At 43.4% G+C, this 144,179-nt stretch overlaps 2 protein-coding genes and 1 pseudogene across 3 annotated transcripts in view; 1 reads left to right on the forward strand and 2 right to left on the reverse strand.

The window, feature by feature from the left end:
• rnf17 (ring finger protein 17) overlaps positions 1 to 15,540 on the reverse strand; it is a 28,475-nt gene extending 12,935 nt beyond the window's left edge. The window contains exons 1-17 of the mRNA XM_031799221.1: positions 15,330 to 15,540; positions 14,748 to 14,860; positions 10,021 to 10,118; positions 8,803 to 8,866; positions 8,543 to 8,632; positions 8,194 to 8,297; positions 7,823 to 7,991; positions 7,649 to 7,725; positions 7,442 to 7,516; positions 6,930 to 7,357; positions 6,717 to 6,824; positions 6,446 to 6,607; positions 6,146 to 6,317; positions 5,876 to 6,017; positions 5,489 to 5,679; positions 1,147 to 1,297; positions 873 to 1,050 (exon numbers count right to left, since the gene is read on the reverse strand). Coding sequence (XP_031655081.1) covers positions 873 to 1,050; positions 1,147 to 1,297; positions 5,489 to 5,679; positions 5,876 to 6,017; positions 6,146 to 6,317; positions 6,446 to 6,607; positions 6,717 to 6,824; positions 6,930 to 7,357; positions 7,442 to 7,516; positions 7,649 to 7,725; positions 7,823 to 7,991; positions 8,194 to 8,297; positions 8,543 to 8,632; positions 8,803 to 8,866; positions 10,021 to 10,118; positions 14,748 to 14,860; positions 15,330 to 15,408 — 2,401 coding nt within the window. The 5' untranslated portion in view covers positions 15,409 to 15,540. The remainder of the gene's footprint in view (positions 1 to 872; positions 1,051 to 1,146; positions 1,298 to 5,488; positions 5,680 to 5,875; positions 6,018 to 6,145; positions 6,318 to 6,445; positions 6,608 to 6,716; positions 6,825 to 6,929; positions 7,358 to 7,441; positions 7,517 to 7,648; positions 7,726 to 7,822; positions 7,992 to 8,193; positions 8,298 to 8,542; positions 8,633 to 8,802; positions 8,867 to 10,020; positions 10,119 to 14,747; positions 14,861 to 15,329) is intronic.
• Positions 15,541 to 57,840: 42,300 nt separating this feature from the next.
• LOC109869449 (rho GTPase-activating protein 20-like) lies at positions 57,841 to 110,769 on the forward strand. 2 transcript variants are annotated; one of them, XM_031799270.1, is made up of 14 exons: positions 57,841 to 58,692; positions 77,358 to 77,443; positions 83,729 to 83,899; positions 90,126 to 90,275; positions 90,807 to 90,848; positions 90,987 to 91,071; positions 91,179 to 91,256; positions 91,449 to 91,515; positions 91,778 to 91,981; positions 95,720 to 96,075; positions 97,444 to 97,553; positions 97,724 to 97,913; positions 107,843 to 107,957; positions 108,693 to 110,769. In XM_031799270.1, exons 1-14 carry the CDS (start codon positions 58,609 to 58,611, stop codon positions 110,369 to 110,371), a joined length of 3,417 nt encoding a protein of 1,138 aa, XP_031655130.1. In that variant the 5' UTR covers positions 57,841 to 58,608; the 3' UTR covers positions 110,372 to 110,769. The 2 variants fall into 2 exon arrangements, with proteins under 2 accessions (XP_031655130.1, XP_020315211.1); XM_020459622.2 differs by lacking the exon at positions 57,841 to 58,692 and adding an exon at positions 72,736 to 73,087.
• Positions 110,770 to 140,467: 29,698 nt separating this feature from the next.
• The window catches only part of LOC109904774 (adrenodoxin-like), a 14,859-nt pseudogene continuing 11,147 nt past the window's right edge, over positions 140,468 to 144,179 (reverse strand).

Genomic DNA, 144,179 nt, shown 5'->3' on the forward strand with positions numbered 1-144,179 from the left:
AAATCAGGATGTGGTAGTACTGGAATAGATAAAATACATGGAACGGTTGTGGGCCCCCAGGAGAGGTTTGAGAACCACTGATCTAAGGGGAGAATGAGCGTACCTAGGGGCTGTGGCGGTCATTACATTTTGTCAGTTGGTAACCGTCATGCCAATGACTGCTAGTCTCACGGTCTCAAAGACCAAAAACAAACAGGTAGGCTGCTCCTTAATAATCTGAATGGAGTTGTTATTTGTAACAGTACGCACACACACACTGAAGGAAAAAAAGAAGCGCAGTAATGTTATGTAGCCTCAATTAACCTACCTAGCTAGCTTCTCTCAGTTTGACGCAGTCAAGACGGGTACTATTTAATCAGACATGATGAGAAATAGCAAGCAAGAAGTCTGCTCACTCTCTCTTTCTGTGCTTGCTCTTGTGTCACTCACTGCGCAAACACACACCGCAGGCCCCTTCTCCCTAGTGCCATTCTCGTTCTGTTGCTCTCCCTCTCCTTTCCTCCACTCCGGTTAATAAAGTACCAAAACAAATGGAATTTTCTCATGCAAGGTTGTGAACCTGACCGGGTCTCTATGTTAAATAGTGTACTGTGCATATTGTGTCCGTCTGGGAAAGCACTGGGTCCATTTTGGAACGGGACCTCTTAACTCCCATCACCATTTATCCTCATCATTCAGATTAGACTGACAACAGGGCGCTGAGTACCAAGCCATTCATTAGCCAGTTGATTATTCTGCCTTATGCATCAGCGCCATTCATGTAGGCCTACAGAGAGCATTCATGTAGGCCTATGTGACTCATGACTGCCGGTGTGTATTTCGGTCACCGCAACTGCCCTAAGTGTACCCACGCACAGACAGAGTGTACTGACCGATGACATGGGCCCTGTACCAGACCTTGTCGTCAAAGCGTGCCACACAGGCCTGATCCAGGACAGGACAGTAGACCTCCAAGTCCTGGTCCTCTCCTCTGGTCCCCCTGCTGGGGCAGTCATAGCTGTAACACTCCTGCAGCTTGGCTGTCAGCAGCAGGAACTCCATGTTGTCAACCTGCGTTTAATCAGCGAGGGGGAAGAGTTCAAGAGGGCACTGGAATATCAGCTGATAATGCTTTCATGTGTGTGTGTGTGTTTGTGTGTGACCTACAAGTTGGATGTAGAAGTGTGAGGGTGTGTCTATGTGGGACACCACAGCGTTGAGCTCTACGTTGGTACGAGGGAAGACAGGAAGGTAGAACTGGAGAGGCCTCCTGCCACATGGCACAGTCTTGGCATTCCACACCACGGGAGAGTAAAACCTACAGCAGCAGAACGGGACAAACATATTACTACTGATTATCCATGGCAACAAGGAAGAAACTGATGCAGCCTTCTGCAAAACTCATAAGGGAAACACTGGATATGTACAGTATGCAGGGTTCATACACATTTTGACAAATGGAATTAAGACTTTTTCATGACTTTTAACCAAATTTCCATGACCAATAATTGGTGCTGTCTGTGTGTACGTATCAAACAGTATGTAATGTGGTATCGACCCTGGGAGGCTGCTCTCTGATCCCATGTACAGTGCCTTGCGAAAGTATTCGGCCCCCTTGAACTTTGCGACCTTTGCCACATTTCAGGCTTCAAACATAAAGATATAAAACTGTATTTTTTTGTGAAGAATCAACAACAAGTGGGACACAATCATGAAGTGGAACGACATTTATTGGATATTTCAAACTTTTTTAACAAATCTAAAACTGAAAAAAATTGGGCGTGCAAAATTATTCAGCCCCCTTAAGTTAATACTTTGTAGCGCCACCTTTTGCTGCGATTACAGCTGTAAGTCGCTTGGGGTATGTCTCTATCAGTTTTGCACATCGAGAGACTGACATTTTTTCCCATTCCTCCTTGCAAAACAGCTCGAGCTCAGTGAGGTTGGATGGAGAGCATTTGTGAACAGCAGTTTTCAGTTCTTTCCACAGATTCTCGATTGGATTCAGGTCTGGACTTTGACTTGGCCATTCTAACACCTGGATGTTTATTTTTGAACCATTCCATTGTAGATTTTGCTTTATGTTTTGGATCATTGTCTTGTTGGAAGACAAATCTCCGTCCCAGTCTCAGGTCTTTTGCAGACTCCATCAGGTTTTCTTCCAGAATGGTCCTGTATTTGGCTCCATCCATCTTCCCATCAATTTTAACCATCTTCCCTGTCCCTGCTGAAGAAAAGCAGGCCCAAACCATGATGCTGCCACCACCATGTTTGACAGTGGGGATGGTGTGTTCAGGGTGATGAGCTGTGTTGCTTTTACGCCAAACATAACGTTTTGCATTGTTGCCAAAAAGTTCAATTTTGGTTTCATCTGACCAGAGCACCTTCTTCCACATGTTTGGTGTCTCCCCCAGGTGGCTTGTGGCAAACTTTAAACAACACTTTTTATGGATATCTTTAAGAAATGGCTTTCTTCTTGCCACTCTTCCATAAAGGCCAGATTTGTGCAATATACGACTGATTGTTGTCCTATGGACAGAGTCTCCCACCTCAGCTGTAGATCTCTGCAGTTCATCCAGAGTGATCATGGGCCTCTTGGCTGCATCTCCGATCAGTCTTCTCCTTGTATGAGCTGAAAGTTTAGAGGGACGGCCAGGTCTGGTAGATTTGCAGTAGTCTGATACTCCTTCCATTTCAATATTATCGCTTGCACAGTGCTCCTTGGGATGTTTAAAGCTTGGGAAATCTTTTTGTATCCAAATCCGGCTTTAAACTTCTTCACAACAGTATCTCGGACCTGCCTGGCGTGTTCCTTGTTCTTCATGATGCTCTCTGCGTTTTTAACAGACCTCTGAGACTATCACAGTGCAGGTGCATTTATACAGTGCAGGTGCATTTATACTTGATTACACACAGGTGGATTGTATTTATCATCATTAGTCATTTAGGTCAACATTGGATCATTCAGAGATCCTCACTGAACTTCTGGAGAGAGTTTGCTGCACTGAAAGTAAAGGGGCTGAATAATTTTGCACGCCCAATTTTTCAGTTTTTGATTTGTTAAAAAAGTTTGAAATATCCAATCAATGTCGTTCCACTTCATGATTGTGTCCCACTTGTTGATTCTTCACAAAAAAATACAGTTTTATATCTTTATGTTTGAAGCCTGAAATGTGGCAAAAGGTCGCAAAGTTCAAGGGGGCCGAATACTTTCGCAAGGCACTGTACCAACTCCTGTCGTTGTGCAAAGCACTTAACCCCACCACAAAGTAGAATACCTGTTAGGCAACTGTACAAAACAAGAGGTCAGTCTGGAGAGCTACTGGGTGTGCAGGCTTTTGATCAAGCCCTGCTCAAACACAGAGACAGTTTATCAAGGTTTGGTTCAGTGGCTAATTTCTAAAATGTGGTTTGTTTGAGGGGGACTGGAATAAAAGCCTTCCCACCCATTAGCTCTCCTGGAGGATGGTTGACCACCCTTGATGCATAAAATTGCAACATTACAACCAAACACATTTGCCTTTTTAAATCATTTGCTCATTTTATATATCAAAAGATCAAATGGCTTTGATAAGCTATAATTATTTTTATTCAGCTGAAGCAAGCCCTCACATTTTCTTCAGGAAATGTACCTTTTCTAATTTATTTTACTTACCTTCGAAGTGATTACGTTGCAGGCTGACTAGCCTCTATTGAGTTGCAATGTCCCATACATTGGATGCCCAGATAAACTATAAGTATCACCAAAACAAGTTGAAGCCACTTAATCCAAAAGAAAGGCTACATCTAATCCTTTTTTCTAAAATTACTGTTCACGATTCACAAATTCTTATTTTGATTCACTGCATTTGAAACAAATCCCAACTATTACAATGGTGAACTGTATTGTTCGTTTCGTAAAAAAATAATAGTTTAAAATGAATAATCTGAGTCGTTCAAAAAAGTAAATCAACTTTGTATGGCCTTATTCGCAAGTGTTTTGGACTCATCCATAGATGCAGAACAAAAAGACTGAATGACTGGGTCGTGTCTCTGGCAATCGAACCGATCGAACGAACGACCAGCCTGCTTGGTTAGTAACCTTAGATTTGTGTTGGGACTATATCTTGTGGAATGATGAAATAGTATGAATAAATTCATAAAATGTTTTTTTAATGGAAATATGTCAATGATTATTGTAATATGTTGGTAACACGTTGTATAAAAGTGATAATGCCCTCGAAGCCGGTGTTTGGAGGATATATTGGCACAGTTTACCGGCCCTGGACTTTTTCTCAGGCTTAACAACACCCGTGCCGACTTCTTGGGCATTATCACTTAAATAGAGAACAGACTAATAACTTTGTAGCCAATTCAAAACATATGTTGTGCCCTTTAGTTAACTGTTAAGCTATTGTTAGCTTCTATTAATGTTTTCGTTCTAAACGAACAAACGATTGCAATTCTAGCTGGCAATGTTCTTATCCCTTGCTTGCAAGCTAGCCAACTACAGCTAATTTACAGTCACATAAAAAAGTGCAGCCAGAATAACAGCAAAGTAGTTGCATTTGTTTAAGCTGTTTTCTAGTGACATTTATTTGGATACATCCATAACAATGAGCTAATAAGGCGCGATTTCGGCTGGCATAGAAAATGTGCTCACTCGTCAGAACACTGTTGTTCAGAGGAGCTAGCCAACAACTCAGCTAACACAATCCCTTCAAACTGAAAAGACTGCAAACTAGTTGCACTTCGTTTAGTTTAACCTTTTTTCAATTGACATTTCTTTGTATATACCCATAAAAATTATGCCAGCTGATTCATGATTTCGACTGGCTGAGAAACGCTGCCTGCCGGTCTCGTCACGTTCATTACTATGGGACAGCTGGAGATCAAATTTGAATATTGAAACAATGTTGCAAATGTCAGAGACAGACAGCAAGGTTTATACCAATCTCTGCTGTTGAAAACTAAATGTTAGTCTAAAAGAAATGTGAGATAATGTCTAGATGCTTTTTACAGTGGAGATCGAGTTGATAAATTGCTTGGCTGGGCTGACGAGACAGCAGGTTGCCCAGTCAGATGGAACAGAGTAAATACGCCTGTTAACGTCATAGATTTAGCCGGTGGTAACTTATGTAATAGACACCGGCTGGAATGCGATTTTAACCAATCAGCATTAGACCCACCCGTTGTATAACATATTTTATAGGCGAGGCCTACCTGCTGCTGCAATGTTCGACTGTCTCGCTCTCCTTGAGCAACAGCCCACTCTTTTCTCACAAATGCAGGTGATGCGTGTAAACACAGCTGTGCAAAAGTGTCATTCCGATCCTGGCTGATATGTGGATTTGAATTTGATTGATAAAATATTTAAAAACGGTCTCTAAACAAATTACATTAACAGAAATTACTTTTCCCACAACTTTTCAGATTTGATCATTTTCCAAAACCTTTCCAGGCCTGGAAAACACCATTCAAAAAATTCCATGTCTTTTCATGACCATACGAACCCTGAGTATGTATGTACCTGGCGAGCTCGAGGAAGACCAGGTACTCTCGGAGGGACATGGGCATGTTGCTGAAACCGCTGTCCATGGGGGCTTTCTTCAGGTCCACGAGCAGAGCACCTCTCTCCTGACCAAACACCTGCATCTCTACTGAGGCTGAGCCCACCACGCGGCGAAACTCATCCTGGGCCTCCGCACTCCAGCCTTTAGTCTGGGAGAGAAGAGAGGAAAAGGAGGGGGATGCAGGTAAAGAAAACAAATCTAAACTCATCCTAGTCACTTATACAAAAGCCCTTCACTTGAAGAAAAAGATAGATGGCGACATACACAAATGTTATGTCAGAATATGGACAATATGCAAATGTATGCCCCTTACAAGGTCTGCAGGCACGATGTCATCGACTTACCAGGTCTGCAGGCACAATGTCCTTGAGGGAACACTTGATAGCCTGAGGGAGCCAGCGGCTCATTTCTGATTGGCCGGCCACGTCCACTCTTCTCAGACGCTCATTCATGTCCCTGATGAACAGGTCTGGACCCGCCTCCTCACTGGGAATGGGGAAGTAGAGGTGTAAGAGAAAGACAGACCTGGGTGACTGAAAAAACAAATCAATGTTCTGTCCCTGTCCCTTTTTATGCCTACTAGGTTTTTCATGTGTGTGCGTGTGCATCTGTACCTCTGCAGGGCTATTCCCTTGCAGAAACCGTAGTCTTGGAAGTAGACTCTGACACGGTGAAGTTCAGGAACAGGACAGCTGCGGACCGGGTCCAGGTGACCTCTCTGGAACAGTTCTGTCAGGGTGGCCCGACACCACATCCCCTCCTTCCACTTCACAAACACTGTGGAGCCTGACAGAGACACTCACGCGCAATAGTCAGAGTGGCAACATCGCACTGCTTTCATTTCACAAACACCATAAAGCCTAGAGAGAGGGACATACCCACAGTAAGGTATCACACACACACAGTGATCTCACCAGTCTCCAGTATGTCGCTGGCTGTGAACAGTCCTCTCTCTCCAGAGCAGAGGGAGTTGATCTTCTTGGACAGCAGAATACAGGCCCTCTGCTCTGCCACGTGGCGGATGTAGAAGTGGTTAGGGTTCACCACATGGGTCACCATCACCCACTCCTGGAACACTGAACACACTCACAGTTTCTATGTGTCTCTATTCATCAAGTTATAGATTATGTGACCATAACTGTTGTGCATGTTATTATGTGAAATGTGTGTCTGTCTCTCTTCTACCTTTCCCCTGACTGACAGGTGGGAGGTCCTCCTGGCTCTTCTTGCTGCTCCTCTGGGCTCTCTGTCTCTCACTGGCCTGCTGCAGCTCAGACAGGTGAGCTGGGACAACTACAAGCAGAAACCAAGAAACACCATTGTTATCCTATGGGTAATGGGGATGCGGTTTACCTCACTGACGTGCGCTCTAAATGTTGCTGTGACATTGTCACTAACCTCCAACTGAGAACCCTGCTGCAGTGGTTTTGGATAAGGCTGTGGTGAATTGATGGCAGGATTTCAAACTGACTTCGTCCTTCCCTTCTCCTCCTTGTTCATTCTCCTCTATAATCTCCTCTATGATGACGTTGGGTCCGGAGTCTGAGACAGGGCTGGAGCTGGGTAAGGGCAGAGGGCCAGGGATGGGAGAGGGGCCCCAGGTATGCCTAGTCATCCTCAGGCTTTCCTGCTCCTGGTGAGGTGGAACATGCTCTCTGGTGCTGGGCGGGGGAGGCCTCATCATCGTTTGGCTCACCTGCTGCTGCTGCTGGGGGCGGCTGGGCTCTCTGGTGCTAAGGGAGTGTGGGAGCAGGGGGGCCTTCCTATTGGGCCCAGCCTGCTCCTGGGGCCTCTCTCTGTCTCTGTGGATCAGCTCATCTGTCAGACTGAGGGGGGAGTTCAAAAGTCAGTTAAACCATGTAAACAAAGATACATATATTTTTCTATCTGTAGTCAATTACAGTACGTACATCTTGGCGTTCCCAATGTTGATCTTCAGACACGCCTTCAGACTCCTGCCCAGCGCATCCTGCTGTGCTATGCAGCTAACACACACACACATACATACATTCGCACCATGGTTCAGATGTGCGTTCAAACTACAGTAGCAGAACTCAGGTCAGGCCACATAGCTATAGGGTTTTAAATTGTAATTCAGGGCAACTTTATTGACTCACCTCAGTCCAGAGCCCAGAGACAGACACTTCAGGTCAAACGACTGTACATCCACAGAAGCCTGCAGGGTCTCCAACAACTGTTCAACACACAAACACACCTCGTATTCCTTGAAGTGACACTCTACAACCAGAAGGTGCAGTTTAGTGTATGTATGTATGTATGTATGTATGTACCTGCTCCAGGTCACAGTAGCTCTCCAGGGAGGGGTGCTGTCCGACCTGCTTGGCCTTCTGCATGGCTGTGTCCAGGGCCCTCATCCTCTCCTCCACCCGGCCCAGTTCCCTCCTGCTGGACGGGAAGTGCTGCTCCATGTTGGTCAGCTCAGCCACCAGTGCCCCCTTCCTGACAATGTAGGAATTACACCTCACCCCATGAAACCAGAAAAATAATGGGGTCCACTTACTGTATACGTCCATTTGATCAGCCCTGATAAAAAGCATTACAGCCAAGCGCAATACATACAATAAGTAGCAGAAGCTACAAATACATAACACACTAGCCCATTAGTGAGAAGAAGGTATGAGGTGGTTGTAGAGTAGTGTACCTTCTATTGAGGATGGTGAAGGCCCTGTCCATAGCCTCATCTATCTCCATCAGCAGTCTGGCCTTCTCTCTCTTCACCTGCACCATCAAGCCTTTCACCAGAGTCTGCAGAGCCAAGCACACAGCAGGTATGCTACAGGTAATATCTTGCTTTCATACAGGGCTGATTTCCCAGACACAGATTTAGCCTAGTCCTGGACTACAAAGCATGCACAATGTATATTCTCCATTTAATGTGCTTTTTTTAGTCCAGGACGAGGCTGAATCTGTCTGGGAAACCAGGCCATAGTATTATTGGATCAGTACAGATGGAAGGACAGGAGATCTGGGACAGTACTTTAGTCGCTCACATGATGGATGTTGTCCAGATTTGCCATGTTCTCAGAGGCCTGAGACAGAGCCTCTTCTACTGCTTTCAGTGCTCTCTCTACATCTGGACCCTAGAACAGAATACATATAATGCCTACTATATAGAAACAACAGAAATTCTTCCATTTCTGCAGCATTCTTTAAATAATGCCCTGCATCTCTTTTTGGCTGAACGACTCCAGGAGCTTGGATATTACTGATCAGACAGGCCAAGCACACTTATATTAACGTTAAATCATACCTGTTTTGTGTCCTCCTCGAGAGGTGAAGACGAGGATTTGACTCTGTGATGCCTCGGTCTGTCTCTACCAGAGTTTTAATAAACAAAAATAAAGGTTGTCTACAGAATAAGAACGATTACATAAAGTGCATTTGGAAAGTATTCAGGTCCCTTGACCTTTTCCACATTTTGTTACGTTAGAGCCTTATTCTAAAATGGATTAAATTGTTTTCTCACTCATTAGTCTACACACAAAACCTCTTAAGCAAAAACAGGTTTTATGAAATATTTGCTAATTTATTAAAAATTAAAAACAGAAATACCTTATTTATATAAGTATTCAGACCCTTTGCTATGAGACTCGAAATTGAGCTCAGGTGCATCCTGTTTCCATTGATCATCCTTGAGATGTTTCTACAACTTGATTGGAGTACACCTGTGGTAAATTAAATTAATTGGACAATTTGGAAAGACACACACCTGTCTATATAAGGTCCCACAGTTGACAGTGCAAAACCAAGCCAAAGGTACTTCAACAAAGTACTGAGTAAAGGGTCTGAATACTCATGTAAATGTGATAGTTTTTTATTTTGAATTAGCAAAATTTTCAAACAACTGTTTTTGCTTCATCATTATGGAGTATTGTGTGTAGATTGATGAGGGGGAAAAAAACAATTTAATCCATTTTAGAATAAGGCTGTAACGTAATTTTGGGGGGGAAAATGTCAAGGGGTATGAATACTTTACGAAGGCACTATGTAAAAAAAGATTTGTTTATTATTTTTTATACATTTTCAAACATTTAATTGTGGGGTATTGTGCGTAGAATGATGAGGAAAAAATATAAATTTTCTAAATTTTAGAATAAGTCTAATGTAACAAAATGTGGAAAAAGTGTAGGGGTCTGAATACTTTCCAAATGCATTATATTTCTAGTTTGGAGTGTTTGTTCATCATTGAGATATGAGACAGAATATCTGTGATTCCCAACTAAAGGACCATAATGGTCTGAGGAGAATGGTAGTGTTCGCTCCGAGTTAGCTGCTAAATGGACACTGAAAAGAAAAATTAGAATAGAGGGAAATAATATTGAAATGTTTTCTATTTATATTTATGCTCTTAATATGTGTGTAAGGTCAACTGGACAGCAATTCAGTTTCTGCATTGTAAACTGCCAAAGTGAATCATAGTGGCTGGCATGTGTGTATTTATAAGTATGTGAAATAAACTGTTATATACCTTTTCATTTTGTTCATTTTGGCTGTGTAGATGAGGCCAATGATTCTGCTGTCCACCTGCAGTCCCTCCACCCCTCCTTCAGGAAGAGTGGACTCAACCTGCAAGAACACCCACTGCATTTCATACAACTACACTACTTATTCACACTGCAGCCAATTAGCCTGCTGGTAAGTAGTATGAACTGGCACAAACGTATGTGGACACCCCTTCAAATGAGTGGATTCTGCTATATCAGCCACGCCCATTGCTGACAGTAGGGCTGGGCGATATGGCCAAAATCTCATATCCCGATATAGGTAATTTCATATCCCGATAACGATACATATGATATAGCACATTTTCTGTAAATTCAATGAATAACTACTTTATATAAAATGCCTATTTCTCTTTGAATTATACTCAACAAATAAAAAGGTACTTACTCATATTTGATTATTTCTCCTTTTATTTAGAACCTTTGTGCAAATTTTCAATTAAGCATGTAACAAAACAAATTATTAATGTATAAAATCTAAAAAAGGTAAATAGAAAACATTTCAACTATAGTTGCAAACAAAATAAATATAGGCCTAAAATATATATATTTTGGGGGGCTTGCCTGTTTTGCATGTTATTTTGGCATTAATACGTGTCACATATCAATTTGCATTTGGTACCTTGGGTCGAGAGTTAGCACCAACTCACGAAACCCCCGTTTCTCAACCGTGTAAATTGGGGCCATGTCTTTGCAGATGTAAATTGTAACAGCAGCTGTTATCTCCTTCCAGCTTCGTGATTCTTTGCCATAAATGGTGTGCCGCGGGCAAAAGCCTCTTGCAACGAGTTTGGGGGGGGTTTGTTTTGAGCACTGGACTGTACTTTTTTGGGTCTCATCTGTAGACTCTTTCCGTACTGTTTCACATGATTCTTGCGTAGGTGGTAAAAGAGGTTAGTGGTGTTTGATTCTGTTGTCAGGAACGGCCTGCAGCATATTTTGCAGAGGACAGTTTTCTGGTCTGTGCCAGACTTTTCATACCCAAACCCTGTCCATGTGAACGAAGTAGCCCCTCTTTTAGGTACGAGCTCTGTGTCTCCATGCCACGTTCACTCTCCTCCATGTTTGTTTGCGTTCACATGTGGAAAGAAATTTGCAACACAAAGCGTCATCCAATTGACGAAAAATATTGCCGTAAAGAGTGATTTGCGACACAACAAAATAAACAATAGAGCATAATATGAAACGAGACGTTTTTCTATTGTCACACGATAGATATCTATATATATATATATATATATATATAGTCATATCGCCCAGCCCTAGCTGACAGGTACAGTGGGGCAAAAAAGTATTTAGTCAGCCACCAATTGTGCAAGTTCTCCCACTTAAAAAGATGAGAGACCTGTAATTTTCATCATAGGTACACTTCAACTATGACAGACAAAATGAGGGGGGAAAAAAATCCAGAAAAATCACGATGGCAACACCCATCCGTAGCACGCGCTCCAGCAGGTGTATCTCACTGATCATCCCTAAAGCCAACACCTCATTTGGCCGCCTTTCGTTCCAGTACTCTGCTGCCTGTGACTGGAACAAATTGCAAAAATCGCTGAAGTTGGAGACTTTTATCTCCCTCACCAACTTCAAACATCAGCTATCTGAGCAGCTAACCGATCGCTGCAGCTGTACATAGTCTATTGGTAAATAGCCTACCCTTTTTCACCTACCTCATCCCCATACTGTTTTTATTTATTTACTTTTCTGCTCTTTTGCACACCAATATCTCTACCTGTACATGACCATCTGATCATTCATCACTCCAGTGTTAATCTGCAAAATTGTAATTATTTGCCTACCTCATGCCTTTTGCACACATTGTATATAGACTCCCCCTTTGTTTTCTACTGTGTTATTGACTTGTTAATTGTTTACTCCATGTGTAACTCTGTTGTCTGCTCACACTGCTATGCTTTATCTTGGCCAGGTCGCAGTTGCAAATGAGAACTTGTTCTCAACTAGCCTACCTGGTTAAATAAAGGTGAAATAAAAAATAAATAAAAAAATGTTGGATTTTTTATGAATTTATTTGCAAATTATGGTGGAAAATAAGTATTTGGTCAATAACAAAAGTTTCTCTCAATACTTTGTTATATACCCTTTGTTGGCAATGACAGAGATCAAACGTTTTCTGTAAGTCTTCACAAGGTTTTCACACACTGTTTCTGGTATTTTGGCCCATTCCTCCATGCAGATCTCCTCCAGAGCAGTGATGTTTGGGGGCTGTTGCTGGGCAACACAGACTTTCAACTCCCTCCAAAGATTTTCTATGGGGTTGAGATCTGGAGACTGGCTAGGCCACTCCAGGACCTTGAAATGCTTCTTACGAAGCCACTCCTTCGTTGCCCAGGCGGTGTGTTTGGGATCATTGTCATGCTGAAAGATCCAGCCACGTTTCATCTTCAATGCCCTTGCTGATGGAAGGGGGTTTTCACTCAAAATCTCACGATACATGGCCCCAATCATTCTTTCCTTTACACGGATCAGTCGTCCTGGTCCCTTTGCAGAAAAACAGCCTCACAGTAGGTATGGTGTTATTTGGATGCAACTCCGCATTCTTTGTCCTCCAAACATGACGAGTTGAGTTTTTACCAAAAAAAGTTATATTTTGGTTTCATCTGACCATAAGACATTCTCCCAATCTTCTTCTGGGTCATCCAAATGCTCTCTAGCAAACTTCAGACGGGCCTGGACATGTACTGGCTTAAGCAGGGGGACACGTCTGGCACTGCAGGATTTGAGTCCCTGGCGGCGTAGTGTGTTACTGACGGTATGCTTTGTTACTTTGGTCCCAGCTCTCTGCAGGTCATTCACTAGGTCCCCCCGTGTGGTTCTTGTGATCATTTTGACCCCACGGGGTGAGATCTTCCGTGGAGCCCCAGATCGAGGGAGATTATCAGTGGTCTTGTATGTCTTCCATTTCCTAATAATTGCTCCCACAGTTGATTTCTTCAAACCAAGCTGCTTACCTATTGCAGATTCAGTCTTCCCAGCCTGGTGCAGGTCTACAATTTTGTTTCTGGTGTCCTTTGACAGCTCTTTGTGGAGTTTGGAGTGTGACTGTTTGAGGGTGTGGACAGGTGTCTTTTATACTGATAACAAGTTCAAACAGGTGCCATTAATACAGGTAATGAGTGGAGGACAGAGAAGCCTCTTAAAGAAGAAGTTACAGGTCTGTGAGAGCCAGAAATCTTGCTTGTTTGTAGGTGACCAAATACTTATTTTCCACCATAATTTGCAAATAAATTCATAAAAAATCCTACAATGTGATTTTCTGGATTTTTCCCCCTCATTTTGTCTGTCATAGTTTAAGTGTACCTATGATGAAAATTACAGGCCTCTCACCTTTTTAAGTGTGAGAACTTGCACAATTGGTGGCTGACAATACTTTTTTGCCCCAATGTATATAAAAACGAGCACAGCCATGCAATCTCCATAGACAAACATTGGCAGTAGAATGGCCTTACTGAGGAGCTCAGTAACTTTCAACGTGTCACCGTTATAAGATGACACTTCTCCAAAAAGTAAGTTTGTCAAACTTCTGCACTGCTAGACCTGCCCAGGTCAATTGTAAGTGCTGTTATTGTGAAGTGGAAACCCCTAGGAGCGACAACGGCTCAGCCGTGAAGTGGTAGGCCACACAAGCTTACAGAATGGGACCACCGAGTGCTGAAGCGCGTAAAAATTGTCTATCCTCGGTTGCAACACAATTCCAAACTGCCTTTGGAAGCAACGTCAGCACAAGAACTGTTCATCACCAACAAACGAACATGGTCCAAGCACACGAAGACAGTCGTGAAGAGAGTATGACAAAAACCTATTCCCCCTCGGGAGACTGAAAAGGTTTGGCATGGGTCCCCTGATCCTCAAAAGGTTTTACAGCTTTACCATCGAGAGCATCCTGACGGGTTGCATCACTGCCTGGTATGGCAACTGCTCTGCATCTGACAGCAAAGCACTACAGAGGGTAGTGCGTATGGCCCAGTACATCACCGGGGCCAAGCTTCTTGCCATCCAGGACCTCTATACCAGGCGGTGTCAGAGGAAGGCCCTAAAAATGGTCAAATACTCCAGACCTAGTCATAGACTGTTCTCTCTGCTACCTCATGGCAAGCGATACCAGAGCACCAAGTCTAGGTCCAAGAGGCTTCTAAACAGCTTCTACCCCAAAGCCATAAGACTCCTGAAAGTCTAATCAAATGGCTTCCCAGACTATTTGTCACCCCCCCACTTATACACTGCTGCTACTCTGTTATCTATGTATAGTCACTTTAATAACTCTACCTACATGTACATATTACCTCAATTACCTCGACACCGGTACCCCCTGTATATAGCCCCGCTATTGTTATTTTACTGCTGCTCTTTAAATATTTGTTATTCTTATCTCTTACTTTTTTTTAAAGGTATTTTCTTAAAATTGCATAGTTGGTTAAGGGCTTGTAAGTAAGCATTTCCCTGTAATGTCTACTACACCTGTTGTGTTCAGCGCATGTGACAAATATAATTGGATTTGATTTATATTACTGTAAATGTGAAAATGTTGAAGATATAGGGACTATACATATACAGGGAAGTGTATACATTAAGCATTGCATTTACAGCCTTACCCCTTTTGAAATATGTATGTGACCATCAGTTTCATGTAGTGTTTGTTGTATAGCTGACATCAGGTGCTAGTACTGTACTGTACCTTGCATTCAGGGCACAGAATGACATTGTTGAACTCCAGCGAGCGCAGACAGGTAGTGCAGAAGATGTGGGAACATAGGAGGACATTGGGAAGGTTGCCAACGATTTCGTCCTCTGAAAATATTAATGGCATTAAAATGTATTATACAATGTTTTGTGCATTTTTAGATTGGGGGGAAGGAGGTGCCTAAACCTGCAACAAAAAAATGTTCCTATGCCATAATAGAGTTAACGTTAACGGAAGATACTTTCCTCTCTGGCCATAATGGTCCAGTCCAGACGTATTGGCACTGTGGCAGTCTATAGGAAGAATGAGATGATGTGTCCGGACCAAACTCTTGATAAGCTTCTTCAAGTCAACAAAATGTATTATTAACTACGATATAACGTTACTGTATAAACACAGTTCGCCTGTTTACTGAAGAAAATGGACCGTATAACTTTTGGTAGCCACAACGTGGCCCGAAGCTAGCTAACAGGTGTGCAATTTGACAGGTAACGTTAGCTCGATATAGCTAAAACTTTAAACAACATGAATGACAATATGTGGACTGGCAAATTATAATTATTACAAAGAATTTACCTGGTAAAGTGTAAGCAATACCGCATATGTTACAAACCACAGAGTTCGGGTTGTCGGCTCGAGGCGTTCTGTCCGACATTTTTGAACGGACGACTACGGTTCACATCGATTGAAAGAATGTTCTGTCTGAGTCCTCTGCCTCCAATTATGTCACGTGCGCATAAAGGCACGCAAGAGCAGATGGAAAGGCCCGACCGTGCACACGACAGGATGGATGGAAAAGGCTGCGGAGAAAAGGCAACTTCTTTCTCCATAATTCCCACTTGAGGGCGCCATATCATACTTTAGCAATCCCTGGCCTTCCGGAACCGCAGTGATGTAGTCTGTGAGTATTGTGGTCAAGACAGGTAGGCTAAAGAACACGTTGACCATTGTGCACTCAAGTGCATGATGATAACAATGCATTTTAAACATAATAAAGAAAGTATGCATATTTCCACCGTTTTTTCACCTTCTTGCCATTAAATGGGTTTAAGGAGGAAATCGAAACCTTTACAGCTGAATGGACAATGTTATATTTACGAACGGGTCCAAGGGGGATATGAGTGTACAGCCGGCTGCATAGATTCACTTTTGACGGTAAGATGAAACTACTTAATACCGGCCTTTCGGGTAGCAATGTTAAACCTTCTATTTAAAATGAGTAATAATATTTAAATTGATTGTATGAATGTGTTAATTATGTACATGTTATTGCCTACAGGTGAAACAAGTGCTTTGGGGCAGACAGTGAGAAAGAACAGTTTAAAATTAGTTTTACATGTAAGTTGACCTAATTGATTTAATGTCTATATATTTAAATCTCATAATTGTGACCGACTGTTTGATTCCCACAGTATACATTCATTAATGTGCAGCAATGAGGCTGAGGAGACATCACTTCGATCTGTATGCAGCTGCAGTATTCCAAACACGGTGCCCAGCACCACAAGCTGTGCAATGGAGCTGAATAATGGGAAGTGACAGGTTACCAGGAGCAGAGAGGCCAGACGGCATAGGTAATGTAGTAATCACAGTCAAATACAACAACTTTGCCCGCCTGCGTCCACCAGTCTGAGGTAAAGGAAAAAAGTAGGCCCTACATTCAACCAGGTGAGGCTTGTGAACTGTGTGTGGCTGTCCATGTGGGTGTTTGAGTGAGAAAGACACAGAGGAGAACCAATCTGTAAAAAAGCACAGCAGACTGAAAACGGGACAGCCAGGCATTTGTGTAGTTGAGTCTGTTTCTGCTGTAACATGGACTCTAGAACCTGATGAAACTTTGTTGCAGAAACAAGCAAGGTGTTGTAGCAAACAATATTTTAGTTGCCTAGGCAATGCCCCCCTCTCTGCAGCAGCAGCACATGTAGTCAGGAGCGGAGCGGAGAAGAGGAGAAAATGTGCATCTTAAAACACTATTTGTTGTTGGTATTAGAACAGTTATAACATTGGCCGCAGTCATTTAGCTGACCAATTACGTCATTCAAAATTCCATGACCGTCACAGCCCTAGGGTAAGTATGGCAAAAAGAGGCATGGCTTCATCCTACTGACTGTAGCCTGTCAGACAGATGCCTAGAGTGCAAAGAGATGTACAAGTCTGTCTGTGGAGGAATCTGGCCTATGGTATTTACCAGGGCTAGCTGCAGACTGGCAGGGGGAGAAGCATGTTTACCACGGGTAATGAACCAATGAGGTGGGCTGCCCAGGGGGGGTCGACAACAATACCAAATTCCCAATAATTCATTGGATTCATCGGATTGACAGTGTGGTGTTCAACAGCATTTGTCTCCCTGCTCAGGCCTGTGTCTCTGGAACACATGAAAAGGTCAACAGACACTCCAGGAGACTCGCACTCAGGGTTTGGTACTAAGTACACCCCCTATTTTTCCCCAAAGGGAAAATAGAGACATACAGTAGATCTTCTCATTTAATCTAGGTCAGCTGACACAAACAGGATTGCTCTTTTTGTGAACTGAGCTGTGCCTATGGCGTTATTGCATGAAAGGTAATGGGAGAGATACAGAGGGCCATATTGTACCCCCACAATACACTGATCCTGCTCAATGTGCTCATTGGAACCATGTATTAATAAGCCTACTAGAGGCTTTTTAATAATATTATTAATAGAGAGGTTTTCTGTCTTCAGATGGTCTTCTCTCTTTAAAGAACGGCTCCTGGAATCTGTCCTTAGATTTCAAAGCCAATATGGTTCTTAACAACCAACATTTATTTATTATTCTTTATACAGTATATAATATTGTTAGATGCGAGAGTTTCGGGAAAATATTGCTCTCTTTTAAGTTGGGATCTAAGTTCTCCAAGTTAATTTGAATTGAAGAAGTGAATGCCACCACATACTATGTGTGAACCCTCAGGTGCCCTGGTCCTCTCTCTCTCAGAGGGCTTTCCTTTTTCCCCCATCCCCTCTTCCATTCCCCCATCCCCTCCACTCTTCATTGACCCTGTCTTCAAAGCAGTGCTGGGAGGTGGAGGTACCAGTCGGACCTAAAGGGGGTATTTAGAAGCGACCGGAGGCCCTAATAGCTGGGGATATCACACACAGCCACATCAGAGGGCCTTCGTTCGCCAGGGCACTAATCACACTGTCGCCATCTATCCCAGGGCCTGTCAGTCATAAACAGGTATTACTCCCCCCGCCCCCTCTGATCGGGGACAATTGCCTTTGAAACAGTGGCCTTTTGAATGGTACTGTGCTGGGGGGTGCAGAGGGTGGGGTCTTTAGCGGTGGGGGTATATTTGAGTGGTAAGCCCTAAGCTGTCTGGGTAAATCACAGTGTGACAATTATCTCACTTTGCTGCACTTTCAGAATGCTTGACCTGCTTCTCAGCATTGATACACATTCTCAGGGCGAGACGGGGGTCGTAACCGAGGGTTCCAGTGTGTGTGAAGGAGTGAGTGTGTTTCAGTGTGTTAGTGAATGAGTGATATAGAGAGAGAGACAGCGATGTTTTATCTGTAGGTCTCCATTCACTATAAGTACTGTATGAAACACAAACTTTCGTCAAACAGTGCATAATAGGGCATTTTTTATATTTTTTGTTCGTCTTTGTAATCTCTTTGATTTCATTCTCAGGCCTTGTTATGCATAACTCACTAGTCACTACATCAATATTATGACAAGTATTTATTTAGAAAACTTGGAAGAGGCAGATATATTGTAACAAACATCAAAACTCTTCATGTGTACCAGTAATTGTGGTCCATAAATATAGTTTGACACAGAACATGATTTGGTTTTCACACCACAGTGTGTTATTGATGATGACTCACTACTTGAACATTTGGCCTACATGTCTCTCCTCCACATACTAATAGCTGGAATAGAGTGAATGGAATGGTATCAAAAACATGGAAACCAGGTGTTTGATACAGTACCATTCCATTTACTCCGTAAACATCTTGAAAGATAACTCCATCCCACAACATCTCACTCATCATTATTCATGATTCATTCATGATTTCTCTTAATCATGGCATTTTCGGGATTCATTAATAAGGGTTCAGAAACATCTTATATCCACTCACAACTTTAGACTACTTAAATACAATATAAGTGAATTTGTTCAAATACTTATGACACCTTCAAATGGGGGGACTAGATACATAACAGTAAAACAGACATTTATGAAAATACCCTCAAATAAAAGATGACATTCTGTACTGTCGCCTAATAGCTTCACTGTCCAAATCCATATGCAGGGGAGTGTAAATAATAAAAAAAATGAATATAGCAATCGCAGATTGGCACTTTAATCTATACTTAAACCTTCTCCTACTGTCTACTAAAGCTCCCAGCTCTGCTCTATTATAAACCAAAGTGGATTTGAGTCCATATAACTTAGACCACTGTTTATTATGACTCTTCATAGAGGTGTGTAGTGTGCTGTCTTGTGCCTTGTGACTCAGGCTTACACCTGGTCTGGGGGAGACCCAGCCAAACTAGATGAGACAAATGAATGGAAAATCCGCTGGATATGAAGAGAATGAATATAGGCTCAAGTGGGATATGTGTTCTCTGGCTCACTGTTAGGCCTGTGAAGTAAAATAGCCCAGTGGAATATTGGAAAAGGCTTCTCTGCTGTGATCCATCAGTAGAATATCTGGACCTCTTCACATGGCTCTGGGAAGATGTTGCCTTCAGGCACAGATGTAGGATCAACATATCATCTCCAAATCATAATCTTAACCTGGATTAATCCAATTTAATCCAATTTAATCACTTGGCATTACTGGCACTACATTATTGCTGTTAGTCAATAATGTACAGTATAGATGTGATCAGAGTGTGAGACAGATCTGTTATGTGGTCTGCTGTACTCCAGGGATATCATAGTGTCCCTGGACATCATAGCGTCCCTACTCCTTTGGCCGCCTTTCCTTACAGTTCTCTGCTGCCAATGACTGGAACGAACTGCAAAAATCACTGAAGTTGGAGACTTCTATCTCCCTCAATAACTTTAAGCGTCAGCTGTCAGAGCAGCTTACCAATCGCTGCAGCTGTACAGAACCCATCTGTAAATAGCCCATCCACCCAACTACCTATGTCATCCCCATATTTGTTTTTGTTTTTCTGCTCTTTTGCACACCAGTATTTCTACTTGCACATCCTCATCTGCACATCTATCACTCCAGTGTTAATTGCTAAATTGTAATAACTTCGCCACTATGTCTGACCTCCTTACTTCATTTGGACACACTGTATACAGATTTTTCTATTGTCTTATTGACTGTACGTTTGTTTATCCCATGTGTAACTCTGTGTTGTTGTTTTTGTCGCACTGCTTTGCTTTATCTTGGCCAGGTCGCAGTTGTAAATGAGAACTTGTTCTCAACTGGCCTACCTGGTTAAATAAAGGTGAAATAAAAAATATTAAAAAATAGTGTGAATGGTTAGACCTTACTGTACACTGTATCTCTGTCATTGAATGAAGAGAGATGGGATGTCTGTACACTTTTGAGAAATGATGCAACAGATGTTGTCAGTGTCTCTAGGAAGAAGGCCACACACACACACTCTAAACTAACGATCCTGGGAATAAACACCTCCCTCTGCAACTGGGTCCTGGACTTCCTGACGGGCCACACCCAGGTGATGAAGGTTGGAAACAACACCTCCACTTCACTGATCCTCAACACTGGGGTCCCACAAGGGTGCGTGCTCAGCCCACTCCAGTACTCCCTGTTCACCCAGGACTGCGTGGCCAAGCACGCCTCCAACTCAATCATCAAGTTTGCAGATGACAACAGTAGTAGGCTTGATTACCAACAATGACGAGACAGCCTACAGGGAGGAGGGGAGGGCTCTGGGAGTGTGGTGCCAGAAAAATAAACTTTCACTCAACATCAACAAAATAAAGGAGATGATCATGGACTTCAGGAAACAGCAGAGGGAGCACCCCCCTGTCCACATTGACGGGACTGTAGTGGAGAAGGTGGAAAGCTTTAAGTTCCTCGGCATACACATCACTGACAAACTGAAATGGTCCACCCACAGTGGAAGGCGCAACAGTGCCTCTTCAACCTCAGGAGGCTGAAGAAATTTGGCTTGTCACCTAAAACCCTCACAAACTTTTACAGATGCACAATTGAGAGCATCTTGTCGGGCTGTATCACCGCCTGGTATGGCAACTGCACTTCCCACAGCCGCAGAGCTCTCCAGAGGGTGGTGTGGTCTGCCCAATGCATCACCGGGGGCAAACTACCTGCCCTCCAGGACACCCTATGTCACAAGAAGGCCAAAAATATAATCAAGGATGACAACAACCCGAGCCACTGCCTGTTCACCCCGCTACCATCCAGAGGGCGAGGTCAGTACAGGTGCATCAAAGCTGGGACCGAGAGACTGAAAACAGCTTCTATCTCAAGGCCATCAGACTGTTAAATAACCATCACTAGCACATTATATGCTGCTGCCTATATATATATATATATATATATATATATAGTCACTTTAATAATATTGACATATTTTGCATTACTCATCTCATATGTACAGTATATACTGTATTTTATTCTACAGTATCTTAGTCTGTGCTGCTCTCACATTGCTAGTCCATATATTTATATATTCTTCATTCCATTCCTTTACTTTGATTTGTGTGTATTGGGTATATGTTGTGAAATTGTTAGATATTACTTGTTAGATATTTCTGCACTGTCGGAGGTAGAAACACAAGCATTTCACTACACCCACAATAACATCTGCTAAACACGTGTATGTGACCAATAAAATGTAATTTGATTTGACAGAAAAGGAGATGAGACCCTCCTCCTGTCAATCACAAACACAACACATGATAAAAACACCTGAGTACTCTGTTGCAAAAACACTTGTTCCAAGCATTTCGCTACACCCGCAGTAACGTCTGCTAAATATGTGTATGTGAACAATACAAGGTGATTTTCATTGATTTAGGTGATGGAAAAAAACACAGTTGGTAACTGAGAAAGTGCCATGCAAGCACTATAACCTATTTATAAACAGAAATCCCACTGCATCTTGATAGTTCTTGAAGCATGTCAAATTCAAGGAAGGCATTGGTTCTACTGGTTCCATACATTTCTCCATCATAGTCATTCTGATTGGACATTTGAAGGTAGAGCCCTGGCCTACTCTCTCTAGTCTTTTTCAGGATAGAGAGAAATATTATCTACAGGGAAGAGGTTCAATGCCCTCTCTAATGAAGAGCTTCCTGAGATATGCTGTAAGTCAGTTCAGCTCTAGTTAGGGAGAATCTTTGCCTCCAGTTTAAGATACATCTTACACCCTGTCTTGAGCTACAAAGCCATGCCATGTTTGTATATAAAACCAACCATGAAGAATTCTGTGGAAATAGATATAGATAACATACTTTTTTATTAATGTCACGTTGTGTGAAGGATCGGGAGACAGGCGCAGGAATGCGTAATAGTTTTTGAAAATTTCCACCCAAATTACAGCGTGCCATGTAAAGACCGAACAAACAGGTATACAAAACACAGGGTTGAACCGAAATAAAAGAGCGAGGAGTACCTCGAATACATACATGGGATGAGACGCGAAAACACAAGCGCACAATGATACATCACGGGACGTGACCCGTAATCATATATGCACATCCAAACGGCACGAAAGCCAAAACAACACAGCACAGGTACTCACAGGCACGACGGACATTGAAACAATAATCGAAAACCCAATGGGAACCAAAGGACACATTTATACAATTACTAATCAGGGGAGAATTTTTGATGACCAGGTGTGCGTAATGACACAGTTCAGGCCAGTGACGTAGACCTCCGAAACTGGTGCACAGAATGAGCAACTGTACCGGGGACTCCATGACATTTAAGACAAATTTAAGTTCTTTATCAAAACTGTAGTGGATGTGTGTTCTCACATGACTAGCACTCCATTCATTTCGCCACAGGCTTCAAATCAACGCTTATTTGTCACGTGCGCCGAATACAACAGCTGTAGACCTTACTTACAGGCTCTAACCAATAGTGCAAAAAAAGGTATTAGGTGAACAATAGATAAGTAAAGAAATAAAATCAACAGTAAAAAGACAGGCTATATACAGTAGCGAGGCTACATACAGACACCGGTTAGTCAGGCTGATTGAGGTAGTATGTACATGTGCATGTGCTGTTCTCAAATGCATGGAGAGCACAAGGCTCAGCACTTGTGGCCTAACAGTTAAGATGCTTGGTAGTCTTGTGTTTGTTTGTAGATTTTCTAATGAATGACAATGTTTGGTAGACGTATCTAATTGAGGTCATGGGTTCAACCAAGCGATGGTTTGACTGGCAGATATCTGAAGGTGCACGTATGGACACACACATAAACAGACAAACACAAACACTCACTCCTTTGCCCGTTGTATCATTATTACCCCTCACCCTGCCGGGGTTTCCGATGCCCTCCGCAGGCACTCCCTCTAGTCTTTGATGTTCTATCTCTCCTTTTCCGCCCCTCTTCTCTCTGTCCCTATTTTGCCTTCTGTGTCTCTCTTCACTGTCGTTGATCGCTTGTCCCTAGTCACATTTCATATGGTGCCTTAAATGGCCCTTTGGCTTCCTGGCATTAGCATAACCACTAACCTAGCTAATACTCATGACCATGGACGTCCCCTCATGTTAAGAGAGTTAGCTCCCATCACTCAGCTCTAGGCTCCACACTACTTCGTAATGAGAGAAGACACTGCTCTAGGTGACGCAGAGCTGCATTACCAAACAGGGAGACACATGCACGTATGAACACACACACACAGGCACACTAGTACTGACTCTGGGATGGATGTCACTGTAATGAAAAGATCAACACTAACACACTTTGGTAGCTAGTCACAGTTCTATGTGTGTACTGACTGATGAAGTGCTTGTCAAACCAGGCGTTCTCTTGAGGGGTGGTCATGATGACAATACCTCTAAGTGAGGCTGTTAGGCCATTTTTTGCCTCTTGTAATGTCTTCCTCTACCCCTGCACCCAGATGTTGTGTGCTTGCGATTTTACTGCACTATATTAGCCAGATGCAAGCATAGACCATCAGCCTGGGACTACACCCCTTTGTTTATGCGATATAGGACTGATGATGTCTCTCCATCCTACTGGGTTTGAGTCATTTACATGTGGAACTAATCTGCCCACACCAAAGACCTCGCCCGTTGGATACCGCCACCATCTTGTAAAACAATGGGTTACCATGGCGATATATCGTGTTGAGGTATTCCCAGTTTATTGGGGAACAGGATTTTATTAACACTTTCTGAATGTAATCTGGAAATATAATTTTATTTCATTGGTGTCGTGCAGCGGCTCAATCTGTGACATCCATTAAGACTTTAATGTAATAGTTCTCATGCTGAGGCAGAGTCTGCACAATATTTAGGATAATAACAAGACAGGTTTTCATTGACGTTTGGGTCTACGCACAACAACATAACTGTGAACTGGGTTTTTGGGCTGTTTTAAGATATTGCACAAGTGCCATAGTCGGCTCAGAGTGAGAGATGAGAGGAATTCATATGTTTGTGTTCTATATGCTCTACCTGTCAAACAGACAATGTCGCACAAGTGGATCAGATTTACACAGTAAAAACAGTGGAGGACAAAAACCTGTCCAATCAGAAAATTTGCAGTCACAGTTCTTAAGCTTGAGTGAGACTCTAAATATTTGAGTGTTGTGCGTTTTTGTGTTTCTTTGCTTTGTTTTACAGTGTGGATGGAGTGAGGGCCACATTGGAATCCAGCCATACCTCATTCGCCTGGCCCCAGCACTGTCGGTCTCTCCTCTGTGAAAATAGGTCAATAGGACTGAAGGTTGAGCAGAACACGTTTTCAGACCGACCATAATGTCAACATATTGCCCCATTCACTTGATTCCTGTACGACCACATTCCAATGCTTAAGTTTTCTTAATCCCTTCATTTCAACTTCAAGATTGGAATAAAACTATCTGTAAATTCAGGAAGCATGCCCAGAAATATGTGGAATGTGCTTTCAACAAAAGGGGAAGTGGCAACGTGATTTTTCACCCCATTGACTTAAATCCTCCATTGTACTCATGGTCTTTGTCTAGAGGTATGTATTTACAGTACTGTATGCTTCAGCAATGAAGAAATCAGGACCAGTTTATTTAGCCTTTGAGGATATTGACACACAGAGGAGTTGGCTGTAGCTTTTGGTCTTTGGTTAAGAATGTACAGTGCTCTCGTAGTCGACAAGCTATACATTGATAACCAACTGTTTCTGAGACACCAAGACCACTCCATGGCTATTCTAAATAAAATGGAACATCCAACACTATTAATGGTAGGGATTGTAGTAAAAAAAAATAAACTGATATAATAAAATACAACAATTAATAAAGAAACTATAAATACACTATACTATTCAAGTTAGGGAATGTCGAAAAAAAAAATGTATTCTATTTTTTATGTATAGTATTTATAAATAGATAAAAGATAGGACAATACATGAAATAATAAATCCCCAAATACAAGGAGCTTGAACACAAAAGTATACAGTGCCTTGCGAAAGTATTCGGCCCCCTTGAACTTTGCGACCTTTTGCCACTTTTCAGGCTTCAAACATAAAGATATAAAACTGTATTTTTTTGTGAAGAATCAACAACAAGTGGGACACAATCATGAAGTGGAACGACATTTATTAGATATTTCAAACTTTTTTAACAAATCAAAAACTGAAAAATTGGGCGTGCAAAATTATTCAGCCCCCTTAAGTTAATACTTTGTAGCGCCACCTTTTGCTGCGATTACAGCTGTAAGTCGCTTGGGGTATGTCTCTATCAGTTTTGCACATCGAGAGACTGAAATTGTTTCCCATTCCTCCTTGCAAAACAGCTCGAGCTCAGTGAGGTTGGATGGAGAGCATTTGTGAACAGCAGTTTTCAGTTCTTTCCACAGATTCTCGATTGGATTCAGGTCTGGACTTTGACTTGGCCATTCTAATACCTGGATATGTTTATTTTTGAACCATTCCATTGTAGATTTTGCTTTATGTTTTGGATCATTGTCTTGTTGGAAGACAAATCTCCGTCCCAGTCTCAGGTCTTTTGCAGACTCCATCAGGTTTTCTTCCAGAATGGTCCTGTATTTGGCTCCATCCATCTTCCCATCAATTTTAACCATCTTCCCTGTCCCTACTGAAGAAAAGCAGGCCCAAACCATGATGCTGCCACCACCATGTTTGACAGTGGGGATGGTAGGTTCAGGGTGATGAGCTGTGTTGCTTTTACGCCAAACATAACGTTTTGCATTGTTGCCAAAAAGTTACATTTTGGTTTCATCTGACCAGAGCACCTTCTTCCACATGTTTGGTGTGTCTCCCAGGTGGCTTGTGGCAAACTTTAAACAACACTTTTTATGGATATCTTTAAGAAATGGCTTTCTTCTTGCCACTCTTCCATAAAGGCCAGATTTGTGCAATATACGACTGATTGTTGTCCTATGGACAGAGTCTCCCACCTCAGCTGTAGATCTCTGCAGTTCATCCAGAGTGATCATGGGCCTCTTGGCTGCATCTCTGATCAGTCTTCTCCTTGTATGAGCTGAAAGTTTAGAGGGACGGCCAGGTCTTGGTAGATTTGCAGTGGTCTGATACTCCTTCCATTTCAATATTATCGCTTGCGCAGTGCTCCTTGGGATGTTTAAAGCTTGGGAAATCTTTTTGTATCCAAATCCGGCTTTAAACTTCTTCACAACAGTAACTCGGACCTGCCTGGTGTGTTCCGTGTTCTTCATGATGCTCTCTGCGATTTTAACGGACCTCTGAGACTATCACAGTGCAGGTGCATTTATACGGAGACTTGATTACACACAGGTGGATTGTATTTATCATCATTAGTCATTTAGGTCAACTTTGGATCATTCAGAGATCCTCACTGAACTTCTGGAGAGAGTTTGCTGCACTGAAAGTAAAGGGGCTGAATAATTTTGCACGCCCAATTTTTAAGTTTTTGATTTGTTGAAAAAGTTTGAAATATCCAATAAATGTCGTTCCACTTCATGATTGTGTCCCACTTGTTGTTGATTCTTCACAAAAAAATACAGTTTTATATCTTTATGTTTGAAGCCTGAAATGTGGCAAAAGGTCGCAAAGTTCAAGGGGGCCGAATACTTTCGCAAGGCACTGTAAATAGAAAAATGACAAACCAAGGACATAAATGCCACAGTATATGGGTATGAACGGGTATATTTCTGAGAGAAGAGCGGGTGTGTAGGATGAGGGGGTGCCTGTGTGTTTCGTGTGATTGGAAAAGTGTGATGAGTTAAGTGAGTGAATAAGGAAAATGGTTGCAAATGCCAGAGCCCATGTGTCTGCGAGCAGGAGTTGTGACAGAGCGATAGTCTTCACTTTTGCACAGATATGGGATATACATTTTTAAATAAAACTATACGCATTCACACATCAAGTCTTCTCTTGAGTTTGGCTCAGGGATGGAATAACCGTTGAACATTTGAGCTTGTGTGTGTGTGTTGGGGGGGGGGGGGTGTAGGTCGGTCTATGGGTGGAAGGGGAGAGGAGGGTGAGTGAGTGTATGCATCCCACATCTGTTGACAAAAATATAGAATTCCTACTACTGGCTGTTGTTATGGGTAACAATCCTTCCTAGAGGTGCTAATATTATTATGCGTATTATTCAGCAATTGTGGGAAAGAATTAAGATATGCAAGATTTTTTGAATGTACAGTACCAGTCAAAAGTTTGGACACACCTAGTCATTCAAGGGTTTTTCTTTATTTGTACTATTTTCTACATTGTAGAATAATAGTGAAGACTTCAAAACTATGAAATAACACATATGGAATCTGTAGTATCCAAAAAAGTGTTAAACAAATCAAAGATATTTTATATTTGAGATTCTTCAAAGTAGCTACCCTTTGCCTTGATGACAGCTTTGCACACTCTTGTAGAGTTTTGTTGTCTGTTAGTTTACTGCAATTAGGGGAGGGGTGGTAGGGTTAGGGGAAAATAATAAAGAAGGAAATATATTTCATTAGTTTACTCCATTTAGGGGAGGGGTGGTAGGTTTAGGGGGAAATCATTTAGAATAATTTAGATGCTTGCAGCATTCAAGGTCCCAAGAACATAAGAGGCCTCCATCATTCTTAAATTGAAGAAGTTTGGAATCACCAAGACTCTTCCTAGAGCTGTCCACCGGTCCAGGTGACTGACGTTTCGTCGTCAAGCTGATGTCTTCCTCTTCCAGGTTAACTTTAGCTCTAAATGAAAATAAAGTAGAAGTACAGTATGTGTACTGTAAGAGGGAGGGAGTTAGATACGTTAGAAGTTAGATAACAGCTTGTTAAGCTGATGAGGTCAATTGATGGTGGATAAACTTTAACAGAATTAACCAAGGGGAACAGAATTTGACATGGATGTCTGCGAAGCTGATATTCCTGATTCAGGCCTCATGTTCGGGCCTGGTTAGTGGACCTTGACAGATTGTTTCCGGGCCTCAGTGCCAGTGCCTAGACAGGGTGCTGGACTCTAACCCAGAAGCTTACAAGAAATCCTGCTATGCCCTGCGACGAACCATCAAACAGGCAAAGCGTCAATACAGGGGTAAGATTGAATCATACTATACCGGCTCTGACGCTCGTCTTATGTGGCAGGGCTTGCAAACTATTACAGACTACAAAGGGAAGCACAGCCGGGAGCTGCCCAGTGACACGAGCCTACAAGACGAGCAAAATCACTTCTATGCTCACTTCGAGGGAAGCAACACTGAGGCATGCATGAGAGCATCAGCTGTTCCAGACAACTGTGTGATCACGCTCTCCATAGCCGACGTGAGTAAGACCATTAAACAGGTCACCATTCACAAGGCTGCAGGGCCAGACGGATTACCAGGACTTGTGCTCCGGGCATGTGCTGACCAACTGGCAGGTGTCTTCACTGACATTTTCAACATGTCCCTGATTGAGTCTGTAATACCAACATGTTTAAAGCAGACCACCATAGTCCCTGTGCCCAAGAACACAAAGGCAACCTGCCTAAATGACTACAGACCAATAGCACTCACGTCCGTAGCCATGAAGTGCTTTGAAAGGTTGGTAATGGCTCACATCAACACCATTATCCCAGAAACCCTAGACCCACTCCAATTTGCATACCGCCCAAACATATCCACAGATGATGCAATCTCTATTGCACGCCACACTGCCCTTTACCACCGAGACAAAAGGAACACTTTTGTGAGAAAGCTATTCATTGACTACAGCTCAGTGTTCAACACCATAGTGCCCTCAAAGTGCATCACGAAGCTAAGGATCCTGGGACTAAACACCTCCCTCTGCAACTGGATACTGGACTTCCTGACAGGCCGCCCCCAGGTGGTGAGGGTAGGTAGCAACACATCTGCCACGCTGATCCTCAACACTGGAGCTCCCCAAGGGAGCGTGCTCAGTCCCCTCCTGTACTCCCTGTTCACCCATGACTGCATGGCCAGGCACAACTCCAACACCATCATTAAGTTTGCAGACAACACAACAGTTGTAGGCCTGATCACCGACAACGACGAGACAGCCTATAGGGAGGAGGTCAGAGACATGGCCGGGTGGTGCCAGAATAACAACCTATCCCTCAAAGTAACCAAGTCTAAGGAGATGGTTGTTTACTACAGGAAAAGGAGGTCCGAGCATGCCCCCATTCTCATCCACGGGGCTGTAGTGCAGCAAGTTGAGAGCTTCAAGTTCCTTGGTGTCCACATCAACAACAAACTAGAATGGTCCAAACACACCAAGACAGTTGTGAAGAGGGCACGACAAAGCCTATTCCCTCTCAGGAAACTAAAAAGATTTGGCATGGGTCCTGAGATCCTCAAAAGGTTCTAGAGCTGCAACATCGAGAGCATCATTGGGGCTAAGCTGCCTGCCATCCAGGACCTCTAGACCAGGCAGTGTCAGAGGAAGGCCCTAAAAATGGTCAAAGACCCCAGCCACCCTAGTCATAGACTGTTCTCTCTACTACCGCATGGCAAGTGGTACCGGAGTGCCAAGTCTAGGACAAAAAGGCTTCTCAACAGTTTTTACCCCCAAAACCATAAGACTCCTGAACAGGTAATCAAATGGCTACCCAGACTATTTGCATTGTGTGCCCCCCCCAACCCCTCTTTTACGCTGATGCTACTCTCTGTTTGTCATATATGCATAGTCACTTTAACTATACATTCATGTACATACTACCCCTATTGGGCCAACCAACCAGTGCTCCCGTACATTGGCTAACCGGGCTATCCGCATTGTGTCGTGCCACCCACCACCTGCCAACCCCTCTTTTACGCTACTGCTACTTTCTGTTCATCATATATGCATAGTCACTTTAACCATATCTACATGTGCATACTACCTCAATCAGCTTGACTAACCGATGCCTGTATGTAGCCTCGCTAATGTATATAGCCTGTCTTTTTACTGTTGTTTTATTTCTTTACTTACCTATTGTTCACCTGATACCTTTTTTACACTATTGGTTAGAGCCAGTAAGAAAGCATTTCACTGTAAGGTCTACACCTGTTGTATTCGGCACACGTGACAAATAAACGTTGATTTGATTTGATTAACCAGGATGACTGGTGCTGGAACCAGGACCACATCCAAAAAGTCAACCTCCCTCAGAGCTGAACAGCCCAGTCAATGTCAGGAACAATGAGGCATTAACTGATTAAGATTGCATAAGAGTAGACTTCAATCTTTAACTAAAACAGACAATGCCATGGTGGTCTGTCTCCCTGTACCAGGCTTCTCACATGGTACCATTTCCAATATCATTTTTTATCAGTCTCTGTGGAAATTCACTCTGCATGTGCTGAGGAGAAAAACCCCACACAGAAACGCTGTTGACCCAGCTTGACAGGTTCCAGAGTTTTTTACAGGATGGTGATAATATTAACATCATGCATTGGAAATATGGAATGGCAACCCACTTTTAAAAAATTATAATTATGGGGAACGTGCCACGGACGCATAGGGATGATGCATACATACAGTATCTCTGTCATACTTTGGGTAGTGGGTGTTCAGCGTAGTACTACAGTTTAGTATTCAGTTGAGAATTCAGTTTATTACTATTCCACACAGGGAATTTGAATTATTTTTCAAAATGTTCAAATACTGTGTGAAGAAGATACCTGGTCAAAGCTCGTCATTACAGTTGTGTGACACACGTGCATTCCATGCCTGTTATGTAGAGATGGTCATTTTGTAATATGTATAACAGAAAGCAGGTATAGTCAGGTCCAACATTATTGTCACGATCGTCGTAGTGAGGAGACCAAAGCGCAGCGTGATGTGAATACATCTTTTTAATGAAAGACGAAAAAACACGAAGTACACTAAACAAACAAAATAACAAGACGAACGTGACCGCTATCAAAACTGAGTGCAAACATGTAACATCACATAGACAATAACCCACGAAATACCCAAAGAAGATGGCTGCCTAAATATGGTTCCCAATCAGAGACAACGATAAACAGCTGCCTCTAATTGAGAACCAATCTAGGCAACCATAGACATACAACAACACCTAGATGGTACACAACGCCATAAACCTAAAAAAAACCTAGGCAGTACAAAAACACATACATCACCCATGTCACACTCTGACCTAACCAAAATATATAAAGAAAACAAAGAATACTCAGGTCAGGGCGTGACAGTACCGCCCCACAAAGGTGTGGACTCCGGACGCAAAAACCTCATCTAAAGGGGAGGGTTGCGCCTCAGGAGAGGGGACCCTCGCAGTGGGCCCCGGACTGAAGATCATCGTAGAGAGCGCCACTGGACGGAAAGGCGCCTCTGGACTGAGGAGCGACTCTGACAGCTCCGGACTGAGGGGCAGCTCCGGACTGGCTGATGGCTCTGGCGGCTCCTGGCTGGCTGACAGCTCTGGCGGCTCCTGGCTGGCTGACGGCTCTGGCGGCTCCTGGCTGGCTGACGGCTCTGGCGGCTCCTGGCTGGCTGACGGCTCTGGCGGCTCCTGGCTGGCTGGCGGCTCCTGGCTGGCTGACGGCCAGTGCGGCGAGGTGGAATAGCCCGCACTGGGCTGTGCTGGCGAAATGTGGACACCATGCGTACGGCTGATGCCATGTATGCCGGTCAGAGGAGACGCACTGGAGACCAGACGTGTAGATCCGGCTTCATGGCACCTGGCTCGATGCCCACTCTAGCCCGGCCGATACGAGGAGCTGGAATATACCGAACCGGGCTATGCACACGCACCGGGGACACAGTGCGCTCCACCGCATAACACGGTGCCTGCCCGGTTCCTCTCTCTCTCTCCGGTAAGCACAGGAAGTTGGCGCAGGTCTCCTACCTGGATTCACCACACCCCCTGTGTGCCCCCACCAAGACATTTTTGGGGCTGCCTCTAGGGCTTACAGCCATGCCGCCATGCTGCCTCCTCATACCGGCGCCTCTCTGCTTTCGCTGCCTCCAGCTCTGCTTTGGGGCGGCGATATTCCCCTGGCTGTGCCCAGGGTCCTTCGCCGTCCAGAATCTCCTCCCAAGTCCATGAGTCCTGCGTTCTTTGCCGCTGCTGCTGGCCGTTACCACGCTGCTTGGTCCATTGTTGGTGGGTTATTCTGTCACGATCGTCGTAGTGAGGAGACCAAAGGTGAACAAAAAACACCAATACTGAGCCATATTGTATGCTAAACAAATGGGGAAATTATATTATTTTATACTAATACAATCCCCCCCCCTCGGAGAATAACGACACAGCATTTTTCTCAAATGTTTTGTGAGATTGTAGAACACATTGGGAAGACCTTAAACCATACGTCTCCAGAATGTTTTGTCATCCTCCCCCTCAGCACAATGTTCTGCCAACGCAGCATCGATGCCCCAAGCTTCCCCAGACCAATGTGGAGGACACATGTACAGTAGGCCTACTCCTTCATAACTGGACTTCATTTATCAGTTTGGATTTTGCTCGCTTTTTTGACCACACAATTGTTTTTGGTTTAGCAAAGTTGCAGTATGGTTCCGGTTCCAACCAGGTCTCCCAAATGTAGTACATAAGACTCCTGTGGTCCTAAAAGATATGTTATTTTGGTGTTTACTAAAGAAGAACATTCTGTACTGGTCTGTCTACATTTGTGATGCCAAAACACATAAGCCATGCAAGCCTGTGGCTGAAGTGTGCTTGTTGGTGACAGGTCCCTGAACACCAATGGCCACAGTTGCATTAACTTTGTCTTTAAACAGATGAACTGACACTATTGACTAAGGGCACTTAAAAAACATGATCAAGCATTGCAACTGTGGAGTAAAAGACTAAAGCCTGAAAATAGGTATGATAAAAGAGGGAATAGAGGAGAGGTGAAAGAGGGATGACATGTCAGGTTGACAGAGGTGGGAGAAGTGTAAAATGTGAATAAATCAGAAATAAGAGGGAAGAAGACACGCAGGTTGGAAAGCAGCATTGGTGGTGTATGAGAAGGAGTGGATGTGTGTGAGTGTGTGTGTTAATGAACACTGACAGCCTGTGAAACAGCCTTAATAAAGACATATGGAGCCTCCTCAGCCCTGCAGCAACATGTGTGTGCCATACAGGATTACTCAATCGCTTAAGGAGAGCCATCGTGCATTCCCTACACACACACACACACGATGTGCACAGGGCTATACGTTCATCAGTGTGTATGTCACTCTGCACGTCACACTGTGTTGAACCTGAACTAGACCTCTGTGTGTGTGTGTGTGTGTGTGTGTGTGTGTGTGTGTGTGTGTGTGTGTGTGTGTGTGTGTGTGTGTCAGTTAGTTAGTTAGAGAGAGAGATAAGATGTGCTATGGACTGTGCTAGGCGTTTAGGGTTTGCTATAGAATGACCTTACATATGTATAAGTTACACTTAGATGGGTGTCAGACCATTGCATGACACTTTGTGCTAAGGTTAGAGGAGGCAGGGAAGACTGTTTGTTGTGGGAACTACATAGAGGGCTGACCACACCCACCCACACTCACACACACACACACTTTCTGTTTGAACCAGTTCAACCTTGTCTATATAACTTCAGGAATTCAAAGGTGTTCTCTTGCAGTCTAAGCTAGGTGGGCTTTTATTTTGACCCCACGCATTCAGCTAAATGGGTTATCAATATTTGCCATATCTTCAATTTAAGCCTTCTAGAAAGTGTGTGCCCTCAGGCCTGGAGGGAAGCAAAAGTAATTCCGCTACCTAAGAATAGTGAAGCCCCCTTTACAGGCTCAATTAGCTGACCAATCAGCCCGTTACAAACCCTTAGCAAAGTTTTGGAAAAAATTGTGTTTGACTAGATAAAATGCTATTTTACAGTAAACAAATTGACAACAGACTTTCAGAACGCTTATTCAACAGCATGCTTTCAGCATGACATTCAACAAGCACAGCACTTAAACAAATGACTGATGATTGGCTGAGAGAAATTGATGATAAAAACATTGTGGGGGCTGTTTTGTTAGACTTTGTCGATCATAGTCTGCTGCTGGAAAAACATATGTGTTATGCTATATTGTAGATGAAGAGTTATCTGTATAGCAGAACACAGAGGGTGTTCTTTAATGGAAGCCTCTCCAACCTAATCCAGGTAGAATCAAGAATTCCCCAGGGCAGCTCTCTAGGCCCCTTACTTTTTTCAATTTTTACTAATGACATGAGTCAAGCCAGTGTGTCTATGTATGCGGATGACTCAACACTATACATGTCAGCTACTACAGCAACTGAAATGACTGCAACACTTAACAAAGAGCTGCAGTTAGTTTCAGAATGGGTGGCAATAAATAAATTAGTCCTATATATTTCAAAAACTTAAACCATTGTATTTGGGACAAATCATTCACTAAACCCTAAACCTAAACTAAATCTTGTAATAAATCATGTGGAAATTGAGCAAGTTGAGGTGACTAAACTGCTTGGCGTAACCCTGGATTGTAAACTGTCATGGTCAAACATATTGATACAACTGTAGCTAAGAGAGAGAGAAGTCTGTCCATAATAAAGTGCTACTCTACCTTCTTAACAGCACTATCAACAAGGCAGGTCCCACAGGCTGTAGTTTTGTCGCACCTGGACTACTGTTCAGTCGTGAGGTCAGGTGTCACAAAGAGGTACTTAGGAAAATTGCAATTGGCTCAGAACAGGGCAGCACGGCTGGCCCTTGGATGTACACAGAGAGCTAACATCAATAATATACATGTCAATCTTTCCTGGCTCAAAGTGGAGGAGAGATTGACTTCATCACTACTTGTATTTCTGAGAGGTTTTGACATGTTGAAAGCTGTCTGTTTAAATGACTAGCACACAGCTAAAACACCCATGCATACCACACAAGACATGCTACCAGAGGTCTCTTCACAGTCCCTAAGTCCAGAACAAACTATGGGAGGCTCACAGTACTACATAGAGCCATGACTACATGGAACTCTATTCCATATCAGGTAACTGATGCAAGCAGTAGAATCAGATTTAAAAAACTGATTTGAACATCGGGAACTGTGAAGCAACACAAACATAGGCACAGATACATGCCTACACACACATGATAACATACGCACTATACACACACGTACACATGGATTTTGTGTTGTAGATATGTGGTAGTGGAGTAGGGGCCTTGAGGGCACACACCTAGTATGTTGTGAAATATATTATGAATGTATTGTATATTGTTAAAATTATATAGCTGCCTTGACCCCAGGATGGGTATCCATAATTAATACAAATACAAATGCACAATCAAGTTGCACATTACTGTAAATGGAAAAGCCAAGCTCTGTCACTAGTAAATAAACTATAAAGAAGAGGATAGCCATACCCTGATGATAATGGTTCATTCATAACAGCAGCCATTTCCTTAATTGTTATAAGACGTGACCAGTGCTGTCATTGTGTACACAGCTGCTGACCTCCGCCCCTCAGTAAAGTAGTGTCCAGGGATTGTACTGGTAAACAGTAACTTTATGCCGACGAAGACTTTTAAATATCATTTAAATTGAAGGAGGGAGATTAAATATCATCTTACAGTATATAACATGTCGCTTGATTTTAAAGAAAAGATGCAGCAAAATGTAGCTCCTGCTAAAAATCCCTTGTCTATTTCGTGCACTGAGTTTCACAGATCTACAGTTAACACTTTAGTTAAGTGACTAGGCCCATGCCTGCGGCATCTTTTGTGAAAATATATTATGTTGAAAGTGTGTTAAAAGTGATTGTGAGAGTTTGTTTGTGTGATTCAGTTCACTGTAAGACCTCCCCTTCCTTCAGAGCTCCCACAAGTGTTGATGTAATTTGCCTTTTTTGGATTAAAGCAAATGTGAAACATCACTGACCCAAATAGTTGCCTCATCTGCCATCTGGAAGTGACAAACAAAACTCAGAAAGAACTCAAACCACATCTCTTCACTGACAGAGAATGTGTGTGTGTGTGTGTGTGTGGGGGGATGGATGGATGTTTGATACCAGTTTCGGTCAGATCATGTCCAGCTGTTTGTCTGCTCTAAGTTGGAAAGGACTTTTTCTGTTTGTCATTTACTAAATCTTGTTGTTAACCAAGTGCAAAGACTGAGAATGACGACAACCTACTGGGCACACACTGGTTGAATCAACGTTGTTTCCACGTAATTTCAATGAAATTAATGTTGAACTAACGTGGAATAGATGTTGAATTGACGTATGTGCCCAGTGGGAAGCCTTCAGCTACCATACATAGCTTTAGTCACCACCATACATCGTCTCTGTCAAAAAACAGAACTATGTTGGTGTGTACACAGTGTGCATCTACTCTTATCTGACATACAGTATACTGTATGGTTGTTTCAAACAAAGTCTCAGGAACACTATAGGCTATATTGTGTAAAACCATACTGCACCGTCTCTCCACAATGCTCTCCAGCAGCCTCTGTAGTCCAAGAATGTACCTTGTTTGTCATCCAAAGGTCCATGAAACTATGTTACATAATGGAAGAAACAAAACAATAAAAGGCCTGTATTGTAATAGACCATAATCCTCTTGTTTCCCAGGATGCAAGGCAAACTCCTCTTTTATGAAAATATGTCAGTCCATGTGGTATTTTCTAACCTAATCCTTCTTTTTATGACCTAATCTTGTGAATGCAATTGAGTTTTGAGAAACAATCAACCTGGCTCAGTAGTAGGAGATTACTACAATACTTTACCCTAGAATTGGGTGGCAAGTAGCCTAGCGGCTAAGAGCATTGGGCCGGTAACCAAAAGATGCTGGTTCAAATCCCAGAGCTGACTAGGTAAGAAAATACAATTAGTCTGTGCCCTTGACCAAGGCACTTCACCCTAGTCGCTCTGAATAAGAGTGTCTGCTAAATTACTTAATTTTAAAATGCCATCCCTGGTCCTCTCACCTTTTGACAAAGGCTATTCAAAGACAATCTGATGTTCGTTAAATTATTCTAGCCCTGATCAATGTGTATCTACCACGTATCTACAAACAACAGTCTTACAGTACTTCATGCAGCACATGTTCCCTCTTGAGTAAATGTCATTCAGAAGCAAACAACATTTCTCAACATTTAAAACCACAGAACTCCACCTTTCCACCCCTGCAACACATTTTCCACAATGTTCCTCTGACATTTATGCATGACCAGAGGTTGCTTTTATGTAGTGGCAGCAGCCAGAGTCCCCGAGGGGATGTTGTGGAGAGGGAAGGGGAGACAGGTGGAGGTTATAGCTCTTAGTTACGCTAAGCCTCGCTAACTCCTACCCACAGGCTAGCTTCAGCTACAGAGCCTCAGCATTTAAAATTCATTTAGTTGAGGAAGGAAGCATCCCAGCGGATCTCCTTTCTGCCTTTCTTTCTTTCTTTCTCTCTCTTTCTCAATTCAATTCAATCTCTCTCTCTCTCTCTCTCTCTCTATCTCTCTCTCTCTCTCTCTCTCTCTCTCTCTCTCTCTCTTCCTCTAACCCTCTCCCTCTCTGCCTCTCTCTCTCTCCAGTGACAACCTGTACTGGTTGTGTAATGGGAGGACATACCGCTGATTAAATTTCCCACTTAGTTAGCTATGTGTTAGGTTTTGAAGGGGGGGTTTATGTAACAGCAGGGAGAGAGGGCAAAGGAAGGTGCACTGGCCCTTTGTTGTGTAGGCTACTGATACTTTCTTGTCGTGATGTGTTCTTTTGTCCTATATTTTTTTTTTATTTGACCATTTTAATCCCAGCCCCCGTCCCTGCAGAAGGCCTTTTACCGTTTGGTAGGCCGTCATTGTAAATAAGAATTTCTTCTGAACTGACTTGCCTAGTTAAATAAAGGTTCAATAAAATAATATAAAATAAAAATACTGGGAGGCAATAGGGAGAGGCAAGATTTCTAAATAGGGTCATTGAAAAGTGGGGTTGGCCCTGTCTTCTCCCAATACACGAACATGCAAACACACACACACACACACACACACACACGCACACACACACAGAAACAAAACTATAAACATAATAGATTTACCTAGTGTCCTTACAGTCGTGTCAAGGAGATACACCGTAGGGGGGTTTTTATACTCAGGCTGGGGGATGATGGGAAAATAACAGCATGTTTCAGCGCCCACTGTCCATCCCTTAGTGCCACTTCCTGTTGACCCACAGTACAGTTCACACACAAACACTGCTAATAATATGGAGGCAGGAATGCTGTTTACGTCATAGAGCTTCTGCCATATTTACTTAGTACACAGAAAGACATATACAGCATCTGAAACAAGTAGTTAGGGGACGGACATAGCTCTTGTAATGTAACTGACACAGGATATTTTGATTTAAAACCAGATAAACAACATAACACCATAAGCATCATTGTTTTTCTGAAAGGTAGCGTCACACCTACATAATGTTCATCCCTCAACCGATCAGTGCAGATGATTCTCTGCGCTACCTGACAATGCACCTTCATAAGAAGTGAGCGACACTGTCATAAGCACTGAGCACCCCTAAACCTTTAGAAGCAGTGAATAACACTTTTATTTGCAAAACAATAGCATTCATCATGAACATGTTAGCATGGGGTTGTGCAATCATCATTATGATGGCACAACTATATTGGACTCAGTCATTCCACGTTTGAAATATGTGGTTGTTTGTCAAATCAAATGTATTTATACAGCCCTTCGTACATCAGCTGATATCTCAAAGTGCTGTACAGAAACCCAGCCTAAAACCCCAAACAGCAAGCAATGCAGGTGTAGAAGCATGGTGGCTAGGAAAAACTCCCTAGAAAGGCCAAAACCTAGGAAGAAACCTAGAGAGGAACCAGGCTATGTGGAGTGGCCAGTCCTTTTCTGGCTGTGCCGGGTGGAGATTATAACAGAACATGGCCAAGATGTTCAAATGTTCATAAATGACCAGCATGGTCAAATAATAATAATCACAGGCAGAACAGTTGAAACTGGAGCAGCAGCACGGCCAGGTGGACTGGGGACAGCAAGGAGTCATCATGCCAGGTAGTCCTGAGGCATGGTCCTAGGGCTCAGGTCCTCTGAGAGAGAGAAAGAGATAATTAGAGAGAGCATAATTAAATTCACACAGGACACCGGATAGGACAGGAGAAGTATTCCAGATATAACAAACTGACCCTAGACCCCCGACACATAAACTACTACAGCATAAATACTGGAGGCTGAGACAGGAGGGGTCAGGAGACACTGTGGCCCCAACCGATGATACCCACGGACAGGGCCAAACAGGAAGGATATAACCCCACCCACTTTGCCAAAGCACAGCCCCCACACCACTAGAGGGATATCTTCAACCACCAACTTACCATCCTGAGACAAGGCCGAGTATAGCCACGGCACAACCCAAGGGGGGGGGCACAAACCCAGACAGGAAGATCACATCAGTGACTCAACCCACTCAAGTGACGCACCCCTCCTAGAGACGGCATGAAAGAGCACCAGTAAGCCAGTGGCTCAGCCCCTGTAATAGGGTTAAAGGCAGAGAATCCCAGTGGAAAGAGGGGAACCGGCCAGGCAGAGACAGCAAGGGTGGTTCGTTGCTCCAGAGCCTTTCCGTTCACCTTCACACTCCTGGGCCAGACTACACTCAATCATATGACCCACTGAAGTAATGAGTCTTTAGTAAAGACTTAAAGGTTGAGACTGAGTTTGCGTCTCTCACATGGGTAGGCAGACCATTCCATAAAAATGGAGCTCTATAGGAGAAAGCCCTGCCTTCAGCTGTTTGCTTAGAAATTCTAGGGACAATTAGGAGGCCTGCGTCTTGTGACCGTAGCGTACGTGTAGGTATGTACGATAGGACCAAATCAGAGAGATAGGTAGGATCAAGCCCATGTAATGCTTTGTAGGTTAGCAGTAAAACCTTGAAATCAGCCCTTGCCTTGACAGGAAGCCAGTGTAGGGAGGCTAGCACTGGAGTAATATGATCACATTTTTGGGTTCTAGTCAGGATTCTAGCAGCTGTATTTAGCACTAACTGAAGTTTATTTAGTGCTTTATCCGAGGAGCTGGAAAGTAGAGCATTGCAGTAGTCTAACCTAGAAGTAACAAAAGCATGGATAAATTTTTCTGCATCATTTTTGGACAGAAAGTTTCAGATTTTTGCAATGTTACGTAGATGGAAAAAAGCTGTCCTTGAAACAGTCTTGATATGTTCATCAAAAGAGAGATCAGGGTCCAAAGTAACGCCAAGGTCCTTCACAGTTTTATTTGAGACGACTGTACAAACATTAAGATTAATTGTCAGATTCAACAGAATATCTCTTTGTTTCTTAGGACCTCGAACAAGCATCTCTGTTTTGTCCGTTTAAAAGTAGAAGGTTTGCAGCCATCCACTTCCTTATGTCTGAAACGGGCTTCTAGCGAGGGGAATTTTGGGGCTTCACCATGTTTCATTGAAATGTACAGCTGTGTGTCATCCGCATAGCAGTTAAAGTTAAGTCAAATGACATCCCCAAGAGGTAAAATATATAGTGAAAACAATAGTGGTCCTAAAACAGAACCTTGAGGAACACCGAAATTTACAGTTGATTTGTCAGAGGACAAGCCATTCACAGAGACAAACTGATATCTTTCGGACAGATAAGCTCTAAACCAGCCAAGAACTTGTCCGTGTAGACCAATTTGGGTTTCCAATCTCTCCAAAAGAATGTGGTGATCGATGGTATCAAAAGCAGCACTAAGGTCTAGGAGCACAAGGACAGATGCAGAGCCTTGGTCTGATGCCATTAAAAGGTAATTTACCACCTTCACAAGTGCAGTCTCAGTGCTATGATGGGGTCTAAAACCAGACTGAAGCATTTCATATACATCATATACAGCCTTTTCAAAAAAATTTGAGAGGAATGGAAGATTCAATATAGGCCGATAGATTTTTATATTTTCTGGGTCACTGTTTGGCTTTATTACTGCCACTTTTAGTGAGTTTGGTACACATCTGGTGGTTAGAGAGCCGTTTATTTTGTTCGATATAGGAGGGCCAAGCACAGGAAGCAGCTCTTTCAGTAGTTTAGTTGGAATAGGGTCCAGTATGCAGCTTGAAGGTTTAGAGGCTATGATTATTTTCATCATTGTGTTAAGAGATATAGTACTAAAACACTTGAGTGTCTCTCTTGATCCTAGGTCCTGGCAGAGTTGTGCAGACTCAGGACCACTGAGCTTTGGATGAATACGCAGATATAAAGAGTCCGTAATTAGCTTTCTAATGATCATGATCTTTTCCTCAAAGAAGTTCATGAATGTATTACTGCTGAAGTGAAAGCCATCCTCTCTTGGGGAATGCTGCTTTTTAGTTAGCTTTGCGACAGTATCAAAAATACATTTTGGATTGTATTTATTTTCCTCAATTAAGTTGGAAAAATAGGATGATCGAGCAGCAGTGAGGGCTCTTCGATACCGCACGGTACTGTCTTTCTAAACTAGTCGGAAGACTTCCAGTTTGGTGTGGTGCCATTTCCGTTCCAATTTTCTGGAAGCTTGCATCAGAGCTCGGGTATTTGCTGTATACCAGGGAGCTAGTTTCTTATGACAAATGTTTTTAGTTTTTAGGGGTGCAACTGCATCTAGGCTATTGCGCAAGGTTAAATTGAGTTTCTCAGTTAGGTGGTTAACTGATTTTTGTCCTCTGACGTCCTTGGGTAGACAGAGGGAGTCTGGAAGGACATCAAGGAATCTTTGTGTTGTCTGTGAATTTATAGCACTTATATAGAATTTATAGAATTTATAGCGGTGTTGGCAGAAAGCAGAAGTTTATGCTTTTCAGGGATACAGTCTTTTTTACTTCTATTTCCCTGAAAAATGGAAGTGGGATCTCTGCTCAGGTGTCTTTCTACGCTTGCTATATTAGGCTAGTCAGATATGTCATCATCCTCCGTTGCTGTCTTTGGACACTGTGCTATCTAACCTCCAAACAAGCTTCAATGCCATACAACACTCCTTCCGTGGCCTCCAACTGCTCTTAAACGCTAGTAAAACCAAATGCATGCTTTTCAACCGGTCGCTGCCTGCACCTGCATGCCCGACTAGCATCACCACCCTGGATGGTTCCGACCTAGAATATGTGGACGTCTATAAGTACCTAGGTGTCTGGCTAGACTGCAAACTCTCCTTCCAGACTCATATCAAACATCTCCAATCGAAAATCAAATCAAGAGTCGGCTTTCTATTCCGCAACAAAGCCTCCTTCACTCAAGCCGCCAAGCTTACCCTAGTAAAACTGACTATCCTACCGATCCTCGACTTCGGCGATGTCATCTACAAAATGGCTTCCAACACTCTACTCAGCAAACTGGATGCAGTCTATCACAGTGCCATCCGTTTTGTCACTAAAGCACCTTATACTACCCACCACTGCGACTTGTATGCTCTAGTCGGCTGGCCCTCGCTACATATTCGTCGCCAGACCCACTGGCTCCAGGTCATCTACAAGTCTATGCTAGGTAAAGCTCCGCCTTATCTCAGCTCACTGGTCACGATGGCAACACCCATCCGTAGCACGCGCTCCAGCAGGTGTATCTCACTGATCATCCCTAAAGCCAACACCTCATTTGGCCGCCTTTCGTTCCAGTACTCTGCTGCCTGTGACTGGAACGAATTGCAAAAATCGCTGAAGTTGGAGACTTTTATCTCCCTCACCAACTTCAAACATCAGCTATCTGAGCAGCTAACCGATCGCTGCAGCTGTACATAGTCTATTGGTAAATAGCCCACCCTTTTCACCTACCTCATCCCCGTACTGTTTTTATTTATTTACTTTTCTGCTCTTCTGCACACCAATATCTCTACCTGTACATGACCATCTGATCTTTTATCACTCCAGTGTTAATCTGCAAAATTGTAATTATTTGCCTACCTCCTCATGCCTTTTGCACACATTGTATATAGACCCCCCCTTCGTTTTCTACTGTGTTATTGACTTGTTAATTGTTTACTCCATGTGTAACTCTTTGTTGTATGCTCACACTGCTATGCTTTATCTTGGCCAGGTCGCAGTTGCAAATGAGAACTTGTTCTCAACTAGCCTACCTGGTTAAATAAAGGTGAAATAAAAAAATATAAAAAATAAAAAAAATATAGACTCAGAGGTTTGACTCACACTGTGTCCCTTTTAGTATTCATGTATGTTGGTATTTGCCCCTCATGGTGTCTCCACAACCCATTCTGTAAAGCAATACAATCAGAAGGCTGAGGTCATTACTCCATGAGGAGAAAGCACCAATGTTTGTGATGTTGTTGAATGTGACTTGGATATTACATAATAGAACATGTCTTCCTTCATGCAGGCAATGTTTTGCTTGAAACCATAGTTAAGATTGGGTTTGGTCTCCATCATCATTTCTCCCTGTCCACAACCGCAAGGCTCTTCAGAAGGCAAACTACCTGCTCTCCAGGACACCTACAGCACCCGATGTCACAAGAAGGTCAAAAAGATAATCAAGGACAACAACCACCCAAGCCTGTTCACCCCGCTACCATCCAGAAGGCGAGGTCAGTACAGGTGCATCAAAGCTGAGACCGAGAGACGGAAAAACAGCTTCTATCTCATGGCCACCAGACTGTTAAAAAGCCATCACTAACACAGAGAGGCTGCTGCCCACATACAGACTTTAAATCATTGGCCACTTTAATAAATGGATCACTAGTCACTTTAAAAAGGTCACTTTAATAATGTTTACATATCTTGCATTACTCATCTCATATGTATATACTGTATTGAATACCATCTATTGCATCTTGCCTATGCCGCTCTGTCATTGCTCATCCATATATTATATGTATATATTCTTATTTCATTCCTTAGATTTGTGTGTATTAGGTAGTGGTTGTGGAATTGTTAGATGACATGTTAGATACTGCTACACTGTCGGAACTAAAAGCACAAGCATTTAGCTACACTCACAATAGCATCTGCTAACCATGTGTATGTGACCAATAAAATTTGATTTGATTTTAGCAAGGGCCTGGTGCCACACATAGCTTAGTGGTGGGTTCGCTGCAAGTCCCAGAGTCATTCCTGGGCATTGCCCAATGTGCCAGCCCATTGTTGCCAGTGAGTTTTGTCATTCATTCCTTCTAATGACCTCCATATTGTGTAGATATGGTTTAGATTGCCTATGTGTGGGGCTTGGCTACTAGCAGGATAAGGTGAAGAAATCCTGACTGATCTGCTCTCTCAGTGTCACCTTCGCTGGAATAATTATCGGACCAAGCTCTCATCTCACTCTCTCCCAACTTTGCCATTGCCTCCCTGACAGTCTCTGGCTCTTCCCTCTGCTCAGCTGCCAGCTCCATGTGCCCCCCCCCAAAAAAAACTTGGGGTTGTCCTTGGGCTTTCTGTAGCCGCGAACCCTGTCGTTGTCGCTGTCCTCCATAATCTCCTTCCGTCTGTTGCCAAGGAAGGGTTTCACATCTCCCCATCACTTTTTCCCATGCCCAGAATTCCTTCCCTCTTTGGGCACGCTGCTTGGTCCTGGTTTGATGGGATATTCTGTCACGTTCGCTGGAATAATTATCGGACCAAGCTGCAGCGCAATATGGTTTCTACAAATTATTTATTAGAAATGCATAAAACAACAAAGAAAGAACGAAACAAACAACGAACTTTAACAAAGAGGTGTAACATACACTAACTCAAAGCAATATCCCATAAAACACAGGTGGAAAAAATGCTACTTAAATATGATCCCCAATTAGAGACAACGATAGCCAGCTGCTTCTAATAGGGAAACATACCAAACACCAACATAGAAAAATGAAACTAGAACCCCACATAGAAAATAACAAATAGAAAACCCCCAAGTCACGCCCTGACCTACTCTACCATAGAAAGGAAGGGCTCTCTATGGTCAGGACGTGACACTCAGAGTCTCAAGAGGCTCTCCTGTTAATGGAGTATGGGGGGGGCATGCATCAAAGAAACTTTTGAAAAAACATGCAAATAAATCACATTATTCTCATGTCTCTACAGAGGGCAGTACATCTGTCATACAGAACAGACAGTGATGAAGTAAGACATTACAGAATCATTATAATAATACTTTTAGCTAGAGATGCAGGATCTTCATTTTAGGATCTTCATTCGAGCCAGTTTGCTGCAGCAGGAACATAATCCTTCAGCAACAGGAAATGTGAATTATAATGAATTACATTTTCTGGGGGGGCTTGATACATTTTTCATAAGGGAAATTCATGTATGTAACTTCAAAGTTGAAATTACAAACTACACTACAAGTTTTACATGTCCTGCATTGCAATAAAGTTCTCCTGCAACAGGATGATCAAATTAAGATCCTACACCATCTGTATGGCCTGCATTTCTACTGTGCATCAAGGTATAGTAAATATGATGTGATGTCAGGGAGATATACTGTTATGGTTAGTGTGTTGACTGTCAAATATGTGCTGGCTGTCTAATATTCTCCTCAACATACGCTTGAACATATACTTGATATGTATCAGTAAGTGTGTTGCACATGCTTTTCTTCATGAGTGAAACGTTCATATGCTTTGAAGTATCCATCAAGATGTCAACTAGATTTAAAGTGATAGCTGAGTCAAAACTTTATGTTTTTCATATGGTTCCAAACCCAAAAGTGGTTTAATGTTAAGATGAGCCCACGGTCAATGCCATTTGTTGTGCAGATCCATGCTGTACTTGTAGCTATGCCTCCTAAATGAATGAGCAAGATAGGCACCGCCTAATGTCACCCATTTATACGTTGCCAATCTTATCCGTTTCATTAATTTGGTTTGAGGCATCTAGCTGGATCTGGGGCAGGACCCAGCCAGAGTCTAACAAACAGCACAATGTATCCAAAGTAATGAAACGGTGCTGCCACACTACCAATACAAACACATTTTGTGATTTTTAGTACAATCATCTCAAAACTGTAAACAACAGTTTATTTGGTCTTCATGGCCAAGTTTACTTTAGTCAGCCTGAGTGAGTACTGCTGTATAGGGAGGAATTGCTGACCGTCTTGTTTTGAAATAGGCCACAGCACAGCTCAAACGGTATTTCCAGAGTATTGAGCCAGAGATGCAGAGTGAGAGGCCATGTGATTGTGTTAGCAGGGAGTGCAGGATGAGAGGAGGATTGTAGTTGACAAAGAAGCAGTGCTGGGCGCTGGGCTGACCCTCCAAGCAGACTTGAGTCATCATCATCATCGGCGTCATGCCTGGCTGGCTGAGCTTATGTGCCCCTGCCATGGAGAAACCTCTACACACACACACACACACACACACACACACACACACACACACACACACACACACACACACACACACACACACACACACACATACACACACACACACACAAGCAAGCAAGCAATATTCCTCAAAAGGACTGCTCCCTTCCTTCTCTTCTCCTTATCTCTCTCTATCTCTCTTATTCGTACAATGACCAAACGTAACTTTGCTTCAGCTATTTAAGGTAAATTGGGATTGAATTATTTCCCCATTATCAGCAAAACTGGGGTGAAAAGCATATTCTGACCAATTTCTTCTGACATTTACTAGATATTGTGATGACAAGCCATGTGTTTCTTTTCCACACTAAAGTGGGCTACTCAAATGTCAATTTCGCTTTGCATATGTTCAGATCGCATTTTCTTTGTCACATGCACCAAATACGCCAAATACAACCTTACCGTGAAATGCTTACTTACAAGCCCTTAACCAACAATGCAGTTCAAGAAACAGAGTTAAGAAAATATTTACTTAATAAACTAAAGTAAAAAATAAAATACAAAGTAAAAAATAAAATAATAATGAGGCTATATAAAGGGGGTACCGGTAACGAGTCAATGTGCGGGGCTACAGGTTAGTCGTGGTAATTTGAATATGTAGGTAGGGGTAAAGGGACTATGCATAGATAATAAACAACAAGTAGAAGCAGTATACAAACAAGGGGGGGGGGGTACATTTAAATAGATGTTATGTAGTAATCTGTGCATCCTTAGACATTTGTGATGTTTTTAACGCTTTGAGCTAGCCAAATTAGAGGAGGACGCTAATTCTCCCATTAACACTGGTTCCAGAGAGCCTCTCTCACAAGGGGCTAATTTGCGGCGTGATGATGGCTGTTATAAATTAGATCAATGAGACCCTGCATCACACTGTATATCAGCCATAGGAAGGGTTGAACCCAACAGGAATGAGTCTATGGCCTCAGAATTAGGTCAGCAACACGCTAGCAGCATGAAGCTAAGGGATAAACTGAAGGGGATGACATTAGCCTGTATATAAAACACAATATGGGTCAATGGAAACTGAAGTCAGTTGCAGAAGCAGGGAGTCGGGCTTCCAGAGGCCATGGGTGATTGGAATTATTGGCTACTGGCGACATCAGGCGCTAGGGTTTATAGTCACCCTCAGATTTTTGGTAGTACATTGCATGCTAGATCATCGAAAATTAAATGTATTCTAATTGTAATTTTATGTGCTGGATCAGTGGTGTTCGTAACGCAGCATGAGCCGTGATAATTTAACACAAAGCAGCAGGTACTCTTCCTAGAGTACATCACGAGAGAGAGAGAGAGAGAGAGAGAGAGAGAGAGAGAGACATACACACAGAGAGAGAGAGAGAGAGAGAGAGACAGAGAGACAGTGCTGGTGCCAGTGCTGGAAACTGAAGCAGATATCTAGATTATTACAACCAGTATGATTATTGGCAGTGCCAGCCTGCTGCGAGCCCTGTACCAGCAATAGGCACAACAGTCCCGTGTGACTTCAACCCTAGCTCATGCCTGGTGAATGAGAGAAAGATGTTTGTGAGTGGAAGGGGGGTACACACATGGATTCCTCAGAGAGTGTTTGCACTCCACTCCATGTGAGAGCAGTGTTTGCCCTCCACTTCATGTGTTTGTCCTCTACTCCATATGAGAGCAGATGTGTGGAGATTAGGTCAGAAGAGATGAGATAGAGATATCCCTAAACATGCACTAAGCCTTCGCTAAACCACTTAGGCCTATCTCCAAGAATAATATTAATCTTTCGCTTTTCTGACATTGAATCTGGGGCGATAAGGCATGTGTGATATTTATTCAACATGCTCAGGATCACACCTATCTCCTTCAGTCATCACCAAGTCAACACAGTCATGTGAGTGAAGGATTGATACGTATCCCTTGCCTTCCTAATCACTGAGGCACAGATTTCAACACTGACAGACCGCAACTATTGTTTTTGTGTGCTGTGGTTTTAATGTTCTCTGGGGGCCAGTTTGACCACAATTCAGAGATTAAGGATTGTTTTGTTTCATACCTTTTTGGGGGTCACTAGCTTTACCAAAACTGTCTAACTTTTTATAGACTAATGGTATTGTCAAATCATCTTGCATATAGACAACTGTTCAGTGGATTTGTTCTTTAATAAATGTTTAGAGACATACTACCACTGGCCTGTAGCTCCATAAACATGTCATAACCCCACTACAGTTCCATAGCATAGCCAACTGATTGACCTCATACTTTAGGGATCAGACCGGTAGGATTGTTAAGCGTCTGCCTGCTGAGAGTAGGACTACTTAGCACCTCTGAACAGAATGTCGGAAATCTTTTTGGTTTTTACATAGCACAGATCCGCACAGATCATCATCCGTCAGTTTTGTTAAAATACTCCCAACCAGAAATTGCCAGTAGCATTACTTTCATAAACGTTGTTTGGCATGTCCCATTGTTGCTAGTTGTAGGTAGCCAATGTCAGCTAAGCCACTTAGCTGCTTGTGTTAGAAAGCCCTTGTTGATACTAGCCAGATGGCCACAGCTAGATAGCTATCTAGCAAGATGATGAAGAAATCATTTAATCCACTCTCCATAATCCCATACTGACAGTGCTAGCCCAACTAGTCACATTTCTAGCTAGCTAATGTTAGCTAAATGGTTAGCATGTAATTCGCTAGCTAGCACAACATAGCTAGCTAGCACAACATAGCTAGCTAGCTAAAGACACTCCACTGATTCGATCAGCAGTTAACAGGCAGCTGCTTCATGAAACTAATCCATTGTGATTGATTTATAATGTTACTAGTTACAGTGGCCAGATAGCTAGCTTAGATGAGGATTTAGTGTTGTGTGCATTGGGTCGGTGCACTTAGCTAGCTATCATCCAATTCATTGCATATGAAGTGTGACTGACTCATTTAGCAAGCTGCAAGGGGGTGGGAAAAGTACCCTATTTTTTTTCGTATTTAAAAAAAATCCTCTTTTCTGATTGGTGCAGAGTAAAATGTCTGTATCGACCGGCAAGGCGTGCAAAATCAGATGGCAGTCAAACGCCATTGTTGTTGGTCCCAAAAACATACCATGCAGTGAACAAGCGGACAAACGGCAGGGGAACGGCAGGTGAACGGCAGACATTCAGTGCTTTGTGTGTGGTCTCTTACTGGATGACTGCACCCCTTGACTCCCTCCCCCCTCCTTCCCTCCTCCCAATCACGACTCAGGAATGTTTTCCTGGAGCGTTATTCATGAAGACTGGCCAGGTGAGGTCAGGTCACCTGCCAAGCCTTCGCTAAAACCACTCATCTCCAAGAATAACATTAACCTTTCACTTGTTGTTTTTCTGCCATTGGATCTAGGGTGATAAGTCATGTGTGGTATTTATTCAACATGCTCAGGATCACGCCTGTCTCTTACAGTCATCACTATGTCAACATGGTCATGTGAGTGAAGGATTGATACCCCTGGCCTGCCTAATTACTGAGACGGGAATTGCAACACTGACAGACCGCAACTATTGTTTTTGTGTGCTGTGGTTTTAATGTTCTCTGGGGGCCAGTTTGGCCACAATTTAGAGATTAAAGGAGAAGTTTACCCAAATCCAGAGTCTCCCAAGTCATTCCATCCATTCAAACTACTGTAGTTCAGTCGAGTTTTCCCTCTCCCCCTCTCTCTCTCTTTGGAGTGCAGAACTGAGACAGCTGCAAAAACTGGTCACCTGACACGTGACGTTGCTGGATGCAGGCCTCACTCTGCTCCTTTGTCAGTGAATGCATGATCCACAAACCTGCGAACTGTGGACAAATTCATTGTTTTATTGAAAGCGTACGGAATAATGAGCAATTTTTGTCAAAAGTACTGGCAGTTTTGAGTCAGGAAATGTGTACTTTCGCACCTAAAACATTATTTTATGTCATTATTTTATGTAGCTGACAGCAGCGGAGATGGGTAACAACTGTGCCCTCATATTGGAAACTTTGCTACGTTGAAAAGTCAGGATATGCCCTCATATGGAGCTTGATGTCATAGATTACAGTTATTTTGGGGGGTAGAAGTAGTGAGGATACTAAAGACAGTACAGTTCTCTTGCAAAAAAAACAAGAACATGTTTAACGACGAAAGTGAGGAGGAAGAGTAGCCTACTAGAGGGGCATTGATGTTGTCGAACCTTATTTATTTATTCTGACAAAGAATTGAGGGGAATTGAACTTCAGATGTCAGCCACAGTTTTAGACACAGAGGCCACAGCAACAGCTGGACCAGAGCCCCAACCCTTCCCCAGGATCAACACAGACTGGTGGTGCAGTTCTGGCAATTGCACTCCAATGCTGACAAATGAGGAATGTTTGTGCAGCCGAGAATTTGAATATGTGACTACAATTCTTACAGACATGGAGGAACTTATTGATGATGACGTGTAGTTAGTCTGCTTTTGCAACCACATACATTTAGCTGCCCACAAATGGTTTTTTCTCCATATTCCTAAACGGAATTGGAGACACAACCCTGTTCCAGCTGTGCCAAATGGGCAGTTCACTAACGAGTAAGTAGCTAAACTTTACTTCATTGAATGATCGCTTATAATAAACCTCTATGAGCGGGACCGTTAGTGGGTTTATGTTTTAACATTATCTCAAACCACTATATAGCCTATGTTTATTCAACACAATACCGTTTCACCTGTCTTTGTGATTGTCTCCACCCCCCTCTGGTGTCGCCCATCTTCCCCATTATCTCCTGTGTATTTATACCTGTGTTCTCTGTTTGTCTATTGCCAGTTCGTCTTGTTTGTCAAGTCAACCAGCATTTTGTCTCAGCTCCTGCTTTTCCCCAGTCTCTCTTTTTCTCGCCCTCCTGGTTTTGACCCTTGCCTGTCCTGTCTCTGAGCCCGCCTGCCTGACCACTCTACCTGACCCTGAGCCTGCCTGCTGTCCTGTACCTTTGCCCCACTACTCTGGATTATCAACCCTTGCCTGCCTTGACCTGTTGTTTGCCTGCCCCTGTTGCTGTAATAAACATTATTACTTTGACACAGTCTGCATCTGGGTCTTACCTTCAAACCTGATAATTGTCTTCTCAACCCCCTGCCATAAATGCATAGGGCACATATCGTTGCTGTCTGATGAAAACCTCTTATCTCCAACTAAATGACCATATTTTCCCATTAACAAACATACAATTATAAAACTACAGAAGCTATTGTGAATACATTTCCTCGGGCATAGAGTCATGAAATGTTCAGAGTACATTGAGGGAAGTTACTGCTTTCAATAAAAACATTTTTTTTTTAAAGGCAAAACTTAGTTACTAGGTTATCATCAGACAGCGAAGATATGCTAACCTGTAGAGCACCTAGGCCTATATGTCTACATGATGGTGCAGGCTACATACCTCTGCACCCTTGCTTTGTCGTTTTCTCTTCTCAAACACACCTTTGTATTTTGGCACTGCACCAGATCTAGTCCATGGAAATACAGTAGTAACAGCTGTATCTTTTATTATAAACTGAGTGGTTCGAGCCCTGAATGCTGATTGGCCGAAAGCCGTGGTTTATCAGACCTTAAACCATGGGTATGATAAAACATTTATTTTTACAGCTCTAAGTTGGTAACCAGTTAATAACCAATAGCAATAAGGCACCTAGGGTGTTTGTGGTATGTGGACAATATACTGTACCACGGCTAAGGGCTGTTCTTAGGCACAAGACAACACGGCGGGCCTTATTGTTTAAGTATCCTTCGGTTTTCTGTCCCCATAATTTCAGATCGCATTTCTCGTTCATATGCATCATCACTAAAGTGCTTTACTCACACATGCAGGGATTATCATGACACAAGGCGAGACCCAGATGCAGATACAGGAGGCAGATGGTTGGAGTCTTACAATGTTTATTAATCTAAAAGGAGTAGGCAAGAGCTTCAGGTGGCAGGTTGCCAGGTAGTTTAGTGGTTAGAGCGTTGGACTAATAACTGAAAAGTTGCAAGATCGAATCCCCGAGCTGACAAGGAAAAAAATCTGTTGTTCGGCCCCTGAACAAGGCAGTTAACTCACTGATCCTAGGCCATCACTGAAAAGAAGAATTTGTTAACTGGTTTGCCTAGTTAAATAATTCTATAATAATAATAATTTAATAATTCTAAATAATAAAATATAAAAAGAGAATGGTCGTGGACAGGCAAAAAGGTCAAAACCAGATCAGAGTCCAGGAGGTAAAGAGTGGCAGACAGGCTCGTGGTCAAGGCAGGCAGAATGGTCAGGCAGGCGGTCACAGAGTCCAGAAACAGGCAAGGGTCACAACCGGGAGGACTAGAAAAAGGAGAATAACAAAAAGAAGGAGAACGGGAAAAACATACAAGACTAACTGGCACAAAGAGACTGGAAACAGGGATAAATACACTGGGGAAAATAAGCGACACCTGGAAGGGGTGGAAAAACAGGGATGTAATGTTGGCGGCAAAAGTTTGTACATCGAATTTACTATTTATAATTGCTACTCACCATTTTCTGCATCTCTATGTGTCTTTCACTGGAAAACTGTGAAATTTGGTGCCGTCCTCCCTTGATTTCATGTAATCAAATCAAATGTTATTGGTCACATACACATGGTTAGCAGATGTTAATGAGAGTGTAGCGAAATGCTTGCGAAATGCTTAGGGTTGTGGGCGGAGCAGTTGCCGTACCAGGCGGTTATACAGCCCGACAGGATGCTCTCGATTGTTGTTCTGTAAAAGTTTGTGAGTGTGACAAGCCAAATTTCTTCAGCCTCCTGAGGTTGAAGAGGGGCTGTTGCGCCTTCTTCACCACGCTGTCTGTGTGGGTGGACCATTTCAGTTTGTCTGTGATGTGTATGCCGAGGAACTTAAAACTTTCCACCTCCACTACTGTCCCTTCAATGTTGATAAGGGGGTGCTCCCTCTGCTGTTTCCTGAAGTCCACAATCATCTCCTTTGTTTTTGTTGTTGTTGAGTGTGAGGTTGTTTTCCTGCCACCACACACCGAGGGCCCTCACCTCCTCCCTGTAGATCGTCTCGTCGTTGTTGGTAATCAAGCCTACCACTGTAGTGTTGTCTGCAAACTTGATGATTGAGTTGGAGGCGTGCATGGCCACACAGTCATTGGTGAGCAGGGAGTACAGGAGAGGGCTGAGAACGCACCTTTGTGGGGCCCCAGTGTTGAGGATCAGCGGGGTGAAGATGTTGTTTCCGACCCTCACCACCTGAGGGCGGCCCATCAGAAAGTCTAGGATCCAGTTGCACAGGGCGGGGTAGATACCCAGGGGCTCGAACTTAATGACGTGTTTGGAGGGTACTATGGTGTTAAATGCTTGTCCAGACGGGTTAAGGCAGTGTGCAGTGTGATTGCGATTGCGTCGTCTGTGGACCTATTGGGGCGGTAAGCAATGTATTAAGTATAAAGTGCAGCCAGCCTGCTCTTGCTACCATTTCTTTTCCATTTTGTGTCACTAACTTTACCTGCGATGGGCCTAACTCGATCAACTTTTGCACCAGCTCCTTCTCCCACCTGTGACATAAGGACATATCGTGATCAGGGTTTCCCCCACAACGGCACACATGCACAGTTGTTACTTATTTCCACTGCTGTGGCAGTCAGCTACATAAAATAATGATGTAAAGCAATGTTTTTGATTGAAAGGTACACACCTCCTGACTCAAAACTCATAGTAATTTTGACCAAAATAGCTAATTTGGCTGTACGCTTTCAATAAAACAATGAATTTGTCCACAGCTCACGGATTTGTAAATCAAGCATTCACTGACAATGGAGCAGAGTGAGGCCTGCATCCAGAAACATAGCAGGTCACATGACCTGTTTTTGCAGCTGTCTCAGTTCTGAAATCCCGGGAGAGAGAGGGGGAGAGGGCTCTCTCCAATGTATGTAATCACTTGGGAGTTTCTGGATTTTGGGTAAACTTCTCCTTTAAGAATTGTTATGTTTTGTTATTTTTTGTAAGTCACTAGCTTAACCAAAAGCTGTGTCTCTATCTTTTTTACAGTCTAAAGCCTTGAATCATAAGGTTTTGTCAACCCATCTCTGCATATAGACAACTGTTCAGTGTACTTGTTCTTTAATCAATCTCTTGAAACATAGTTCCTCCTGTAGCTACATAAACATCTCATAACCCCACTACAGTTCTATAGCATAGCCAACTGATTGAACGCATAGCTAACTGGATGACCCTTTGGAACCCTGCCTGCCTGTCTCCTGATGTGCTAATCAGGTCGGCTAGCCTAGTGCTACACTAACAACCACCCCGTGGTCTGAGAACATGCTCTATCTAATGGCCTAGTTCTCCTGCGGGAAAATAATTAGAATATCATGAAGAGTTTTAAATGAAAACACGGTGTGGTGGGGTGACCGTGGGCCGTGGGTGGCCTAGACAGACAGATGCCTAATTAGATGTATTCTTTCCCACTCCCTTTAAACTCATTGTTAGCACGACTTGTCTGGTGGCTGCTAGGGATTAATGAAGCTTCAATGGGCGAGGATCCCATTAGCGGAAAAAAACAGAAGCAAAGGTGGTTGTTTAAAATGTGATGTGAGAGAATGCTGCTGCTGCTGCTAGATGATAAGACTGTTTAGCTGGAAGTAAATCTCCACATCAGCATGTTGTGTAAATGCCAACACAGTATCACAGCTTATTGTGAAATAGACACAAATTACTTATTCGAAATTTGTGACAGGCACAGGTTTAATGGTCAGGGTTAGCTCAAAAGTAGTAAGTAGTTGCAAAGTAGCTAATTAGCGACAATGCTAAAGTTATCCGTGGTGAGATTCAAACACACAACCTTTAGGTTGCTATACTTTCGAGTTATACGCCCACCCAACCTCCCCCCTATCGCATTACATGCCCACCCAACCTCCCTCCTATCACATTACATGCCCACCCAACCTCCCTCCTATCACATTACATGCCCACCCAACCTCCCTCCTATCGCATTACATGCCCACCCAACCTCCCTCCTATCGCATTACCTGCCCCCCCCAACCTCCCTCCTATCGCATTACATGCCCACCCCCAACCTCCCTCCTATCGCATTACATGCCCACCCCCAACCTCCCTCCTATCGCATTACATGCCCACCCAACCTCCCTCCTATCGCATTACCTGCCCCCCCAACCTCCCTCCTATCGCATTACATGCCCCCCCAACATCCCTCCTATCGCATTACATGCCCCCCCAACCTCCCTCCTATCGCATTACATGCCCCCCCAACCTCCCTCCTATCGCATTACATGCCCCCCCAACCTCCCTCCTATCGCATTACATGCCCCCCCAACCTCCCTCCTATCGCATTACATGCCCCCCCAATCTCCCTCCTATCGTTTCTGTGTTAAGTAACATACAGTCTTTATTTGTGATTGAAATGCACTGAAAACATAATTGTGTACTGCACACAAAAAAATAGACTTTTTGGTGTGCCTGTCACAAAATTCCAATAAGCAATTTATGTCTATTTCACAATAATCTGTGATACTGGGTTGGTAAATGCACCAATGCGTGTGCAATGCATATGAGAGAGAAAAGATGCATGTTTTTGTGTGTGTAAGGATAGTTTTTAGGCATCATTTCATGCATGTAGTGAATCTCTGTCCAAACTTAAGGCAGAGAAAATCCCCATCATAATAAATGACTATACTACACAAACAGTTACATTTGCCTCTTAGCGTGCTGATAGGAGTGTAATTCTTACATACACACTCACATTGCTTACATGAACCATTGAAATTGGAGAACATAAACATATGCATGTTGTGATAAGAGTTTGTTTATAGTAATGGTACATTACTTAATCAACACAGTATACACAGAGCAGTCAAATGTCATCAAAATATGGCCTTCTTTACCAGCACAGATCTTTTCTCTTGCAACTCTCTCAGAAATAGGATTACTCCTAGAAAGACCGACTGGTTAAGGCCAAGTGATCTGTTATTTTTACTAGCTTACTGTCAGTTAAATTCAAATGTACGATTCCGTATTGAGAAACGTTATGAACAGTGAATATCGGATACTCAGATGGTCTTGGCAAACCTTCCGTCCATGTTCATTGTGCAGTGTTGTCAGGGGGACCTTGGCTCTAGGGTTAGAATCCTTGGCTTCATCACCGTATAAAGTAATGTCAGTGTGTATGTTTGCATCATGACAACACACTAACAAAAGTCTGCTATCATAAATATCTCTATTGTGTGACAGAATTATATATAGAGCCAGCCTCGTTCTCTCAACACATCTCACACTCAGGTTTGCATAAAGTGTGCATGTTTTCTTCTTCCAGCTTAGTCCTTATTAGCCCTCCAGGATGATTCTTTCACTGTTTTGGTTTAGTTTAGTTTCTCCAGGATGATTTGCTTTATCCTGTGAATGAGACTGAAGCCATTCTAAATGTATCTGGCTGAGTGGTGGTAGCTAATCCTCTATTTTTCACTGAAACGTCTCCACACGCCTCTTACTGGAGGCACGCACAGGTGGGTGCAGAGCAAAGGAGGGAGACAAGGGGTAAGGAGAGAGAGAGGTTAAGGAGGGAGAGAGAGTCTGCACTCTACAGGGATGCACCTCTGTGTGTTTTGGTTTCCACACTAAACCTCCGTAACCATGGCTGTCAGTCTGACATTGTGTTGGTGGCAGGCAGGCACCGGTGGGATCCCCTAATCTTCCCTGCTGACAGACAGGTTTCCAGACACAGGATGTGTTTTATTACCCTGTTCCTGTGCCAGCAGACTGGCTGTCCAACCTGGCACCTGTTCCATGAGACATTGCACCATTCTGAATTGTATAGTACTGAACATGCATGTAAACACATGCACAATGCACATACAGTACATGGAGACACACACACACACACACACATACATACACATAAACATAATGCCTGACAGACAAATAAACAGACACAATCACATACTCTCAGTCAAACACGTGTGACATGCATAAAAGAGTGGACAGTGCCAAAACAGAAGACAAATACTGCCTGTCTTCACTTACATTGGCATTTTGTGCTTCTTGGGACAAAACAATGACATGTATTCATTTGAATTTGAATGGGTATTGAATCAGTGTTGGGTGTGAAAGAGCCCAACAACAGGGAGCAGCCCTGAGTGACACTGACAGACAAGTCACCGTTTGTTATTCTGACCTCTGGCTTTAGCGGTCAGTTTATCTCCCCTCCCATCTCTTCTACCTCTCCATCTCCTCCCCTCTCCTCTCCCTGATCTCTCTCACCTCCATGTATAAACGGGAGGAGGTTGAGATAAAGGAATAGAGGACACGGAGAGGCGAGATGAGTGATTGAAGAGTTGACTGGCTATAGAGGAGTTGTATGAGAAATGGCCCAGAGGTGGAGAAGAGTAACGTGTGGAATTTGGAGATAGAGGGTAATCTGTTAAGAGTGAACTAAAGGCAGGGGCGGCAGAGAGTGGGGGGTGTTGGGGATTTGCAAAAATTTGCTCGCTGCTTCCCTCCTTTTTTAAATATGCCTGGAGGGCGCCACAAACCCCACCCCTTACCACCTGAGCCCCTCCCCTATCCCCTCCTCCGACCTGTGTGAGCAGATCTTCCACCTAACAGAATGCTGAGCTGAGAGGGACAGACAGAGCTAGCCTGGACAGCGCAGCACACTGCCTGACTCACCCTCCCACGGTGGGGCTACTCTGGACGGGATAACGTGCATGGAGCAGCCTGGAGACAAGCCAAGCAGGCCAAAGAGTGGAGCATTGGTTAGAGTAGCCATGCTCTCTCCATCTACTAATGGAGGACTCTAAGTAATAGGGCTCAGCTTCAGATATCCTCTCTATCTGCTTGCTACCAGGACCTGAAGCAGCACACACACCTAGACAGTTGTTGATGTGAATGTGTGGGTAGTCCACGCCTGAGAGAGAGACAGAGAGAGGGAGGGAGAGAGGTGATAGGTGAAAAAGAGAAGAAGAGGAAGAAGAGAGGAGGAAGGAATACAGAAATCAAGTTAGAGCAACTAAATCTCAAACTTGCTGTATCTCAACTTACCTGTGACTGAACCTGTCTACACACACAGACACTCAGAGATAAGTTGAGAGGAGATGTACAGAATAAGTTAGACATGGAGCTCTTACTTGGAGATGGAAATCTTGAAGACCACAAGAGGGACAGGTCTGGGAGCTGTGTAGAGTTCTACCAGGTGAAAGTGAGTGAAAAACCACACTACCTTATCTTCCTTATTAATGTTTTGTCTTTTCTACCCACATGGCACACTTATTCATGTTTTGTACTAGGATATAATTCTACACTGGGCCTTGGCAATGTGGGCTCAGGCATGTGTTTGTTTTTCGATGAAGCTTGAGCAGGGGCAGACAGGGCTGGTCCATTTTTAGCTTAGTGAGCCTGTCTAACAAAAAATATGTGCACTAAATTAGCATTATCAGGTTAATAATGGAGGCCTCAAGGAAAAAAATTGTCTGCGTGTTAGAAATGCCAGATGCGATTTCTGGTCCCAGTCTGCCCCTGTGAGTGAGTGAGCAACACCTGTTGATCAAGTCTTGCTCACTAGCTGTGGAATTTGTAGTTTTCCTTTTGGGTTAATATAGTTATCATGTGAAGTACATTGTACATTTCGGATAGACAGCTATGGCTATCTTCCACCTCTAAAGATTCTCAAATGAAATCTCTAAAGTGGTCAAATAATCCAAACAAATAAAATTCAATATAGAGACTTGATCATTCATGACATCATGTCAGTCTCTGTCACACCCTGACCATAGTTTGCTTTGTATGTTTCTATGTTTTGTTTGGTCAGGGTGTGATCTGAGTGGGCATTCTATGTTGTGTGTCTAGTTTGTCTGTTTCTGTGTTTGGCCTGATATGGTTCTCAATCAGAGGCAGGTGTTAGTCATTGTCTCTGATTGGGAACCATATTTAGGTAGCCTGTTTGGTGTTGGGTTTTGTAGGTGATTGTTCCTGTCTCCTGTGTCTGTTCCACACGGGACTGTTTCGGGTTTACACGGTTGTTGTTTTTGTAGTTTATTCATGTATAGTTTTCTTATTAAAAACAAACAGGAATTTCAACCACGCTGCATTTTGGTCCTCCTCTCCTTCGCCGGAAGAATCCCGTGACAGTCTCGATGAATATTCAGACATATCACTTTGCCATATGCTCTAATATGTGGGTTAGTGTTCCTTGTGATAATACGTGACCTTGTAATATACACTGAGTGTACAAAACATTAGCAACACCTTCTTAATATTGAGATGCACCCCCATTTGTCCTCAGAGCCTCAATTCGTTGGGGCATGGACTCTACAAGGGAGGCTGGCCCATGTTCATGACGCCAATGTTTCCCACAGTTGTCAAGTTGGCTAGATGTCCTTTGGGTGGTGGACCATTCTTGATACAGGAAACTGTTAAGCATGAAAAACCCAGCAGTGTTTAAATTCTTGACACACTCAAACCATACCCCATTCAAAGGCACTTAAATATACTTGTCTTGCCCATTCACCACCCTCTGAATGGCGCACACACACAATCCATTTCTCAACTGTCTCAAGGCTCAAACTCTTCTTTAACCTGCCTCCTTCCCTTCATCTACACTGATTGAAGTGGATTTAATGGGTGATATCAAAAAGGAGTCATAGCTTTCACCTGGATTCACCTGGTCAATGTCAAGGAAAGAGCAGGTGTTCCTAATGTTTTTTACACTCAGTGTATATGACTATATTTCTGACCTGTGTGACCGATCTGGCACCAGTACAGAGTCCCATGACTGTGACTGTCTTTCTGAAGGTAGTTCACAGGGTTACAGTACGCCCTGTTGCGCCCTGTTGCGTTTTATTGTGAGAGTTTAAAACATGCCTGGAACATAAAATAACATTATTAAGCGGTTCCCATGCTTTTAATATAATGTTTCTGTTCCAGAACAGTATGGATCACTTTCGTTTCAGGTTTCATTTCTCTTCCTTGAAAATGTTTGTTCTTTTACAATTTTTGGATCTGTTCCCTGAACCAGTTCCAACCTCTGGCTTTAGGTCTTCCAAGCGTTTTACATTTAGAGTAAATATTTACTATAGAGTAAATGTAAGTGTGGATTGCATGTGTTAATGCATGTGCCTTGACTCTATAGCGTGAGCTAGTTAGGTTGGTGAGGGGGAATGTGGGTAGTTGTTGTGTACATAGAGGGAGTGATATGATCAGGTTTGTGTCCCCATCACATCCCTATTATCTCACACACACACATGTGCACGCACATACTGCAAGCAGACTGTATGGAGAGGGGGGTCCATTTGTTGCCTAATCAACAGGTGGCTAACACTGATAAGTCTACTGTAACAAATATTTGTTCATGTATGGTCATTTTGTATCTTTACGCAGCACACCTTTTCTCAGAATCACACCTATTCCCAGAAATGTACTTTACATCTATGTTCTGTAGATGCTAATAACAACCCTCAAATTGATCTGTCTCTGAAAGCTGAGGCGGTCGGATCTTAGACGTCGGGGTGGCAGTGCAAGGTATTAGACCAAATAAGAAAGATTATGTCTCAATGACCCCATGTTTTCAGGTTAGGGAGGAGGGATGGAGGAATGGAGGGATAATAGAGTTTATAAGGCGCCCTTTTGGACAACAGCTTTGAGGACTCTGAGGAGAGGGAGTAGAGGGAGAGAAGGGCAAGAAGCCGGAGAGGGAGAGAAGGGCGAGAAAGGGGAGGAGCTCCCTCTACTGTTCACCTTTGGTGCAAACAGCCCCCTCCCCCCCAATTAGATGAAGGAGAATTAGCCGACCCCCCAGAATGAGCGCCTGGGTCAGGGAGGATTAAAGAGCGTGGGGGGTTTGTAGGGGGTAAAGGGGGTAGGTAGGGGTTAACAGGGTTTGTTTTGGTCAAAGACAACATGAGTCAACATGGCTACCTTTTAACACACAAGCCACTCGAGAAATGGATAAAGAACTAGAGTGCTCCAGGCCATCATTCACTATCTAGTAAATTCATGATCTAGAGATCAGATTGAACAATTAGACACTGAAGTATGAGGAAGAGAGGTAGGATGTTTGTCTCTGTGGTTTGATTTCCAGAACTCGCACAGTTCTGTCTACTATATCTGTTTCTCTGGAAGTACTATTCTGCAGCCGATGTTGGTGGGATTATTTCCACATCATAGTTGGAATGTTGTGAGCCAAGCTGCTTCAAGATGGCCAATTAGATTGGCTGGTTTGAGTTGGGCTCTCTGGGTTGCTCCGCCTCCCAAGCCATCCGTGAAGCAATTAGGTCATTAGGTTGGTTGGGCCACGGTGCTTTCTGCACCAGGGAATCCTGGCTGGGAATAATGTAGTAAAAACATTATAAAAACATTATTATTCTGTTTGAAGCCCTCACCCAATCTTACTGTGTGAAACCTCCATGGAGGCATAGAAGGCTGTCCATTCACAGTGCTTGAAAAAAATATAAACAGGATAATTGGCTTTCATGTGGACTTTTGCAGAATTCAGAGCAATAGTGCAGAGAATAGAGAAATAAAGTTTTCCTTCAAGCACCCAACGAAGCAATGGAGCATCTGATTCATCCGTTGGGCTATACTGTTCTATTCTGGGATGTGGCAGATGATGGATGACCGACAGGACAGCTGGAAGGAGAAAATAGAGAGAGATTTTATTGAACACAGGGACATTTTCCGGGAGGGAGGGAAAATCTTGTTTCAGAGTCTGCAGCCAGCCAGAGAGAAGAGAACAACATTAATGATGAATGAATTTGAACCATACTGCTTATAGTTTTATGTTTGCTTGCCTGCATGCTAAAATGAATTACTGTACAGTAATGAATATGTACATGCAGTGTGCGTTGCGTTGTATCAACATGTGTTGTGTCATGGTGTCAGTTTAATCTCTGAAAGCTAACAGATATAGGATCTTAATTTTAGCAAATGTTTCTACAGCAGGAAAATAATCCTGCAGCTACAAGAAATGTTAATTATTATGTGCATTATAATTAATGCCCATTTTTGTAAGGGAAAATCAAGTCTGAAATTTCACGGTGGATGTTATAGACGGTGGAAGTTATACACAAAACTCAAATACACTACAATGTTTCCCTTGCAAAGGGGTGATCAAATTAAGATCCTACATCAGTTACAGAACACAATGTTTTGATTTGACAGATAACCCCTGTACCGTGCTATGGTTTAATATATTTTGGTTTTCGATTTCTTGTTACTCGTCTGATTGACACTGTTGATAAATCCTGTGGCCAATTCTTGCACTGACAGGCAGGTTGAAAATGTACAGATATCATATATTGTCAGGGCAGAAGCACAGTCAATATCTGTCTCTGGGGAGAACTAGAGCAAAAAGCAAACCCTTGTCCTTCATCCGTCAGACACAAGATAACACACACCAAAGAGAGAGAGAATGGCATTTATTTGGTTCATTTCTCCTCTCTCATCTCCCTCTCTCTTCTGTCTTTTAATGTCTACTGAATGTTGTGAGAGGTAGGTGGTATAAATAACTTAATCAACTTCCTCCTCTGCAATGAGGTTTGTGTCTCTTGTCTCCTATATGTTCACTTTGATCTGATAGGAATTTGAGCACAGTGAAGTTTATCTACCGGCTGCATTTTCACTTTATCATCAATACATGAGAACAGAGAGCAAGATAGCGGCTTTCCACAAGTCTGGCTCATCTGTTGATAGGGAGGCAGAGAGAGACAAATGAGGGAGGGAGGGAAGAGAATATAAAGAGAAACAGAGGGGCATTCGCCTGATTATTAGAGAGATTTTTAGCAGGTGAAGGTTAGTTATGGGATTCCATTATTTCTCCTCAGGACCAGTTTCCCTCTATGGCAACAAAATATTTAATTAAATGCTGATGTTTAGAACTTCTCCCTTGGTGTATGTGTGTGTGTGTGTGTGTGTGCGTGTGCGTGCAAGCGCAAGCGCAAGCATTGGTGTGTTTTTGGCATGAGGCCCACTAAGAAATACACTGAGTGTACAAAACATTAGGAATACCTGCTCTTTCCAAGACATAGACTGACCAGGTGAATACAGGTGAAAACTATGATCCCTTATTGATGTCATTTTTTAAATCCACTTCAATCAGTGTAGATGAAGAGGAGGAGACAGGTTAAAGAAGGATTTTTAAGCCTTGAGACAGTTGAGACATGGATTGTGAATGTATACCATTCAGAGGGGGAATGGGCAGGACAAAATATTTAAGTGCCTTTGAACAGGGTAGGTGCCAGGCGCACCGGTTTGAGTGTGTCAAGAACTGCAACGCTTCTGGGTTTTTCACGCTGAACAGTTTCCTGTGTGTATCAAGAATGGTCTACCACCCAAAGGACATCCAGCCAACTTGACACAACTGTGAGAAGCATTGGAGTCAACATGGGCCAGTATTCCTGTGGAACACTTTTCGACACCTTGTAGAGTTGAATTGAGGCTGCTCTGAGGGCGAAAGGGAGTGCAGTTCAATAATAACTAAGAAATATAACTGTCCATTAGTCCCTTGTGTGACCATCATCAGAGTCCCTCTGCTCACACCTCCCTAAAATGAATCTGCAGCACCAAAGGGCACACACTCACACATTGTAAACATAAAGAAAGAGACATGTACATATTGTATTCACATTCCAAAGGTGCTCTGAGTGAATCCATCTCAAATTCCCACTCTATATTTTTTTAACTGATAAACAAAGGATACCACCACCTCATAAGTTCTTCTCCTCTCCATTCCAAGTGAGTGGACACACTGTCTGCCCAGTAGATGTAGCAGAAGCTCCTTTTCTGGAGCCAAACTTTCAATCCATCATTCAAGAGCATTACTAACCTTTGACCCTACTGATACTCACTGATTACAGTGCTTGCCGCTAGGGCACAGTGCTAGGGTGAGTTGAGAAGTTTGGAAAATAACGTCTACCATGGCAAACGCAAGTCTTTAGATTTTTTTCTAAATCAAAACACTGTTGAAGTGCGAATCACAAAGATGTCATGTTTCGACTGTCACCATGCAGCGTGCCACCACAGTACTTGAGAAAGAAAACCATGAGTCATCTCCACTTCCTGAAAATCCTGACTCACATAAGCCGGTCACCCACTCTTCTCCCTCCACACACTCTTGTCTGTCTCAAACACTCAAGTACATCACATTTTTGAACCTCTGTCCTCTCTTTGTAAACTCATGGACTTTGTAAATGCATTGACCCACGTACTATTCTCAGCCTACTGTTCATTTGTGTCCGATCGACTTGATTCGGTCTTATGTAGCAAAATGTGACATCATGTTTACAATCATACCCTACAATTGAGGAACAATGGAAAAGTAATTCTGCTTTGAAAGTTGATTCACTAGTAACCCCACTTTTAAGAAAATGTTCCTTGAATGTTTTGGTACACCTACTGGAGACCTCTTCTTTGGCTATACTCATTCAGAATCGTTCACACCCTCTTAAGGCTTAGCCCCACCCATCTCTTTAAGGATTCACATGTGAGGCCATTTGCTATACAGAGTGAGTATGGTAGTGTACTAAACAAAGATTTCAAGACTAGAGGCTGGTTTATACTACGTCTATCGACATGTCTGTAGACCGTTGTCGCAGTGGCATCATGAACATTCTATTGTCGTCCGACATCAAACTTGTTATTGTCGTTATGAAACAGTATAAACACAAAAATGCATGACATCAGCAGCCTGGTGGTCTAAAATAGTGCAACTGGTGTATTTTAACACCAATAAACCCAACCGTTTAAAAATGAATTTAGTATATATCAATCTAGCAAACCAGGCAACTAAAAGCAACTTTCTAAACAATGTTTTTGTTATTTTCTATATTGTTAGCTTGTTAGCTAGTTCAAATAATGACCATATCATATAGCTAGTAATGAACAAGACGGCCCGCACACTCTTTAAGCTTCCATCGCCGAGGGAACCGGGATGCCTCAGCCAGCTCGTCGGACTTCCACACCTTAGCTGGCTCGGGGGGTCTTCTTGCCTCGGTGGGCTCGGCAGGCGCCCACCCCACATCATGCTTCAGCAGGCCATCAGGCTCCCATGCCTCAGTCATATCGTCAGGCTCCCACGCCTCAGCTGGATCGTCAGGCTCCCACGCTTGAGCCGGCTTGCCAGGCTCCCACGCCTCTGCCGATTCGTCTGTCTTCTACGCCCTAGCTGGTTTGTCCAGCACCCATGCCTCGGCCGGTCCGTCAGGCTCGCACAGGGGGGATGCCAGGTGGTGCCCCTAGAGGGGGTGTACTCGAGGGCACCAGACTGCCTTCATTACGCACACCTGTCACCATTGTTAGGCGCACCTGCGCTTCATCACCGGTCGCCATCACGCGCAGCAGCACATCATTGGACTCACCTGGACTCCTTTAATTTGTTGATTGCCTTCCCTATTTCTGTCTGCTTCCCTGTGTGTTCCCTGTATCAGCATTGTTGTCATTTCCATTTCCCCTGTCCAGACGCTGCCCGTATTCTGTTGCTGTTCTGTTTCGTTATTCATTAAATGTTCACTCCCTGTACCTGCTTCTTGTCCCCGGCGTCCCCGGTGTCTGTCCTTACTGAGACAGGTGTTTTATACAACAGCCTTCTTCTATGTGTTCTCTTTTTGACTCCCTCTGAATGATTTGCAACAAATGCTAGAATCTCCTTTGCTATCATACTCTGCTTGCACCGGGCATTCCACTGATATCAAAACTCAGTCCTCCAGAAAGTGGAGAGCATTAACAAACCTTGTGTAGTTCTTTGTGATATCTTTCAAAATAGCCACGTTAGAAAGGATTACCTTTCCATACTGAGCAGCTAATGTTATAGACAGAAGCATGGTACATGGCAGACCAATCCGAACTCATCTCTCGGGATGTCCAGCCCATCCATTATCTCAGCCAATCATGGATAGTGGGAAGGTTCCTGTCTTTAATGTGGCTAAACCAACTAGGCTCATAATATAACAATTGTATTGTTATTAACAGGTGGCATACAAACAGAGTTTTCTTTTTTTTAAGTACTTGAGTACTTGCTTCTGCGATTCTTAAATTCATGGAGTAAGTTTCTAATCCAAAATTATACTTTTGTTATATGTTTGCTAGCTCAGCTGGTTATCTAGCTCCGTCTCATTTGACCACCAATCATTGCTAAGGCTAGCTAGCTAGCCACTTAATATAACTTGTTTTCTCAAAATGAATGTTAGCTAGCTAATTTAGAAATGTTATGAATACAACTCCCATCTGCTGTCAACATCAAGATACTAGTTAGCTCCAAAAGTGGTTATAGCGTAGACTGCATGCTGACAGTGAATTCAGAGACATTCGGTGTTTAGCTACACTACAAACATCGGTTTACCAGGTTCCAGGGGTGCAATTGTAATGATAGTCCTCCACAACATACCCAAGAGTTTCCTGATTAGGAAGGGGTCATCTGTGTTTAATTTCATTTTGTATTATAAACACAGTTTGAGATCATTGTGAGGGCATTTCGCCAGTGGTTGAATGGGGAATTGGTCCCCCTGGGAAAATGTTGTACAATGTTGCAACAGTAACCAAGGGGGGCAGGGCTTAGTGAAGGGTTAATTGGGTGGTGTCTCTATAATTAGAGGATAAGCATGTTTAGACATATTCAGTTCTGTAAGTTATCCTGAAGATCCTCTGTTCAAGTGTGTGTGTATGTACTGTATGTGTGCGTGTGTGCGTGCATGTGTTTGTGTGTGCGTTTGTTTTATGCGTGCATGCGTAATTATATTGGAGAGGGTTGGTTTTGGGATTGAAAATGGAAAAACTTTGACACTGTAATTCTGCATCCAAGTTTATTTCTGTCCCTGCACAGTGAATGGGCAAGGCTAGCTTTGCACTCTCATTAAAACACACACACACCATGCCTTTTAATATCAACCAAACCACGCCTTCCCTCTCCTCTTGCTGGTTAACAAACCCACAACGGAACGGAATCCCGTAAAATTACAAATCTTCAGAGCCGCTCCCTCACAATTGAACATGATTCTTTCTGCTCCTGTCCTGTACATAGCACCATGTGTCCTACTGTATGTATTCCTCTACCAGTGATTTCACAGCAGAGTTATGCACCGTGCCAAAACATGTCCTAAATATATGTTTTTGAGGGATGTTGATTCTGTACATATACAGTGGGGAGAACAAGTATTTGATACACTGCCGATTTTGCAGGTTTTCCCTACTTACAAAGCATGTAGAGGTCTGTAATTTTATTATAGGTACACTTCAACTGTGAGAGACGGAATCTAAAACAAAAATCCAGAAAATCACATTGTATGATTTTTAAGTAATTAATTTGCATTTTATTGCATGACATAAGTATTTGATCACCTACCAACCAGTAAGAATTCCGGCTCCCACAGACCTGTTAGTTTTTCTTTAAGAAGCCCTCCTGTTCTCCACTCATTACCTGTATTAACTGCACCTGTTTGAACTTGTTACCTGTATAAAAGACACCTGTCCACACACTCAATCAAACAGACTCCAACCTCTCCAAAATTGCCAAGAGCAGAGAGCTGTTTAAGGACATCAGGGATAAAATTGTAGACCTGCACAAGGCTGGGATGGGCTACAGGACAATAGGCAAGCAGCTTGGTGAGAAGGTAACAACTGTTGGCGCAATTATTAGAAAATGGAAGTTCAAGATGACAGTCAATCACCCTCGGTCTGGGGTTCCATGCAAGATCTCACCTCCTGGGGCATCAATTTTTAAAATATTTATTTAGCTAGGCAAGTCAGTTAAGAACAAATTCTTATTTTCAATGACAGCATAGGAACAGTGGGTTAACTGCCTGTTCAGGGGCAGAACGACAGATTTGTACCTTGTCAGCTCGGGGATTTGAAATTGCAACCTTCCGGTTACTAGTCCAACGCTCTAACCACTAGGCTACCCTGCTGCCCCAATGATCATGAGGAAGGTGAGGGATCAGCCCAGAACAACATGGCAGGACCTGGTCAATGACCTGAAGAGAGCTGGGACCACAGTCTCAAAGAAAACCATTAGTAACACACTACGCCGTCATGGATTAAAATCCTGCAGCGCACGCAAGGTCCCCCTGCTCAAGCCAGCGCATGTCCAGGCCCGTCTGAAGTTTGCCAATGACCATCTGGATGATCCAGAGGAGGAATGGGAGAAGGTCATGTCGTCTGATGAGACAAAAATAGAGCTTTCTGGTCTAACCTCCACTCGCCGTGTTTGGGGGAAGAAGAAGGATGAGTACAACCCCAAGAACACCATCCCAACCGTGAAGCATGTAGGTGGAAACATCATTCTTTGGGGATGCTTTTCTGCAAAGGGGACAGGACGACTGCACCGTCTTGAGGGGAGGATGGATGGGGCCATGTATCGCGAGATCTTGGCCAACAACCTCCTTCCCTCAGTAAGAGCATTGAAGATGGGTCCTGGCTGGGTCTTCCAGCATGACAACGACCCGAAACACACAGCCAGGGCAACTAAGGAGTGGCTCCGTAAGAAGCATCTCAAGGTCCTGGAGTGGCCTAGCCAATCTCCAGACCTGAACACAATAGAAAATCTTTGGAGGGAGCTGAAAGTCGGTATTGCCCAGCGACAGCCCTGAAACCTGAAGGATCTGGAGAAGGTCTGTATGGAGGAGTGGGCCAAAATCCCTGCTGCAGTGTGTGCAAACCTGGTCAAGAACTACAGGAAACGTATGATCTCTGTAATTGCAAACAAAGGTTTCTGTACCAAATATTATGTTCTGCTTTTCTGATGTATCAAATACTTATGTCATGCAAGAAAATGCTAATGAATTACTTACAAATCATACAATGTGATTTTCTGGATTACAGACCTCTACATGCTTTGTAAGTAGGAAAATCTGCAAAATCGGCAGTGTATCAAATACTTGTTCTCCCCACTGTAAGTCAGTTTCGTTCACATAACTCTCACACAAGTTCACTTGCTGAGATGAGGTCATTTTGTAACACAACCTCAACCATTTGCAACAGGATTTTTGACCCCTCTGAACCTTCCTCTAACAGGTCACATGACTTCTGTGTCCTGGGGTGCGTTCAGTTCGCTTCAACGTTTGCTATGTCGGGTGACGGTTTGTACTGAACGAATGGTGCGCACTGTTCTTTAACAGCCTTTGAGGTGTGTTTAATCCCATTTGGTGGGTGTGGTGTATGTAGCCTGATCAAGATGGGTATGACCATTGGAAATAATTGGAAAAAGTCATGCTGACCACCATATGGTAACTGCGTTTTGGGCCACCAAAATCATGTTTTTCAACTGGTCCTTCAGTACACTACCGTTTCTATTCAATTCAACGTTGCACCAAGTTCTGTTGTACTGAACGCAACCCTGTACTTGACGGATGCTAAACTGACCTCTGGTGACCTTTCAACCTATGGAGGAGGTTGTGGACTTGGCAACCAAGGCAGTGTGATATGTAGCTATATGTAACATTCACTTAGATATACTGTATCCATAGTATGTGCAGGCTTTTGTTCCACCCCGGCTATAACACAACAGGTTCAATGAATAAACTAGTAATGGTCTTCACTCATTCAGTTAGAATAAAGTTTGTTAGTTATCTAACCCTGGGGTACGTTTACCAAAAATTATGGATGCATTCAGCCAACCACTCATCCTAATGACCACCTCACCAAACCTTCCACCATCTGTCCTCTGGATGAAGTCAGTGGTGACCTTCATCTAATGATTCTGACCCCTTCTGGAATGCAGGGCTTGACCCTTGACCTTTAACCCCTGAGAGGACGATAAGAGATCCCTGGCGCTGATAGCAGCTCAAACACACACATACACAGCGCGGCTCTCACTGTGTAAACATTAGCGCTGACTAACAAAGCCATTGCCAGTGATAAACCAGCCTGCCACACATAAACACTTTCCTCCACTATCCTCCTTCTTTTAAACGGTCAACATTAGCCTGACTTTGTTGGCTACTTGCTGGACTGTCCTGACAGAGAGCAAGTGTGGTCATGCATAACTGGCTGGATGAAAACCTTTGCAGTTGCTCTGCTGTCAGTGACATGCCAGGACAGATATGTAGGGCGACAGCTTTGTTTTATGTAGCAATAGCAATTTAGAGGGCATTTCCTGAACTTTCCAGTGCATCCCAACCCATTTACTTCCTACCCTGCTCAAGCCTAAAAATGTCCCAAAACCAATTATTCCATTACCTCATGAATTGGTTAATTCCACTCTGTGGCTCAAAGGCTACTCTCTTACAGTAAATATAGGGCCCTCTGGCTCACATTTAGTCAACTAAATCATCACATGCACAATGGGTCCTGGGTCTTATGAACATATCCCCTGTTCAGCTCATTCATCTCCTCTCTAACACCAATTTGAGCCCTCTGTGAAACCAAAACCATTCCACCCCTAGGGGACAACTTAAACCGGTCCTCTCTGGTCACTCATGTACACACACACACACATACATCGATGCTCTCTACTAACAAGTCAGCTATTAGGGTAGTCAGCTCTCTGGGTAGTTTAGTTAATCAGATTAGCTGGGTGAGGGGCGTGTGTGTGTGTCCACAGGACAGCAGATGTGAAAGGCAGACAGGCTAAGACCGTCTGACTGTCCCTGGGTTTCTTACTGTCTGTCCCTCTATCCCTCTGTCTAATACTGTCGGTCAGACTGCCTGCCTGTGTCCCTCTATCTGTCCGTCTCTCTGTAGATCTCTCTATAGATATATAAGTCTGTCTATAAGAGGCTAACCCATGGTAACCCATAGTTGTCTCTGTGTATCTCTGCCACCTCTATGGTCACTTCAATCACAAACCCTGTCTTTCAATTCTCAATTTCACTCTCTGTCTGTCTCTACAACTCTCTCTTCCAAATCTCCCATGACTAATGTTTTGAGAAACCTAAAGAGACCAAGAGAGGCGTAGCGACTGTGGCAGAGTAATATTGAAATTTCCGCCTTTCATTTCCTCCCGGTGTTTGTCACTGGGGATTCAGACTAGGAATGGGAAACATTTCCTAATTTTTGGGACTGAGACAGGGAGTAAGAGCTTCCCAGATTGGAGGATTCCCATTCCCAAAGTGGATGCTGTCTGTCTGTCGGACCCCAGCGTCTCCTCTCTGCCCAAACCCTCAACCACCACCTCTAAACCTTTAGTCACCTCCAGTCTATCAGCAAGGCCAACCTCACCGCTCCTCTCCTTTCCTTTCCTTTCTCCCCTCTCTGAGAAGTGTGTGTGTGTGTGTGTGTGTGTGTGTGTGTGTGTGTGTGTGTGTGTGTGTGTGTGTGTGTGTGTGTGTGTGTGTGTGTGTGTGTGTGTGTTAAAAGTTATGACCCAATTCTGTACCATCAACTTGATAGTAAGGAGGTGGGTGAAGAGGGCTACACTGTATTTCTGATGAATTTGATGTTATTTTAATGGACAAAAAATGTGTTTTTCTTTAAAAAACACTGACATTTCTAAGTGACCCCAAACTTTTGAACAGTAGTGTATATTCACACATTCACACTGATAGACAATCCTCTCTCGTCCCTGTCAACATTCGGTTTGAAGCGCAGTAGTTGTCTCAAACCCAGGGCTGCATTCATTTCTTCGATTCAGTTGCAAAACGTTTTGCAACAGAAACAGTTTACTTCAAACGGAAAACGTTTTGAAACTAAAACGAGAGTTTCTATTGGACAAATTCAGATACGTCCCTTTGGCTCTTTCGTTTGGTTCTTAAACGGTAAACGATTTCCATTGCAAGACGTTATGAATTCTGCCGAATATGCCATATTTCATGGCTATGGAGAAAAATCATGCGTTGGATTTGTTGGGTGTGCATACAGTGGGTTGGACTGTTTCATGGCTATGGAGAAAAATCATGCCTTGGATTTAAACATTATTCATGTTATTTTTGGCATGCAGAGTACATTCATTCACCTGGTCTGCAAACTGTTTTCATGTGATTCCTGAGCTAGAGCTGTTACCACCTCAATTAGTGCTAATTTTCAGGTTAGGAACCCAGCGGCGCTAGGACCTCCTTCAGCTCAGGCTGTAGAGGCACATTTACACATGGGGTGTATTCATTACGTCTTGCAATGGAAATCGTTTACCGTTTAAGAACCAAACGAAAGAGCCAAAGGGACGTATCTGAATTTGTCCAATTGAAACTCTCGCGTTAGTTTCAAAACGTTTTCCGTTTGAAGTAAACTGTTTCTGTTGCAAAACGTTTTGCAACTGAATTGACGAAATGAATGCACCCCTGGGTTTGAGCGGAGACAACTACTGCACTTCAAACCGAATGTTGACAGGGACGAGAGAGGATTGTCTATCAGTGCGTTCTGTGAGCTGTCAGTAAAGAACTCAGTCCAGGTTTATTTCACGCGTTTTGTTTCCTTTTTATCCATTCTATTGGCATGAATGGGGGATTTCCCATCGGTTTGTCTTCTTCGTTAAGGTCCTGTCGCTGGATAATTTTGGATGCAATGGGAACAGGAATACGTGCGCTGTGGTCTGAGGCAGCAGGCAGCAGACTCGGTGTAGATCTACTGTAGTAGCCTTGATGGAAACCATGTCTCCCCAGCAGGGAACTATCGGACAGAATAGGTCTGGCTCTTTGACAGGGAAAAGCAAGTTCTGCGCGCTACCAGACAGCAAAAAGGTAACTAGAGAATTGTGGATTTTTTAAATGTGCATTATAACGTATTATTGTACCATTATGTAGTGGGGGGATAGTATTGGTCTTCTTTTGGGTTTGTCATTGGGTTTTCTACTTGCTCTATATCGTCTATCGCCAGGTAGCATGCCATGCAGTTGTATTGTTGGCAAAGTATAGGCTAAATGGGAATTGATATGATAATTTGGCTTCCAGCCTAATTGAGGTTGTGTGCATTATTCACATATGCTATTGAGCGTTACTGGTCATATTTGAAGCTGAGGGTATGTCATCATCTACATTTCCAGCTTGTTCAGTCTGCTGGGTCTTCTCTTTGTGCTACTTGATTTGAGGGATGGATTCCTGCGCTTTAACCTTTAATATTATTTCATACTTACTAGTGTTTCTTTTTTGTGTATTTCATAATATCAGACAGCTGCTGGATAATTATATGATGGTTACTAATGCGTTCTAAGAAAAAAAAAGTTAATGCAGGCGTATTTAAAATTGATTCGGCTAAATGTTATTCCGTTTGTGGAAATGCATGTGTAAAATTACGCCTTGCCACCTACTGCATATACCTAGATAAAAAAATATTAAGATAGCATATTCGGCAGAATGTTTCACATCCATTTAAAAAATATATATATTCGAGTGAGTCTCCTACTCAAAGTTTGATGAGATACATATTGGTAATGTTTAAAATATGGAAGCAAATGAACTATGAAAGCAAATAAACTATGCAACATGCTGATAATCTGCTCTCAGATCACAAGTCACTAGACAGACAACAGTCACGCTGTGCTTGAGCGGCTACAGTACGTGCGCACTGGGAGCAGAGTCAATGGATTTACCTACTGTCTGGCCCATCCGTCGCCCCACTCAGCATACAATCCCATTTAGTTTTGTTAATGTTCATTTGCATAAATCATTCACGTAATTCATGAAATAGATATTGCTTTAGACTTGCAACATAGCTTCAGTTTCAGTGCAAATATCACGATGTTCAACACAGCTACTCAGCGGCGTTGTATGTACACTTATTTCCCTACAATCCTAACACATATTTGTAGTATAGTATGCTATGTCAATAAACGCGTTTCCTTACTATTGCTGATAATACATTCTGAGCCAACAACAATTAATCAATGAAATTAAGTTATAGTTAACAGCGCCTCCATTCTACTCCTGTTTGGAATATGTAACTGCACTTTGAAGGTATGAGGTCAGTGGTAAACTTGCCTTTACAATAGTTTTACTGGAGTGCAACGAAGCAAGTCGTTGAGCTAATTGGAAGTGGTCTTTGAAAGTCACATCCCACTGGGCACAGAAGTTAATTCAATGTCTATTCCACGTTGGTTCAATATAATTTCATTGGAATTACTTAGAAACAATGTTGATTCAAACAGTGTGTGCCCAGTGGGATGATTGACACACTCAATATGCATTTTCTGTCATATACAAATATCAATCTCTAGTTCGGGGGCTGGAACATAAATTACCACATTTGGTACTCGGGCCACCAGTTGGGGAACCCTGCTCTAGTACAGGACATTTTCAATTTGTGGTCTATTTGAGGTTTAAAAAGCCTTCGGAAGTTGGTAATTTCCACTTGGAAAAAATATGTCAATCCCAACAAAAATCGGCATTAATTATAATCCACATAATAATTCACATTTCCTGTTGCTGCAGGATTATTTTACTGCTGTAGCAAACTGACTCGAATTAAGATCCTACATCTGTAGTAGGAAGAATCAAGTCAAACTATTCTCTGATAACAAATATTTTTATGAGGGAAGTTCTCAGTTTATCCCTAATGCCCTCTAATGCGTGCAACCAATGACAAAAGGATCCTTTGGAAAGTTCCTTACAGCTTGTCCTCATGATTGAGTTCACTTGGTGAATCAATCAAATATTATGATCCACGAATGCTGATGGCTTTATTGATATCGATTCATTGAGCTTAGCAATGGCATCGTCTAAGAATTGTAAAACCAACCGCTAAGCTGCAGCTCTTCATGTAGCATCATGTAACATGTTGTGCAATGTTATAATATGGTTGCCAGCCTGACCAAGCTACTTTGCGAGTTAAACCTTGTTCCATAGTGATTAGGTTTACGATATGAAATGATGTGGTGAGAAATCATAGGGTAAAACAGAGAATTTGCGGACTTCAAGGGCACGTTGAAAAGAGGTTGTTAAGCCAACCTTATTGTACAAAACATTAAGAACACCTTTTTCCATGACAATACTTACCAGGTGAATCAAGATGAAAGCTATGATGCCTTATTTATATCACTTGTTAAATCCACTTCAATGAAGGTGAGGAGACAGTTTAAATAAAGATGTGTAAGCCTTGAGACAATTGAGACATGGATTGTGTATGTGTGCCATTCACAGGGTGAATGAACAAGACAAAATATTTAAGTGCCTTTGAACGGGATATGGTATTAGGTGTCAGGCGCACCGGTTTCTGTCAAGAACTGCAACGCTACTGGGTTTTTCACACTCAACAGTTTCCCGTGTGTATCAGGAATGGTCCACCACCTAAAGGACATCTAGCCAACTTGAAACAACTGTGGGAAGCCTTGGAGTCAACATGGGCCAGCGTCCCTGTGGAATGCTTTCGATTCCTTGGAGAGTCCATGATCCAACGAACTGAGGCTGTTCTGAGGGCAAAAGTGAGTGCAACTCAATATTAGGAAGGAGTAAAAATTGTCTGTCCTTGGTTGCAACACTCACTACCGAGTTCCAAACTGCCTCTGGAAGCAACGTCAGCACAATAACTGTTCGTCGGGAGCTAAGATCTAGTCTAAGATCGCCATGCGCAATGCCAAGTGTCAGCTGGAGTGATGTAAAGCTCACCGCCATTGTACCCTGGATCAGTGGAAAAACGTTCTCTGGAGTGATGAATCATGCATCACCATCTGGCAGTCCAATGGACGAATCTGGGTTTGGCGGATGCCAGGAGAACGCTACCTTCCCTGAATATGTAGTGCCAACTGTACCTTTTTGTGGAGAAGGAATAATGATCTGGGTCCCCTTATTTCCAGTGAAGGGAAATCTTAACTCTACAGCATTCAACTACATTCTAGACGATTCTGTGCTTCCAACTTGGTGGCAAAAGTTTGGGGAAGGCCCTTTCTTGTTTCAGCATGACAATGCCCAGTGCAAAAAGCGAGGTACATAGAAATGGTTTGGCGAGATCGGCGTGGAAGAACTTGTCTGGCCTGCACAGAGCCCTGACCTCAACCCCATTAAACATGTTTGGGATGAATTCGAACACCGACTGCAAGCCAGGCCTAATCACCCGAAGCCATTGCTCGACCTCACTAATGCTCCTGTGGCTAAATGGAAGCAAGTCCCCGCAGCAATGTTCCAACATGTAGCGGAAAGCCTTCCCAGAAGAGTGGAGGCTGTTTTAGCAACAAATGGGGGGCCAACTCCATATTAATGCCCATGATTTTGGAATGAGATGTTCAATGGGAAGGTGTCTACATACTTTTGTAGCGTACTGTATGTTACCCAAGACACTGGCAGAGACTGCTTCACTACTCACACGTTTTTTTTTCACATACATTTCTGTGGTGGCCTACTCAATTCCTGATTTTGTGAGAGAGATGATGATTTATCTAGAAACATCAACAGTACAGAGAGAGATGGCAAACATTGTGCAACAAACCACAATCCTACATCTTTCTTTCTTTCTTTCTTTCTTTTTTCTCTCTTTCTTTCTTTCTTTCTTTCTTTCTTTCTTTCTTTCTTTCTTTCTTTCTTTCTTTCTTTCTTTCTTTCTTTCTTTCTTTCTTTCTTTCTTTCTTTCTTTCTTTCTTTCTTTCCCCTCCTTATCCCCCGCTAGACAGAGATGTGGTTTATGACTAGCAGGGTGTGTTCCGGTATGACCTCTGTAAGTATGACTACAGTAAATTAGGGCAAGGGGGATACCTAGTCAGTTGTACAACTGAATGCCTTCAACTGAAATGTGTCTTCTGCATTTAACCCAACCCCTCTGAATCAGAGAGGTGCGGGGGGCTGCCTTAATCGACATCTGTGTCTTCGGCGCCCAGGGAACAGTGGGTTAACTGCCTTGCTCAGGGCAGGGCAGAACTTACAGTGGACTATATGAATAATGACTCACGAACTATGTGAAATATAGCCTATTCTGGACTCACTAACTATGTGAAATATAGCCTATTCTGGACTCACTAAGTATGTGAACTCTAGCCTATTCTGGAGTGAACACAGTATTCTCTCCCTCCCTCTTTTTTCTCCGTAGCAGATGAAGACCCTGGCCCACCGACGACAGTCCGCCCCCTCCCTGGTCATCAGCAAAGCTCTTACCAAATCACGAAGCATGTCCAGGTACAGTAACAGCTTGTCAGATACCTCTATTCAACTAACTGCTACCTATCACTACATGTAGTCTCTATAGACAGTGCCCATACATAGGGTCAGGAGTCAGACCAAATGGTCAGGAACAAAAACACTGTTCCAGATTCAGCTATATTGTTTGCTCTCAACTTTTGACTTAGAAAGGAAAAGTACGTCTGGGATCCACAAGGGGATTTATTCTCTTATAGTGATATCATTTCCATCTTTCAGCACTGGCCTGACTTATGAGAAAGCACATTCCCTGCAGGCCAATGCAGAGGGAGAATTGCCTCTTTTTCACTATCCATCATTGTTAGTTCTGACAAGGGGATTCTAAAGTACAGCCATCAAAAGGTTTTTTAATATCTTTAGATTGAGGTGTGTGTGCTCATGTGTTTTTAATGTCTTTAGATTGAGGTGTGTGTGCTCATGTGTTTTTAATGTCTTTAGATTGAGGTGTGTGTGCTCATGTGTTTTTAATGTCTTTAGATTGAGGTGTGTGTGCTCATGTGTTTTTAATGTCTTTAGATTGAGGTGTGTGTGCTCATGTGTTTTTAATGTCTTTAGATTGAGGTGTGTGTGCTCATGTGTTTTTAATGTCTTTAGATTGAGGTGTGTGTGCTCATGTGTTTTTAATGTCTTTAGATTGAGGTGTGTGTGCGCACGTGTGAGTCTCTGTGTTCATAAATTTGATTTATCAATAGAGAACAGCATGTGTCACGCTAAACACCCCACAAATAATTTACAGTAGTTCCCCAGGAGACTTGAATTATAATTACAGCACTGCTAGGAAAATGTTTACACGTCAAACAAACACATGTGTCCAGTGTTGGAGAAGCTAGAGAAACCTTGTCCTGTTCTGCTGTTGTTTGACAAGTTTATGTGTGTTCTAGTGCTGACTGCTTACCCAGTGATTTTAGGCTGAGTTGGAGCATATTAAGTGTGAAACTGGACCACTAAGGAGTGTTGAGCTGAACACTTTTGACGCTTTAATGGGTCATTGCCCTCGTGGATGGAGGTACTATGTGTGTAACATAGAGTGTGTGTGTGTGTGTGTGTGTGTGTGTGTGTGAATGAGTGTGTGTGTGTGTGTGTGTGTGTGTGTGTGTGTGTGAGAATGAGTGTGTGTGTGTGAATGAGTGTGAATGAGTGTGTGTTAGCATGTGTGTGTGCCCAGAGTTGCTGTGTGTCCTTTCGCTCTTTCCTTTCGCTTAGGCCCCCCCCCCCCCCCCCCCCCCCGTCACCTCATCTAAAAGTCTCCTCATCCTGCTCCAGCTTTACGACTCCAGGGCTAAAGTCAGTCCCCACTGAGGAACAATATAATACAGGACACACTTCCACAGAGCACCCCGGCCTGCAGCAGTGAAATAGATATGGGAGGAGGGGGATACTAGAAACTAAACATAGTTTTAACAATATTCAAGACCCTGTTTTCCATGGCCACCAGGCACCATGTGTCATGCAGGACATTTCCTGTTATGGAGAGTTTTATAACACAGAGGTTCACTTCTCTTATTATTTCTAATAGCCTGGAGCCCTCTCTACTACCTTCTACCACTGGCGTTATATGACAGTTACTGTATATACGGTACATTGACTATGGTCATTGTCCACACTAGAACTTATGTAGGTACAGAACATGGCTTCTTGTCCTTCCCTACGCTACAACATCACTCTCAACAACCATACCACCCTACAGCACTCCTTCTACCCTATTTATGAAAGACCAAGTGTGTTGGCATTGCTTTCCAAGAACCATGAAGTGAGTTTTGGAAAGAACACACTGGTGGTATTGTTATAAGACCCCCATCTCTCCTGCTACAGGGGTTTACTCCATCTCCCCTGCTACATTGGTCCACTCCATCTCCCCTGCTACATTGGTCCACTCCATCTCCCCTGCTACATTGGTCCACTCCATCTCCCCTGCTACATTGGTTCACTTCATCTCCCCTGCTACATTGGTCCACTCCATCTCCCCTGCTACATTGGTCCACTCCATCTCCCCTGCTACATTGGTCTACTCCATCTCCCCTGCTTCATTGGTCCACTCCATCTCCCCTGCTACATTGGTCCACTCCATCTCCCCTGCTACATTGGTCCGCTCCATCTCCCCTGCTACAGGGGTCCGCTCCATCTCCCCTGCTACAGGGGTCCACTCCATCTCGTCTGATACAGGGGTCCACTGCATCTCCCCTACTACAGGGGTCCACTCCATCTCCCCTGCTACAGGGGTCCACTCCATCTCCCCTGCTACAGGGGTCCACTCCATCTCCACTGCTACAGGGGTCCACTCCATCTCCCCTGCTACAGGGGTCCACTCCATCTTCCCCACTACAGGGGTCCACTCCATCTCCCCTACTACAGGGGTCCACTCCAGCTCGCCAGATACAGGGATCCACTCCATCTCCCCTGCTACAGGGGTCCACTCCATCTCCCCTGCTACAGGGGTCCACTCCATCTCCCCTACTACAGGGGTCCACTGCATCTCCCCTACTACAGGGGTCCACTCCATCTCCCATACTTCAGGGGTCCACTCCATCTCCCTTGCTACAGGGGTCCACTCCATCTCCCTTACTACAGGGGTCCACTCCATCTCCCTTGCTACAGGGGTCCACTCCATCTCCCTTACTACAGGGGTCCACTCCATCTCCCTTGCTACAGGGGTCCACTCCATCTCCCTTACTACAGGGGTCCACTCCATCTCCCTTGCTACAGGGGTCCACTCCATCTCCCTTGCTACAGGGGTCCACTCCATCTCCCATACTACAGGGGTCCACTCCATCTCCCATACTACAGGGGTCCACTCCATCTCCCATACTACAGGGGTCCACTCCATCTCCCATACTACAGGGGTCCACTCCATCTCCCCTACTACAGGGGTCCACTCCATCTCCCATACTACAGGGGTCCACTCCATCTCCCATACTACAGGGGTCCACTCCATCTCCCATACTACAGGGGTCCACTCCATCTCCCCTACTACAGGGGTCCACTCCATCTCCCATACTACAGGGGTCCACTGCATCTCCCCTACTACAGGGGTCCACTCCATCTCCCATACTACAGGGGTCCACTCCATCTCCCATACTATAGGGGTCCACTCCATCTCCCATTCTACAGGGGTCCACTCCATCTCCCCTACTACAGGGGTCCACTCCATCTCCCATACTACAGGGGTCCACTCCATCTCCCCTACTACAGGGGTCCACTCCATCTCCCATACTTCAGGGGTCCACTCCATCTCACTGGATACACTGGATGACTCATGTTAGATAAGGGAACATATTGTGAATAGAAGAGGTGTGCAGGGGTGTGTGTGAGTGTGTATATTTGAGAAAGCTTGGGTGGATGGGAAAAGAGATAAAGTGAGTGTAGTCCTCTTGGTCAGCTAAAGTTTGGATTATAAATCCAATTGTCAGTTGTGTCATCTTCATTCAAGGCGTAACCATGGTATATTGGCAGCAGTGTATTGGTGCAGTGTGCACTTTGGCTTAGGTCTCTCACCATGGTTGACAAGATGGCTAACACACACACACGCATGTATACACACACACTGCACCATTAATCACAGCACTTCACAGAGTGTCAGTGGTGTTGGTCTGGACAGTGTTTGTCTGGAGGAGAACTCAAGCTAATGCTAACCCTTTTCACACACACACACACACACACACACACACACACACACACACACACACACACACACACACACACACACACACACACACACACACACACACACACACACACACACACACACACACACATACACAATCACACACACACACACATACACGTACACATACACACACACACACGATAAACACGCAAAACACACACACAGGTAGGTCCAAACACACTGTTTGACAAACCCGGTCAAAGTTCAAAAGTTACATACAGTAAGCCAATGAGATTTACATAAAGTTCTCCCCCCCTGTTTCTAACCAAGGGGTCTTGTTAAACCACAATTTATTTACTTTTCCCTCGGATTGTCATCATAAACTGCTAAACCTTTTGTGCACCTCTGAGAAGTCAAGTGCACTACTTAGGTCTAGACAGGTGCAGACAAATTGATGATAAATTAGCCTCGACAATAAATGAGCTCAAATTCTCAGGAGAGCTGTTGGCCATTAATTGTTGGAGTGTATATGGTAGAGAAAACACTAACACACAGAATTGAACCAGAGCAAAGCAAAAGGACAGTGTCCTATAAGGATGTGTAATGTGTCTATCTGGGGGATACAGTGCAGGAGGGTCACAGGGCTTATGGAGATGAGGTAGGGTTTGTGTGTGTGTGGCATCTGAGGGACAGCTGTTCATCCAGCTGCTGTCCTCTAGGGGGTCTCTTCTTACAGATGTTCTCGTCCACACTGGGGGGGGGGGGGGGGGGTTACAACACACACATCTGGACCAGGGTGACCTCATCTCCTGGCTGCAGCCCCCGGTAACCTTGACACTCCCCACCTCCTTGTGTGTGTGTGTGTCAGAGAGAGTGAGAGAGGGAGGGAGGGAGAGAGATAGAGAGATAGAGAGTACATCAAGGAAAGCCAGTGTGACCATGATCAGGATAAGAGGGCGGTGATATTCTTAGGCGTTCTGATTGGCTAATCAGCCTGAAATAGTGATGACTGCCTCATCAATATTCACCATTCTCTACCTAAAGGCATGCTGGGTTGTGCTGTGTTGTCACTAGTTACCACAACCACAAAGTCAAAATTGTCTCTGTCATAAAAATGTATGAAACAAAAATTTGCTTTATGGTCTTCATTTAAGGTTAGGGTTAGGCATACGCTTACTAGGTTAGGTTTAAAATCAGATTTTAAGAAGAACAATTGTAGAAATAGGCGGGGTTGAGCCATTATTAAGATCCTATAAGGATGTGTAATGTGTCTGTCTGGGGGAGACAGAGCAGGAGGGTCACAGGGCTTAGAGAACATACGTAGTGTAGAGATGAGGTAGGGTTTGTGTGTGTATGTGGCATCTGAGGGACAGCTGCTGTCCTCTGGGGGGTCTCTTCTTACAGATGTTCTCATCCACACGGGGGGGGGGGGGGGGGGGGGGGTGTTACAACACACACATCTGGACCAAGGTGACCTCATCTCCTGGCTGCAGCCCCCGGTAACCTTGACACACTCCACCCCACACTCCTTGTGTGTGTGTGTGTCAGAGAGAGCAAGAGAGGGAGAGATATCGGTAGAGAGAGAGAGAGAGAGAGAGAGAGAAAGAGAGAGAGAGAGAGAGAGGGGGACAGAGAGAGAGAGTCTAGGTACGGGGTACATCAAGGAAAGCCAATGTGACCATAATCAGGATAAGAGGGTGGCATTCTGATTGGCTACTAGGTCTGATATAGTGATGGCAGGCTCATCAATATTCACAATTCTCTCCCTAAAGGTATGGTGGGACATTAGTATGCTGTGTTGTGCTGTTGTTTCACAGGGTTGGGCTTAGAGGCCTTACCCCACAGGGGCCACCCGAGAATAAACAACCCTTTTCTGAAAAGTCAACATCTCGCTCCACAGGACTGTTCCCCAACAAAAATGGCTGTGTATGTGGTGTGTATGCAAATGACCTCTTCGTCCAATTTATCAACATTATATGACACACAATGGTGTTGTTAGCCAATCATCCATCAGCTTCAATGGAACAGGAGCTCAGCTGCCAATAAACCATTCAGGGGAAGGGATGTGGGTTGAATATGGAAGTTTGGTGTCTGTATAGAAGGAGATTGAGATATTATGTGAATCTGTTCTGTGTGTGTGTGGACTCTATGACTTAGGCACTTCCTTGATATATTATGTATTAAGAAAAGCGGTTAGAGAAGGAAGGTGTGATATGGTTTTATAATCACCCTGAGAATCGTTGAAGCTTGTTCTAAGTGGTCTTCTGTTATGGTGTTAGTTAGGGTTATATTTCAGAATTTTTAGGGGTCCAGGGGTATGAACCTCTCCCAATTTTCCCTCCTTGTTCCATCTGCTGTACTTGCCCATGACAGATATTGACATCATTCAGAAAGATGTATCTTTCCCTAGAACCTGATACAGAGGTTATATCTGTGTGCTTCTGTGTGTCTTTGCATGTGTAATTGTATGACCAAAATTGGGAGCACAGGGTTCATCCATAAACCCAACCCAGGGGACCCAAACCTCCTCTCATTCTGACCCCAACCAGTTATCCTCCTGACCCATTGGCCCATTGGGAGCCAACGTGAAATGACCCCTCTACTGTCTGATGACCTGGTTATTCTAACAGTGTGTGATGTGTGTGTGTGTGTGTTGACAGGGAGAACTGCCTGTCCCCAGTCTGCCCAGAGAAGTGTCCCCTGGTGCAGGCGTTCCTCTCTCCATGGAGGGTGTTCCTGGCCCACGCCCACACCCAGCTGCAGACCGGTTTACAGACACAGGAGAGACACCTCTTCCTCTTCACTGACACACTCCTTATCGCCAAGGCCAAGTGAGTCTCTCTCTGTGTCTGTGTGTGTGTGTATGTGTGTGTGTGTGTGTGTGTATGTGTGTGTGTGTGTGTGAGTGTGAGTGAGTGAGTGAGTGAGTGTGTGAGAGAGAGAGAGAGAGAGAGAGAGAGAGGGGGGTGCTAAAAACAGCATTCCATCTCTTTTCCCTCCAGCAAGTCTAAAAACACCCGTTCCAGGTCTGTGAGACATATCCCTCTCTTATCCCATCTTCCCTCTACTCCATCCCTCCATCGCTCCTATCCAGCCTATAATTCCCTCTCAGCCAATCAAATCCATCTGGTCCATCCCAGATCAAAGACCACCGAGGGGCTCCCCACCCACAACATAACCTTCAGGCAATGATCAGGGTGTTGAACCAACATTGCTGAGATGTTGTGTCAGCAGAACTGGGCCTCTCTCTCCAACCTATATTCAACATCACGTGCCCCTGGGTGGAGCTGACCCATACAGTGGAGACAGCTATAATTACATTATGGGTGAAAAATAGTAGGCTAGGAAGTTAGGAAGGAGTATGTGTGTGTATCAGAGGTGTGTACAGTATATAGGTTTATTTATGTGTTTATGTGTCTTGTGGCAGAACAGGGGGTTTGATCTAGACGTTTACACAAATCAGACACGGACTAGTGTTATACCTCAGTTTCAAGGGTGTTTATTTAAACCAATAAAGAAAAGGACCAGTTCGAGACCTGACACATCCAGCAGAGGGAGCCACTGCCCCGTGATGTAAACTCCATCTGTCACCAGGCCTCGTCTGCACCAGCATCGGTACCTGGAAATCGGGCGTCACGAGAACCGAATGGGAGCACAGGGCTTCCTTCAAGCGCCTGAAGCTGCTTTGGCCTCATCTGACCACTTCACTGTTTTCGGGAGGCAGGCCCTGATCAGATCGGTAAGGGTAGAGGTTATAGCCGCAAAGTTGGGGATAAACCCGCTATAGTATCCCACCAGCCCCAGGAAGGACTTGACCTGTGTCTTGGTGCGGGGAACTGGCTAGTCACAAACCGCCTGGACCTTCCTCTCCTGGAGCTTGACGTTCCCACATCCAATCAAATACCCCAGGTACTCCACCTCCTCGAACACCAGCTTGCATTTCTTGGGATTCGCTGTCAACCTGGCTTGTCTGAGCGTGTCCAGTAACGCCTGGAGGCACATCAGGTGCTCTTCCCAGCCTTGGCTGTGGATGATGATGTCATCCAAATAGACTGCTGCATACTGTTGGTGTGGTTGGAGGTCTCGATCCATCAGGTGCTGGAACATGGGTGGGGCTCCATGGAGACCGAACGGGAGGACCCGGTATTGGTATAAGAATTCCATCTTCTTCCGGTAGGAGGTTGCCAAGGGTACCAGCCAATATCCCTTGGTCAGCTCCAGGGTCCTGAAGGCCTTTCCCAACCGGTTGATGAGCTCATCCAACCTCGGCATGGGGTAGTCGTCAAACAAATTACGGTTTGAGCACCAACACAATGGGGCTGCACCATGCACTGTGGGACTCCTCGATGACTCCAATCCTCAGCATAGCCTCCACCTCCTGCTTCACAGCCTTCCTTTGTGCCTCTGGGATCCTGTATGGCCTCTTTTGTACCGTTTATCCAGGCTGGGTGAGGACGTGGTGTTGAATGAGGGTTGTTCGTCCCGGCTTCTCTGAAAACACGTTGGTGTTCCGATCGATGATGTCACGTTCGTCGTAACGAGGAGAAAAAGGCGCAGCGTGATAAGAATACATTCTTCTTTATTTAGACGAAGAACACTAAACAAACTAGCTAAATAACAAAACAACCGTGAAGCTATAAGACACGAGTGCTGACAGGCAACTATACATAGACAATAACCCACAAAACCAAAATGGAAAATGGCATCCTAAATAGGATCCCCAATCAGAGACAACGATAAACAGCTGCCTCTGATTGGGAACCAATTCAGGCCACCATAGACCTACATTTACCTAGACAAACCAAAACCCCATAGATATACAAAAAACCATAGACAAGACAAAAACACACATACCACCCTCGTCACACCCTGACCTAACCAAAATAATAAAGAAAACAAAGAATTAGTTTGTCCGGAACTTACTTTCTGTGGTGGGGATTAAAATGAGCACATTGTCACCCACATGGAACTCTCGGGGCTGGGTACCCCGGCTTGGGCGCACTGGGCCTTCTTCATATGTTCCCTTACCAATGGCCATATGGCTGTTATCCACTCCCTCATCGTCTATACGTGTTCCACCACACTGCGTAAGGAGGTTGGCTGGGCTTCCCACACCTCCTTGCCAAGATATAGTAGGCTGCATGGTCTCCTCCCATAGAGGAGTTCAAAGGGGGAAAACTCAGTGAGGCTTGGGGCACTTCTCGGATCGAGAATATTAGGTGAGGTAGTAGCTGGTCCCAGTTCTTCTTGTCCCGCTCAATGACCTTCCGCAACATTTGTTTGAGCGTCTTATTTAACCGCTTGATGAGCCCATCCGTCTCCGGATGAAAGACGGAGTTCCGGATCTGCTTTATCCATAAGAGAGCACACAAATCTTTCATTAGTCAGGACATGAACTCGGTACCTTGGTCAGGCAGGATCTTGTTCGGGATGCCCACCCGGCTGAAGAGGTGGAACAGCTCCCGGCGATTCCCTTGGAGACTGCCGCCTTAGGGGAATGGCCTCGGGATATCGGGTCGCATAATCTACTATCACCAGGATGAACAGGTGTACTCAAGCCATGGCGATGCGTTCAAATGGCACTCCGATGATCGGTAGGGGAACCAGTGGGTTCCTGAAGTGTGCTTTTGGGGTGGTGATTTGACACTCCAGGCAGCTGCAGCAATAGTCTTCCACGGCCCACCTCATCCCTGGCTATCGTTCAGGCAAAAGAGAAATAAGTGCACTCAGGATATCCGGAAGGCCAAAGTTAGTTACTTTAAGGAGCAGTTCCTTCTCTGTGGGTTTAACCCCAAGAAGTTCTGGAAAACAGTTAAATACCTGGAGAATAAACCCTCCTCCTCACAGCTGCCCATGTTCCTTAATGTTGATGATGTGGTTGTTACTGAAAGAAGCACATAGCTGAGTTCTGCAATCACCACTTCAAAAGTCAGGATTCCTATTTGACTCAGCCATGCCTCCCTGTCCGTCCAACATTTCCTCATCTCTCACCCCTGAGGACGACTATACCCGATGCTTCTCCCTCTTTTCCCCCTGCCTCTCTACAAAGTTTCTCCCTGCAGGCAGTCACTGAGTCCGAGGTAATAAACGAGCTATGCAAACTTGACCCCAAAACTAGACCCTTTCTTCTTTAAGGTTGCTGCTCCTATCATCGCTAAGCCTATCTCCAACCTTTTTAACCTGTCTCACCTGTCTGGGGAGGTTCCCATTGCTTGGAAGGTAGCCACAGTTCATCCTTTATTTAAAGGGGGAGATCAAACTGATCTTAACTGTTTTAGGCCTATTTCTATTTTGCCTTGTTTATCAAAAGTGTTGGAAAAACCTGTCAATAATCAACTGACTGGCTTTCTTGATGTCTATAGTATTCGCTCTGGTATGCAATCTGGTTTCAGCTCAGGTTATGGATGTGTCACTGCAACCTTAAAAGTCCTCAATGATATCACCATTGCCCTTGATTCTAAGCAAGACGGTGTTGCTATTTTTATATACTTGGCCAAAGCTTTTGATACACTAGACCATTCCATTATTGTGGGAGTACTGGTGTCTCTGAGGGGTCTTTGGCCTGGTTTGCTAACTACCTCTCTCAAAGAGTTCAGTGTATAAAGTCAGAAAATCTGCTGTCTCAGCCACTGCCTGTCACCAAGGGAGTACCCCAAGGATCAATCCTAGGCCCCACGCTCTTCTCAATTTACATCAGCAACATAGCTCAGGCAGTAGGAAACTCTCTCATCCATTTAAACGCAGATGATACAGTCTTATACTCAGCTGACCCCTCCCCGGATTTTGTGTTAAATGCTCTACAACAAAGCTTTCTTAGTGTCCAACAAACTTTCTCTACCCTTATCCTTGTTCTGAAAACAAAGGTCATGTGGTTTGTTAAGAAGAATGCCCCTCTTCCCACAGGTGTTATTACTACCTCTGAGGGTTTAGGCTTATACAAGTACTTGGGAGTATGGCTAGACGGTGCACTGTCCTTCTCTCAGCACATATCAAAGCTGCAGACTAAAGTTAAATCTAGACTTGGTTTCCTCTATCTTAATCGCTCCTCTTTCACCCCAGCTGCCAAACTAACCCTGATTCAGATGACCATCCTACCCATGCTAGATTACAGAGACATAATTTATAGATCGGCAGGTAAGGGTGCTTTCGAGCGGCTAGATGTTCTTTACCATTCGGCCATCAGATTTGTCACCAATGCCCCTTATAGGACACATCACTGCACTCTATACTCCTCTGTAAACTGGTCATCTCTGTATACCCGTCACAAGATCCACTGGTTGATGCTTATTTATAAATCCCTCTTAGGCCTCACTTCCCCTATCTGAGATATCTACTGCAACCCTCATCCTCCACATACAACACCCATTCTGCCAGTCACATTCTGTTAAAGGTCCCCAAAGTACACACACATCCCTGGGTCGCTCTTCTTTTCAGTTCGCTGTAGCTAGCGACTGGAACGAGCTGCAACAAACACTCAAACTGGACAGTTTTATCTCAATCTCTTCATTCAAAGACTCAATCATGGACACTCTTACTGACAGTTGTGGCTGCTTTGTGTGATGTATTGTTGTCTCTACCTTCTTGCCCTTTGTTATGTTGTCTGTGCCCAATAATATTTGTACCATGTTTTGTGCTGCTACCTTGTTGTGTTGCTACCATGTTGTTGTTATGTTATGTTGTGTTGCTACCATGCTGTGTTGTCATGTGTTGCTGCCTTGCTATGTTGTTGTCTTAGGTTTCTCTTTCTGTAGTGTTGTGTTGTCTCTCTTCTCATGATGTGTGTTTTGTCCTATATTCATATTGGATTTATTTTTATATTTTTATCCCAGGCCCACGTCTCCGCAGGAGGCCTTTTTTCCTTTTGGTAAGCCGTCATTGTAAATAAGGATTCTTAACTGACTTGCCTAGTTAAATGAAGGTTAAATAAATACATTTAAAATCCTGGCCAGTGGAACCGTGCGGCGATCCGTTCCCAGGTTTTCTCCATTCCCAGGTGGGCCCCCAACAAATAAGTGTGGACCAGCTGAAGAACAGTTCCGACGTACTGGCGGGTCAGCAACAACACTTTTTGAAGTTCCCCCTGTTCGTGCAACACCTGATACAACAGCTGGCCATCCACCACTATCACCTGGGCTGCGGCGGCTTTCAAGTTTGGATCCTCCCACTGGGTGGTCCCAAACTGTACCCTCAGGGGTCTCAGGGCAGGTATCTCTGCGGGTCCCTCGAAATTGAGGAGGGAGGCATGGGTTCCTCCTCCGGTTGTTCACCAGGTGAGGTTGGTTCCGGCGCCCCCTCAGATCCCCGACTCCTGGCCCGAAGACCCGGGACTGGCAACCACTTGCTTCGGGGTCGCACAGGTGGCAGTCCGACGGCGCACTCGTCGGTCGCCGGCTTGTACTCTTTTTCCAAGCTCGTGCTTCCACAGTTCCGTGAACAGAGGACAATCTTGTCCCACAAGGAGGTGTACTGGATAATTCAGGTACGGCACCTACCACCATCAGGCAGCTCCCTTGTGGCATCACGATGGTGGCCTGCCCGGTCGAATACCGCTTGGTGTTGCCGTGGACACAGGAGACGGACATCTCCTCACCATGGTTGGTAGGATGGGCCAGCAGGCGTGCTTGTACGAGCGTTACCACACTCCAGGAATTGAACAGAGCATGGGTATCGTGACTGTTGACTTTCCCCGGGACCATGGGTGCTGGTGGTTTCGCTGTGGGCCCAACAGGATGTGACGTGGTTTATTGCATGGCCCGTCCCGTCTCCGGGGCACGCTGATGGCTACAACTGGAAAGCTGTCATCAAGTTAAAGGGTGGTTACTTTGAAGAATCTCAAATGTTTGGGTTACTACATGATTCCATAAGTGATATTTCATAGTTTTGATGTCTTCACCATTATTCAACAATGTAGAAAATATATATATAATGTAGGAATGTTGAGAATTCGACCATGGATATTAATTAATGTACTGTATGTGCTCAGAAATATGTGATTCAGTGTGTGTGTGTGTGTGCTAGTATATTAAACTGTTTGTGACCCTCTTCTGTTTCCTGCAGGTCATCCACACACTTCAAGCTGAAGGCTCAGGTGCGTATGTGTGAGATGTGGACAGCAGGCTGTATGGAGGATGTGTGTGAAGGCACCACCAGTCCAGAAAGGAGCTTCGTCATGGGCTGGCCCACTTTTAACTGTGTCGCCACATTCAGGTACACACACACACATGCACACGCGCGCACACACGCACACACGCGCACACACGCACGCACGCACACACACACACACACACACACACACACACACACACACACACACACACACACACACACACACACACCTATGTATGAAAGCAGACTGGTTAGTGTATTATTACTGTATACTCTGTACTTATAGTGAGAAAGTCCATTTAATAAATCCTAATTGAGTATGCACAGCACAGTACAGTACAGGACTTGTTATACTGTTTCTCAGAACAAGGAACAACCACTAGAACAGTACATTCTTAACCCTCCAACACACCACAACCTGGGTCATATTCCTAATCGTAATCCCCCCTTACTCTGACCACAGAGAGCCAGGGATTGCAAAATATCACACACACACACTATATTCCTTGACAACAGGAATTCATAGGAACTATGCAGTTTTACAGGGACACATTATGTAAGAGAAGATGAGAAAAATAAGATGTTTATCCGACTTCATTTCCCCTTCTTATTTTCGGTCTCCTCTGTCTGCAGTTCTGTGGAGCACAAGGAGAAGTGGCTTTCTCTCATCAAAAGGTAACCAAAATTGACGGGAGACAATATTTTTCTGACAGTAATATTTTATGGCTTGACTTCAGTATAGAATAGACTAGAAGTATGGCTTGTGTGAAATAAAGTGTTATTTTCTAATTCTGACTTCCTTCATTCCTCCAGTCGAATAAATGAAGAGAAAGAGAAGGATGACCCCAAGACCATTCCTTTGAAAATATTTGCAAAGGACATTGGGAATTGTGCTTATGTAAGTTTACGAATGCGGTGGTGCAGGTCTGTGTGTGTGGGGGGGTTATTTCATGGTTGTGTGTGTGCTTGCGTTAATTTATTTAATGTTTTTGTGCTTTTCCCCAGGCTAAGACTCTAGCTGTCAGTAATTCCGACAGCACCACTGATGTAATCCGAATGGCACTACAGCTGTTTGGCATTTCGGTAAGTGTGTGCGCTTGTTTCTGAGTGTGTGTGTGTGAGTGGGTATGTTTTGGAAGTGTGTTCTTTGGTGCCATTCTTTCTTTTCTCTCTCTCTCTCTCTCTCTCTCTCTCTCTCTCTCTCTCTCTCTCTCTCTCTCTCTCTCTCTCTCTCTCTCTCTCTCTCTCTCTCTTTCGCTCTCTCTCTCTCTCTAGGGCTGTGTGAAAGACCACCAGTTGTGGATGAGCTCCTATAAGGATGACTCCCCCTATCCTCTGATTGGTGAGTTTACCTCCATTACCCAACCCTACTCAGCCCTTTTACACCCAGCATACACCTTAATCAGTGGTCAGGGGCAACTTCTACCTACTCCAACTCCTTACTCCGCGGTCAAAGTTGCTCTGCTTTGGTATTCTTCCTCCCGTTAACGACGAGGTAGATAAAAGACTAGCTGAATACTGTAAATCTGGTCTGGTCACATCTCAGGACAGACTCACGTCCCCTGACGTCTAACCTCCTGACCCTCTCCTCTCTAACCCTTCAGGGCACGAGTTTCCCTTCAGTATCAAGATGAGTCACATTCGTAATGTGGGAGCAGGAGGAGATGGAGGGAAGGATGCGATTCCTCCTCCTCCTCCGGAGGCGGACCAGGGGACGATGCTGCTGGACCAGTGTCTCCCTCCAGACACCCAGTGCCAGTTCATCCTCAAGCCCAGCCGGGTGGACCTCAGACAGGCTCCGCTCATAGGTATGAGACCCCTTACCGACAGTGAACGGATTAACAGAAAAAAGGGTTATGTTTCCTTCAAAAATGTGTTGCATCCCTTTTTTGCACTTGTTTACTTCATACCTCCTTCTTTTCCCTCATACGTCTTTCTCTCTGAAAGTACAGAATGAGAGAGAGACAGAGAGAGAGAGAGAGAGAACATAGAGAGAGTGTGTGTGAGAATGTGTTCCAGGATGCTCATTGAGGACGCTCCACTGAATCACCCACAAGACCCTCAGATTCCTCTCTATCCCCGTCAAGTTCTTACATAAGCCACCATTTAACCACACCGTCCAATATTCGCTACACCAGCCTAATTATTTCCATCTAACAAGTGTTTTACAAACATGGCGAAGGGTGTCACTGATGGATTTGTGTGTCAACTCTGCTATGACACCAAATATTTTTACCCATCCATCCAGAAAATGAAAGGTTTTTATTGGCTAGGAGAGAAATATGGCATCTGTTTTGCAACAAACCCAAATGGATCCATTAAAATCCATAAAAGGATCAAAACATTGCCCATACAACCAACCAGTCTCTCTTTCTCTCCCCCTCGTTCCCTCTCTTTTAAATATTCCCCCTCTCCAAGATTTCTCACACTAGTATATAGTGATGCGTGATTTACAACTTTATAAACATTTAACGATGCTTGGGCTCGTTTAAGAATGTTGGAGCGGCTCTATAACAATGTTGTTTTGATTTGGATTCCAAAATGTAACTGAGTGTAAAGCTGGAGTGGTGTTAAAGTCAGATTTGAACGTGCAGGGTCCTGGGCAGCTAGGGGTGTTGTGCCACTAATGTGGAAGGGCCTTTTATTGTCCACCCCCCACCCTTATAAACACAGTATAAACTGTGCTTCACACACATTTAATGTTTTTATCCAGAAAGTCCAAGTAGACAGGCAAAAAGGTACCCACACGCGCAACGCAACTCAAATAAACACACAGACAGAGCGCTCATAGTCTGTCAAACATACAGTACCAGTCAAAAGTTTGGACACACCTACTCATTCATGGGTTTTTCTTTATTTTTTAAAACTATTTTCTACATTGTAGAATAATAGTGAAGACATCAAAACTATGAAATAACACATATGGAATCATGTAGTAACCAAAAAAGTGTTCAACAAATCTAAATATATTTTATATTTGAGATTCTTCAAAGTAGCCACCCTTTGCCTTGATGACAGCTTTGCACACTCTTGGCATTCTCTCAACCAGCTTCATAAGGTAGTCAACTGGAATGCATTTCAATGAACAAGTGCTCAAATAACCAAACAGAAACAGTAGTCCATCATTACTTTAAGACATGAAAATAAGTTCATTAGAGTTACCAGCCTCAGCAATTGCAGCCCAAATAAATGCTTCACAGAGTTCAAGTAACAGACACATCTCAACATCAATTGTTCAGAGGAGACTGCATGAATCAGGCCTTCATGGTCGAATTGCTGCCAATAAACCACTACTGAAGGACACAAATAATAAGAAGAGACTTGCTTGGGTCAAGAAACACGTGCAATGGACATTATTTTGATTCCGTATGTGTTATTTCGTAGTTTTGATGACTTCAATATTACTCTGCAATGTAGAAAATAGTAACAATAAAGAAAAACCCTTGAATGAGTAGGTATGTCCAAACTTTTGACTGGTACTGTACATAGACACACACGGTATGTAATATACAGTGGCAAGAAAAAGTATGTAAACCCTTTGGAAATACATGGATTTCTGCATAAACTTTGATCTGACCTTCATCTAGGTCACAACATTAGACAAACACAGTCTGCTTAAACTAGTAACACAAACAATTATACATTTTCATGTATTTATTGAACACACTGTGTAAACATTCACAGTGCAGGGTGGGAAAAGTATGTGAACCCTTGGATTTAATAACTGGTTGACCCTTCTTTGGCAACAATAACCTCAACCAAACGTTTTCTGTAGTTGCGGATCAGACCTGAACAACGGTCAGGAGGAATTTTGGACCATTCCTCTTCACAAAACTGTTTCAGTTCAGCAATATTCTTGGGATGTCTGGTGTAAACTGTTCTCTTGAGGTCATGTCACAGCATCTCAATCGGGTTGAGGTCAGGACTCTGACTGGGCCACTCCAGAAGGTGTATTTTCTTCTGTTGAAGCCATTCTGTTGTTGATTTACTTCTGTGTTTTGGGTCGTTGTCCTGTTGCATCACCCAACTTCTGTTGAGCTTCAATTCGAGGACAAATTGCATTCTCCTGCAAAATGTCTTGATAAACTTGGGAATTCATTTTTCTGTCGAAGATAGAAAGCTGTCCAGGCCCAGAGGCAGCAAAGCCGCCCCAAACCATGATGCTCCGTCCACCGTACTTTACAGTTGGGATGAGGTTTTGATGTTGGTGTGCTGTGCCCTTTTTTCTACATTGTTCCTTCTAAACAACTCAACTGGAGTTTCATCTGTCCACATAATATTTTGCCAGTAGTACTGTGGAACATCCAGGTGCACTTTTGCAAACTTCAGATGTGCAGCAATGTTTTTTTGGACAGCATGGGCTCCTTCCGTGGTGTCCTCCCATGACCACCATTTTTGTTTAGTGTTTTACGTATCGTAGACTCGCCAACAGAGATGTTAGCATGTTCCAGAGATTTCTGTAAGTCTTTAGCTGACACTCTAGGATTCTTCTTAACCTCATTGAGCATTCTGCATTCTGCGCTGTGCTCGTGCAGTCATCTTTGCAGGACTGTCACTCCTAGGGATAGTAGCATCAGTGCTGAACTTTCTCAATTTATAGACAATTTGTCTTACCATGGACAGATGAACATCAAGGCTTTTAGAGATACCTTTGTAACCCTTTCCAGCTTTATGCAAGTCTTCTGAGGTCTTCTGAGATCTCTTTTGTTTGAGGCATGGATCACATCAGGCAATGCTTCTTGTGAATAGCAAACTGAAATTTTGTGAGTGTTTTTTATAGGGCAAGGCAGCTGTAATCAATTTTTCCAATCTCGTCTCATTGATTGGACTCCATGTTAGCTGAGTCCTGACTCCAATCCTGACTCCAATTCCTTAGCCTAGGGGTTCACATACTTTGTCCGACCTACACCGTGAGTTATGTATTCAATATAGACAAGAAAAATACAATAATTTTTGTGTTATTAGTTTAAGCACACAATGTTTGTCTATTGTTGTGACTTAGATGAAGATCAGATCAAGTTTGATGACCAATTTATGCAGAAATCCAAATAATTCCAAAGGGTTCACAATACTTATTTCATACTTTTTTACACTTTTTATAAAATAAATAATAAGAAATAAGAAATAATTCTAAAGGACTCACAGCTACTTAACATGATATACCAAGTCTCAGAAATATGGTTTCACTAAGCACACACAAACACTTTTTCTTTCTCTGTCCCTCTCTCTTTCGCTCCAGACAGACTGCCCCATCTCTACCCCATTAGACTCAGACCCCTCTCTAGTCACGTCTCTTTCTGAATCAATGCCTCCTTCTCTCTCTCTCTCTCTCTCTCTCTCTCTCTCTCTCTCTCACACACTACCATTCTCTCTCTTTTTCCCTTCCTCTGCTCTCTCCAAACACCATTAAGTATTCATCTCTCTCCCCCTCTCTCTCCCTCTCATTGTGTTTTATTGAGCAGTAGGCCCTACTTCATAATAGAATAATGTCTTTAATGTTGGACTAAACCCCCCCTCCCTCTCTTTCCCTCTCTCTCTCCCTATAGAGCCAGGTCAGAAGTCTGTTAAGAGGAAGAGGTTGTTGATAAACTGGGCCTTCTGGAGGGGGTCCAGTAGCCAACTGGACGGTGTCCCACTGTCCCCCACCTCCCCGTCCCCCACCCCGGGACGCCTGTTCGGACGGTCTCTCAGTTCCGTCTGCCGCCCTGACCACACCCTGCCCAAACCTGTCATGGACATGCTGGTGTTTCTGTACCAGGAGGGTCCCTACACCAGGGGTATATTCCGTCGCTCTGCAGGAGCCAAAGCCTGCAGAGAGCTGAGAGACAGACTGGACAATGGGACAGAGGACACACACTCACTCACACACGAGTCTGTGTTCGTCACCGCCGCAGTCTTCAAGGTAGGACAGAATGCAAGCAAGCACACACACACACCAGGGTCCTTTTGTATTAATCAGAGTTTAAAGGGTTTAGCCAGGCTTGTCAGATCAGATAAAATGGGACATGAGAGAGAGGAGGTTTGAAGGATCTGTTTCATCCTGCTTCAACACATTAGAATAATTCACAGCACAGAGCTAACACAGCTGTAGACACACATATTCACCCCCATATCCAGTGTGTGTGTGTGTGTGTGTGTGTAAGTGTGTGAAATCATAGAAAGACTTAGACAGACAGAAAGTAGTGAAGTGATTGGAGTGGAAGACAAAGCTTAGGTAGAAAAACACACTCAATTCAAAGCACATGTTGGGAGGCTTTACTGGAAACCTGTAGCTGTATTCGATCAGACAAAACAGGACACGCACACACACAGAACACATGCTGCTGTTCAGTTAGGCATATTACTATATTACTATACCCAATCCTAGCCAACAAACTGAAAACAACTGAGCTGACAAACAAACAACGTTGAGTGTAAAAGGATAGATTGCTTTAGTAAAACACACCTGGCTGTGCCATCTCTCAACTACTCAAAAATATTACTGCATAATAGTTGAGTTGCACAGATTCTTTCATAGCATTCTGTTCCACTTTATGTGCCATATTTTCAGGATTCATATAATCTCTACAGAAAAGGAGCATACAGTTGAAGTCAGAAGTTTACATACACTTACAGTTGAAGTCGGAAGTTTACATACACCTTAGGCCAATACATTTAAACTCAGTTCTTCACAATTCCTGACATTTAATCCAAGTAAAAATTACCTGTCTTAGGTCAGTTAGGATCACCACATTATTTTAAGAATGTGAAATGTCAGAATAATAGTAGAGAGAATGATTTATTTCAGCTTTTATTTCTTTCATCACATTCCCAGTGGGTCAGAAGTGTACATACACTCAAATAGTATTTGATTGGCATTGCCTTTAAATGGTTTAACTTGGGTCAAACATTTCGGGTAGCCTTCCACAAGCTTACCACAATAAGCTGGGTGAATTTTGGCCCATTCCTCCTGACAGAGCTGGTGTAACTGAGACAGGTTAGTAGGCCTCCTTGCTCACACACACTTTTTCAGTTCTGCCTACACATTTTCTATAGGATTGAGGTCAGGGCTTTGTGATGGCCACTCCAATACCTTGACTTTGTTGTCCTTAAGCCATTTTGCCACAACTTTGGAAGTATGCCTGAGGTCATTGTCCATTTGGAAGACCCATTTGCGACCAAGCTTTAACTTCCTGACTGATGTCTTGAGATGTTGCTTCAATATATCCACATACGTTTTTAAGGGGTGTTCTAACCTAAATTGTGTCCCTGTGGTTGTGTCCCCCAACAGGACTTCCTGCGGAACGTTCCAGGCAGTCTGCTTTGTGTGGATCTGTATGAGCAGTGGATTGGAGTGATGGAGAGAGAGGAGGAAGAGGAGAAATGGCTAGCCATCCATAGGTACTGACACTCCCCGTAACGCACCTTCACAAACACATAGGAAAAACAAAGATCACCATCATCATTCTCTGCCCCCTATTTAAATCTTTGTCTGACACATCCAGTCTTACCAGATGCTGTCAATGTTGTGTTTTCATCACAGATTTTTTTGTCGTCGTCCCCCACCTCAGGTTAGTCCATCTTCTGCCCAGTGAAAACCTGTTGCTTCTCAGACACGTGGTTGCCGTGCTCCACTGTATCCAAGGAAATGCAGAAGACAACCAGATGAATGCCTTCAATCTGTCTGTGTGCATCGCTCCCAGCATGCTGTGGACACCAGCCCCCTGTAGCCCACGGGGAGAGGGGGAGGCCACCAAGAAGGTGAGAATGGACCCAAACCTCAAACTTTTTTGTAGATTTCCCTCTCTGCTAACAAACCTTTTCATTTATTTAATTTACTTTCATGTCTTATCAATCACATAATTCTACCACACAGTGTATGTGTGTTACTACATCATACTCTTGCCTATATTAAGTATTAATGTCAATGGGAAATTTGGGTGAGAGTGAGTTGCTCACGTGTACTTCCAGTTGCATTTCCAGTTAAGAACATACATACATATGTCCATACATACATACATACATACATACATACATACATACATACATACATTTTTTAATTTTTTTAATTTTTTTAATTTCACCTTTATTTAACCAGGTAGGCTAGTTGAGAACAAGTTCTCATTTGCAACTGCGACCTGGCCAAGATAAAGCATAGCAGTGTGAGCAGACAACAGAGTTACACATGGAGTAAACAATTAACAAGTCAATAACACAGTAGAAACCAAAGGGGGAGTCTATATACAATGTGTGAAAAAGGCATGAGGAGGTAGGCAAATAATTACAATTTTGCAGATTAACACTGGAGTGATGAATGATCAGATGGTCATGTACAGGTAGAGATATTGGTGTGGAAAAGAGCAGAAAAGTAAATAAATAAAAACAGTATGGGGATGAGGTAGGTGAAAAAGGGTGGGCTATTTACCAATAGACTATGTACAGCTGCAGCGATCGGTTAGCTGCTCAGATAGCTGATGTTTGAAGTTGGTGAGGGAGATAAAAGTCTCCAACTTCAGCGATTTTTGCAATCCGTTCCAGTCACAGGCAGCAGAGTACTGGAACGAAAGGCGGCCAAATGAGGTGTTGGCTTTAGGGATGATCAGTGAGATACACCTGCTGGAGCGCGTGCTACGGATGGGTGTTGCCATCGTGACCAGTGAGCTGAGATAAGGCGGAGCTTTACCTAGCATGGACTTGTAGATGACCTGGAGCCAGTGGGTCTGGCGACGAATATGTAGCGAGGGCCAGCCGACTAGAGCATACAAGTCGCAGTGGTGGGTGGTATAAGGTGCTTTAGTGACGAAACGGATGGCACTGTGATAGACTGCATCCAGTTTGCTGAGTAGAGTTTTGGAAGCCATTTTGTAGATGACATCGCCGAAGTCGAGGATCAGTAGGATAGTCAGTTTTACTAGGGTAAGCTTGGCGGCGTGAGTGAAGGAGGCTTTGTTGCGGAATAGAAAGCCGACTCTTGATTTGATTTTCGATTGGAGATGTTTGATATGAGTCTGGAAGGAGAGTTTGCAGTCTAGCCAGACACCTAGGTACTTATAGACGTCCACATATTCTAGGTCGGAACCATCCAGGGTGGTGATGCTAGTCGGGCATGCGGGTGCAGGCAGCGACCGGTTGAAAAGCATGCATTTGGTTTTACTAGCGTTTAAGAGCAGTTGGAGGCCACGGAAGGAGTGTTGTATGGCATTGAAGCTTGTTTGGAGGTTAGATAGCACAGTGTCCAAAGACGGGCCGAAGGTATATAGAATGGTGTCGTCTGCGTAGAGGTGGATCAGGGAATCGCCCGCAGCAAGAGCAACATCATTGATATACACAGAGAAAAGAGTCGGCCCGAGAATTGAACCCTGTGGCACCCCCATAGAGACTGCCAGAGGACCAGACAGCATGCCCTCCGATTTGACGCACTGAACTCTGTCTGCAAAGTAATTGGTGAACCAGGCAAGGCAGTCATCCGAAAAACCGAGGCTCCTGAGTCTGCCGATAAGAATATGGTGATTGACAGAGTCGAAAGCCTTGGCAAGGTCGATGAAGACGGCTGCACAGTACTGTCTTTTATCGATGGCGGTTATGATATCGTTGAGTACCTTGAGTGTGGCTGAGGTGCACCCATGACCGGCTCGGAAACCAGATTGCACAGCGGAGAAGGTGCGGTGGGATTCGAGATGGTCAGTGACCTGTTTGTTGACTTGGCTTTCGAAGACCTTAGATAGGCAGGGCAGGATGGATATAGGTCTGTAACAGTTTGGGTCCAGGGTGTCTCCCCCTTTGAAGAGGGGGATGACTGCGGCAGCTTTCCAATCCTTGGCGATCTCAGACGATATGAAAGAGACATACATACATACATACATACATACTTACATACATACACACATACATACCTATTACTAGCCTGTTCAACCTCTCTTTCGTATCGTCTGAGATTCCCAAAGATTGGAAAGCTGCCGCGGTCATCCCCCTCTTCAAAGGGGGGGACACTCTAGACCCAAACTGCTACAGACCTATATCTATCCTACCCTGCATCTCTAAGGTCTTCGAATGCCAAGTTAACAAACAGATTACTGACCATTTTGAATCACATCGTACCTTCTCCGCTATGCAATCTGGTTTCAAAGCTGGTCATGGGTGCACCTCAGCCACGCTCAAGGTCCTTAACGATATCATAACCGCCATTGATAAGAGACATTACTGTGCAGCTGTATCCATCGACCTGGCCAAGGCTTTCGACTCTGTCAATCACCACATTCTTATTGGCAGACTCAACAGCCTTGGTTTCTCAAATGATTGCCTCGCCTGGTTCACCAACTACTTCTCTGATAGAGCTCAGTGTGACAAATTCAAGGGCCTGTTGTCCGGACCTCTGGCAGTCTCTATGGGGGTGCCTACAGGGTTCAATTCTCGGGCCGACTCTCTTCTCTGTATACATCCATGATGTCGCTCTTGCTGCTGGTGATTCTCTAATCCACCTCTACGCAGACGACACCATTATGTATACTTCTGGCCCTTCTTTATACACAGTGTTAACTAACCTCCAGATGAGCTTCAATGCCATACAACTCTCCTTCCGTGGCCTCCAACTGCTCTTAAACACAAATAAAACTAAATGCATGCTATTCAACCGATCATTGCCCGCACCTGCCCGCCCATCCAGCATCACTACTCTGGACGGCTCTGACTTAGAATACGTGGATAACTACAAATACCTAGGTGTCTGGCTAGACTGTAAACTCTCCTTCTAGACTCACATTAAGCATCTCCAATCAAAAAATGTATCTAGAATCGGCTTCCTATTTCGCAACAAAGCTTCCTGCACTCATGCTGCCAAACATACCCTCATAAAACTGACCATCCTACCGATCCTCGACTTCGGCGATGTAATTTACAAAATAGCCTCCAATACCCTACTAAATTGGATGCAGTCTATCACAGTGCCATCCTTTTTGTCACCAAAGCCCCATATACTACCCACCACTGCGACCTGTACGCTCTCGTTGGCTGGCCCTCGCTTCATACTCGTCGCCAAACCCACTGGCTCCAGGTCATCTACAAGACCCTGCTAGGTAAAGTCCCCCCTTATCTCAGCTCGCTGGTCACCATAGCAACACCCACCTGTAGTACGCGCTCCAGCAGGTATATCTCTCTGGTCACCCCCAAAACCAATTCCTCCTTTGGCCGCCTCTCCTTCCAGTTCTCTGCTGCCAATGACTGGAATGAACTACAAAAATCTCTGAAACTGGAAACACTTATCTCCCTCACTAGCTTTAAGCACCAGCTGTCAGAGCAGCTCACAGATTACTGCACCTGTACATAGCCCATCTATAATTTAGCCCAAACAACTACCTCTTCCCCTACTGTATTTATTTATTTATTTTGCTCCTTTGCACCCCAATATTTCTATTTCTACTTTTCACATTCTTCCACTGCAAATCTACCATTCCAGTGTTTTTACTTGCCTTTACCTCCCTTATCTCACCTCATTTGCTCACATTGTATATTGACTTATTTTTCTATTGTATTATTGACTGTATGTTTGTTTTACTCCATGTGTAACTCTGTGTTGTTGTATGTGTCGAACTGCTTTGCTTTATCTTGGCTAGGTTGCAATTGTTGATGAGAACTTGTTCTCAACTTGCCTACCTGGTTACATAAAGGTGAAATAAATAAAATAAATTTAAAAAAATACATACATTACCGTTCAAAAGTTTGGGGTCACTTAGAAAGAAAAGCACATTTTCTGTCCATTAAAATAACATCAAATTGATCAGAAATACAGTGTAGACATTGTTAATGTTGTAAATGACTATTGTAGCTGGAAACAGCAGATTTTTTAATGGAATTTCTACATAGGTGTACAGAGGCCCATTATCAGCAACCATCACTCCTGTGTTCCAATGGCATCTTGTGCTAGCTAATCCAAGTTTATCGTTTTAAAAGGCTAATTGATCATTTGAAAACTTTTGCAATTATGTTAGCACAGCAGAAAACTGTTATTATAATTTATATTAAAGAATCAAGAAAACTGGCCTTCTTTAGATTAGTTGAGTATCTGGAGCATCAGCATTTGTGGGTTCGATTACAGGCTCAAAATGGCCAGAAACAAATAACTTTCTTCTAAAACTCGTCAGTCTATTCTTGATCTGAGAAATGAATGCTATTCCATGTGAGAAATTGAAAAGAAACTGAAAAGTTCCCTTCACAGAACAGAAAGAGGAGTGGGAGGCCCCGTGCACAACTGAACAAGAGGACAAGTACATTAGAGTGTCTAGTTTGAGAAACAGCTGCCTCACAAGTCCTCAACTGGCAGCTTCATTAAATAGTACCCGCAAAACACCAGTCTCAACGTCAACAGTGAAGAGGCAACTCCGGGATGCTGGCCGTCTAGGCCAACAAACAAAGACAACTACCCACAAAGACATGTGGGAAAAAGGTCTGCCTAAGTATGGTTCCCAATCAGAGACAACGATAGACAGCTGTCCCTGATTGAGAACCATACCCGGCCAAAACAAAGAAATAAAAAACATAGAACAATTAACATAGAATGCCCACCCAAATCCCATCCTGACCAAACCAAAATAGAGACATAAAAAGCTTTCTAAGGTCAGGGCGTGACAGGAAAATTTGAAAAAAGTGTTATGGACAGACAAACCTAAGTTTGAGGTGTTCGGATCACAAAGAAGAACATTCGTGAGACACAGAAAAAATGTAAAGTTGCTGTAGGAGTGCTTGACGCCATCTGTCAAGCATTGTGGAGGCAATGTGATGGTCTGGGGGTGCTTTGGTGATGGTAAAGTGGGAGATTTGTACAGGGTAAAAGGGATCTTGAAAAGGGAAGGCTATCACTCCATTTTGCAATGCCATGCCATACCCTGTGAACGGCACTTAATTGGAGCCAATTTCCTCCTACAACAGGATAATGACCCAAAGCACAGCTTCAAACTATGCAAAAACTATTTAAGGAAGAAGCAATCAGCTGGTATTCTGTTTTTAATGGAGTGTCCAGCACAGTCACCGGATCTCAACCCTATTGTGTTGTTGTAGGAGCAGCTTAACCGTATGGTACATAAGAAGTGCCAATCAAGCCAATCCAACTTGTGGGAGGTGCTTCAGGAAGCATGGGGTGAAATCTCTTCAGAATACCTCAACAAATTGACAACTAGAATGCCAAAGGTCTGCAGGGTTGTAATTGCGGCAAATGGAGGATTCTTTGACGAAGCAAAGTTTGAAGGACACAATTATTATATCAGTGAAAAATCATTATTTATAACCTTGTCAACATCTTGACTATATTTCCTATTCATTTTGCAACTCATTTAATTTACGTTTTCATGAAAAACAAGGACATTTCTAAGTGACCCCAAACTTTTGAACGGTTGTGTAATGTACGCCTAAAGGTCTGGAGGTTTGGAGGGCTGAGGCTAAGGGCCAGGACAGGGTGTAAAGGAAAGCTATACTGTTGCTGCTACTGTAGCTGTCAGACCAAGCAGGATGTCCAATGGAAGAACAAACAGCAGTGTGGAGTTAGAGAGTGTGTCAACCTCCTGCTAGGAGTCTCAGGCTGGGCCATACTATGTATGTTTCCTCTTTAGACCTGGACTGACCTACTTACACTCTCATTTTACATTGATTTAGTCACCATTTTTCAATATCTGTACTGACACACACAAGCACATACATTTGAGATCTCTATCCTTGCAGTCACGGTGACAAAAAACAAGTGTGAAATCTATCCACTGACAGAAAAGCTTGACATTTTACGCTAAGTTACTCACACAGAGTAAGAATTGACACACCAGTTCACAGTACTTGTAACAAGTGCGCTGGGAGTTGGGAAGCTCAAGTTCAGGGAGTGCATAATTGAATAAACAAATGAACGAAACACGAACAACACACAGACAGGAAACTGAAACAGAAATAATGATGCATGGGGAAGGAACCAATGGGAGTGACATATTCTGACATATTCTGAGTAGGTAATCAGGGAAGTGATGGATTCCAGGTGAGTCTAATGACGCGCAGGTGCGTTTAACGATGGTAAACAGGTGTGCGCCATAACGAGCAGCCTGGTGACCTAGAGGCCGGAGAGGGAGCACACATGACAGTACTACCTTTACCACTAGACTGTGTCCAACACGTGACAGTACTAACCCTACCACTAGACTGTGTCCAACACATGACAGTACTAACCCTACCACTAGACTGTGTCCAACACATGACAGTACTAACCCTACCACTAGACTGTGTCCAACACATGACAGTACTAACCCTACCACTAGACTGTGTCCAACACATGACAGTACTAACCCTACCACTAGACTGTGTCCAACACATGACAGTACTAGCCCTACCACTAGACTGTGTCCAACACATGACAGTACTAGCCCTACCACTAGACTGTGTCCAACACATGACAGTACTAACCCTACCACTAGACTGTGTCCAACACATGACAGTACTAACCCTACCACTAGACTGTGTCCAACACATGACAGTACTAACCCTACCACTAGACTGTGTCCAACACATGACAGTACTAACCCTATAACTAGACTGTGTCCAACACATGACAGTACTAACCCTACCACTAGACTGTGTCCAACACATGACAGTACTAACCCTACCACTAGACTGTGTCCAACACATGACAGTACTAACCCTACCACTAGACTGTGTCCAACACATGACAGTACTAACCCTACCACTAGACTGTGTCCAACACATGACAGTACTAGCCCTACCACTAGACTGTGTCCAACACATGACAGTACTAACCCTACCACTAGACTGTGTCCAACACATGACAGTACTAACCCTACCATTAGACTGTGTCCAACACATGACAGTACTAACCCTACCACTAGACTGTGTCCAACACATGCCAGTACTAGCCCTACCACTAGACTGTGTCCAACACATGACAGTACTAGCCCTACCACTAGACTGTGTCCAACACATGACAGTACTAACCCTACCACTAGACTGTGTCCAACACATGACAGTACTAACCCTACCACTAGACTGTGTCCAACACATGACAGTACTAGCCCTACCACTAGACTGTGTCCAACACATGACAGTACTAACCCTACCACTAGACTGTGTCCAACACATGACAGTACTAACCCTACCACTAGACTGTGTCCAACACATGACAGTACTAGCCCTACCACTAGACTGTGTCCAACACATGACAGTACTAACCCTACCACTAGACTGTGTCCAACACATGACAGTACTAACCCTACCATTAGACTGTGTCCAACACATGGCAGTACTAACCCTACCATTAGACTGTGTCCAACACATGACAGTACTAACCCTACCACTAGACTGTGTCCAACACATGACAGTACTAACCCTACCACTAGACTGTGTCCAACACATGACAGTACTAACCCTACCACTAGACTGTGTCCAACACATGACAGTACTAACCCTACCACTAGACTGTGTCCAACACATGACAGTACTAACCCTACCACTAGACTGTGTCCAACACATGACAGTACTAACCCAACCACTAGACTGTGTCCAACACATGACAGTACTAGCCCTACCACTAGACTGTGTCCAACACATGACAGTACTAACCCTACCACTAGACTGTGTCCAACACATGACAGTACTAACCCTACCACTAGACTGTGTCCAACACATGACAGTACTAAACCTACCACTAGACTGTGTCCAACACATGACAGTACTAACCCTACCACTAGACTGTGTCCAACACATGACAGTACTAACCCTACCACTAGACTGTGTCCAACACATGACAGTACTAACCCTACCACTAGACTGTGTCCAACACATGACAGTACTAACCCTACCACTAGACTGTGTCCAACACATGACAGTACTAACCCTACCACTAGACTGTGTCCAACACATGACAGTACTAACCCTACCACTAGACTGTGTCCAAAACATGCCAGTCCTGAAATTATTCAATATGTCACGAGTGGCCCCAGATCTATTGTAAGGTTAATAATAAACAAGAATAAGTCATCACGTCTATAATACTCTCTGAATTACGGTTGATTTTGGACACATTGTTGTTGGAAGACACTCAATCTGGTTGTTTCCCGATCTTTCTCAATCCGTGTCAAATGTGTGTTTGTTTCTGGTGAGGCTTGGGCCTGTTGAGGTTCACTGGGAAAAAATCCAAAGCATTTCCTACAGATTCCTGAGGACGAGTGTGTTTTGACAAACCCACGGACCCACACACACACACACACACACACACACACACACACACACACACACACACACACACACACACACACACACACACACACACACACACACACACAGACACTCTTGCTCTCTCTAGCACACACTATCTCTCACACACAACACACACTTCTTTCTGTTTGTTTGTATGTGTGGCCCACTGGCTCCAAGGCCTCTGAAGGGGGAAAATGTGAGATTTTTTACATTCCCCTCGTCGGTTGCGGTCTCACAAGGATCCAAGTCAAAGTGGGCTGGCGTGGGTCTGGTCTCTAACGGCACTGGGCAGTCTGGAACACTCCCCTTCCCTCCGCTCCCCTCCGCTCCCCTCCGCTCTCCTCCGCTCCCCTCCGCTCCCCTTCCCTCCGCTCCCCTCCGCTCTCCTCCGCTCCCCTCCCCTTCCCTCCGCTCTCCTCCGCTCCCCTCCCCTCCGCTCTCCTCCGCTCTCCTCCCCTCCGCTCCCCTCCACTCTCCTCCGCTCCCCTTCCCTCCGCTCTCCTCCGCTCCCCTCCGCTCTCCTCTGCTTTCCTCCGCTCCCCTCCGCTCTCCTCCGCTCCCCTCCGCTCTCCTCTGCTCTCCTCCACTCCCCTCCACTCTCCTCCGCTCCCCTCCGCTCTCCTCCGCTCCCCTCCCCTTCGCTCCCCTCCGCTCTCCTCCGCTCCCCTCCCCTTCCCTCCGCTCCCCTCCGCCCCCCTCCACTCTCCTCCGTTCTCCTCCGCTCCCATCCGCTCTTCTCCGCTCTCCCCCCTTCCCTCCGCTCTCCTCCGCTCCCCCCCTCCCCTCCACTCTCCTCCCCTTCCCTCCGCTCTCCTCCCCTTCCCTCGACTCTCCTCCGCTCTCCTCCGCTCCCCTCCCCTTCCCTCCGCTCCCAGATTTTCCCCCACTTCACTTCCTCTCCCTTCTCCATCACTCCACGGTTATCATTTAGATGTTTGTGGCTCCTACAGACATGTTAGTCTCTGAGTAGCTTGAGTAAATGTTTGTCAGAAAAGTTTGCACAATAAATACGCATGCTATCGTACCTTACCTCAGAAAAAGCCCCCCTACTTCTTCACCAATGACAACAGGTTCTGGATTAATGATTGAGTTTCTAGATCTTATCTCAGTGAGTTTGATTGGCAGCCCCCATGATAGACAGAACCAGGCTAAATACAGGGAGGGACAGAAGGAGAGCGGGAGAGAAGACAGTTTAGCCTTATTCCCTTGCTGGAGTTCCGTTGTGTTAGACTAGCCTGTGAAATTCAAAGCCATGCTCTATCAGTCCATTCACTCCCGTAGCCCTCTGAACAGAGGCGTATAAAACAGGCTGACATATTGTGAAAACCATGACACAGTCTACCCGGGAAACTATCTGTGAAATAACCTACAGTATAAATTGCAGTCTGAGCCGTGATCTGGGACCAGTCATGAACTTGTGTGACTGTGTAACAACGTCTATGATCTGTTTCCAGGTCTGTGAGCTGGTACGGTTACTGATTGAGAACTGCAGGAAGGTCCTGGGAGATGATGTCACCTCTCTGTTTGGTGCATTCCCTCAGAAGAGCAACAGCAGCGACCATGGATCAGGTAAACAAAGTCTCCATTTATTTACTGAAGAAATAACATCTAAATACAAATGATGTTGTACAGTGCTCTAAACAAATGCTGTTCGTTTTGGTGGCAGAAAACTTGATAAGATAAAGTTGGATAGGAACAGAAAAGAGATGCCTCCTAGAGGTGGAGTGAGGAAGAGAGAGTTCACAAACCAAGCAGAACTGAAACAACACAGAGGTGGTTTAATTTGACACAGCTCTTCACATGGGTCAAAAAAGTCACGAGTGTGTGTGTATGTGTGTCGACAGCAAGACAGTGGTTCTGTGTATTGGAGCCCTTATCGTTAAAAAGCATATTAACCCTGACTAGCTGCAGTGTGTGTGTGTGTGTGTGTGTGTGTGTGTGTGTGTGTGTGTGTGTGTGTGTGTGTGTGTGTGTGTGTGTGTGTGTGTGTCCGAGTTGAGTGTTTTCTCAGACGTGGCCTCTCCATAAGCCTGTGTCTCGGTGAGGTTTGCTGATTGGGGTCAATATGCTGACCTCAGTCACTTCAGTGATTAGTACACTCTCAGTGACTCATTAACACACCAGCCAATTTCCTCCTTCTCCCCTAAACCACCTAAACCAACCTCTTTGAATGGCAGCTGTATGCTAGGGACCATTACAGCACTTTATGCTTAGTTTTCAAATCCTGTGTCTATCTAACGAAATGGAGGTTTGTTCAAACTCAAACTCCCCCTTCTCTCTTTCCCTCTCTCTCTCCCTCCATAGATGTGTCATCTTTCCAGATGAATGACTCATCCTACGACAGCCTGGAGAACGAGTTAAACGAAGACCCAGAGTCGCCCTTCCAGGAGTCCCTCCCTCTGAGAGACAAGGCCATGCCAGACAGCCACAGCAGAGACTCTGTCATCACGCTGAGTGACTGTGACCCAGACCCTGACCCTGAGGCTGACCTCCTACATCTCCCTCCACTGCCCAGACCCAGGAAGTTCACCTCCGCCGTACGCCAACCACAGCCACGTCAGTCCTTTGTCCAATCACATGGCCCTCGGAGGTTACGACGCAGCTCGGAGCCCGCCCTTGGACACACCCCCGGAGCTCTGATTGTCCAATCAGATAAGCACAGTTTGGCATCACGTAAAGCGAGCTACGATGCGGCGATGGAGGGAGAGGAAGAAGAGGGGGAGGAAGGGGAAGATGAAGTGTTTCTGAAGCAGGGGCTCAGGGTTTTGCAGCTGAAAGACATTGTAGTCACAGGTGGAGAAAGAGGAGGGGTTGGAACTCTAGAGCGGAGGATGCTGAAGCATGCCCCGCCCCCTCCTTTACGATTGGATGCAAGCTGCTCCAGCCTGTCGTCCCCAGCGACCTCCCCCACAGGCTCCTCCCTCAGCTCCCTAGACTCCGCCTTCTCCCAGTATTCCACAGACTATGTCACCAGCGCCGGCTTCCATTTCGCTGAGCCTTCCCCCCACTCCCCACTCTCACCCCGCTTCCCCCTCTCACACCTCTTCCCCCTCTCACCCCGCTTACCCCGCTCCCCCCAGGGCTCACCCCCCAAGAGAGACACAGTGGACTGGATCCAAAGCCACCCCCCCCACTCCTCCCGGACGCCGTCCACCCACCACAGCCTGCACCCCAACACTTGGTTCAAGAGGGACCGACGGCTGTCACTTCGGCAACCTGACAACGGACACCTGGAGGAGGAAGTGGGGGAGGGGGAAGGGGTTAGCCTCCCAAAATCCCCAGAGGTTAAAGGTGTAGAGGTGACCACCAAGAGGAGGTCCAGTAGCCCTCCATCCTACCAGCAGGCTATCCTACAGCTACAGGGGAGTAGGTCTCCCTTCTACAGAGGCACAGAGAAACCCCTCACCGTAAGGGAGCTACGGCTGCTGCACGACCAGTCCTGCAAAGTCACCCACAGACCCCCCACAGGAAGTGAGGTCACCCAGCCCCCCCAGGGTGTGTTCTATGGACAGAGTAGCTCAACACTTACCCTCCAGAGGCATAAGTCTCATTCCCTCACCCCGGCCATGGATGCCAGCCGCAAGGTCCTCACCATGCCTCGCAGAGCCTCCGAGCCCTCATGCCTGACAGATGCAGCCTCTAGCCTTACCCTGGAGAGGCCCAGGGTCAAGTCCCGGACCCACAGGGTCAAAGATCAGCAGCTCCCTGAGAGCGGACTTAGAGTCTCTGACGTGGAGCCACAGCGGAACGGAGCAGGCCCAAACTCAGAGCCAGGGATCTGCCTATCACCCTCCACCACGCGGGCAGTGAGGGACTACTTTTCCTCGCAGGGGCGGGTGGATGCAGACGCATGCCTGGGTAGGAGTCAAGAGGTGGCTCTGGCCCTCGTCCAGGGGAAGAGGGAGTGGCAGAGCAGGAAGTGTAGTGACCCGTGTGTTGACGACTTTGACCAAATGTTCTTTGCTGAAGAGTCCTACGTTTAATACATCCAAGAGGATTTTAAGAGTGTCTGGGTTTGTTTTATATGGCTGGTCAATGTTGTTTATAGCATATCGGTTGTATGTTTATATGGTATTGTTGTTGGTGTTTATATTGTCATATATGTACAGTTATTTTCCCCTGGTCATAGTAGATGTTTGGTTGTGCTTGAGCTCTGTTTCTGCATGTCTGTCATTCAACAACAGGTAGAGCTCTATATTTATGTTCATATGATGCTTTGTTATAGTGTTATACGACCTGAAAGAAATCATATGTGTATTTTTGTACATGATGCCAATCCTGCTGCTGTCCTATAGAGTATATTTGCTACAGAACACACCGTTTGTATATCTGATGTCTAATGCTTATGAAAATTTCATTAAAACGATTATAACAAAACGTTGCTCTTGTGAAAGTATCTTTATGTATCAACGGGAGTATTCATTTCTCTTTATTAAAAAGGCAACATTTAAAAAATTGTTCTTCTGTTAATTTGTGCCTTCTTTTTGACGTTATGGGTCTCCATGACTTGGGTTCTAGACTACGACTCTGCAGGACTGACAAAGTAGGACAAGCTGTACTATACTAAAAGCACAGTGCTGTATTAGTGATAAAATGTCAACTCTTTACACCTGTTTAGCATGAATCATCAGACTCATAGTGTGATGTAAGCATAATATTTCCATGAATAATTCATCTGTATGGTCTCTGGTGGAGGAGTGATGTAGGTCTCGGTCTAAGAGGATAGACAGGTCTCTCTCAGCCAGAGAGTCTCTCTCTCACACACCAGACAGGGAGACATGAGCACACATGAGCACGGACAATTATGTAATGGAAGCAGAGCCATGAAGCCCACGGGTTTGGCCCGCCTTCCTGGACCTGCCTCAAAGTATAATATCTGCTCAAAATGTGTGTGTACAAGTTGTGTAGGGCTGGATGCTGTTGTACTTGAATCACTGAAGCATGACTCCATCAGTAATAAGTGTTACGTCTCTAGTCTAAAAGGTACTATATGCTGGCCCACATGGGTCATGTTAACATGCACTGTGGAGTTCTTAGGTCAGGGGTCTAGCTGGATGTTGAAGTGATTCTGCCTGTTTATGTCTAATTGTCGCACCACTACAGAGGTGAGAAGCTTAGTGGGAAAGCAGTACAAGTTGGAATGGTTGGTTTAGCGAGGGAGCTTGATGGAGTCATTAGTAGTTATAAGTTATAATAACTAGGGTGGACAGGAAAGACTCCTGGCCCTCACAGAACATGCTTCATTAGAATTCACTGTGTAACCCTCTCACCACAAGGCTTGGATAAATCACCTTGGGAATAATGGTGAAAATGACATCTCTGTAAATGAACTTGTATGATAAGTGAGGGGAAAAACAAGAGGCTAGAGATATTACTGAAATATAGACACTGAATGTAAAAGACATTAGGAACACCTTTCCATGATAGACTGACCAGGTGAATCTAGGTGAAAGCTATGATCCCTTATTGATGTCACTTGTTAGATCCACTTCAATCAGTCTAGATGAAAGGGAAGAGACAGGTTAAAGAAGGATTTTTAAGCGTTGAGACAATTGAGACATCGTTTGTGTATGTGTACAATTCAGAGAGCGAATGAGTAAGACTAAATATTTCAGTGCCTTTGAATGGGGTATGGTAGTAGGTTTGAGTGTGTCAAGAACTGCAACACTGCTGGGTTTTTCACACTCAACAGTTTCTCGTATGTATTAAGAATGGTCCACCACCCAAAGGACATGCAGCCAATGCAGCCAACTGTGGAACGCTCTCAAGTCCATACCCCGGCGAATTGATGCTGTTCTGAGGGCAATAAGGGGGAGCAACCCAATATTAGGAAGTTGTTCCTAATGTTTTGTACACTAAGTGTATACAGGCTTTGAATACCTTTTTCAGGATGTTATCCAATGAAATAAGACTAAATGCAGCATGACTGAATGAAATAACCACCCAAGGAATCATAATATATATATATAGTACAAGTCAAAAGTTTGGACACACCTACTCATTCAAGGGTATATCTTTGTTTTCACTATTTTCTACATTGTAGAAATATAGTAAATACATCAAATCTATGAAATAACACATACGGAATCATGTAGTAGAAACTTTAAAAGTTCTTGAAATTTGACTGACTGATCCTCATGTCTTAAAGTAATGATGGACTGTCGATTCTCTTTGCTTATTTAAGCTGTTCTTGCCATAATACAGACTTTGTCTTTTACCAAATATGGATATCTTCTGTATACCACCCCTACCTGTTCAAACACAATTGATTGGCTCAAACGCATTAAGAAGGAAATACAATCCACAAATGAACTTTTAACAAGGCACACCTGTTCATTGAAATGCATTCCAGGTGGCTACCTCATGAAGCTGGTTTAGAGAATGCCTAGAATTGCAAAGCTGTCATCAAGGTAAAGGGTGGCTACTTTTAAGAATCTCAAATATAAAATAGAGAGAATAAAGTACGGCACACGTCAAAAGATTGATTGATGGCCCTATGTCCGGATGATGTGTGCATGCCCATGTTTGGGCATCCTGTCAGGACATCCTGGCCGGACTTATCATGTGCTTATGCCCATATATGGGCATCCTGTTCCTGTTCTCACGCGTTAGAGGGTGTGCTAATTTATGCATATATTGCATCTATTCCTTTGAAGTTGTCATGATGATTGATGTCTAGGGACCTATTTGAACTGGGGGGATGTGTTTGAACATTTCAAAGAGTATGGCCCCCCCACCCCCTGTTTTATTGACCTTAGGGCTGTTGTCTATGAAACAGGAATGTCCGGGGGTATTGGGTGTGGCAGACGCATTATAAATAAAGCCCAGAACAAGACATGCGGCCCCAGAACACTAAACAAGATTTTTTTAAATAAAACCCAGAACATTAAACAGAAAAGTATGTCTCCTAGGCCGATTCTCGGGGTGCTATGTGTCTCTTGTCATGAACCCAATGACAAAAGCCTCGAGAAGGTTTTGTGTGAGACTCCAGAATGATTGAATGATTTACTCCAGTTTTGGGTACGAGTGAGGGACATACATATTCCAACCTGAGGAATCTATGGTTAAAATATTCACAGACAGCGGCCCCAAACCCCTATCAGGCAAAACGAGTTTTTCTCCTGCGCTGCGGATGAGAGAATGGCTTAAGATAAGGCTAGCACTCTGTCAAATTGAATAGGCCCTGAGCGGTACAACGCTCCCTGGATATGCACTGGAAGAACTGGTCTGCGGACCCAGTGATCTGAAGGCCCTAAGAATCGCTTCAATGGCGTATAGCCCTGACTCCAAAGTAACCATTTTAGCATGTGAACAATTTGACAGTGCAAATGCGATGAAGTCTGTAAGTTCATATGTATTTTCCAAAGCATGCAAGGATGTCACCTTTTTTATGCCAGTGTTTAGCTTTAAATTGATTAATTATCCCATATTCATAACCCTAATGAATAAGCTGGACAGTCTTTTCCAAAATCGTGAACAATTACGGCGCTGGCCGCGTCTATCCTTAAGACATACCCAGGATCTACAGGCCCGACGGAGGATCTTTCCCTGGAGTGAAAACTTACGGAGCTTTGATGGAGTGTGCAAGAGAGCCTGTCTTGGCGTTGGTTTTGGTGTTTTTAACTAGATGTACTAAAGATTTAGAATTAAATAAATGGTTTTAAAATTGTACCTCACCCCCTAATGAACGGGAAGCTCTCATTTTCTATTGCGCCCCGGTCTGTTGCGGAGAAAGGCTTTTCTGGGAAAATGGGCATGTGCGTTTTCAAAAAAACCTATGTATTATTTTATACGAATACAGTCTTCCTACAACAGATAGTTCTAAACATTTTATAGATTATTAAAAGTGTAGTACTGTGTTTGGTAATGATGTACAACTGTTGTACACTCATGTTTATACATAAAACATTAGGGCATGTTTAAATATTGATTATAACATGTTTTAAACTGTATGTACTAAATATTTAGAATTAAATAAATGTTTTTGAAAGCAGTATCTCACCATTTAATGAAGGAACTCTGTCTTTTCGCTCTATCATACATGTCTCGGAGAAAAATAATTTCTGAAAAGCTGTGTGCGTGCCGGGTGTGCGGGTGTGTATGGGTGTGTGTTTCAAAAACAAAGGGTTGGGGGTGTGTGTCTCTGCAGGGTTCGTTTGAAACCATGGTTTGCACTATCAGGCCAACTGTATGTACAGATATCTGCCTACCCCCCATCAAAAAGTGTCTTGGCGTCTCTTAAAATGGGAACTTCCGATTAATTAACACACGTCTTTCAAATCCGAATTTATCTCACCCCAGAGGATGTGGGGGCTAAAAAGTCAAACAGCCCCAGAAAGAATACAATATGTCCAGACAGCCCCCCTAACGGTCCCCCCATCCCCGGTCTATAAATTGACATCGGACACCCCCCAAGCTGCTACCCCTGAGGATGTAGGAAATCAAAAGGCAATACTGGTAGACATAATGTATAGACATCCCCTCCTGCTGGTTTAAATCACTGCCTTTGTAATCTAAAATATTGTGGGGGTACTCCAGGCCCATTTCTAACATACAGGATATCGCCCGAAAAAACATCACCCCAGGATCTGTAAACTCATTCCGTACTATCTCTCGTTAGGGACACGTCCGCGGAACGAGTCTCGTGAAACAGATACTTTAGAGTTATCAGACCGAACAGTTAAAAGATCATCCGTGAATCCATCCTAATGGCGCTTTCTGAAGGTGAGTTAGGGCAAAATAATATATTTTAAGATTTGGAGTCGGGGAATTGTTTGAATATTATTGATATTATTGACATATTAAACATGAGTTATATGTGTTTTAAAACTGGAGGGGCACTGCATGTATTCTTATAAGTTAATTTTTTAAATATAGGATAAATAAATGTTAATATTATCTAACGTTACTAGGTTCTCAATCCTTTACGCAGCTGCCTGAGGGTTAAATGATCTGGAACAGACAGCGTTAAACGGGGATTCTCAGGAGCAAAACGCCTGCAGCCAATCCCCGTCACATTATTGTAGACGTAAGTCCAATAATCACATACACAATAATATTTATACATTATTAAAAAACAAAAAGTGTGCACCCTATACTAAAAGCTATTTTTGTGTTTACAGCTGACATACAGCCAAGAAGGATAACGGGCTCCTTATGGACCCTGAACGACTTTGGCGGAGCAGATGACACATCAGATGGCACAGAGGCAATTCTCCCGTTCTGTACGAATGTTTTTTCAAACACACCGAGAACAGAGGATTTAAACGTTCTGGCAACTCCCCCGGGAACCTCCACCCGCTCGCTCCATATTCCAGACCCTAACAAGCAACGCACAACTCATCCCGATAGTACATTGCTCAGAATCCTCACCTCCAGAAAAGTACTACTGGGCAAGGCTTCACGAGACGGCGCTCCATGGACACGGTATGAACCATTATATATATATTATTGGTTATACATAGTTTATTATTTATACATTTTTTATGCTTGAATATGTTAAAACACGGACAAATAATGTTTTTTCAGGCTCCAACGAGACAGGCCCTGCAGAATCAGGAATGCTTGATGAAAAAAGTCACGCCCCCCGCCCTCGTCAAAAAAGCAGAGGTATTTTAATTATGTATTTTTAATATATACAGTAGTATTATACCTGAAATGTATTTGACATTTTTGTATCTAACATATTTGTATATTTAATAACCTATTTTGTATGTATTATTTTCTATCAGACTCCTCCCCGGCGTATAACGGCACAGAAGACCACACACATCTAGAGCACGCGGAGGATTCCGGCTCACCGAACATTCCCAATGAAACAACCAAACCGGAGGATTTCACCGTTTTAAATGACATTTTAGAGATGGGATGCGGCCAACCTTCTTGATTCAGCTAATTCTTTGGCGGAAACATCCGGATCTGAAATAGAACAAGGTAGGTTTTTCACAGCCTTTTCCAGGACTCTAAAATCCCGAAAGGTTTTGCTACACAAACGAGTGGGGGTTTTACTTGAGTGACAATACCGCCAGGATCTATCATTCTGGCATAGAACAATTCCACGTGTGTTAAACAGCATTCCGATTAAAAAACGCAAATACAGGCGCTAAAATCATATATGTAACACGGACCCTTCCAGAATAACCCAAGAACGCACATCATTAATTATCCAAATGGCAGAGCCAACAGAACTAATTGAGACAGTTGAAAGCCTCTTATCACAGATACCGCCAGAACTCCAAGCTATAATTAAACATATGAATGAGGTGGGGGTAACAGACATAATACCGATAGATGAAAGCATATTATCACAGATTCCAGCCGAACTCCTAGAAATGATTAATCGTATGAACGAGTCAGGAAAGCCCGATGAAAACCTGTTATCACAGGTTCCCGAAGCCCTCATATCCCAAATAAATCAGATTAATGAGAGTCCAACATCTTCGGGATGTTCGCTACCTGCAAATAGCATATCGTCCAAAACCAGCAGATTGTTTTTATGAGGAGGGAGAAGTTCATCATCAGACAGGGATTCAGGTATTCCTTCAACAATCTTGATTTTTATTTTCTTCAACAATTCATCATACAGAGGTTGATAACACGAATAACACCACACAATATTATCAGGCTTTTGAGATAACACATGTCCAGAATTCTCTAAAATACCTTTTACAAAACAAGTTTTACCACTATTAGATGGGCCTGCGATTAAGGCCGAAAATGGTAGTTGCAACCGGGGGTCAAAACCTTCTACAGCAGTCATTATATCTTAAGCTTTAAGACACACTGTAGCTTGTAGCATAAGTCAGTAGCCAAAGGGCAATGTGGTCCCGTCAGGCAAAAGCAGTCTCTTGTCATAGACTACCCTGAATCTTTTCGTAAGTGGGGCATTCCTTAGATGGAAGCCCTTTTTATCCCTAACAATTTTTTGTAGGAGCTCAAAATCTCCAAGTCACTATTTCTGTCGTTTATGAACCCCTCGACCAAGCGTGTGATTGATTCCAAGTTTACACACTGGGCATTTTCATAGTTTTGAGTCACGCCTTTGGCTTTCAACACCACGTGATTGTCGTTAGTCCTAAACGCATAGCTTTTGGGACCACAGGAGGACCATTCCGTGATATGGTCACCATCTTCGAGTTCACTCGTACCACCCAGATAGTTGCTGAGTGGGGGGTTCCAATCGCCCTGTTTGCTTACATAGACCACAGAGTCTGTGTCTTGGTAAAGAACCCGGCTCTGAATCTACTCTATGAGCGTGTACAGTTCAAGTCGGCCGTGGTAAATGCTGCAAGAAACACATTTACATTACCCGGGGGCAGAACCCACTTCTTGTTGCTCCTCCATTGCACCAGGGCAATGTCTTGACTCAAGAATGAAAAATGTGAAATTTCGTATTGGTCCGAAAAAACAAATTCCCCAAATTCTTCGGGGTCTTTAATGATCGACGTTGTTAGCATATTGCATCTCTGCGATAATTTGCCCCAACGTGAGTTCAAGTACAATTTCGACACATTTCTTTTGGTTTTGTTGACCTCTATTCTGTCAGGGTCAAAAAGTATGCCTTCTCTGTCGTGATAGTCTTGAATGTACCTGTCTCTCTTGATCTGTGACCGATGCAGGATAGCCTGAAGCCATTTGCTTGCATATCAAGAAGGTCTTGATATACTCTTTAAAAAAGTGTCTGATTTCCTGGAAAAGTTCCACACTTCAAAGATTTTGGCCACACGATTCCCCATCTCTAGAATTCAACTGTGACCCATACCCCTGTCAGGGCTCTTTCTTGATCTGAATGATCACATGGGTTTTGCTGGTTGTGGTTTCACTGCAGGTGCGACAAAGGGGAAAGAAAAGTTTTCCTTGAGGGCCCTTGTAAGGCAACACTGGTATAAACAAACCCCTAGGAGGGTAGACAGTTGCTTTGATCAGACCAAAATAGTTTTGAGGTAAGTCAGTCGCAATTAATAATTTCCGGGTGCCCCATAGGATAGCATGAGGAACTCATTACATGAGGATAAAGGGATGTAAAATCTACATATCCTATTGTCTCGTCAGGTTGCGCTACATACCTCAATGTCAAAGCATTGGTACGGCCTCCATACAAGGTCTGTCGGGGTTCCAGGGGTTCTGGTGTGTCATAGCTGGAAAGGAAGGCTTGAACATGAGGATCAGACTTTTTGAGGGTGGTCCATTCATGCTCCCACAAAACCTCCACTTTTAACCCGCAAGTAGCCTGTAAAGAATCCATTTGTCTTGAAACACTTGGTACATTTCCCCAAACAAATTTTGGGTTAGCACACACATGGCCTGGGGAACAAAGCATGACTTACAACTGTGGAAGAAACAACAGTTGTACTCATACACGGTCTCAATCCAGTCAATCTGTGTGTATCCATCTACATTGTAAGAGCCAAACGCCTTCTCCCCCCGATTCAAAGCATGTTGAATAAAAATGTCTTCATCCTGGGCCAAGTATTCCAACCATTGAATGGACCCACCAGAGTATGACTTAAATTGGCGTTGGTTATTGTCAGGCGAGGGGATAGCTATAGATGCTGTAGGTAGAAAGTGTGTACGATATTGCCGATGCAATAGTTGTACAACTCCAGGGGTCAATGCCTGCATCTTTGATTACCTCTTCTCTGAATTTGAGGCATCCTTCACGAAGTATAACCACATCATTGTCGCAGTATGATTCCATCTCTTTATGGAAATCAAAGGTGCCATGTCTTATTGTCTCGTACCACGTCATGAATCTCTCATGCTCTTTGGGAGACATTTGATCACACCCGTACGTTTCGGAGCTGGGATAAGATCCAATATAATGTAGATTCTCCTCAGATGTGAAGAAGTGGGGGAACCAACCTTTCACAGAGTTTTCAAAACCCAAGGCCTCTGGTATTTGAGCCAATCTCATGGGTAAGAAGCTTAAACTGTCAATGTATCTCTGGTTGAAGGCGGGTTCTACAAAACACAAGATTTTACTACCTTGAGCTATGACACTGGGTGCAACGCCTTGCTGTATCAAGTGGTTCAGAAGAAGGTAAGAGTCATAGGCTCTAGCAGTGTGCGCTATAAACGTGAATTTTCTGTACTGAGGTTTTCTAAAGTGTTTTAGAAAGAGCAGTGCACAATTGGATCCCTCTGCCGACCACTTTTCACCCTTGAAAGTCATGGTAGATACAAATATAGGCAAATTAACCCACGATTGCTGATTTGTCTCAAAGTCATAGAACACGTATTTCTCATTCAAGGGCTGAATATAACACTCGTGTGGCACTTCTTGAACCACTTCCGCATCTCTGCTTTTCAAAGGCCCTTTACAGATTGGACAATGTATGATTCCACACACATGCCATTTAGGGCTATCTATTTTAAGGTTGTAAATGCAATGGCATTTAGGACATTTCTTGTTAATGTTTAAATTTTGTGTTTTTCGTAACAGTAGGCCGAACGACATGTGCGGTGGCAATCCTTACAGGGTGTCAAGTTTAAGGGTTGCATAGGACAATTTTCATCCAGACATACTGAACAGTTATACCGGCACGAGTGCCCCCCCCCATCCGGGTGTAGCCGGTATGGCACAATGTACAGACATATGGTGCGCCTAAAAATGCTGTGATGTTAGTAATGGCATAGTAATGTTCGTTTTGCACATAAAAGTACAGAATCTGAGGATGAGGTTGGGGGTTGTTTTGGAACTTCAAGAGAGCTGCATTAGCCCTAATGTGGTACATATCCACAATCTTGATATTCAGAAAGTTTTCAAATTTGACAATGTCTGAGAAAGCCACAGCATCCTGTATTCCTAGACCCACGGCCGTTTGGAGCTTTCTAGCCTTTTGTAACGCCGCTAGATCAGTACATCTAGAGTTGAGTAAATGGGATAGCCCTATTGCAAAGCATATCTTATTACCTGGATTGTGAATGTTTATGAGGTAGGCCGTTTTATTGCTTATGATTTCTGATTGCATTAGGCTCTCTGACCCCCACCACCCTGGGGTTGGTGTATTATTTGCACTACAAGCTCGAGGGTTCTATCGGCTATGATGGATACATTTTACTGAACAAGTCGTTCTAGCAGGGCGATAAATTGTTCAAGATCTACTTCGCCATTGGGTAAAATAAGAGATACCGTGTTATGCAGGCTATCTCCACAAATTTCCAACTGTAAGACATCGCGTGGTTCACCATAATCTCTTGCCCTGTCTAACAGTTCCTTCAGAGTATCCAATATCATTACGTAAAACACAGCATAGTCAAGATTCTGATTCACCCATGTGAAATTTAAAAACTGTCGAATCTCTGTATTGTTTAATGTAATTCGGTACACAACCCGAACACTTCCAACAATACCGGCTCCATCCTGATTTATTAGACAATTTTCCAATTCCTCAAAAACATCGTATTGCGTTTCAGACTCTTCTGACATGGGCGTTAACGGCTGGTTTTGGGGGGTGTGCGATCCCGAAGATGTCGGACTCTCATTAATCTGATTTATTAGGGATATGAGGGCTTCGGGAACCTGTGATCACACATTTTCATTGGACGTCCCTGACTCGTTCATACGATTAATAATTTCTAGGAGTTCGGCTGGAATCTGTGATAATATGCTTTCATCTATCGGTATTATGTCTGTTACCCCCACCTCATTCATATGTTTAATTTTAGCTTGGAGTTCTGGCGGTATCTGTGATAAGAGGCTTTCAACTGTCTCAATTAGGTCTGTTGGCTCTGCCATTTGGATAATTAATGATATACGTATTTGGGTTATTCTGGAAGGATCCGTGTTACATATATGATTTTAGCGCCTGTATTTGCGTTTTTTAATCGGAATGCTGTTTAACATACTTGGAATTGTTCTATGCCAGAATGATAGATCCTGACGGTATTGTCGCTCAAGTAAAACCCCCACTCGTTTGTGTAGCAAAACCTTTCGGGATTTTAGAGCCCTGGAAAAGGCTGCGAAAAACCTAGCTTTTCTATTTCAGATCCGGATGTTTCCGGCAAAGAATTGGATGAATCAAGAAGGTTGGCCGCATCCCATAATAGCCGGTCCTCTGCCCCTGAAATGTCATTTAAAACGGTGAAATCCTCCGGTTTGGTTGTTTCATTGGGAATGTTCGGTGAGCCGGAATCCTCCGCGTGCTCTAGATGTGTGTGGTCTTCTGTGCCGTTATACGCCGGGGAGGAGTCTGATAGAAAATAATACATACAAAATAGGTTATTAAATATACAAATATGTTAGATACAAAAATGTCAAATACATTTCAGGTATAATACTACTGTATATATTAACAATACATAATTAAAATACCTCTGCTTTTTTGACGAGGGCTGTTCTGACGAATTGCTGAAACTGGGGGTAGGTGACTTTTTTCATCAAGCATTCCCGATTCTGCAGGGCCTGTCTCGTTGGAGCCTGAAAAAACATTATTTGTCCGTGTTTTTAACATATTCAAGCCTAAAAAAATGTATAAATAATAAACTATGTATAACCAATAATATATATATAATGGCTTCATACCGTGTCCATGGGAGCGCCGTCTCGTGACGCCTTGCCCAGTAGTACTTTTCTGGAGGGGAGGATTCTGAGCAATACTGAGCAGTACTATAGCCCGAGTTGTGCGTTGCTTGTTAGGGTCTGGAATATGGAGCGAGCGGGTGGCGGTTCCCGGGGGAGTTGCCGGGACGTTTAAATCCTCTGTTCTCGGTGTGTTTGAAAAAACGTTCGTACAGAACGGGAGAATTGCCTCTGTGCCATCTGATGTGTCATCTGCTCCGCCGAAGTCGTTCAGGGTCCATAAGGAGCCCGTTATCCTTCTTGGCTGTATGTCAGCTGTAAACACAAAAAATAGCTTTTAGTATAGGGTGCACACTTTTTGTTTTTTAATGTATAAATATTATTGTGTATGTGATTATTGGACTTACGTCTACAATAATGTGACTGGGTGCCGGTGGAGGACATCTTGGACCCTTCGTTGCTGCGGAAGTTCCACCGTCTCCATCCGGATTTCCCTGCGCCTCGGTCTCCAGCTCGTCCCCGAGGTCGGTGTCGGCACGCTGCTGGAGCTCACATCAAGGGGGGGTACTGTCACAACTTCCGCCGAAGGCGGTCCTTCTCCTTGTTCGGGTGGCGTTCGGCGGTCGACGTCACCAGCCTTCTAGCCATCGCCGATCCACTTTTCATTTTCCATTTGTTTTGTCTTTGTTTTACACACCTGGTTTCAATTCCCCAATTACTTGTTCATTATTTAACCTTCTGTTCCCCCATGTTTGTTTGTGAGTCATTTTTTGTATGTAATACGGTCCGTTATGTGGGCTTGCTTTATTGTATTATATTTGTCTATTTAGAGTAGATTACGTTTATTTACTCATATCTGCTGCCAGACTCCTCTACACAAGCTACACACCGACCACATTACAGTCCCATTGTTTTAAGACTTGTTCAGGTGGTTTAAGCATGTCCCAGTTTAGGTCACCTAGCAGGACAAATTCAGACTCAGTTTTTATATCTATTAGGGATCCCCATTAGCTGCATTAGCTTGCCAAGTTAAATAAAGGTTAAATAAAATACAAATAAGGCATCAGCTACTCTTCCTGGTGTCCAAACACATTAACTTCTTATGGTATAGGGAAAGCTTGCGTCCCACTTGGCCAAAAAACAGGGAAAATGCAGAGCGGCAAATTCAAATAAATTGATATAAAAATCAAACTTTCATTAAATCACACATGTAAGATACTCAATTAAAGCTACACTCGTTGTGAATCCAGCCAACATGTCCGATTTTTAAAAGGCTTTTCAGCGAAAGCATAAGTAGCTATTATCTGATGATAGCACAACAGTAAACAAAGAGTGTAGCATATTTAAACCCCGCAGGCGCTACACAAAATGCAGAAATAAAATATAAAACACGCCTTACCTTTGAGGAGCTTCTTTTGTTGGCACTCCAATATGTCCCATAAACATCACAATTGGTCCTTCTGTTCGATTAATTCTGTCCATATATATCCAAAATGTCAATATATTTGGCGCGTTTGATCCAGAAAAAAAACAGCAAAATATTTCAAAAGTTGCCTATAAACTTTGCCAAAATATTTCAAACTACTTTTGTAATACAACTTTAGTTATTTTTAAACGTTAATAATCGATCAAATTGAAGACGGGTTTATCTGTGTTCAATACAGGAAGACAACAAACCAAGCTACTTTTCAAGTCTTGCGCAACTCTCAACAGTGTTACGCAGTTCCTAGATGGCCGTTGAAATTGGACACGCTATTTATCCAAAAGTGAAAATGCTGCCCCCTATACCTTAAGAAGTTAAGGCATTTACATTACACATAAAACAAAAGATAAAACAGTACATTGACATTATTACACCACTACATATTTACAATTCTAAATGTATAATACCACCATACAACAACATCACATTGTACGTGTTTTTAGAGTTTGAGTGCTACCGTGTGTGTGTGTGTTTGCGTATGTCTGTACCTGTGTGTCTCTTCACAGTCCGTGCTGTTCCATAAGATGTTTTTTTAGCTGATTTTACAGCTACCTGATGTGGAATAGAGTTCCATGTAGTCATGGCTATATCTAGTACTGTACACCTCCCATAGTCTGTTCTGGACTTGGGGATTGTGAAGAGACCTCTGGTGGCATGTCTTGTGAGGTATGCATGGGTGTCCGAGCTGTGTGATCAAATCAAATCAAATTTTATTTGTCACATACACATGGTTAGCAGATGTTAGTGCGAGTGTAGCGAAATGCTTGTGCTTCTAGTTCCGACAATGCAGTAATAACCAACAAGTAATCTAGCTAACAATTCCAAAACTACTACCTTATAGACACAAGTGTAAGGGGATAAAGAATATGTACATAAAGATATATGAATGAGTGATGGTACAGAGCGGCATAGGCAAGATACAGTAGATGGTATCGAGTACAGTATATACATATGAGATGAGTATGTAAACAAAGTGGCATAGTTAAAGTGGCTAGTGATACATGTATTACATAAGGATGCAGTAGATGATATAGAGTACAGTATATACGTATACATATGAGATTAATAATGTAGGGTATGTAAACATTATATTAGGTAGCATTGTTTAAAGTGGCTAGTGATATATTTTACATAATTTCCCATCAATTCCCATTATTAAAGTGGCTGGAGTTGAGTCAGTGTGTTGGCAGCAGCCACTCAATGTTAGTGGTGGCTGTTTAACAGTCTGATGGCCTTGAGATAGAAGCTGTTTTTCAGTCTCTCGGTCCCAGCTTTGATGCACCTGTACTGACCTCGCCTTCTGGATGATAGCGGGGTGAACAGGCAGTGGCTCGGGTGGTTGTTGTCCTTGATGATCTTTATGGCCTTCCTGTGACATCGGGTGGTGTAGGTGTCCTGGAGGGCAGGTAGTTTGCCCCCGGTGATGCGTTGTGCAGACCTCACTACCCTCTGGAGAGCCTTACGGTTGTGGGCGGAGCAGTTGCCGTACCAGGCGGTGATACAGCCCGACAGGATGCTCTCGATTATGCATCTGTAGAAGTTTGTGAGTGCTTTTGGTGACAAGCCAAATTTCTTCAGCCTCCTGAGGTTGAAGAGGCGCTGCTGCGCCTTCTTCACGATGCTGTCTGTGTGGGTGGACCAATTCAGTTTGTCTGTGATGTGTACGCCGAGGAACTTAAAACTTACTACCCTCTCCACTACTGTTCCATCGATGTGGATAGGGGGGTGTTCCCTCTGCTGTTTCCTGAAGTACACAATCATCTCCTTAGTTTTGTTGACGTTGAGTGTGAGGTTATTTTCCTGACACCACACTCCGAGGGCCCTCACCTCCTCCCTGTAGGCCGTCTCATCGTTGTTGGTAATCAAGCCTACCACTGTTGTGTCGTCCGCAAACTTGATGATTGAGTTGGAGGCGTGCGTGGCCACGCAGTCGTGGGTGAACAGGGAGTACAGGAGAGGGCTCAGAACGCACCCTTGTGGGGCCCCAGTGTTGAGGATCAGCGGGGTGGAGATGTTGTTGCCTACCCTCACCACCTGGGGGCGGCCCGTCAGGAAGTCCAGTACCCAGTTGCTCAGGGCGGGGTCGAGACCCAGGGTCTCGAGCTTGATGACGAGCTTGGAGGGCACTATGGTGTTAAATGCCGAGCTGTAGTTGATGAACAGCATTCTCACATAGGTATTCCTCTTGTCCAGATTGGTTAGGGCAGTGTGCAGTGTGGTTGAGATTGCATCGTCTGTGGACCTATTTGGGCGGTAAGCAAATTGGAGTGGGTCTAGGGTGTCAGGTAGGGTGGAGGTGATATGGTCCTTGACTAGTCTCTCAAAGCACTTCATGATGACGGAAGTGAGTGCTACGGGGCGGTAGTCGTTTAGCTCAGTTACCTTAGCTTTCTTGGGAACAGGAACAATGGTGGCCCTCTTGAAGCATGTGGGAACAACAGACTGGGATAGGGATTGATTGAATATGTCCGTAAACATAGCTGTTTAAGCAGACAGCTCGGTGCATTCAGCTTGTCAACACAAATTAATGTTAGCTCCCCGTGTACATTTAAGGGCCAGCCATGCTGCCCTGTTCTTAGCCAATAGTAATTTTCCTAAATCCCTCTTTGTGGCATCTGACCACACGACTGAACAGTAGTTCAGGTGCGACAAAACTAGGGCCTGTAGGACCTGCCTTGATGATAGTGTTGGTAAGAAGGCAGAGCAATGCTTTATTATGGACAGACTTCTCCCCATCTGAGCTGCTGTTGTATCAATATGTTTGACCATGACAGTTTTCAAAAAGCATAGCAGTGTGAGCATACAACAAAGAGTTACACATGGAGTAAACAATTAACAAGTCAATAACACAGTAGAAAACAGAGGGGGGGTCTATATACAATGTGTGCAAAAGGCATGAGGAGGTAGGCAAATAATTACAATTTTGCAGATTAACACTGGAGTGATAAATGATCAGATGGTCATGTACAGGTAGAGATATTGGTGTGCAGAAGAGCAGAAAAGTAAATAAATAAAAACAGTATGGGGATGAGGTAGGTGAAAAGGGTGGGCTATTTACCAATAGACTATGTACAGCTGCAGCGATCGGTTAGCTGCTCAGATAGCTGATGTTTGAAGTTGGTGAGGGAGATAAAAGTCTCCAACTTCAGCGATTTTTGCAATTCGTTCCAGTCACAGGCAGCAGAGTACTGGAACGAAAGGCGGCCAAATGAGGTGTTGGCTTTAGGGATGATCAGTGAGATACACCTGCTGGAGCGCGTGCTACGGATGGGTGTTGCCATCGTGACCAGTGAGCTGAGATAAGGCGGAGCTTTACCTAGCATAGACTTGTAGATGACCTGGAGCCAGTGAGTCTGGCGACGAATATGTAGCGAGGACCAGCCGACTAGAGCATACAAGTCGCAATGGTGGGTGGTATAAGGTGCTTTAGTGACAAAACGGATGGCACTGTGATAGACTGCATCCAGTTTGCTGAGTAGAGTGTTGGAAGCCATTTTGTAGATGACATCGCCGAAGTCGAGGATCGGTAGGATAGTCAGTTTTACTAGGGTAAGCTTGGCGGCTTGAGTGAAGGAGGCTTTGTTGCGGAATAGAAAGCCGACTCTTGATTTGATTTTCGATTGGAGATGTTTGATATGAGTCTGGAAGGAGAGTTTGCAGTCTAGCCAGACACCTAGGTACTTATAGACGTCCACATATTCTAGGTCGGAACCATCCAGGGTGGTGATGCTAGTCGGGCATGCAGGTGCAGGCAGCGACCGGTTGAAAAGCATGCATTTGGTTTTACTAGCGTTTAAGAGCAGTTGGAGGCCACGGAAGGAGTGTTGTATGGCATTGAAGCTTGTTTGGAGGTTAGATAGCACAGTGTCCAAAGACGGGGTTACTCCAAGCAGTTTTGTCCCCTCAACTTGATATATTTCAACATTACTCATTACAATATTTAGTTGAGGTTTAGTGAATGATTTTCCCCAAATACAATGCTTTTAGTTATTTTTTTTTATGTAGGAATAACTTCTTACTTGTGTCATGACATGGGCCTGGGGGGTTGGTTTATGACAGTCATAAATACCTCTTCCCCCCCTATTTCCTCTCTCTAACCTACAAAAAAAACTTGGTTAACATAGAGATTCTGGGAACATCAGTATGTGGGTGGAAATGAACTATATTCTGGTAATCCGAACTATTGAACATATGCAGTGGTACTTAATGAATATGATGTCAGTTCGGTTGTCATCTGAGACATTCTCATCAATGATAAGATGACAAAAACTCTACAGTGGAAGGTCTATACATCAGAGTTATCAGATTCACATGGAATTGTTGTTCAATTTAAATGTTTGAATATGAAATAATTTGTGATGGGATGAAATGTGATTTTAGCTTCTAAAATGTGAGATTTGGATTTTCATAAGATAGGGCTGCTCAATCAGTGGCCCTCCCCTGTGAGGGCTATAAAACTTTTCAAACACATTCTCCTCTTCCTTCCTATATAAGCTGTGACGACAACATAACTTCCTGTTACAATGAGGTAGGATGACGATCCTATGTCAGAATGGTTCAGATAAAACTACAGAACGAAGCCAACATCAGCATGAGCTTTGGTTGCGAACTTTGAACTCTTATTCACAACAGAAGTGATACCTCCTAGCCGTTAAGTTAACGACCGCAGCTTCAAACGCAGGTTAGGAAGGAACAGACAAGAGTATCCCATCTACCACCCAACGACGTTACTACAACTTATCCAAGTGACCACCAGAGCCATTCTTCAAAGGACAGAGGACTCGGTTTGGCAACACGATCTTCCATCTACCACCAACCTACTGAAGCGCAGCTCAGAGTAAATATTTATTGCATTTTCCTTTTCCAAATGGGCGGCAATTTAGAATGAATAAGATACTGTATTTACGATAGCACAGCTTCTTCCCTTTGTTCCCCAGTCTCCCGCTCTTTTACTCAACCCAGCCCCTTTTCCTTTGTGTAACAAGCTGTCATATCTGTTCCGCCCGCTAGGGACGTTTTCCTATTATCCAGGCATAATTAATTCTTTGTATATGTAATTCTGTGTGATTAGTTAGGTATTTAGTAAATAAATAATTCAACCCAATTTTGTATTGCTGATTCAACTTGTTAGCCAGGGTTCTTGCAGATAACCAAGAATTTACAACTTTCAGAATATGAGACTGAAGTAAGATGAAGATTAATGTTGACTGCTATTGATGTAAAATATTACTAGTTCTTTTAGAGTTTATTCGGAAGATAACAGCTCTATAAATATTATTTTGTGGGGCCCGACTCTCTAGTTAATTACATTTACATGATTAGCTCAATCAGGTGATATTAATTACTGAGAAATTATTTTATAGATTAGCATGTTTTAGCAATTAATCCGGCATAGCCAAAGACACGACACTTGCCACCCATTCTGAAACTAATTGCAGCTCTTTGTTAAGTGTTGCAGTCATTTCAGTCTCTGTAGTAGCTGACGTGTATAGTGTTGAGTCATCCGCATACATAGACACACAGTCTTCACTAAGTGGCATGTCGTTAGTAAAGATTGAAAAAAGTAAAGGCCCTAGAGAGCTGCCCTGGGGAATTCCTGATTCTACCTGGATTATGTTGGAGAGGCTTCCATTAAGGAACACCCTCTGTGTTCTGTTAGAAAGGTAACTCTTTATCTACAATATAGCAGGGGGTGCAAAGACATAACACATATGTTTTTCCAGCAGCAAACTATGATCGATAATGTCAAAAGCCACACTGAAGTCTTACAAAACAGCCCCTACAATCGTTTTATCATACATTTCTCTCAGCCAATCATCAGTCATCACATTTTTGTAAGTGCTGTGCTTGTTGAATGTCTTTCTCTATAAGCGTGTTGGAAGACTGTTTTCAATTTGTTTACTGTAAAATAGCATTGTATCTGGTCAAACACAATTTTTTCCCAAAAGGTTACTAAGCGTTGGTAATAGGCTGATTGGTCAGCTATTTGAGCCAGTAAATGGGGCTTCAATCTTTTTTTAAACATTTGAATCATTTATCAGATGCTCTTATCCAGAGCGAACCCACAACGCTGGCATTGCAAGCACCATGCCACCATGCTCTACCAACTGAGCCACACTATTCTTAGGTTGCGGAATGACTTTTATTTCCTCCAGGCTTGAGGGCACACACTTTCTGGTAGGCTTAAATTGAAGATACGGCAAATAGGAGTGGCAATATCGTCTGCTATTCTCCTCAGCAATTTTCCATCCAAGTTGTCAGACCCCGTTGTTTTGTCATTCTTGATAGACAACAATAACTTTCACACTCACTTTACTGATTTCAAAATTACAATGCTTGTCTTTCATAATTAGGTCAGATATACTTGGATGTGTAGTGTCAGTGTTTGTCGCTGGCATGTCATGCCTAAGTTTGCTAATCTTGCCAATGAAAAATCTTTAAAATAGTTGCAGCGATGGGACAAGACTGTAACTACCAATTAAATATAACAAAAAAGGGGTAAAAGTACCACATAAAAAAAGCCATTTGATTCAATGAATGATGGAGCTGAGTTTGCCTTTTTGCCCAAAGTTTCATTTAAGGTGCTTCAAAGCTTTTTACAATCATTCTTTATTTCATTTATCTTTGTTTCATAGTATAGTTTATTCTTCTTTTTATTCAATTTAGTCACATGATTTCTCAATTTGCAGTACATTTGCCAATCAGTTGTGCTGCCAGACTGATTTGCCATACCTTTTGCCTCATCCCTCTCAACCATACCATTTTTCAATTCCTCATCAATCCAAGGGGATTTAACAGTTTTTACAGTCATTTTCTTAATGGGTGAATTGTAAGGGATTTCCTCCTCTTCTTCCGAAGAAGAGAGGCGAAAAGGATCAGAGGACCAATATGCGGCGTGGTAAGTGTCCATGGTTCTTTTAATATGTAAACTTACACATGAACAACTGATACAACAAAACAAGAAACGTGTGAAACCCTAAACAGCTCTATCTGGTGCAAAACACAAAGACAGGAACAATCACCCACAAACACACAGTGACACCCAGGCTACCTAAGTATGATTCTCAATCAGAGACAACTAATGACACCTGCCTCTGATTGAGAACCATACTAGGCCGAAACATAGAAAACCCCAAATCATAGAAAATCAAACAGACTGCCCACCCAACTCACGCCCTGACCATACTAACTAAATACAAAACACAGGAAATAAAGGTCAGAACGTGACATGAATGCTCATTAGTAACTTAAATAAGCAATTTCAAAAATGTGTCAAGTGCAGCATCTGATTGCACCTCATTACACACCACAGACCAGCAAATATTCTTTACCTCTTCAACATAAGAATCACTACAAAAGTTATTTTATGACCTCCTATACACTATATTAGGCCCAGCCTTTGGAACTTAGTTTTTTCTAGATATGGCTACTATATTGCGATCACCACATCCGCTGGATTTGGATATTGCTTTAAAGTAAATATCTGCAGCAATAGTCAAGAGGTGATCAATACATGTTGATGATTTCATTAATGTGTTGTTTGTATCTACCCTTTTAGGTTGACTGATAACCTGAACCCAGTTGCAGGCACTGGTTACAGTTTGACGCTGTTTCTTGAGTGGGCAGCTTGAGCAAAGCCAGTTAATATTGAAATCACCCAGAAAATATACCTCTCTGTTGATATTACATACATTATCAAGCATTTCACGCATATTATCCAGATACTGACTGTTAGCACTTGGTGGTCTATAGCAGCTTCCCACAAGAATGGGCTTTTGGTGAGGCAGATGAACCTGCAGCCATAATACTTCAACAGTGTTTAGCATGAGATCCTCTATAAGCTTTACAGGAATGTAGTTCTTAATATAGACCGCAACACTGCCCCCATTGGCATTTCTGTATTTTCTGTAGATGTTATAACTATGCATTGCTACCACTGTATCATCAAAGGTATTATCTCAGTGAGTTTCAGAGATAATTATGTTTCATAGGCACATGATTACTGGATACAATAGCTTTGGGATCAGCAGAAGCATTCAGGGCAGTTAGAGAGACATAAATGAGGTTACTTACATTGTGTAAATAAAGTGTAAGGGGTCAAGAGAGAGTTTAGGGCAGGTAGGGTACAGGCCGGTGCTGATGATGGACGATAACACCCAGCAACAGTCAACAAAGAGCTATTTGAAAGCTTAATGCTTAAAACCAGCAAATCAAATAGTTTGGGAGAGAGTTGGTGTAGACAACCGAGCAACTGAAAGTGTTCCTTGGTAAAGATTACCACTCCACCACACTTGAAAGACATGTCTTGTCGAAAAAGGTTCAACCAGACAGGTTAACATCAGTGTGTAGATCACTCTTTCTTAACCATATCTCAGTAAAGACCAACAAATCTGGAATGGAGCTGTGAACCCACACTTTCAATTGATCAACTTTAGGTACTAAACATCTGGTGTTAATGTTCAGAAAACCCAGGTTTTCACGAGAGCAGAAATCAGTGAAGCAGAAATCAGAGCACAAGTCAGAATATGGGCTAGCAACAGTAGACTGACCAGGGTGTACATTCACATTTCCAGATACAGTATGATCACCAGTAATGGTGACTGCTTTGCAGTGTGTTTTTTTTAAATGACATTTGAATGTGCATCAGATGGCAACAAGGTCATATTGTACAGCAATTTAATCAGGTAACATTAATAGAAAGCCCGACGAGAGGGGGTTAGAATAGGATGGGAGGTCAAGAGTGGTTATTTCATTGAATTATACTGCATTTATTCTTTTTTCATTGGAGATCATTCTGGAAAAAGTGATATTTTATACACAGTGTAACCGATAGAGAGTCAGAGTCGCTAGTGTGGGAACAAACATTGTCTGTCCCAAGGTCGTGTAAACGAGGGGTTTGAATTCTTATGTAAATAAGGTATTTCTGTTTTTATTTTTAATACATTTGCAAAATTTTCTAAAACCTGTTTTCACTTTGTATAGGGTATTGATTGTGTAGATTAAAGGAAAACAATTATTTACTCAGTTTTAGAATGGCTGTAATGTAACAAAATGTGGAAAAGTCAAGGGGTTGGAATACTTTCCGAATGCACTGTACATTCGATTTGACTAGAATGTATTATTAGATTAGATGGCAGACAGTGTTTATGGGGTCATGTGGGCGAGCTTTTTGCTGATGTCAATGTTGTGAACAGAGTGCCCCATGGTGGTGTTTACGACAGCGAGTTCCAGTTCTCGCCGATATCCAGAAACTTCTCACAGCTATTGAAGAGGAGTAGGAAAACATTCCACAGGCCACAAAAAATGGCCTGATCAAGTCTATGCGAAGAATATGTGCTGCGCTGCATGAGACAATTGGTGGTCACACCAAATACTGCCTGGTTTTCTGATCCATTCTCCTACCTTTTTTAAAAAGGTATCTGTGACCAACAGATGCATATCTGTATTCCCAGTCATGTAAAATCCATAGATTAGGGCCTAATGAATTTATTTCAATTGACTGATTTCCTTATATGAACTGTAACTCTTTGAAGTGGTTGTATATTGATTTATAGTTGTGTTCATTGTAGAAATTTAACAAAACCTCCGGGTATTTGCGTGCACTCTTAAAACGATGTTGATGACAATGGTCGACCTAGCAAGCTTGCAAGCTAATGTTGCTGCAGGTTGGGGCTCATTGAAGGTATGACGAATTATTCAGCAAATGAATGGGAAACCCAATGTTACTCATGAAGCAAACTCCCTGAAACAATAATTCCAAGGCCGATACCGATCTATAATTCATGGCGGAAAATGTCCTGCATGCAACATAAGAGAAGTCCAGTGTCACAAAAAAAAGTCCTGAGCTTGCTCGAAACCAAGCAGCTCCTGATCTGACAACCTAGGCTACGATGGCTAAATTCTCCAAACAGCAGCAGGCGAAATCAAGAAAATTCGATAGATAGATGTTTAAAGCCCGCAGCAGTCTTTGTAGTTGTATTTTTAAATCATCACTGTAGTGTATGTCTAAGAAATACTGTGTCTGTTAATTTAATTATTAAGGAAAATAACTCCAAATGTTTTTAATAATTTATTTCCCTGAACATCCTTTGTCCCTCGAAATGCTTAGTCTGATTGTAGGATGGTCTAGAGCCCACCCCCTTACCCAGATGAACAGTCATTGGTCTGTTATAATCAGATCAAATTGTGACGTCATTATGTGGGCCAATTGTTCCATCCCACATAACCTAAAGTAGCAGGCGTAAAATAAATGCCTGAAACTACAATCCCTACATACTGGTCTTGACGAGAAGAAGAAAAAGCTGTCGGGGGAGGTTCTCTTCTGCTGGAAAACTAGAACATCATGTTTGAACTGCACTGCCACTTTAACTGGACTTTCTCTAGACTTGCAATAGGTAAGTAAAATGAAGCAACAGTCTCTTTGCTAAATGCAATTTGTAATCTCTTCATCTGTCACATTTTTTACTTCAATAAAATAGTGTCCGTCTTTGCAACCGCAAAGCCACTGAGTAGACGTGATTGGCCCAAAAACTTCTAATTGACTAAACCAAATCAGGCCATTCTAGTTTACATCAATTCAAAAGGTCCAAATAATTAAGTGGACAGCACATTAAATAATTCTAACCAACAGTGCCTCTTAAATGATTGACATGTTGTTTCTTTGAAGTTTGCACATGAAAGCAACACAATTAGTTTATACAATGCAAAACAACATAGGCTAAACAGCAGAGGCTGTAGTAAAACATTTATGGTTTAACAGGGTATTACAACTGCTTGTAAAACAGCGTGTTCTTTTGGAAACGCAAACTCTAAAGTTTGACTCTTGAAATTGCTATATTTTGGATGCCTTGGAGTCGGTGAAGTTAAACTGGCCTCAGAAGTCACATTTTTGAAGAGGCGAGCATTCCTAGGCTCTAACAACCTGCAATACACATGAGTAATCTACTGTCCCTGACACTTTGAGCCATTTGAGAGGACAGAATTTGCAAGAGATGACAGGACTTCTGACAAGGTCCCAGTGCAGGTTTATGTGACCGCCTGGGCCCAAACCCCAGTCTCTTGCATGTCAAAAGACTGTGTTTGCCAGCTAAGCTAAAGCCTAGGCATTAGCTTGGGGACTGGGGAGCAAATGAAATGTTTCTCGTCATTCGAGATTGGTTACACCATCCAAACATACACACTTATTTAGAACATCCTCTGATTGGCAGGATTGTTGAATTCCAAGGCAGTAGAATCACCTGTTGAACTCATGACCATGTAGTGATAGACTGAGACACTGAGCATCTGTCCGCTTGTATTTTGACAGCCACTCTTGCCTGTCTACACTCTTTCCACTCTGGGATTGTTATTTCTAATGGGGCACGTTGCCCATAGCACAGGTGCAGCCAACATGCCCGGGTCCTCTCTGGTTTCCTTGGCGATGGTGCGTTTGCTTTTGTTTTGATTGGGACCAGTTGAGAGGGGGGAGGGTGGAGGTGGGGCTGGGTGAGATAGTTTGACTCTCTGATGAGGTCACAGTTGATAATATCTGGCTCTCTTACCAATCCCAGTCAAAACAGCCATTAACTGTATTTTTTTCTCGTTTTGCACTCTTGACCTGGGTGATATAACATGTTACCTCCCTACATAGAAATCCTGATCTCCCAGCTATCACTTGTCTAACACACATACTGGTGTTGTTACACTGTTACAATGAGAAGCAGGAGTGAGTCCCCCCTACCTAATGTGCTGTGGGACCCAGCATATGATGTTACTTTAGGGCAGAGATAATAATATCACAATATGTGTCATATTATGTCATTACAAATATGTTAGACAAATTATATTTATTATTGCAAATGTTGAGTACAATCTGGATTAGTTATCTTTATGGCAATCATACCGTTGTCAAAATAAGGAGATACAACTAATATTTCTCATAGTTTTCAGAAAAGTTAAACGCAACAGAGGCAATTCTTACAAGCCTGGACACTTCAGCTCCTAAAACAAAAGTTTAGGACTATATTATTAAAAACATCCACTCAAAAGCTATCTTTCAAAAAGCTAAATGTCACTTGCACATAATAATGAAGATGCCAAATGCATCATAGGTTGCAAAATGCATCACAATGACAATGTGGCAAGTGACAATTTTCCTTTTGAAAGTCATAACTTGAAAACTTGATTGCTGACATGAAAAACATTTTGGGACTTCATAAACACTGGACTAATGAAGAAGTACCCCCCAACAATCTTGATTGGACTATTCCTTTAAGAGATAAACATGTAATTTACTGAAGATGTTTTGAGATCTTTCTTTCCAAATACTGTAGTCCAAATACTGCAAAATTACAGGCCTTGGAAAAATGTGTCTGGACACCAAATCCCAAGCCCAGTTTGCATAAGACATAACATCAGACTGGTCGAGTTGAGGAGTTGATTCTGAGGTGGACACTAGGCTTCGAGAGGGAAAGATGGATGCAGGCTGATAAGAGTGGAAGACACCTGTCAGAGAGAGGTAGAGGGATAGGGATAGGAAGGGAAAGAAAATGTGATAGAGGAAGACAGGGACTGGCCAAAGTCTCAGAAGAGCAGCCAAGCAGTGATGGAAATTCATGTTGATCCAACGTTGCTTGAATGCTCAATGACAGTGATGTCTCTGTACTCAGTGGGGTGTATTCCAAGCACCTGGCCTCGGCTGTGTTCTAAACAGATCCCCAGAAACCTCTGTCTGATCTTCAAAGACGTGTGTCCTCACATGAACGAACGCCCCCAGCATACCCTGCCCGACTGTCCTAACACGCACACACACACACACGCACGCACGCGCGCACACACACACACACACACACACACACACACACACACACACACACACACACACACACACACACACACACACACACACACACACAAACTCTGCCTTATCAGCCACCAGTCTCTCTTTTATCAAGAATTCTCTGGATGCTTTGAGGATCAGTGTGCGGAAACCTCCGGATGCATTCCCCGGCTTTAAAGCTGCCCTTTTTCCTGGCCCATGTGCATGGACCCCTACTCCCTTTCATGTGCATGTCAGAGGGGGTGAGGAGGGCAGGGGACTGACCTTCGCTGGCATTAAAATAAAAGGATTAGGCTAACCTTCATCCAATGGCCTATTCCCACCCACCACCACCACTTCTCTGCCCCATAGCATACCTCACATGCTGTAATCTGACCCCCCAACATCCCCCTGGCTTTGGACGTTTCATCTAGAAATACCTCTGTTTTTACACGACATGTATGAGTATGAGTCAGCGCTACAAATGTCATTCTTATAAATGTTTGGAAAACAAAATGTTCCCCAATGTCCCTACAGCACACTTAATAGTGTATGTGTGTGTGTCTGTGCTGCCCTGCTTCCATACATGTGCACTTATATCTATGTTGGTGAAGCCTAAACCCCATTTCTTCCTAGATTAGAAGTCTCCAATAGAGATAATGTCCAACACATGTTTCTCCACTAAAAAGCCCCTGCACTGACCACAAGGTTTAGGTGCTGTTTGACTCCTGATGTAACACTGTATTTACGGTTAGCTGTTCCAAAAGCAGAAGATGACCCTAACTCCTGACACTGTCTCCACCCTCATCCTGTGATCGCCTGTGTGTGTGATTTACAACTCAGAATCAACAGTTATTCAAATTACCCACTGACCCCCTTGCGACCTAAACTTGTGTGAATGAGCATGTGCACACTTATGCAACTTCAAGAACCGTGAACCCTGTGACCGCTAAATGCAGGCAATGGGTTGTGCAAGGGAGGGATGGGGGGAGATGGGTGGAGATGGAACAGAGGGGTGTGTGTGTGTGTGTGTGTGTGTGTGTGTGTGTGTGTGTGTGTGTGTGTGTGTGTGTGTGTGTGTGTGTGTGTGTGTGTGTGTGTGTGTGTGTGTGTGTGTGTGTGTGAGACATGTGATGGAGGTGAGAGTGTGTCTAGACTCCACAGGAGTGTGTGCACCCTCTAATTACCTGACGGTGGGTGGCTATAATTATAATAACCTTTGACACATAACTCAGATGGAACTCTTCAGTTACACAAGGTTCTGTGCTACAGGTACATCTGTGTCAAGGCCTCCACGTAGCTACAGTACAATATCATTATAACAGTTCTGCCTCTAATAACCCTTTACTTTTGACTGAGAGAGTAATCTGCACTCAGGATTCCTCAGTTCAGGATGGTGAGGGATGTACAGGGATCTACAGTACAGTGTTGCGACTAAACAGAGTTGTTTGTTACATTGTACAGACCAATCAATGATGTAAAGGATTATTCTGTTCTCGGATTGGCAACCAAATTTCTTTATTAGCCTAGTGGTTAGAGCATTGGGCCAGTAACCAAAAGGTTGCTAGATCGAATCCCCGAGCTGACAAGGTAAAAATCTGTCGTTATGCCCCTGAACAAGGCAGTTAACCCACTGTTTCTTAGGTCGTCATTGTAAATAAGAATTTGTTCTTAACTGACTTGCCAAGTTAAAAAAGGTTAAATAAAAAATGATGTACTTTACAAGTCTCTTCTACAACTCATGTCTTTCCCTCCTAGCATCAAATCAATCTTCTATATATAAACCAATCTTCCCTCTTCTATTCCTACTCTCACAATTTTATTAAAATATGCTTAAACCCATATATCCTTCTACTTGTACCTATCTGTGAGCCCTCATCTCACCCCTACCTTAACCTCACCACCTCTTTACCTAACCTCTCTCCTCTCTCTTCCTCTCCATGTTTCTATTTTCGTCAACCCTCTCTCACACGTATCTTTTTAACTTCCTAACCTAATTTTCTATACCTTTGCTCATCTCCCCCTTTTTCACCCATTTACCTGTCTCTCCCCTCTTTCCACTCCCTCTTTCAGAGTGAAGATTGATTGACGTGTTTGTCAGCGGCTCTTTCTCTCAGAACAAAGAGGATGTCATCACTGTGAGACATCTCAGACGAGTGACTGAGTGTGTAAAAGCCACCTCTCTTCCCCTGCTCTCACTAATCACGCCTCAACAGATTCCACACAATCCATCAGTGAGTTATGTCTCAATTAGAACTGTGGGAAAAGTGGAGGCAACATAACACACATTTCTCAGGGGGGAAAGGAGGTGTCTGTCAAATGAAAAATGCAACCGTGTAAAGATGCTGAACAGAGGAAGAATGCTCAGAATGTCTTCAAGAAATTATAAATCTGAAAAGTTTGATACATTTTCATAGCCGCGGGAGTGGGCGTGCTGAGAATCTTATGTTAGGTGAGGGGAGGGAGATTTGCCCGTGCCATAGACGGCAACTTCCGCACCCCTACTTCCCGAGGCTAAGCACGTTTTGTCAAATTTGTATCATGGTTTAGGCCTACCTGAACATGGATGACACAAGGTAAAATGACAGTAGGAGACAAAATACAGAGTGGATGCAGTGATCTTAATCATTTGGAAAACTGTTTTATTTGATAATTTCAAAGGGAAAGGGGGATACCTAGTCAGTTGTCCAACTGAATGTATTCAACTGACAATTAAAGTCTTTGTTTTTAAATAGGTGGAAACTTGATGTTCACTTACTGGCTATTTACTGTAGGTTACTGGCTATTTCCTGTACACTGTAAGAATGTCCTGTTGTTTGTACTGTAATTTATTGGCAGCCAGTTGTCTGTAGTGTTACATTAGAAAGAGGTACAGTATGTTCCCATAGCATAATACCTGCTATCCAATATGGTTACTGTAATTTACTGGCAGCCAGTTGTCTGTAGTGTTACCTTAGAAAGAGTTACAGTATGTTCCCATAGCATAATACCTGCTATCCAATATGGTTACTGTAATTTATTTACGATACCAATAATGCTACTGTAGTAATTTTACTGTGAATAATACTCTTCCTGTAATTAACTGGCTGCTAGTAAGTTACTGTACATCAGACCAATGACACACAGTACATTTCTGTAAAAATGTATTGTATCATACTGTAAAAAAGTGAATGCTACTGCAATTATATTGTAAAGATGAAATTGATGAATTAATTATTGAATTACATTCATTGAGGGGAGGTGGGGTTTGTGTTTTGCAGTATTTTACATTAATTACATAGGATTGGTGCTAAGTGATGTTTTTGTTTTTTCACTGAGTCACTGAGTGTATAAAACATTAAGAACACTTGCTCTTTACATGACATAGACTGACCAGGTGAACGCTTTTAACCCTTATTGATGTCACTTATTAAATCCAATTCAATCAGTGTCGATGAAGAGGGGGTCGACAGGTTAAAAAAATATTTTTTAACCCTTGAGACATGTCATGAATTGGGCTTTCTGGATATAGATCGTGACTTCCCCCTCTCTCACTCTCTTTTACACCCAGGTTCTGTTATCTCAGGTTGTAAATTCCTGGCGGAGACTCTCTCCCCCTTTTCATGCAGAGAGAGACCACAGAGTGAACAAAGGATTTCACGTGGCCGAACTCCTAAATCCCCAAAATGGGAAAATTAATCCATATGCCCACTTGTGAGAATGTGGGAAGGGTCCGTGGACACTTAAGGGACAGTTATGTTGAGTGTGTTTCATTTGGTGACCTCACGAGGGACAGGACACACACATAACTTTATCTCTAAATGTGTACATTTCTCAATTATGGTGTAAGCATCTAATTCTTGTATAAAATGAATGAGTAAAGATTAAATTATTTGTGAAATTATGTAATTTGATGTTAACCTTTAATTTTGAGAGAAATGTATTCCCTGTGAAGTTTAACTAGTCAGCGGCCACTCCCCCATGAGCACATACATGATCTGGCATGCTGCTGTTCCAGTTTCAACTGACCTGAGCCCTAGAACCATGCCCCAGGACTACCTGACATGATGACTCCTTGCTGTCCCCAGTCCACCTGGCCATGCTGCTGCTCCAGTTTCAACTTCCACCTGACTGTGCTGCTGCTCCAGTTAGGCTGGGTTTCTGTACAGCACTTTGAGATATCAGCTGATGTACGAAGGGCTATATAAATACATTTGATTTGATTTGATTTGATTTGATTTGATCATGGAACCACCCTTTTCTATTGTTACGAATAAAACCACCTCCTGAGGAAATTCTCGTCAGACCATGCCTATTTCGGTGTAAACTGAGGTGGCACAGGTTTGAGTACCAAGACTAGAAAACCACGTGGAGCATTGGCTACATGACTGGAAAGGGTACAAATCTGAGACTATCGCTATGAATTACTAGATTCACATACTAATTACTAGACTGCAGCTAGAAATTACAGTTGAAGTTGGAAGTTTACATACACTTAGGTTGGAGTCATTAAAACTCATTTTTAAACCACTCCACAAATTTCTTGTTGACAAACTATAGTTTTGGCAAGTCGGAAAGGACATCTACTTTGTGCATGACACAAGTAATTTTTACCAAAATTGTTTACAGACAGATTATTTCACAAATAATTCACTGTATCACAATTCCAGTGGGTCAGAAGTTAACATACACTAAGTTGACTGTGCTTTTAAACAGCTTGGAAAATTCCCGAAAATGATATCATGGCTTTAGAAGCTTCTGAAAGGCTAATTGACATCATTTGAGTCAAATGGAGGTGTACCTGTGGATGTATTTCAAGGCCTACCTTCAAACTCAGTGCATCTTTGTTTGACATCATGGGAAAATCAAAGGAAATCAGCCAAGACCTCAGAAAAACTATTGTAGACCTCCACAAGTCTGGTTCATCCTCCATGCCTGAAGGTACCACGTTCATCTGTACAAACAATAGTACGCAAGTATAAACACCATGGGACCACGCAGCCGTCATACCGCTCAGGAAGGAGACACGTTCTGTCTCCTAGAGATGAATGTACTTGGTGCGAAAAGTGCAAATCAATCCCAGAACAACAGCAAAGCACCTTGTGAAGATGCTGGAGGAAACAGGCACAAAAATATCTATATCCACAGTAAAACAAGTCCTATATCGACATAACCTGAAAGGCCGCTCAGCAAGGAAGACGCAACTGCTTCAAAACCTCCATAAGAAAGCCAGACTATGGTTTGCAACTGCACATGGGGACAAAGGTCTTACTTTTTGGAGAAATGTCCCCTGCTCTGATGAAACAAAAATAGAACTGTTTGGCCATAATGACCATTGTTATGTTTGGAGGAAAAAGGGGGAGGCTTGCAAGCCGAAGAACACCATCCCAACCGTGAAGCACGGGGGTGGCAGCATCATGGTGTGGGGGTGCTCTGTTGCAGGAGGGATTGGTGCACTTCACAAAATAGATGGCATCATGAGGGAAGAAAATTATGTGGATATATTGAAGCAACATCTCAAGACATCAGTCAAGAAGTCAAAGCTTGGTCGCAAAATGGGTCTTCCAAATGGACAATAACCCCAAGCACACTTCCAAAGTTGTGGCAAAATGGCTTAAGGACAACAAAGTCAAGGTATTGGAGTGGCCATCACAAAGCCCTGACCTCAATCCTATAGAACTGAAAAAGCGTGTGCAAGCAAAGAGGCCTACAAACCTGACTTACATCAGTTCTGTCAGGAGGAATGGGCCAAAATTCAACCAACTTATTGTGGGAAGCTTGTGGAAGGCTACCTGAAACATTTGATCCAAGTTAAACAATTTAAAGGCAATCGTACCAAAGACTAATTGAGTGTACCTTCTGACCCACTGGGAATGTGATGAAATAAATAAAAGCTGAAATAAATAATTCTCTCTACAATTATTCTGACATTTCACATTCTTAGAATAAATTGGTGATCCCAACTGACCTAAGAGAGGGAATTTTCACTAGGATTAAATGTCAGGAATTGTGAAGAACTGAGTTTAAATGTATTTGGCTAAGGTGTATGTAAACTTCCGACTTCAACTGTATGTAAACCTGGGATGTAAATAGATAGACCTACAACCACTCTCTGTTGAACTGACTCTCCCGCAGACGGACCGACGACTCCAACAGAGAATACAACGACATATGGGCATAAACATATTGGTTACAATTATTCCTGAATGAGCGAGCCTTCATGTGCAAACGATTAGCATTTCAATAAATATAATTATCCACTGTGTGTAGTGATCCATTTTGCCTTTCCCGCTCATTCTCAGTCATCATGTGTATGGATGATTCATGGTTTAAGCTGGGTTCGTGCAGATAACCAAGAATTCTATGATGTTTGAAATGAGACTGACGTGAGGTAAAGAATAATTCATTAATAGAAGACTAATTGATTAGATATTAAAATATCTGAAGAGTTGTATTCTGAAAAGTATAACTTTGTAATCTGAAGATTATCCATGGTGCCCCGACTTCCTAGTTAATTAAATATACATGATTAGTTTAATCACGTAATAATAATTACAGAGAATTGATTTGATAAAATAACAGTTTTCACCTTTAAGGATACTAAAGACATAATAGACAATTGATTGTTTATGTGTGCCATTCAGGGTGTGAATGGGAAAGACCAAATATTTAAGTGCCTTTGAACTGGGTATGGTAGTAGGTGCTAGGTGCACCGGTTTGTGTCAAGAACTGCAATGCTGTTGGGTTTTTCACATCAAAGGTTTCCTGTGTGTACAATAATAGTACACCACCCAAAGGACATCCAGCCAACTTGACACAACTGTGGGAAGAATTGGAGTCATGTGAAATTCATAGATTAGTGCCTAATTTATTTATTTCAATTGACTGATTTCCTGAACTGTAACTCAGTAAAATCTTTGAAATTATTGCATTTTGCGTTTATATTTTTGTTCAGTATATATTCATATTTTATATTTTCTATCACTTGCACTTCTAGAATCCTTAACAAAGGCTTCCAAACTGGCGGTGACTACAGGGCAAAACAGCCCAATGGATATGGCAAATACTCAACCATTAAAGGTTTAAGGTTTAGGACTTGTTGCCACACATCAGATACATTGGTATATCACTTTACATCACCAGATCACTCTAACTAACGGTTGCAACAAATGTAGCCTCTTACAAGGCATTCCTCAAAATGAGACAACAACACCATGAAACAACAATGCCATGCACCAACTACTCGTAAGGTACTGTATTCTGTGGGGTGGAATTACAGTACCTTTCGAAATACAGCACTTCTTTACAGTAATGTACTGTTAAAACAAAGTTTATTTAGAATTTACAGTATAATTGACCAGTTATGCCTAAAATCACCCACAGTGCATTGCAATTTACGGCAATTTACTGTAAATAATGAATACAGTACTGTTATTTTTATTGTATAATATTGTAAAAACAATACCATTTGTTTTACAGTGTAGGTCCAGCATCATCAGATCGCCTATGTCGTTCACCCCATCTGGCAAACGGACTGTTACTCACTCCAGATCTCTGGATAGGCAGACCTGGCAACCCAGACGAGACCTGCAGGACAGGAGACAGCAGGTACAGGGACAAGGTCATTATACACACTTTAAGAATCATGTTATCATATCTATTCCCTTTCCACTAGCAGCTTGGTTTGGCTCTTTCGGGGACTCGTGCCCCCCCCCCCCTAAAAATAAGAGATAATAATTTAATGCTACAGACAGCTAAAGCAAACTGTGTGTAACCATGCTAGCATGATAAGTGCACATACAGTATGTTCACATTCACATGTGAATGTACCTTACGTAACATGTTATGTTGTCATTCTACATGTCTGAGTTACTGTTTAAACAGTTTTTTCACTTAAACTGGATGGGAGCCATGTGAGAGAAGCATGTTGGTTAAAGATCAGACTGGGATGAAACATTCCTCATTAGTAGAGAATTAAGCACTCAGTCAGTGTCTGATAATGATGTGTTCTAG

This window comes from Oncorhynchus kisutch, linkage group LG2 (assembly GCF_002021735.2).
Source record: "Oncorhynchus kisutch isolate 150728-3 linkage group LG2, Okis_V2, whole genome shotgun sequence".
In the NCBI taxonomy this organism is placed as follows: domain Eukaryota; kingdom Metazoa; phylum Chordata; class Actinopteri; order Salmoniformes; family Salmonidae; genus Oncorhynchus; species Oncorhynchus kisutch.

Bases quoted from the DNA above. Each gene is read 5' to 3' on its own strand.
- LOC109869449 (XM_020459622.2), top strand. From the start codon at position 72,989: ATGGAAACCATGTCTCCCCAGCAGGGAACTATCGGACAGAATAGGTCT. The intron at 97,554-97,723 runs GTACTGACACTC...CCCCCACCTCAG, and splicing joins AAATGGCTAGCCATCCATAG to GTTAGTCCATCTTCTGCCCA. The intron at 107,958-108,692 runs GTAAACAAAGTC...CTCCCTCCATAG, and splicing joins CAGCAGCGACCATGGATCAG to ATGTGTCATCTTTCCAGATG.